Source organism: Periplaneta americana, chromosome 9, assembly GCF_040183065.1.
Source record: "Periplaneta americana isolate PAMFEO1 chromosome 9, P.americana_PAMFEO1_priV1, whole genome shotgun sequence".
NCBI classification, from domain to species: Eukaryota; Metazoa; Arthropoda; class Insecta; order Blattodea; family Blattidae; genus Periplaneta; species Periplaneta americana.
Genome location: NC_091125.1, coordinates 83774121 through 83887106, shown reverse-complemented (window position 1 = coordinate 83887106; position 112986 = coordinate 83774121). Strand labels below are relative to the sequence as shown.

The window sequence follows — 112986 nt, the reverse complement described above, 5'->3', positions numbered from 1 at the left end:
GCTACACCGACTTTAGCGCCAAGAGGAAGTTGATAAATCACATGTGCACTTCCACAGGCACTTTATAGCAATAGTAAGCCCTCTTGCTTCATAGTTCATGGTTACAGTGTTGCCAATTCAGCGGTTTTCCCGCTAGATCTAACGTTTTTCAGTGTTAGCACAGTCTAATACTTAAGTATTAGACTGTGGTGTTAGTTTAGCGGGTAAAATTTATGAAATTTATATTGCTGATATAGGGATTTGGCGATCATTTTAGCACTCACAGCGGCAAAGTAATCTAATTTCACATTGATAATATTGCAATTTAGCGGTTTCTGCACTGTTTCATAGTAGGTTTTTAAGAATCGAGTTGGCAACACTGCATGGATACGACTACAGTAATGAAAATCATTTTCATTTGTGGTTGACGATGTTTTGTATGTTCGTACATATTTTAATACTGTTATAGTGAAAAATAATATATAACTTGCATTAAATTTATTAATGACATTGTTGATAGTATTTATATAGTGTGGTTTTGACGAATGTAGGTTTGAAAATGATCAATTTATTTGCAAATTTCATAACTTGACACTTGTTCGAGTGAACAATTTATAAGCAGTACTAGATGAGCCACAATGAGGTTGTAGATGCTGTGCCACTGGATAATTTTCATTTATTGGAAGACGAAGATGAAGATGAAATACTTGCAAGAGCCCTTGAGGAGAGTCTTAGGTATGTACAGTACATTTATCAGATATTTTTATAACAAGTGTTTTTTATCAGATAAAAAAATCATTTTAGGTCAATGTAGAGTATCCACCGCCCACTGAACGAATATTGGTTAAAGGAGCGTTGAGCGACTTCCGCCGATTTTGGAATAGACACGACGCACTTAGGTTAGGTTACTTTAGGTTTTTATTATCTCGTCAAGATGTTTAAGATTAATGTAAAACTGGCCTATGTCTCCTATATTGGGCGGGACATAAGTAACATTCACCTTATATAATACTCAGTGGCAAAATTTATAATTTCGTGAGATATGTTTTGGATAACTTTCAGAACACGGATTCCTTCCTTTCCCTCTTGCTTCAGAATTCCAACCTTGTGCACACAAAATAAATTATTGGCACTGAAAAGTGCCTATTCGTAAGCATGATGATGTGCATTTGACAAACGCAGACAAATCTGCTCTTTTTAGTATTTTAAGATATAGTTGTCAGTGAGGAATCCGTATACTGAAATTTTCCCTAAGAGGGAAAGGAAGGAATCCGTGTTCTGAAAGTTATCCCAGTGCTCTCATCATTCTCCAAACTGTCTCTGGCCTGCGCAAAATGTTGGTGCCACTTAAACACAGCACCGTGGCTCAAGGCTGCTTCACTGTGCACATGCTTGGTCCTTTGAAATGTTTTGCTAGCGGATTTGCCTAATTTTTGGTAGAACTTGAAGTATGCCTGTTACTCAAACTGCAACATTCTCGAGTTCTGCTGTTTGCATTCGACTATCCTTCACAATAGAGATCGTAGTTCTGCTTACACTGTATGCACGCAACTGTCTCTTGCTGGAACGAGAGAAGAACTGACATAGCATCATTCTGTGGCACAATCTATCTGCTGCAGTAAACCACAGCAAAACTAGGCAGTCAATCCACGAAATTATTGACTGTGCTCCATAGTGTCAGCGAAACAGTCTTCAAAATAGATGATGATTTTTATGTAATGACATCGGTATTTTGGCATGAATGAAAGAACAAACGAATAAATTACTTCGGAATATATATGATAAGAACTTTCTTGTGTTAAATTTTAACGTACCTTGTTAACATGTTTCGACCTATTTTCGGCCATCTTCGGAACTGGTCGTTGTTGGTCTTGGCGCCTCTTGTTTCCTTTGTGGGTGCGTTCGTAGTGTAGAGTCAAAGAGTGTATGTGTTTTGAAATTGAGTTTTGTGTTGAGAATATCGTTGTGGTGTGTTTTCGTGTGTCTGTATATTTAATATTGTTCTAGTGTGTTGAGTTTCTGGCTTTTTGGTTGGTCGGAACATATTAACAACTGTACGTTAAAATTTAACACAAGAAAGTTCTTATCATATTCTGAAGTGGCACAGTGTTAAAAGTTGTATAATCAAAATGTACGAATAAATAAATTAATTCTATTAAGAATTCCATATGAGTAAACAACAACACAGGTCATAAAGCTGGTCCTTTTCTTTTTTTAATATAGGCTTTAATAAGAATATGAAGATGAAATTGATGTTGATAATGACACTAATTGAATTCAGGATCATTTACCTAGAAATTGCCTTGGATTTGTCATTAAGTAGATAGAGGATAATTCCGAAAAGAACCCCAACCAACCAATCAAATTGTCCCAGCAGGGATTTGAACCCAGGGCGGAATGCAAGGCACTAGTTCCACAATCATTTGACCTGACCTACTTCTTCATCCATGACTGACTTAATCTTATTCTCATTGACGTTACTCTGTGCTGTAATTATTATTTCCTTTATATTTTGATTACTGTGGTAACTGGTTCTAATGCATACCTAAACATTTCCAGAAACTTTTACAGTACAAATATTCTCTAATCATCTTCATCACTGACATAGAATCTTTACTGGCCTTCTGAAAAATGTAACACGTAGGCCTATCTGTAATATTCAAAACATATTTCACTTAAGAGATTCTTGTCTTTATTCATATTCTTTTACAAGGTGATTCTTGTTTGTTTTGTGCAGGTACTACAGGGAAGTGGAAGTACCGCTTAGACAATCTCAGTTTGAAGAGAATGGAAATCCAGGAACCAGTAGAGATGGTGCATCCTGCTCCAGGTATGTTATGCATAAGCTATTACTGTTTAATGAATTAAGAAAGCAAGCATACTAATACAGTAATATGAAGTATGTGTGTCTATATACACAGAACCATCAATTTGTTTGCTGCCACTCATGGAAGCAGAGTAGAGATGGAATTACACAGTGCACCAGCTAACACATGGCCTGCTGCGTGATTTACAAAACATGATAGATACACACACTCACACATATTCTTAGGAATCAAGAAATAACATGGAAGATAAAAATATAACATTAACAGATTGGGCTAAATGGTCAGGGCTAAATTAGTAGAATATTTTTGGAATTTAAAATTGTGAATGTGCTTCAAAATGCTTACCTTTTCAAAGAAGATGCTGAAAATGTTTCTCGTTTGCTGTAGGACATGTGTTGTAACATCTAAATACATTTTGATTCATGCATTGTAACTTTGATTCCTAAATGTTTGCTGTTTCTTCTCCTTTTTTGGTTTGCAATAAATAAAAATCGCATGACATTAGATCTGGAGATATGTCATCTCTCTGGGGGAGCTGCACAGATCCCAGAGAGACATAGGGGCTTTCACAGCAGACCAGGGAGTGTAGCTCCCTTGGATAGATGGTGCCTTGTGAGTTGCTACGATCTTCAGGTCAATATGTGATGCAGCAGGACGTAGTACGTGAATTGCGAATAGATGTAGGGAGATGGAGGGACGTTCCTGCCTACGCAGACTCTATCAGAACTGGGTGCTGTAGCTGAATCGATAAGATGGTACCAAGAAATGAATCATGTGCTCACAGGAATGCTGTTTCTAAGGACTCCAACAATCATACCACAGTAGCTATAAGGAGGTTGCACAATAAGCCTCAGGCTGAAGTACCAGCCTTCAGGCCCTCCGAGAAAGAAAAAGGTTTGGAGATCAAGCAGGTCACATTGCAATGACTGCTTAATAAGTAAACACTTCAGGAATTGCACACAGTGAAGTCTGACCTACATGAGATTTAGCCGCGTCGTGTTGGAAGACACCATGCATTTGTTCTTCTTGAACTAATTGAGGAAAAAACTGTCCAAAATTAAGGCAATGTAGGAATGTATGTGTACAGTTGTTAAGTAAAGATATTACACAATAAGCACTGATTACAGATTTAGTTGGCACAAACTAGGCCTGTATAGTATGGTGAAAATATGTTTTGAAAAATAATATTACCTATGACATTCAAATACTGTACGTTCAGTCACACTCACTAAAGCTATAGGATTATGTGGTCCGCATTCTTTTAGAGATATAAAACTGGGTCATGAACATAAGTTGATTTATTGATAATGATAAAAGTTATGTGTTAATTGTTATTGTAGAATATATAACTTCATCAGATCAGTAGGCTAAAATTTAAACATATTTTATAAGTAGGCACTTCTCTGGAGAAAATTTATATCTAAGCACATTACAAGAAAAAAGCAGACTAAAAGTCAATGAATTAACAGAACGTTATTTGAAATATCCATACTGTCATACAGTTTTTACACATTGTTGTTGCAGTTTTCTTATCATGTTTTGTTGTAATTATTACAGAGATATCGAAAATCCTTGTAGACAGTCTTACCACAATGCAGGCATTGCAGTCCAAAGAACAAGTCGAGATGGTACAGCATCATGCAGGTGAGAGAATTATGAAGAGGGATATATATCGTTAATTAAGATGTATTTGACTGAAGGTTTTTAGTGTAAACTTTCACTAATTTAATTTATATGTTGTTGTTGTTGTTTTATAATGCCAGGCGTTTGACAATAAAGTCATTTGACCTCTTGCACTCCAATATTTTTCAAAGATATTATCATGACCAGCCAATGAAGCACAGATTTTGAGGTGTTCCGAATCCATTTCTTCGTTTGAGTTGCACAATGGGCAGTTAGGGGACTGATATATTCCAATTCTATACAGGTGTTTAGCCAAACAATCATGGCCTGTTGCCAATCTAAATGCAGCTACAGACGATTTTCGTGGTAAATCGGGAATTAACTGTGGATTTTGATGCAGAGAGTTCCATTTTTTTCCCTTGGGATTGTGTTATCAAATTTTGTTTGTTGAAGTCTAAGTATGTAGATTTAATAAATCTCTTCACAGAGTAATACGTAGATTTAGTAACAGGTCTGTAAGTAGCAGTGCTGCCCTTCTTTGCTAAAGCATCCGCATTTTCGTTTCCCAGGATTCCACAATGGGATGGTATCCATTGGAATACAATTCTTTTATTGAATGATATTAATTGAGAGAGCATTTTAGTTATTTCTGCTGTTTGAGATGAAGGTGTGTGTTTAGAGACGATTGCTTTGGAGTCTGACAATATAACTGCATTCCTAAATTTATTGATGTGGCATAGAAGATTCCTGAGACATTCACTTGTTGCAATGATTTCACCATCAAAACTTGTTGTTCCATATCCAAGTGATCTATAAAGTGAGAAGAGACAGCATGTAACACCTGCACCGGCACCTTGTTCTCTGGAGATCAAGGATCCTTCAGTGTATAAATGAAGCCAGTTTTGTGGAGGGTACCTAATATTAATTGTCTCTAAAGACAATTGTTTCAGTATTTCAGTGTTTACTTCTGATTTCAGTATTACTTCTGTTAAATTTAGATTATATTCTATATTTAATAGGGTTAAAGGGTTTGGTTTAATTTGCAAGTTTTCTTTTAAATTCGGGATATTGATTTTCTGTTTTAATTCTTGAACAATGGATATGAAACTTTTTTTGAGTTTTCAATCTACAGAGAGGACTGTATGAATGCCAGTTGTTTCCTGGTAATCTGATATTTCAAACTTTATGGTAATGTCAATTCTTCATAATGTATAAAAAATCATAAATTCTGAGCATGTTTAAATATTACATTACTGGTACAATGGTGAAATGAGAATGTAAAGGGTACAGTGCAAGAGAGAAGAAAGTCAGGCTATGTGACATGACTTTGAATGAGCTGTACTCTATAATCATATCTTTTCTCCTTCTGCACAAAAGAAAATGTTTGTCGGAATTTCATTTTATGTGTAAATGAAATAACAGTATTGAATTGGAGTAGGCCGAAGTAAGGCATCGAGTTTTAATGGAGAATTTTCTTGTGATAAGATAATGCAGGTTTTTCTCGTGATATGATAATGATTACAAATAGTTCTATTCAAGTGACTCGGCAAGAATTTTATAGGCATATGAAAAATACAATGAGGAGAGAAGAAGCACAAGAAAAAGTGTATTTGGAATCATGAGACTCAAATATTGTAGGCTATATGACCAAGAATGTTTGGTTCAGAGAAAATAATGAAAACTGGCAATTAAGATTGACAGACTTGCTGTTGATTATCTTGCATAAGAAACAGTGTCAGCTGAAACTTTGTAAACCTCTAGTGCCTAGTTACCAAAAATGTGTTTATCAACCAGATGGGGCTGCATCTACATAGTGAACAATATTTTACTGGTAAAATTGTACCCTCTAATGAAAATTAATTTTATTACATGGTAAACGAAATAAAAATTTATTTAAAAATAACTATTGTAGGCATAGATATTAAATGTGGTAGCCTATTTTCAATCTTACATTTCTCCAAACTAATCTCACTAACACTGAAACTCCACGCTAAAGTAAACTCGACAACAGAAAGCTTATTACTGTAAGAAAAACTAACATACCTGTATTTCTAGGAAACATTTGCACCAAAATGATATGTACTGATGATCCAGTGTTGTCTAATAGAATGATTTACAACTTCAAATACTTACAATTATGTTGTCATTGTTAACTAATGCTGAGTTCTTGGCAATAAAGCCATTAACTCTCTTGCTCTCCAATATTTCCCATACACAATGGATTTAGAGCAAGGGTTGGACATTGCTGGAGATGATTCAGATCCAATATAATATTAGTCTGAAGACAGATTGCATTTAGGTCAGTCAGTAACATTTCAAGTTTATATGAATGTCTATAAATGTTCATTGTGACTTCTACTATTCGTGTGACATACATCCAATAGAAATTTTGGTTCTTGCCACACTTTTCTCAAGAACTCCTCAACCACCAAAGCAAGGGGTTTGTTATTCTCTCGTAGCTGTTTTATATTCTGCAGCATAAACATAATCTTTTACAAAGTCCTAATGCAGAAGTCCATTGGCATCAGGTTTGGACATCTGAGTGGCCATGTAATGTGTCCACAGCATCCAATTCATCATTGTGGAAAAGTTCCAGCCAGAAAATTCATGACTTCTCTGCGATAGTGGAGTATATCTAACCACTTTCATCTGGGGAATAGGGAAGTTTGTCAACTTGTTGAGATAGACAGTGCCAGTGATAGAAGATTCCACAGTATAAAATGGTCCATAAAACAAAACATGTACAGTAAAACTCCGTTCTTAAAGAATAATCTGTTAAGTCCCATTACTGTAAGAATAATTTAATTCCCGCTTTTAAGGAATACTTTTCAAGTGGATTTTGTGATAATGAAGCCCAAAATATCTATTTTACTTTCAATAATCAATAGTACCAGCATATTCAATGGCACTTCTCAGTCGATAGTAATGCAGTGCCACACAGCAGCATTATTCTTTACCATTCTTTATGGTCTTGCTTTGGATTGCTTTCACAGAGTGGTTGCTTTGCTTGCTTTGTTCTTGCGAGTTGTGTGGATCCTGTATCTAAGTCTTTTGTTAGTTTATGCTGTTATGCATCGTTATAATGGCAACTAAATGGAGGAAAATTAATTGTCTGACTGAAAGTGAAAATAATAAGGGATGTCGAGGTTAATTCTCAGATAACACTACCACATATGGCAAAAAAACATGGTTTGCCAATTACTTTATTATGGGGAATAATGAAGAAGAAGAAAAAATGAATTTTCACTACTTAGTTACAGTGTGATTCACGTTCAACCAAATCCAAAAACATTCGTGCATCACTATTTGAAGAGTTAGAAAATATTATAATGAAATGTATTGTAAATAATAATTGTAGGCTTAATTAAATGATTACAATGTTTGGTATATAACACACATGTTAGTACTAGTTATTTTAGCTTTTCCTTCTCATTTTATGTAAACCCCCTTTTAAGGAAAACCCTTATTTACGGAAAAGAAAAGCAGTCCTTCAGAGATTCGTTAAAAAGGGGTTATACTGTAATTTGGACTGTCTCATTGATTCAGAATTCTATGTAACTAAGTTACATGATGATTGACTTTGCCTATTTCATGAATTGTAGCTTCATTGTTAAACACAGTTTTCTTCAAGTTGGTTCAGCATATCAACACTAAAGTTGAACTGCAACTGATTATTGCTAGACTGAAATTTCTAGAACAACTAAAATTGGTGTGGTCTGAGTGACAGTCACATGTGTAACATCCTGCACACTGTGGAATGAGAAACATTGCCCATTTCTCTACTTGCGTGCCTTGATGATTTCTGTGGACTCTGTTGAACACTTCCTGAATGCAATTCACAGGTCTTCCTATGTGTTTTTTCTCACAGAAATAACCAGTTTGAACAAATGATTTGCATGAATTATAAATTTATTTCCTTACACCTGCTCTCCGTGAGTAGTACGGAAACATCACTGAACACTTGTTACAGACTTCAATTTCATAAATAGGGCTAGGTTTTTTATGACCTAAAATCTCCAAAATATGCAGTATAAAATATGTACTTATGACCTAAAAATTCCAGAAATATGCACTATAACATAGAAAATATGACCTAACAATGTTATAATTAGGTAATAATTTCAGTTTTAAAATAAATTAGTAAATCAGTTTATGACAATGAGCTATTTATTAAAGAATAAAATGCACATGAGAAGCAAACTAATGTATGGAATTTGATATTGTAGTATGCTTTTGATTTTATTAAAATTATCAGTAGTTGGCATATGCTATGATTTTTTCGCATGCTTCTTTTAGTTCAGTTTGAGTCCTCAGTTGCAGTATACAATAAATACTTTGTGCAAATTTTCAAATAAAAAAGATTTCCTATTGACAGCCAACAAAGCCTTGTACTTAGAAAAACTTCTTTCTGCTTAAGCTGACACAAGAGGAGCATATTTAAAATTGGCAATATCATTTGAATCTTATTCTGAGTCATTAAGAGAAAAATTTTCAACCGACAAAATCAATGAAATGGAACACAGTGTATGTTACCCTTTGCCCCACTTTACCACAAACATCAAAGTTATTCCTTTCACTAGTTCTATCTGCTTCACTAGTGGCACTTTTGATCGCTCGAAAGCAGTTATAGCAGCAGGAAGAAACCAAAAATTGGATTTGATATATGAAAGTTGGCCTGAAATGTCGGAATTAGACATTAATTCTGGGGCTAGTCTAATTGAAGCGACTTCCCTGCTGTCAAATGAATCAATGATGCTTTCACAATCTTGAAGTTCTGGCAGTAATAGTTGCAGGCATCAATCCAGGACCTCCATCTTGTCAAAATGGGAGAAAGCTGCAAGGAAATGTCCAGAGCTACCAACTTAAATGATGCAACACGTGAAGGGGCTTTCAAGAAGACCTTTTTGACACACCCAATTAATTTATCAACCTCACTGAATTAACTACTAATCTCTTCTGCATCTCTGTGTAAGACGTGAGCCAAACAAGTCACATGCACCATTTTACTATATAATGCTTTGAGTGAATGTGCAGCTTTCACCATATAAGGCACAGCATCTGTTACAAAGAGCAGTACATTGTCATGCTGAATGCCTTCGGGCAATATGAGATCCATAGACCTGTCTGTCGAAGAGTTTACTAATGGTGGTAAAATTGACTTTTTCTAAATGTTCAATTTATTAGAAAATTTTCGCTTGGACCATCTTCTTCCAAGTTCACACAGTAACATTTGCAATGTATCTTCCTGTAGAGTCTGTGGTTTCATCAATTGAAACCCATATTTTTTTTATTTGCAACCCGTTGTCTGATCTGTTGCATAGTTTTTTCATAGCTTCAGCTGATGTAATCCTTTCTTATTGTGGAAGAAACGGGAAGAGATTTTCCTGTGTGTTTTTCTAAGAATTCACGAAGTTTTGGATGATCCAGTTTACTTAGGGGAATGTCAGCACAAAGGAAGGCTGTACAAAGTTCTTCACAGAATGGTGAATAAGATTGGCGAAACTTCTTTAGGAGCATTTGCTGTAATGTTTTTCCATTTTCAATTCGTTGTACACCACGTTTGAGTTTTTCTGTTCTCACATGATGTTCAACTTTAAAGTTTTCTCTGCTGTTACTCTTATGATGTGCAGTTTACAATACAGTATATTCCCTTCACTCAAAAACACTTTCTCACCATATTGAGATACTCTTTTAATTTTACTTGAATACTTTGCTTTGCTTTTGGCATTTTTCCTCAACTATATACACACACTTCCGACTTCAACAAGATTCTATAACTCAATGAGACCCTTGTCTACAGTCTGTTACCCAGATTATAAAGATAAGCTCCAGTAGCTACATGCTTGTCGCGAAACAATAGGCCTACACAAATATTTGTTCACTGGTATGTAACGGTAAAGTCCATATTGTGAATTTGAATGAAATAGGGGAAGAAGGTACATTTTCCAGGAGACAAAATGCGATATGTAATTCTGAGAAATTTAACATCTCAAATGAACATGAAGGAAAGAAATTGTATGAGAAAAGTTCTTCACTTCTTGAAAGAGTGAAAATTTGTCGACTATGACCATTAAATTACTCAAATATGTTCTATCACATAGAAATGGTCAAATATGCATAAATATGACTTAACAAAGTACTTTAAATCAATTAGTTTTTTCATAACAAGCATTTATATATATTTAAGGAACATATCAGTCTTAGCAAAAAATATATGCTACATCATAAAATACCTAGCTCTATTCATGAAATTTAAACACACAGCTTGCTTTCTCCGGACCTTTGAAATTTGTCATTTTCTTTAACACTGCACCAGCACCACAGCAGCTATGCATACTAAAAATCTTAGCAAAAAAAAAAAAAGTTGTTACACAACAAAACTCGTCTTTATATTCTATGTAGCTCAGTCAAAATAAACATTTGAAGATGTTTACTCCAATATGATAAACTTGGTAAAATATCAGTCCTTGTGAATGAGAGGTCACTACTCAACCTCACTGCTAGGCTATGAAATCAAAGAGAAGTATTGATGTGGATTCATTTTCCGGGCTGAGAGGCCGTGGTCTATTAGTTGGTTTTATACCAGACGTTTCGTCTGCAACTACGGCAGACATCTTCAGTGGAGTGGTATCCGAGGTCGCAAGACTCTTCTCGGCGTACCTGAGGCAACTGATCCTGTGTCTGGTTGTGCGGGCGTATTTATAGTGCGGCTCGCGTTCCGAGGCCTGTTGTCGCTGCGGTCCGCGCCGCTTTGTTCGCTGCTCCCGTTCTGGGTTCCGTCCTTTTGTTGTAGTGGCTTCTTATCTGTTCTGTTTAGGATAACAGAACAGATAAGAAGCCACTACAACAAAAGGACGGAACCCAGAACGGGAGCAGCGAACAAAGCGGCGCGGACCGCAGCGACAACAGGCCTCGGAACGCGAGCCGCACTATAAATACGCCCGCACAACCAGACACAGGATCAGTTGCCTCAGGTACGCCGAGAAGAGTCTTGCGACCTCGGATACCACTCCACTGAAGATGTCTGCCGCAGTTGCAGACGAAACGTCTGGTATAAAACAAACTAATAGACCACGGCCTCTCAGCCTGGAAAATGAATCCACATCTATAGACTCCGGCCGTGAAAGCCTACACTGAAAGAGAAGTATTGTTAGTCATGGTAAAACTTTACTCTAAACAAAACAAAGAAGTTGTAAATTTTTGTCAACGACGTGCCATTTTCTCAACGAAATTTGTCCAATCTATATAAAACATTAATAATTTTAATTACTGCACAGCACTTAGGCCTACGTATATGTGATTAGAAGGTATGTCATTTAGATAATACCATTTATTTAACTGCAACATCTGTGCTACTTTTAAAATGTGTGTGTTGCAGCAATGCTAATATGCACCTCCCAGACTCTAATCTGGGATCTCTGGGAAATTCCGTTCTGTACAAGGGAAAAGACGCAGAAGGATTTGACCTTTCATCAGGCAACAATTGGATTTATCCAACCAATTACCCAGTGCGCCAGTACCAGTATGACATAGTGAGGAGTGCTTTGTTTAAGAACACGTTGGTCTGTTTGCCCACAGGTGAATATTTGTTCAATTAAACTTTCATTTATTAATTATTTTTTTGAGTTGGTGTTTCAATCAAGACTTAAACTGAAAGACGTGTGGTATGGTTTGTAATAGAGTATGAAATTTACATTGGAGAACAAAGAGTGGACTGGAAAATAAAATGAGAAGTTTTATTGAAGACAGATAATTTGATATTTTAAATTTGTGTAAGAATACTGTTTACTAGTCTTGAGGTATATGATTTTAAAACTAATTGGGGTGGTGTTTTTGTTTATTTATATCATAATTATCATGGACTGGACGTGTTTGAACACTTGAAAGTTCTTACATTTTTTTCTGGTGATTGAAACAAAGCTTTATTAACAAACTCGTTTTTAATAAGTCTGCCAAGTTAGCTCTGCGGTAGCCACGTCTGCCTCCAGACTAGCCAGCCGGGTTCGATTTCTGGTGGGGTCAGAAATTTTCATGTAAAATTTCTACCTCGGGACTAGGAGAAAATAGTGCACCAAGAGACCTGGGTTAAATCCCAAATATCTCCGCAGTGCATATGAAGAGAAGGCATATGTCACTGTGGATAGTGATTCGTCCATCGGATGGGGACGTTAAGCCTGGGAGCTCCTATGGTGCTATTCGACAGGAGTAGGCTACATGCCGGCACCAGATTTCCCCTTCTCCCTTCCACATCTTCATCATCATCACTATCACCCATTCCCTACACTACACTTACACGAACACTTACACATACACTCACCCTATTACATGACATAACTCTTCACAGATACACATCATGTATACATTGCCGAAGTGGTGTACAAAATTGAAAATGGGTCACAGTCCTGCCATCTATCCGCAATATGCGGAACCCGAATCACGCAAGTGAACTGGGTAGGCATTCATTGGACACACGCACGCTCACCCGCCCGTCTACGTGCGCCCATACACACACATACACGTATACACACACACACGCACGTTTTTAATAATTTTATACATTATAAAGATTAATTGGGAATTATTTTCAGGTTGATGTTACGATGTTAATCATGCCAATGACGGTTTCTGATAGTTTTAATATACAGTAAAACTTCTTTTATAATTTCAAACTCGTACATTTTTTTCGAAGTCCTGGCAGAATTGTTTAGTTTCCTTGTTAATTTATTTCAATTATACCTTTTCTACACCTATACAATCGTGTTTTAAACCCTAGAAGATACAAAACATTATTTACCCATTCTAAATGAATTTTGCTCGAAATTAGGTCTGCCATGAGTTTATAAGAATGCGAAAATACAGCACGTGTTTATTGTTAAAATGCGGTCCATTTTGAAATTCGAAGCTGCCCTTGCTTACCTCCAACAATCTTGTGTCCTTTAATGACACACTACTGGTTTAGAAACAGTGAAACATTTTGTAACACACCATGATGTAATTCAACAAATTATGGAACAGTTATCACAATATGAGGGCATGCTTTATTCTTTAGAAACAAGCAGTCCAAAATGACTGTTATTTTTTTTAATAACACGTTATTAAATGAGGATCACATGGGAAGAACAAGGTAATTCAATGTCATAAAATTTTGACGATTGGAGTTTGAAATGTAATCTATCAGCCAGCTTTTGCTCTAAGCAACTAAGATTTTCTACAAATAATCTTACATTCTTCAAGAATATGTGTTCTAAATAAATTTGAGTACTGTGTTAAAGACTGAAAGATGGCTTAACTGTGAACTTATATATTTCTCTTGTGGAAATTTTAGTAAATTGACAAATCGTTCTCTCCATATACAGTAGTCTTTAAATGCTATTTCAGTTGTTTAATTAAATGTCATTTCAGTTATACGTTTTTCTCACTTACGCATTTTTCTCTTCAAACCCCCATAAGACGTATAAATGAAGTTTTACTGTATTTTCAATGCTCTGTGTCACATAAGTAAAATACGGAATTACTATGAATTACATCAGTTTAATGATCCTTAACAGAGTTGATTTATACATAATTACTTGCAAGTTACTGAATTATTTCTAGTTCTACATAAAGTTGCAGATTCTTTAACTCATTTTAATATTACTTTACACATATTTTTTGCCTTTTGACAGGTCTTGGCAAAACCTTCATTGCAGCAGTGGTAATGTACAACTTCTATCGGTGGTTTCCTAAAGGAAAAGTGATTTTCATGGCTCCTACTAAACCACTTGTAAATCAACAGATTAGTTCCTGTTACAAAGTAATGGGAATACCCATAGAAGATACTGCTGAGATGACAGGTTTGTTTGGACAAGTTGTTGCAACATATATTCACAATTACATCTGTGTGTTTGTTGAAGTTTGATTTTTAAAATAATTTTATGGCTGTTTTTCACATCTATTAACAAGGTCGTAGTTAATCTATGTATTACATCATACACACACAAAAACTATAATATTTTCGCTATTAGAATAATCCCACAGTAAACAATAGCATGTGACTGAAATAGGCTTGATTGGCTGCAGCTTCATGCCACCGATTCTCAGTACACGATTCCACCCACTGTTATACATTCTGTTTCATGTGAAACATTTTCCGTCACTTGTCAAAGTAGGCCTAAATGTCACTACTGTATATTCGTTTGCTCAGAAAACAGTTAATTTATGATTAATTAAATTATTTTAAACTTTCGTGTAAAGTCAATCACTGTCAAACAAACGTGTTATACCTTTCTTATGTTTATCACACACTGAGGCTGCAGAAGCCATAGTACCACTTGCTTATGTGGAAAACAACCTCAAGGTCAAGCGATTCCAACTTGGTATTACTACTTGTATTCATTCACTTTCATAGTAAATAACAAAATACAAAATTACTTTTCTTTAGGTAACATGGTACATATGAGTTAAGTTATATATTTTGTGGTTATCTACCAGCAAAGATTCAAATTTGTTTTTAGAATAAATACAAGATTATGGTTCTCAAATATGGATTGTTTCAATGTAAAGGTCTATTCTCAGTAGTTAGAATAGACATTATAATATTATTTATTTGTATATTGCAGATTCTGTTTAACGTGTTAACAGAAAGCATTATTTCAGAACTTTATCAAAAACTGCTTATATAATGTGAGTGGAGGAGGATGAGAAGAATTAAAAATTGACATACTGTAGTTCTGCACATTCTATTCTAGTGCTGAGTCCCATTGTTTTAATGCCTAATGGTTGAGAGAGAGAGGGAGAAAGGGGGAGGGGGAGAGAGAGAGGGATGGAGGGAGAGCAAGATTAATTCAGTCTCTGCAATTATATCCCACCTCCTTCAAACCCATTTTATTATCCTCCCATCTACAACTTGGCCTCCCCAAAGATCTTTTTGCCTCTGGTCTCCCAACTAGTACTCTACATGCATTTCTGGATTCGTTCATATGTGCTACTTGCCCTGCCCATTTCAAACATCTGAATTTAATTTTCCTAATTATGTTAGGTGAAGAATACAATGCGTGCAGTTCTTCATTGTTAACTTCTGAGATTTGTATTGGAGTTTCGTAACAAGCTCTTGTTTTCTTTACGGTGTTGGATGCCATGATGATTGGGACCAACAATCCATGGGACATGAGTTTGTAGATATAATAAATTATATACAGTAGAGCATCGATTATGCAAATACCGATCAACCGAAACATCAGTTAACCGAAAGCGTTCCAATTGGCAAATTCAAATTTACGCTTGTGCCATGTGGAAGTTTTGCTAGCGCTGTTTGCAAGATTTGACTGCAAAAGAAAAAGAGTCTCAGCTCTGAAGCAAAAAAAAAAAAAAAAAAAAAAGGACTTCTTTTCCTAAACTGTAGGCCTACTTTAATGGCCGTTTTGAACTTGTCAAACTAGGCTAGTCAGTTCTCTGTTTTATATCTAAGACGTGTGATACAAAATATATATGTACAGTTTCATGTTTAATATCAGTGTTTCTTTGTTTCATACTACTCCTATGACACCAGTACAGTTTGTTTTTGTAAATGATCGGTTATCTGAAAAATCAGTTATCCGAACACCTCCTGTCCCCAATTGCTTCGGATAATTGATGCTCTACTGTATATTGTAAAAATGAAATCTCTCTCCCTCCCCCCCCCATTTTTTTTTCCCCCATTGGGTATGTTAATTTTGCCAAATAGTTGTATGGATATTAAGCCTAAAAATTTTTGCCGGAGGGTATAGTTAGATTAATAATAATAATAATAATAATAATAATAATAATAATAATAATAATAATAATAAATTTATGTGATACAAAGAAATTTTGGGGACTTTTATTTATATAACTTCATTTACGACTTTATCTTATGTAAAAATACATTTTGAAAGGAAATGATTTAAACTAGTTGTGAATAAAGTTGCCACTCTGCTATTTATTCAAACAGACACCACTTAAGTTTTCAGTTGTATTTCAAGTTCGTCCTTCTGGTTGAATTGACTCATATATACTGAATTTGAACATTCCTCCAATAGTTCACAAAAAAAGTGATATTCACAAACAGAGGCATATCTAAAAGAACTTTCTCAGTATGAGAGATGCTGAAAACTTTTTCATGAACTTGAAATCGAATTTTTATAACGTCACAGTATTTTCACTTTACAAATTACATAACGAGAGTAAAAAGATAATGTTAACTTTCACATCAAACACACAAATCAATCCAGGTTTACAAAGAAAGGTAAGTTCAGTAAATGGATGAATTGCAGTGGAAGAGACAAGTATGGGAGACTCAGTTTTTGTAATTTCATGGGTTAGTTTTTCTTTTTTTTCTTTTTTTTTAAATTCCTTTTTGTGTGATATGTATATTGATGGTTTCAGGTTCCATGTCACCTACGGAACGAGCTATGGCTTGGAATGAGAAGCGAGTGTTCTTCCTGACACCACACGTTTTAAGCAATGATCTGACTTGTGGGATTTGTCCTGCTTTGAGCATCAAATGTGTTGTAGTGGATGAGGCTCACAAAGCTTTGGGGAACTATTCTTATTGTCAGGTATATTGCGTTCTTAGGAACAGCATTTGTAGAAAGCTACAGCTACTACTACTGTTACCACCACCACCACCACCACCACCACCACCACCACCATCACCTCCTCATTATATACTGTATTTTCTCGAATATCCCACACTCTCGAATAAGTTGCTCACCCCACATTTGGGGGGGGGGGGAGGGAAATAAAAATAAAACTTTATACAAATGTATTCACAACAAATTAAAAACAATTAAACATAAATACCGTTCAGTTAAAATAAATAAATGTTATCCTTGAACAGGACGCATTTCAAACCCATACTACACACTTATCACACTTGAACTTGATTTTGATACATGCATTGCTAATTCAAACACCATTTAACAATATTAACAATTGAAGTACCTGCACAGGAAGATAATGGCAAGCACTACCACCTTAGGAGTTGCACAGGAGGAAAATCAGGCAGTGTTGCCAACTTTATTCGAAATAAACCACGCATCTATATTTTTTAATTGTATATTTCGGAAAAAAAAAGTGCCTGGGTATTCGAGAAAATAACAGTAATTTGTAGATAAAATGTATTATAATTAAAAAGTTGACGTAGACTTTTTTTTTACGAATTGCAAGTTTCCTACAAGTCTGGAAACTAAAAAATAGAATTTTTGATGTACTGTCTGTAGTCTTTTCCCCTAAACTACTTGATGGATTGTGTATCTGCATAAGTTTGGCCAAAATGTCTTCAACTAGTATGATGAATGTCAACAAGATGGTAGGGGGCTTGATGACGAGGTTAGACAAAGTAATGGTGATTGATTGACTACCATAATGACTTATTCTGAATATTTGTAGTCCCCATTCACTCACCTGATGGGAGGAATGAATGTAAGAGTATCTGTGAGGAGGAGGGGTAGGCATGCCTTGTATCTCTAACAGACAGGAAACTAATAGAAAGATGGGATACAGAATGAACATTAGTCTTTTCTATCGAGGCTCAGCAGGCTCTTCCGTGATAGTTGACTAAGAAAACAAGCTTCTGCTGGCAAGACTTGCCTGATTTTCTTATGATTGTCGACCAAAGGAGCAGGGAAGGATGATAATCTCTGGTTTCCAGGCTTATCTAAGCTTGGCCTGCAATTCTCGACCAGATAGGGAAAGTCATAATACAGCTGAGAGGGATGGAGGAAAAACTTGACTCTACCCAAGCCATTGTAACTGTGCACCTGTTAGCTTTGTGTGGCGAGAGATGCGACATTGCCACAATGACAACTATACAACAGCTTACAAGTCCTTCACACCAATTCTGACACCTGACTGTTTAATGCTATGCCTTTATGCTAAGGATTCTCACTCCATGAGTCTTTTTTGCGACATTTCACATCAGTGCTACAAATTATTTACAGTAACTTATTTAACACATAAATTATGCACGTGGTAGTAACATCATGTAATGCGCATGTAGCAAATTGACAACACAGCAATGCCCCATGCAGCAGCAGTAGCTGATAAAAATTATTTGTTCTGATTGGTTCAGAAGACTTTCTCATAGGAAGTATTGCCAATACAACTGTCAAGTGCATAGTTACAGTGGCATGGGTATACCATTATACAATCCATTCTCAAAAATTAAAACTTTTATTCTGATTTTATGTAAAAAGAGTCTCAGGTTGTAGATAGCAAATTAGCTTTACTTATCATATGTAAATCTTCATTGTGTCAGGGAATTGTTCAAGCTCGAATATTGAAATAAATGAAAATGTTGGGATCTTACTTCTTTGTCTGTAACAGTCATGTTGAAAATGAGAAATTGATGATTATCAACTTTTTCCATGAGTGGTAAGCATATGGGTGATTTATCAACATGTCATCCATTGTCTGAGACAAACTTCTGTGACAAAGGTGTTGGTATAGCTATCTCATTAAATGACTCAAGTTTTTATCCCACATCCCTCACTAAGATCAAAAGCAAACTGTGTTATGCTGAGGAGTGAAAGTTAGAGGAAATAACATTTGAGTTCGATATTTGGGAAAAATTTTGGAATTGGCAGAGAAAAAAAGTTTGAGAAAATTAGTGGTAATGTCTGTGAAGACTCCCAAAGGGATTTATGTTAATTTTACTGGGTCTTATAAAAATTACTATGAATAGAGACTGTTCAAGGAATAAATTGGGGAAGATCTGGTGAGTGTCTGTCTGTACTCCCAAACCAAAAGTTCAACTGGTCAGGGACATAGTCAGTAGACAGTGAGGGACAGAAAAGATTGTGTACAAGCAACTGGAGCAAGTGAACTTATTGGCATTGGAATGTAAGGCTGGATGGCAGGGAGAGTTCACAACACATTGTTGTACCATATGAGATTCAAGAGAGTTCAGTTTATTTTATTCCAGCTTTTTTGCTTCTAGTTTTGCTTGGTGGTTTTGTGATTACCATGCTGGTCACTGGATCAGAGATTCAAACCTGTCTGAGGGTGATGCATTTAGCATGAGTTCTTCTGGGAGGGAAGTAAGGCTGAGTTCCGTGCCATAGAGAATTCTGTCCCTGATAGAGGGCTCCAGGCAAAATTTATTGGCATTTTTCGACCACATTGAATTTCTATTATGAATAACCTCTGCAGTTGAATGTTTCGTTAAATAAAAATACTACTACAACATCTTTGCGTGTGTTGTCATGTTAGCCAAACATTGTATGTATTGCAGTATTAGAGGATTGTTTTTGATGTACAAATATGTGAATATTATGGTATGCATGTGTTGCTTTTTAAGGTGATGAGAGCCTTGTTGCCTTTCAACAAAACATTTCGAGTGTTGGCCCTTTCTGCAACTCCAGGAAGTGACATTAAAGCTGTAATACAGGTTAGCACAATGTTACTTTGTATTTGAAAAACACATTCTCATTTCTATTGATAGTAGAAGGAAGTATGTTATTTGAATATATATTACTTGTGAAAGAAATATTTTCTTTACTGAAAGGAGATGGGTTTACAACAGTCAGAAAATGAAATCAATTTGCTACTATCTTTTGAATTAGTATTTCAAGATATTGGCATTAAGTAGACAGCTATATTATCAATTTTTTTTAATTTAGAAAATTCCTGTGATCTGTTTTTTTGTTTTCTTTATTTGTTTTCTAGTGACATTAGATTTACGGTTTTAAACTATTTTTCTTCACCAACCTATTAAAAACGATCAGATCTTTCCAACCTGTGGCATATTTTCACATGTTGAAAGATGGTCTTTATTGATATTTGTATTAGTTTTCTTACAGGAGCTACACAATTTAGGTTGTTCCGCAGTTTTCTGTAATTGTCCAATTATAAATGAATCTTCAGAGGTTAAATATTTAGGAATCATTACTGATAAACATCTGAAACGGAGCAAACATATCAACTACCTTTGTAACAAATTACATAGAATTATATATAACGAAATTACCATATTTGCCGGCATATAAGATGCATCGGCCTATAAGACGCACCACCTTTTTTGTGCACATATTTTAGAAAAACCACTTTATCACTTAATAAATATATTGTGATTCAAACAAAAAGTAAACAGATGTATTTTCAAGAAATACAGTTATCTACTCTAACTAGGAAAGGGAACCCACGTATTAACCTTCCTCTTGAAAACCCAGAAATTCGTCTTCAGAGCTGAATAAAGAAATACTTGAAACCTCTTTTAAATCAGAGTCTGAGTTCTCATACAACAAACTGTCCTCTGTATCATCTAGTGCATTACTAATACCACACTTCTTAAACGATTTAATCACTGTTTCAGTAATAAAAAAATGAAAATCGGCGTATACAATGCACCTTGTTTTTCAGACCTATTTTCAAAGAAAAAAGTGCGTCTTATATGCCGGAAAATACAGTACTTACCAGTGGATATATTACGTACAGTTGACCTTGCCTTATTTCAGTCTATAACCCATTATGGGAATATTAGGATGAGATAGTACTTATAAAACTAACCTTAATCCACTAGATTTATTACTAAGAAGAATAATTGAAATATGTCCAAAAAAACCTATTGATTATCCTACCAAAAAATTGTTTTTAGAATTTAAAATCTTGAAAATACATCAAATTTATATCAATGTATTATTAAATTTTATACATAAAATCACACATATTTCAGATCACATACAGTATTGTATTCACAAACACTAAACCAAAGGCATGAATATAATGCATTTGTTTGAACCCCGTATTTAACGAGCACTGCTTTCAACCATAGTAGTAATATCAACCCTAGAATTTATAACAAATTAATAAAGAGATACCCACATCTATTTACCTCCAACAGTTTGAAATTTAAAAATGTTTGTCAATAGTTTGTTATGAGTAATTATTAATTTTTAGATGTTATTTTATTGTAATTTGTGCATTTAAATTTATTACATATCGAATTCTCCCCTGAGCATGAGAACGAAAGTGCTAGAATGTTGTAAATTTGCAATTTCTTTGTATTTTATTTTTCTGGCAATAAACAATGTAGGATCGTACATAACTTTTTACTTGTTTCTGAATTTTTTTTGGATATTGGTGTTGAATGTGATCTGCAAATCTTTGCATATATTTGTTAAATATGGAAGTTACACTGTGATAGAAGTAAAACATTTTGGATGATTTTTGTGTAATAATGTAAGTAATGATTGTAGGTCGTGAATAATTTGCTGATATCACACATAGAACTTCGTAATGAAGAATCTTCTGATATTATTGAGTTTTCACACAAACGGAATATGCAGACTGTTATTGTGCCTCTTGGGGATTATCTGTCAAGTGTGACAGAACATTTTTTGAGGGTATGTATTTTTTTCTCTCTCTTTTTCTTCCAGTGCACTTAATGTAAATATATGTAACTTGTACCATAAGCACGACATTTTGTTTGAAGTTACTTAATGTTCATTATCCTTTATTTCAGATAGCAGATAAACATGTGTCAATCTTATACAAAAAGAAACTTATTTTTGGTGGCATGAAAGATGTCTCGAAGTATGGTGTAAGTATTATGTAGAAACTTGATATTTTTGCAGTAGTCATCTAGATGACGACGACTATGCTATAATGTTCCTATTGTGTATTAGTGAATATAATATGTATTGTTGTGCTTCTTATTGAAGTCTGGCATTATGGGTTAGTAATAATTAGTAATAATTAAATATGAAGGAGGAATTGATGAAATGGTGGTAGAAGTACAAATACTCTGAGAAAACTTGCGTCAGTATCCTTTATCAACTGCAACTTCCATTTGGTTCTCATGGAATTTAAATTCTGATCTCTTGTGTGTAAAGCCTTTGTGTTCCAAAAAGTACTTCATTATTTTAATCGACAGAAAATAACGACCAGAAACTGGAATAGGCTGCACATCTAAATCACAATAATGTTACTGAAACTGAGTGTATCATTGTTCAGACAGACAAGGATATTGGCTTTTATTTCAGACATTTAGTTTGAAATCTGTGTGTTGTAGTGGAATTTGTTATGGGAAAGATGGTTTTCTCAGAGAATTCTCTCTATCAATCATCATTTTTGGTGCAATGGGAACCTTTCGCGTGTAGTAGCAGAATTCACTACCAGAGCGCACCAGGGGCCAACCCGGTCCTACATGGCGTGCTAATGTGCTTCTACTTCGTTGTTAGTTGTTACATGACATTGCTGGAAGTTTATTTCCGAATACAACTTCACGCTCTCTATTAATTTATGCAAAAGTGTGAAGGAAAGCGAGAATTCATGGCAAGAAAGCAGATCTTGTACAGAGGTATGTTCCTAGACCTAAAGTTTTATAGTATTACATTTACGTCATTACTAAATTGAGTAGTAATTGAAGAATATAGTACCTATTAAACATGGAATATAAAATACTCAAATTTAAAACAATATCACTACCAAACCTATATATTATATCATGCATGTGTAATAACTGCAAATAGTGAAAATACTACTATAGTCAAAATTAGCATTAGTATTGCTACTATTCAAGTCAGATGTTAAAATAATTATAAGTAATTCAGAAACTTCATTCAGTCAATAGACTTCACAATCTCGGATACAATATAAACAAAGCAGACTCCATATTGTCGGACCTGGACCGGGTTAGCCCCTGCTGCCATCTGTCGGGACACGATAACAAAAAGGTTCCCATTATAGATTCATCTCTGGATGATGAAGTTGTCTACAACTATAGTATATTAACTCTATAGGGGAAAGCATGAATACAATAATGATAATATCTAATAGTTGTTATTAAGCAGTGTTACTGAAACTTAAGTTCTTGAAATTATGTCGTTGTTTTCAACGTGTTTGTGTAATGACATTCTTTTTGCATAGTACGAAATTTGTCTCGACTATTTTACATATTGTATGGTGGTGCATAAGTTGAATTTGATAATCTTCCTTCATTGCCACAGGTATTGAAAGCCAGAGATATGTTTCGTCAGAACCCACCTTCCAATATTCTAAGAGAACAGTTTGGGATCATTGAGTCTGCCTTTGCAGTACTGATAACATTATCACACTCATTTGAGTTACTGTCAATGTATGGTCTACGTTCTTTCTACAAGTTCTTGCAAGGTTAGTGTACAAATTTAATGAGAGGTATGGGGTAATTTGCATATTTTACAATGCTTGCCAATAAGTCCTAGGCTTTTAGGTTCAGATGCATCTGAGGATGATACATATTTAAAGGGCGATAAAAATCTTTACAGTGATGTCTTTGGGAGAACAACTATGAGTTGGAATTTAGAAAGTTCCTGGAAGTAACTTTCTTATTTTTTTACTGGTTTTGTTTACATTACAGTCCCAAATTCGTCCCTTTCTACATTGTTCTTAATTTCGCAATACAGAAGCAACTATATTGTTTTTAGGATGAAGCTATATGTATTATTTATGACTATTACATATACACAAGGAGTATCCTACATAATCAGTTGTCTACTTCTCTCCCAAAAAGTAATGTATCTTTGAGTGAAATTTATTTCCATTGTATTAGAGATAGAAAAATTGAGAACAAGTGGATAATTCAGACAGTACAGCAGTGTCGACTACGCTCGCCACTAGTCACTGGGCCATACATGTCAAAAGAGAATCGAAATGTTGCTAGTAAACTGCAAGACTATACTTTTTAAGAATTCACTGAACTAGTCAAGTGCAAGATTTACGGAGTATAACAGGAAATTTGTAATGCATTAAAAGAAAATGCATGTTTTCTAAGTTATCAGAACATGTCACAGCAAAATGAAGGAGAAATATGATGTGGTTCAGAGAACATCGTTGAAATCGAATAATTTGAGGAATGAAAATATTATATCAAAGGGAAGCACTCGTCACTAATATATCTTCTTACCAACCCTATCTAACCTTGTCACTAATATATCCCCTTACCAAACTACCTAACCTTGTCACTGACAACTGGCCTACTTGTCACTAATATATCCCCTCCTCAAATCCTATCTAATGTCAACAATAACAGTGTGTGTAATTGACACTAATATATCTACTCATCAAACCTTACTGAACTTTGTCGCAAGCAGTGGCGCTATCTCTCAGTAATATTAAGAACAACGGAGGGAGAGAGAATAAAAACAAATTTCTGCTGGCAACAACTTTTTTTTTTTGTCAGAGCCAATTTATTATGCAGATCTGGCGAGATGTTAGAGATAGAAGACGTACAGTAGTGACAAAAAAAACCAGACCGACCCTTGTAGCTGATTTCAGAGTCTTGTTCACTCCAGAGCACGATAGACTGGTAACTAAAACTTTCGTGGTTAGAATCCTGCCTGAGAAGGAAACTTTTTTTTGTTCCTTATTCAAATTTATTCGCAATACTTTTCGATTGCAGCGATATTTGACTACTTAATTAACTTATTATTCCCAGAACATGAATTTTACCAGCAATCGAAAAGTATTGGGAATAAATTTGAATAAGGAACAAAAAAAAAGTTTCCTTCCCAGGCAGAATTCGAACGACGAAAGTCTTAGTTACCAGTCTATCATGCTCTGGAGTGAACAAGGCTCTGAAATCAGCTACAAGGGTCGGTCCAGTTTTTTTGCCACTACTGTACATCATTCTGCACACTGCAAAAATTGTAAAATATGACAAAAGAAATCAGAAGTGCAAAAAAAGTGAATAAACCAGAAATAATTGGGGATTATAGTAAATTGATGCAGGGTGTTGATAGGGCAGATCAAATGCTACAGTACTATCTCTGTTAGAAAATTGTGAAATGGATGATGCAGATAGATGCTCTGAATAATTTTATTTCTCTAAAAGAAAAGCTATAACAAATCAGAAATATATTTCTAAAGTGTGTGGTTTCAAAGGTGGTTTGTTGTACTGTGTGCAAGCAGTGACTGTCCACATGCAATACACAGTAGAAATGGGTGATCACAGCGGTGAAGAGTCAGTCACATCTGAATATTTCAGTTGCTTCGAGAAAGACTGCCTGTAAAGGATCCTGATTTGACTACAGAGTGGTCTCGATGTTCATGGTCATATACGTGTGCCCCTTATGCTAAATGGGAAAGTGTAAAGTTTGCTCATTCCAGGACTCAGGAAAGAATCCAGTATTACGTTTAAAAGTGTGGCATGGCTTTGTATAAACTCTCACATTCTGGTAATTATCAAACAAAGAAAGAGTACTGTAAAATTATGACAGAATGTTTAATCTATATTTATCATCTCTCTTATGGAATTTGAGCTGAAAATAATAATTTTTTTTTTCATATGTGCAGTTTGCTTTAATTTTGTTGAAAAGGTTATGGCATTTAAATATCCTGCTGCCAGAGAAAGGGCTGAATTGTAGGATTTGAAGAGTAAACTCAAATATTCCTAGATTAGGTGTGTAGGTGGTCAGGCAATTTTTCAAAAATGTCTTTTTCATGACTACTTATCAATTGCAGCTCGTTTACCAGAAGTCACTATAATCAAATGGATAACAATATCTGTTAGTATGGATGAGGGCTGTGTTTAAATTCTCATACTTCCGTACTTATTCTACACTATTATTTTTACGTTATCATGACATTAATACACTTTTTACTGCCTCTGATTGAGGTTCTGGAGTGAATTTCACGTATATTTAAATATATTTCATGCTTATACCAACCTATGACACACATGTGAAATTCAATGACAGAATATCAATATCATGATGTAAAAATTATTCAAGAGTAGAAAATGTTAAAATAAAATGGAAATAGAGAGATTAGAACTGGAGCCTTCATGCATACTGGTCTACACATTCATGAAGTTATGCTGGCTTCTAGCAATTTAACTACAACTGATTTGTAAGCATGAAAGCTGCCTACAACACTCTTTGGCAAGTAATTTCTTGGAAAAATGACTGAACATCTTTGCCTATAACTTCGGTGTGTTTAAGCACACTCATCAAACCATACATTGTGGTATCTTTTTCAATGACATATCGCATTTTGAGATTGTAGTGTCCCTTGTTAATACGGTGAAACTTCACGTATACATTTTTATGCAGTCTGAAGGAAAAACGTTCAACTGAAATTGCATTTAATTACATCTGAAATAGCATTAATAATATGTGATTATTTAAAAGAAATAAGTCAGTTACAAAAACACTTCCCCTTTCTTTCACTCATTGAAATTCAAAAACCAATCAGGAAACTTCTTGTCATATCAGATTGAGTCTACTGTCAAAATATTTTCATTTTAGAGGAATGTTAGGATAGCTGTATTAGCGTGGTCACAGCTTTGGACCTGGATTCTCATTGTTTAAAATGTTCCATTCCTTCTCTCTGCCTACTTCTCTCCCCTCTCTTAATTGATTCTCCTACAGGTGCCTAACCGATTTACTGAAGCTAACATGTGCGGAGACAAGAATGGGCAGCTTCGAATTTCCAGGAATTTCAGAGCTGTCCACATATTAACAATGAATACATATTGTACCGTATTTATGGTACGCACCTTTTTTGATAAAATGTCGTCTTGAAAACTGGAGTGCATATTATAATTGCACCGAAACACTCAAGACTCGAACAAATTAAAATTAATGCTTATTTATGTTACGAGATATGGTGGAGAAACAACTGACAGAAATGGACACTCCGAGTTCGTGTTTTCTCATCTTTTGCGCACTTTTCATTTGTAATTTCTTGTCCATTTTTGACAATATTTACTAATAAAAATAATATTTTTAACTACGAGAATAACTTAATAACATTTTTTCTTTCATTGTGAGATTTTATGAATATAATTATTCTCAACAATTGCACGTCTTTAATTAAACGAAAAGAATTTATCAATAATTACTGACAAAAGAGTAGCTTGACGTTTGTCACTGTATCAATGTTCTGACACCAACCCAGATCTGTTGACTGGAAGTTCCAGTTCTTATATTGCAAATGAGGATGATTGTGATGTACAGCTAGAGGAAAGGGAGTGCCTTTATAACTGTCTTGATAATATAACTTTAATCTTGAGTGGTTTTTAGCACAGTTGTGTATTATATTTGCCAATTTTTTGCTGGATTTAGGATGCCATAAATCGGTATTTTGGCATTCTTACATTTTCACAGCAAAACTAAGTTCGAGCAAAATTTAATTAGAATATGTAATTGAAGTTTTGTACCTCTCTGGGTTTGAAATAGGATCGTATAAGTGAGAAAAATGTAAAACGTATAATTGAAATAAATTAATGTGGAAAGTATAGGAATTTTGCCAGGACTTCAGAAAATAACGGATAAGTGTGAAAAACATATAAGTAAGAAAAGTATAAATGAAGTTTTACCGTAGTAAGTTATCATTAGGGACTGTTTGTGTTGCTTTGAGGACTTGAATAAGGTATTGTCGTGTAAAGTCTAAACTTTTTGGTACTATGGTGCATGTGGTTATTTGTTTTGGGGTCGTATGTGGCAGATGTATTGAATGAGAGCAGAAGTAATGCAACCACTCATTATCAATTGAAGAATGACATGGAATTAGTAGAGTTGCTGGATCAACTGAGGGAGAAGCTTGGTCCCGACAATGAAGAAGATCCCGAACCTGACCATTCCATGGTTGTGGTAAGTCTTGTATTCGTTTGTGAGTTACTCACTTGTACGCATGTACAGTGTTTATAGGGTCACACTATGCAGACTAGTAGAACTGAATGAAATGTGACAATTTTTTTTTTGTCCAATGGCAGAGCCCTTTCATTATAGCTAATATGGTACATTACATTGGTTAAACTTTATCATTTCCAACAATTAAAGGATTAATCAACTCAAAATATCAAGATATAATATCAAAACATCTACGAAATTTCAAATAATAACAGAGTGTCTCAATTTACGACAAAATATAATTCCCGAGTATCCAAGAAAAAGTGCAGTTGCATCCTTTCGATTACTCACTTACTGACTGTTTGTCAGAACACTTGAACAAAATTGGAATTATTTCTTCAGCACTTTGTCCTTTGTGCAGTCTTAAGGAAGAAATCTATCAGAATCGTGTTCAACAATGTCCTGCCCTTTCCTCTAAATATATTAGAAATATTAGGGAATAAGAGATTTAATGGCTTTCTTTATTGCCAATAACTCAGCATTAGTTAACAAAAACAACAACATTGGTTACATTAAATAATGTAAAATGAAAACCGCCAAAATTTTCAAAATTGAACATTTTGTGGGTGTTTGTGTGTCAGCATTTGTGTTACATGATCCCTGTAGTATCAGTTTTAGCAAAAGTCTATTATTGCTGCAGTTATAAGGCAATGAAAACTTTGATCTTTTGCAAAACTCGATATGAATTTTAAAGAAAATTTAGCTTGAATTTCTCGGGGGGGGGGGGGGGAGCAAAGCCATTGTCCCGTAGATTTACATCACGTGAAAGAACCCTGTCCCTAGTAGATGGCTCCAGGCAAAATTCATTGGCCATCTGTTGTCCATATTAAATTTCACTGATGAATAATCTCTCTGCAGTTGAAGGTGTCGATAAATAAAATAAAACTACTATTAAGTTTGGTCAATGCTTGTCACCTATAGACTGACAAATTGAACTGAAACCCTGACCGAGTTACTACGTGAGCGCTGGCTGTCTTCGGGAGGAGCTAGTGAGAAAGCACGGGGGGAAGGGAGAGAGCACTATGCACTGTACTTGCAGGTCAAACCTGCTAACAAAAGCATTAAAAGGTTGACTAGTTGCCTGTAATGCTAGCATAATGGAACCTTCCTAGCCGACAGTCGAGGCAAAAATGAAGAATCTATTATTGTGGTAATACTGGAGAGTGGTTCTTCTATTCGTCGCGATGCCCACACACACCCTCTCAGATATTTACAGGGTGATTGGTGACTGAATGACGAGGAGCGAGGGACAGAAAAGAAAGAAAGAGAGAGATTCCAGAAGTTGGCGTGTTTTACGGGGTTTCATTTGAAGTTGTCAACCTATACGTTTCCTTGCAACTATTGGAGTGAAACCACTAATTTAACATTGAGTAATATTAATAGTAATTATGTACTGTTTTAATGATTAATAAAATCACTGTAGTTTCTAGATTGTACTTCATACTTTCTTTCTTGAAACTCTTTGCCATTTCTCTGTTATGGTTGTCGACTTCGTTTTACCTTCTGGTCACGGTTATTAATTAGTCAGGCAATTGGATTTAGCTGTTTTCAAAGCCACAGTGAGTATTATAATTTCATTATCTCTTCACTTCTCTAATTTCTCAAACGTATCTCATTTCTAGAAATTATTCAGAGATAAATTTTATTTCTTAAAACAATCTTTGTGGAAGAATTAATATATAGTTAATTAATGTACAGATACCGGGACCAATCTTGTGCTTGGCATATGTTATAGCACTAGCAGGATTACCTGAACTGAAGATGTTGGTCATAAGTTAACTTTCACTCGCTACCGCACTGCCACACTTAACAAAGCCATGCAACAAACTGAACAATAGCCGGTCGGATTGTTTTGTTGAGGTTACTACCTGCTTGTCAATCTCTCATCGCTTCCCATCCTCTCGCCTTTGAATTTTAATGGACTTCAAGTGCAAAGATTCGTCTAGGTATCTGTATATCACATTTATTTTAATAAATATGCTTTAATTAAAAAGTAATATCGAACAAAATTAGTTTCTTTTAATATTATCATCTTACCACTATCATCATCATCATCATCATCATCATCATCATCATCATCATCATGAAAGATGTTCTTGATTTATTTACTGACATCTTGGTTGACCCTGCTCACTACTGCTTGTGGGGATATAGTAGAAAGCTACTTTTAGCACTCTCCCTTTCCATACATTGTAGGTGGTGTAGGTTTCTTTTAATGTGATTTACATAATGTGATTAGCACATATTTCCTTACCAGAAATTATTTGTAGCTATATTATAAAATGAATGAGAAAAGTGTAATTTTGAGTATCAATTTTCTACTACAGTTATATAAGACTTCCATTAACAGCCATTAATGTCTTTTCTCCAGCCAGCCAGTGACCAGGATTCTGGGTCATACATATATTCCCATCCAAAGGTGGAGAAGCTGCGTGAAATAGTTGTCAACCACTTCACCAGTTTTCAGAAGAAGAACATTGTTACCAGAGTAATGATATTCTGCCAGGTTGGTTTCTTTGTTCTAAATATCACAGTTGTTTGCACTCATATGATATGATATGATATATTTATTTGTCAGCCTACTTTGCAATTAATAGTTTTGGTGGACCATCACATTTCTGCTTTTCGATCCACCATCCCTTTAATACATACCCCCTTTTTCTATTAATATATTCATTTGCCAAGTATTTTCTGATTACTTCCTATTATTCTGTTTTAAATGAATTGCTATCTATTCTTCCCTATCTATCCTATCCTATTCTATTCTCTCTCTCTCTCATACCTAGACTGTCTCCCTTCCATTTTTCGCTTTTCTACTAAATATTGTATATTCCCTTCCGTAATAATTTATATTATTTATTTATTTTATGCTCTATTCTCAAATCTACCTGCTCTTAATCATTATTTTCCAGCTATTTTCTCCGAAATTATTTGTTTACATTTCCATTTTCTCTATTTTACAACACCAGTTACTGCTTGCACTCTTAGGCGTGTGTGTGCGTGTGCGGGTTTCTCTCTCTCTCTCTCTTTTTTTTTTTTTTTTGCTGGTTAACAAATATTGCTAATATTACGTGCTGGCTAGATAGGGCACCTTGCAAGTACTGATAACTTTTGAAATTGTAATAGTAGGAAACACTACTTAGCAATATCTTTGTTCATCATAGATAAAGTTGATCTAGAACCTTTGATGTGGAAAACCAGTATACGAACACTGTAGTGTGGTCATTCTTACATTGATACTACTTTTTGCTTTACGTGTCTCTGGTTATTATTACAACACTGACACAAAATCCATATAAATCATACTGGTTTTTGTGTTTTGAGCCTTTCACAGTGAATGTGATCGGAATTATGCTTTTGGGTGTTCTTCTGTACTCTGGAACTGGTTTTATTTATTTGTGTAACAATTTTAGCATGAACTGAAATATCTATGAAAACTATTTTATTCATTGTTATCATCATTATCTTCAACATTATTTTCATGGTTGTGATGGTTTAAATCGTAATTCCAATAGTGATGGTTTAAATCAAATTCCAATAATAAATTATAATAAATGGCAATATTTACATGACAGGAAAACCTGGAAAAATGATCATGGACCTCCTAAATACTACAACCGCAGAACTTGTCTACAGAAAAGAAGATCCCCCTACTTTCATTCATTATTCTGGTTCTGGTACAAATCCAGACTTATTACTAGTAACATCAGATATACATCACGAAACCAAGAAAAAAATAATTGAAGACCCTGGATCTGGCCATAGAGTCATCATTGCTTCTATTCATCTCCACCAAAACCGAAGAAAAGAACCCTACAATAACAAAACAACATGGAACTTTAAGAAAGCGAATTGGAAACTATTTACAACAGAACTCGACGAACACCTCAAGGTCAACACACCACTAATGGAAAATACAAACTCAGATAGATTGAACAAATATTTCTGTGAATCTATTCTTAAAATTGCCAAAAAGCACATTCCACGAGGCAAACCAAAAAAATACACCCCATTCTGGACAGAAAACCTGAATTTATTGTAACAAGATAGAGATAAAGCAAGAACCAAAAAGCATCAAAATCCACAGTTAATTCCCGATTTACCATGAAAATCGTCTGTAGCTGCATTTAGATTGGCAACAGGCCATGATTGTTTGGCCAAACACCTGCATAGAATTGGAATATATCAGTCCCCTAACTGTCCATTGTGCAACTCAAACCAAGAAATGGATTCGGAACACCTCAAAATCTGTGCTTCAGTGGCTGGTCATGATAATATCTTTGAAAAATATTGGAGTGCAAGAGGTCAAATGACTTTATTGTCAAACGCCTGGCATTAGAAAACAACAACATGACAGGAAAATAATATTCTTTGATAAAATTATGTAATCAGAGACCGGATTCATTATGACTTGCAGGTATTGCTAAGAAATTTTCACTCTTTCCAACTTCTAGATAGCAGAGAACAAAATTGTTGCTGAACTGTTAGTGACAATACAAAGGCTAGTGAGATTATTATTTATTATTACATTAATTACTTAAATGTTCTAAAGAAGGACCTAGATATGAAACAGAAACAAATACTATAATACGCACAAAAATTCAACAAAATTTGCAATATTAATATGTGATATAATTTATTCATTGAAGAGTATGATCCCAAAATGCGTTCAGTCCATTTTTATGAAGGAATTAGGTTAGTTTTTTTATCCACTGTTCTATAGACTGAGCGAGTTTTCAAGTGACATGCACAATAACACAAAATTTTAGACAAGGATTGGCGTCATTTTGGAAGAAAAGAAGCTTAAAATATAATGATATATATATATATATATATATATATATATATATATATATATATATGTATAAATCATCAAAATGGCCAAATGGACTGAGCGAGTTTTGGGATCACACTCTTCAATTATTATAAGCAAATCTTCAGTGTCTGCCATTAGAAACCAACCAACCATAATATATTAATATGCAATAGGATAGACATCAAGCCAACGAATATACTTATATTCTCGTGTATATAGCAAAAATCATTTTGAAATTTTCCTCCATCCATAAAATTGATAAATTTGTTACAAAAGAAAAGAGTAGATTTGCCAAATTTACATAAGCATTAAAATTATTATGACTTTTTTTGACAGTGTCTTTACCATAAAATATTGATTTCTTAATAAATGTAAGCAGAATATTTTTTACTTAAAGTAAATATTATGCATTTTTAGGTGCATTCATAATCACTGACCAAGATATAATTGTCATAGAATGTAACTTTGTAACAAGTCCCAGAATATAAAAGGCAACGTGAATTTTGTGTATAAGTCTTGACCTCAACCTTGTAAATATTTGCGATCAGCTTCGTGTGATATATAATCCTGTTTTACTGCCCTTCTAAAGGATACTATATTTTGGATTTTTCATTCAGAACATCCCTCGTCCTTGGTCTCGGACTTGAATATGTTATAGTTAAATCAAGAGGCAAGCACAAAAATCACCAATACTTAGGACGACATTTTTATATTGATCGATTTTTTTTTCAGTATCGGGAACCTGTTGTTGAAGTGTGCCACATCCTACAGAAGTATCATCCTTTGATAAAACCAATGACTTTTGTGGGGCAGTCAACTGGTGCAGGAAAATCTAAAGGCTTTACCCAAAAACAGCAGCTTTTGGTGAGTAGATAGAAAAATCAACAAGAATTAACTTTTGGACTAACATTTTCTTGTATTAATTTATTGTGATAAATGTTGACTTGTAATTGCTTTATATGACTTAAAATCCCTTTTATTCCAAAAGCAATATTTTGTATAGCTCTATTAACACTATATTCTTTAGCACACATTTAGTGTTTAAATTCAACTCTACAGTGTGGAAAGTTGTACCACTAACTTTTAGGTTAACTGTGCACTTATTATGTCATTAATGAGGTACAATTAAACTCTTAATAAGAGTGGAAAAAAATGCTTACTTTGTGAACATAAAGTATACGTAATGTGTTATTCTGTGTCTGGGCCTTAGAGCAAATATGTAATAAGATTGTGTTTGAGTTGCAGGTGATGAAGAAGTTCAAAGAAGGGGGCTATAACACACTCATCTCTACATGTGTGGGTGAAGAGGGCCTGGACATTGGTGAAGTTGACTTAATTGTGTGTTTCGATGCTCACAATTCCCCCATTCGACTTGTGCAGAGAATGGGGCGAACAGGACGTCAGCGTGAAGGACGCATCGTGATGCTGGTCACAGAAGGCAGGGAGCATGCTGTACGTGTTGTGTAGATATTGTGAGTGGTTCAATAAGGGATTGGTGTAGCTCAAAATAATTGTATTTCCTTACACTTATTTTGTTGTTATCATCATTAGCATTATCGTCATTGTTATCGTCCACACCTGTGGAGTAACGGTCAGCACATCTGGCCACAAAACCAGGTGACCCGGGTTCGAATCCCAGTTGGGGCAAGTTACCTGGTTGAGGTTTTTTCCGGAGTTTTCCCCCAACCCAATACGAGCAAATGCTGATAACTTTCGGTGCTGGACCCCGGACTCATTTCACCGGCATTCTCACCTTCATATCATTCAGATGCTAAATAACCTAAATGTTGATACAGTGTTGTAAAATAACCCAATTAAAAAAAATCATTGTTATCATTAGTGTCGAGAATTATATGCACTAAAACTCCTAAAATAACGATTGTTCCATTATAAAACACAGTTTACTATCCAAAACAAAAGGTGTGTCAGATTTATAGTATGAAGAAAATGGATGACTGCGAAAATCTATATTCTTTCACCAATTATTGATTTGGCAACTTGTTTCTACTGGTATTCCATTGCCATAAGATAATAATAATAATAATAATAATAATAATAGTAATAGTATTAGTATTAGTATTAGTATTAGTAATAGTAATAATAATAATAATAATAATAATAATAATAATAATAATAATAATAATAATAATAAACACCTACTTCAGTGCAGCACCCTAAGTAAAGACAGACAAAATGCAGAAGATATAACTAGACTATATTGGGAAACAAGAAGGAAAATGGTGTAACTACCAAAATTCGGGTCATTGGAAATCATGACCACCACCTTGTATAATATCATTATAGTTCATGAATTAATATTAGGACTGAGATGATTTTTCTTTTCTGTATTGGCAGGAGTACATATGTTTATAATTCTAATTCTAGTAACTAATAGGAGTTCAATGAACATATGTTTGATCCTATGTCACATCTGTTCGATATGGACGCACAGATCTGCTACTTATTGATCTTTTTGTTATCACACTTTACTTTATGGTAAGAAGAAATACCACCAATATCAGTTCTAGGGTCTTAGGCGTCTGTGTGCTACATATATTTTGCTGACCATGCCAGTGCAGACCTTAAGTGCAAGTGTGTGGAACTGTGGAGCTTCAATAATCGTCATCTTTAATTACCATAAAAATTCTGCTAATCATCGATTTTGCTAGTACATTTCTCCAGGATGACTAATATCTCGCAGTCTCAAGCTTCTGGTCGTGCAATAAAATGTTTCATTCGTAGGCACACACTGTCCTTTTGATGTAGCTTAATAAGACAGTATTAGCTGTTAGTAAACAAACATACTATTTACTAGCCAAAAATATTTTAAAAGTATATAGAACTTGAAACACTTTCTCTGGAAGGCATGGAACAGACATCAGAAGAGAAATATCTGCCAGGGACATTTAGTGTTTGCTACTAAAAGTTTGACAGGTTCACCAATTGACTGCTGCAGAAGGACGAAATCACGTTGAAAAAGCAATGGAGGGTATCAGTGACAGTTCAGTAAGAAGAAGATGAGACAGATTTCATCTCTAGAGGACCAACATTGGTACCTTGTTGATATATCAACATTGGGCATTGGGGGCCTGTTTCCCCTCCTCCCCCCCTCCACGCAAGGGGAATCCATATTTCCTTTCTTTTAGATCATATTGGACTGAAGTAAATTAAAATCATCAGTACCATTTGCATAAAACACAGCTCTGCAGTATATATTGACTACACCCCAACTCTGGCTGCTGGCAGCGGGCATCTATCATGAACACCGATCAAAATATCCCTCATTTCTCGTGAAAAACAAAAACTGAATAGACTACAGTGGACTTTATGTTGTCAGCAAACAGCTGGATACATTAAGAAGATTGATTGATATTGAACTGAATGTGAGTTTGTCAGTGCATTTCTCTCCTGTCCTGACGTTGATGAGCGAATTGAGGGCACACTGCCTAATATTGATTTTTCAGCAGTACATCCTTTTCTGGTCATGTAGAGATGGTCTCTCACAGACGCAGACTCTTCATATTGTTTTTGAAGTGATATTGTGCTTCTACAGCAGTTACAGCTCATGTGGAAGATCTGAAAATCTGGGCTATGTCAGTTTTTGGTCTCAGACACTGATCATCCCAGACAGGTATATCTTTTCCTTTATCTGTTCCGAGTTTTCTGTATATTTGTTATGTTTTCTATATATTTGAAATATTCTGTAGACGACAAAAGCATTGACTCCAGATACATAAAATAGACTTTGCCCTTGATTCATTAAAATTTGCTCTTACAGCTTCTTGTGAACTTAAAGCATGTTATTGTTACAGAATTTAGTTATAAATTGATTGGATAATCTAAAGAATTGCAGTTGCACCAAGCAATAACATGGGATATGACTGGAGCTAAGACTAAAGTCATTAGTAAATCATAAACTTTATTGCTGGAAGGACAGCATTTATTGTACAGAACAGAATCCTACACAAAGGTAGGAAGATCGTAAACCACCCTTCATCATGCGAAATCTCTCAAGGGGAGAAGAAACTATTGCTCTCAACAAAAGAAGTGTGACAGTTAAATGGGTCAATTTATTGGATGTTTTGATATTTCGTGGAGTGTTGTGTTTTCTTTCTCCCCCTCCCCCCTCTTACTTTATTTTTTTGTTTGTTTGTCTCTTTCTTTCTTTTTGTTGGTCATTGCATAAACACTCAATGTTGACCCACATCTGATTTTAAGCCTTTTTACGTGAGTATCATTGCATTTATTTATTTATCATTGTCTGTCGACACCAATAGCTTCTCACTCTGTAATAATTACTTAATGTGGTTTTGACCAAGTAAATGTTGGAAAATGATCACTAAACAATGTTTATTGTTGGGTGAATATTTATCTTTCCTTTTCATGTCATTGTCGTATGAGACAACAATGATAATTTGACTTTAAGAATAACAGTTACAGGAATTATGATATTAAAAATGTCTTGTTTGCTGTTTCATTGCCCACTGACCAATTGTATATTAAAAGGATTAAGTAATATATATATATATATATATATATATATATATATATATTTTTTTTTTGTTGTTTAAAAGTTCACAGTAACGTGGCTACTCTCGCCACCCTAAGGATTTATACCTTGAAACTCCAATTTGGTGGAAACATGGTCTCGAATGTTATGGTTCTGTTTTATGTTTCTTGATTTAAAATTTAGTTTAAGATATTGTCTAAACAGAATAATAATTCGGTAAACATAATAATAATAATAATAATAATAATAATAATAATAATAATAATAATAATAATAATAATAATAATAATAATAATAATAATAATAATAATTCACGTACATGCTAAAAATCTTTCAAAATAACAATTAATAATCATCTTATTCTTTATTTGGAACTGCCTTAGAGCACAGATGTGTCAATTTTTCGCTAATTTTCGGGTTCTGATATTTCTCATTCTGACTATCCAGTGCGCAGGTATGATATTTGAAAAGTGGACATACAAGCCTGTTATTATCAGTCAATATACATTCCTCATCCCAAAATAGGTTCCTTGAGTAATTTCTAAAAAATCTTCTGTGTGATTCACCCTGAATTTACCATGTACCTAGGTGTACCTTATTTGTTGTTCTGTTTTGTTATATGTTACATGTTCAGTTATCCTTGGACATGCTGATATGTACCTAAATTCATGGAATGTAATAAATAATCTAATCATTTTCAGTCACTCACTAGATATGGTCTTGAATAACGGAATTTACTGTTATGACAGTTGAATCAGTTGGATTCAGAACCTGAAATTTTACTTATGTGTGTTACAGAAATTCAGGGCAAGCATGAACCAGAACAGGTCAATAAACAAGATCTTGCTTAAAGGGGACCTGCTGGCTACCCACATGTATGCCTGCAACCCGAGAATGATTCCACAAGGCATCAATCCTCAGTGTTTTCGAATGCATATCACAGTCCCTGCTGTTGAGAAAGAGTCTAGCAAGAAGAAGCAGAGAAACCATGATATCAGGACCTTACTGAGGAACACGAACAGTACCAAGGTGGTAGGTGAGTTTTCACAAGCTTAAGCTATATTTCACACAGATTTGAGTCCATTTCCTCTTTCTTCGTCATATTGTACAGAAAAGAATAGAATTTAAATTTCAATAGAAATGCACGTTTTTACTTCTCACATTAATATCTGTGTACACATGTCTCAGAGTTTGTGTTGGAGTATTTTGGTCATGATAACTCAATAATTGACTGATAATCCTCAAACTTTGCATCTGAAACTTAAGTACTAGTGCGCATAAATTAGTACATTCTAAGTGCTTCTTTGTTCCCTCTCAGCGTTTTTTTTTTAAGTAATGGCGGGTACTTGGCTTACATTATTCACCCATATGAAGCCAGTTATGTAGACCAATTTACCGACAGAGTCATTGTCCAGGGTGCGCCATAGGAGGCTGGTCTACACTACACCTGCGATGAGATGATTATGGAGATTTGTTGGAATGCCACAGGGGAACCAGAATTGCCTGGAGAAAACCCCTGTGTTACCTAGATTACAGGCTTCCCAAACACAAGTTATAAATCGGGGGTACACTGGGAATCGAACCTGGGTCCACAGGATTATAAGTCCAGCGCTCTAGCTGTGAGACCACCGTGGCAGCTCCCTCTCAATATAGGTTCACCTATATTTTGGCTAAGTATACTGAAGCCTACTGGCTTATTGTACTTGCCTTGGTTATTTCAGCAAAGCCATTCCAGAATTGTCTCTTATACAGACCCTAGATTGAAAGGCTGATATAAATCTATTTTGGTTCTGTTATAGTGTTCAGATGCTTTGTAATCGTCTGTACACTAAACTCTTACAGATGCATATTGTGTATTGGGTTATTTCCATTTCTTTTCTGTATAAACATCAGTCTTACTTTATACAGGAGCCAAGGGGAGTGAAAACACCTCACCATATTGCACAATGGAAGAGTTAGCTGGTGTCTGGGATGGGGAAACAGTTCCAGAATTTGATAGACTTCCTGATTTGGAGGAATTACATGCAAAAGGTAGAGGTAAGTGTATCATTATGTATTCATACCGTTGTCTTTACTAGACTTTTCGACCACTTTGATAAACTCTGATGGCCATGATGAAACAGTGTTCTATCTATTCTTATGAAAATCCACAATTTAAGACAACGTTTATGATTTCACTGGAGGTTTAATTTTGTTACATTACATGAAGTTGTTTTATATTTTAGAGTGGAATTGAGTAATGATCTCGCTGTACAGATTGTAATACTGTTATTTTGCTGCATTTAACAGGTGAAATTATGAAAATCTTAAACAGTGAAGATTCGTGGAATGAACCAGATGAATCTAGGAAAGTCGACTACAGTGAATGGTTGGAATGGCAGCGAAGTCTACAGCCAGCTGAATTAGTTAAACATTCGGATGATTCTAAAATTCTGGTCGAGCTCCTGCAGTATGCTGATAGCAAGCGATGTCAGTTTCAGCCCACACAGACAACAGGTGTGATACTGAGCTTACATGAATCAAATAGAGAGGAAAACTGTTTCCAATACTTAAGGTTCCATCTTCAGGGAAAATCCAATCCTTATAGTTTCTCAAAAAAATGACAGGAATTCGATTTGTGAAAATTCTTGTGAGATTTGTGACAGTTGTTAATGGGAAAGTTACACTTATGCTTTGTTTTAGTAGTATAATTATTTAGTTCTCGTTGAGTGATCCAAAGCCTTACAACTCTTTCATCCATCTTTTTTTCTTTAATATTCTCCATCTTTCCTATTTCCTGGGGTTTTCGACAGTCCCTTTTTCATATTAGTTTGTATATGAGAAACTGAGATGTTATTAAATTATCCGTACTTTCGATATATTGTTTTCATTTTATTCTGTTATAAGACATCCTCTGGTTTATGTTAATAATATTTATTTCTCTGATTTCTTAGTTATATTCAGTTTCTCTAAAACAACAATTTTGTAAGTTTGCAGACTAACTTGTTTCATATTTGATTTTATCATATATAAGAAAAATGCAAGATGAAAGCCATTAGAAGTGGTGTCATATAATATACCATTTTGTATTATCTTTATATAATCACATGGCTGGCAGTACAGGATGCAGCCATCTGAATTAAAATATTCTTAAATTCTGCAACATATTGCTGCAAATGGTAACTTGTTACTTTTACTTTAGGCATTGTAATACACTAAGAAAAATGTAACCGTGAAAACCACCACCTCACAGCACCAGAAAACTGTAGTTGAGTGATCTGGTCTCGACCAGAGTAGGTATATTGTTTTGAGAGAACAGAATACTACTGACATAAGAGTGATAAGGACCATTGGTCGTTGAGAAACACAACATGTACTCGCAAGAGACATGTTTATGATTGGAAACGAAAACAGAGGCAGCAGATGTTTGTAAAATTATAATTGCTTACTGAATCAACATGACGGTAACTTACAAATAACAATTTTTTTTTTTTTTTTGCGTGTTACATTTCGATGATGAAAAATCTGAAATGGGGGGTTTTTGTCGAAAATTATGTAATTAATGAAAACTGAATTTTTATGGGTTTTGTGTGAATATTTTAAAATATATATTTACATAAAATAATTTCAAAATATGTATTTTTATGTGAAATAAAATTTAAAATATATACTGAGGTAACCTTGTCCTAAATTTAAAACTCAATTGCGAATTTATATTTCAGTGCAAATGAAGAATTTTAGCCTTAATAATAAGTAAATATGTTCATCATCATCATCATCATCATCATCATCATCATCATCACCAGCACCACCACCACCACCACAATCATTTTTTGCACTGGTATTTTGTCTCTTATTTCCTTCTTGGAATTTATCATAATATTTATGATATTATGCTTATCAGTAATAAGATGAAATTTGGAATTTGAGCACTACTACTTTCTGTAGGTTGCCACCAGTGAAGAGTAGAAGCATATAGATTTCTCAATTGTTAAAATTCTTGAGAAAAATGTTAACATATTTATCCATTCTTTAATAATTTCGGCAGAGGGAAATTAAAAGAATTGTCTCATCTTAAGCCTAGATTAACTTCGTGGAATCTTGCTTCTTTGTCATACATGTTTTCTCCTATATAGGTTTGCTGTCTCAGGTGAACACCAGTATGTTATGGTCCAAGAAAAAGAAGGGTAAAGGGAAACAGCGTGTGAAGAAGTCAATGCCTAGAGCAATCACTGTGAGTATGAACTGAAGGAAGTTTTATTGCAATATTGCTATTGTTTTTTTAATTGGGAATGGTCGAAAGAAAATATATAAGAATTTACAATTTTATCTGAATCTTTATCTTTGTAGACTGTTGTACTTACCCTGGAACATAATTGAACAGTGTATGTTCTTGGTTAAACACATTTTAAGTGTTATTAAAATTCATATATTTTCCCTTTTTTGGTATAGTTAATGCTTTATAGAATAATTAAAAGTGAGACATGAAATTTTCTTTATGCTTTTTAATTATTACTGCCAATTGTCTGGGTGCGAATATTCTTTGAGTATTGGCGTGATGTAAGGGTTAGAAAGTGAAACTTGTGCTCTAAGGCTGCACTTAGACATGGATTCGAATCCCACTTTGGCTGATTACATGATGGATTATTATTATTTTTTTTTTAAGTTTTCACTAGCCAAGTTGTTATGCCGTGGAGAATCCACAGACGACTCATATCATTATCAGTTTCATTGATAACAGTATGTTTGATATAGAATCCTTATGAGAAAGAAAATATTTGCAGAATATCTCCTGAAATTTAATGTATATTTTAAAAATACTTAAAATTAATTCATGATACTCGAACATTATACAAAATACTTGAATAGTATAGTGAATTGTTAGTTTAAGAATGTTAGCCTATATAATATTCTGAAATAACAAACTTCATGAGATTTCACAGTGTTATTGAACTTTCAGGGGGACTGAATAACATATATTCCTGTCATATACCCTAACTGAAATTGTCTATTAGTATTACAAAATAGATGTATTTTGTAACACTTGTCTTTTTTTTCCCCTCCTAGGAACCTACTGAAGCAGATGTACAATCATTGGATAAAAATGATAATGTGCTTGCTGATGTGACAATCCGAGATGTGTGCTTGACAGCTGAAACTGTTGGTGAAAACCACTTCAAATGTCCTGCTGCTGTTCATTTTAATCCGGTCATTCCTGAGAAGATGGAAGTTGGAGAGGAAAATTTGGATCCATTGGACGTGGAAATTATAGAATTACCTAGTGATAGTGATAATGTTATTCAAGGTGATCAGCCTTTGTTGACAGGACAAGCAAAAAATGAGGTGTTAGATATTGAAGAAGTTAATGATGATGAATGTTATTTTTGCAAAAACGACCTGTTTTACTGTCATATAACTCCTACTATGCCTCAAAGAAAGCTGAGTAAGAGAAGTTTTGAATGTTTTGAACCATTGCGTCCAGGCATCTTGGCAAATATCAGGAAGAGTAGTTTGGCTGCATTTGACTTGACACAACTCTTGAGTCCGCCATCCAGCCCTGAGAATAATGTTTCTGAACTTAAATCTGAAGACGAACTTCCTGTTGATGACAAACCTGACAACACAGCTGAGATGAAGTTGCAGAAGGCTGCAGAAGATGTGAAGCCGAACTTCAGCCTCAACTGCTCTGTTTTTGACAACTTTTTATTTGAAGAAAGTTGGACTGCTGGTAATGCACTAAAGAACGACCTACCTGTCCTTTCTGAAGCTCAAGTACTTACAACAAATACACACAGTGACCATAGTAGAAGTTGTGGAATCACTGATGAAAAAGCCCCAGAACTGTTGCAAGAAGTTGTTTTGGTTGAAGACAAACATGTTCATGAGTCATCTGACAATAATAGATGTGCACCAGATGAAGTTAGTGAACAAAATTTCGGAGAGCGGACACCGCTTAAGACCAGACAAACTGAGATATATCCAGAATCTGTGAATAATTGCAGTAAACAAACCTTAGTTAATACTTCCAATGTTTTGTTATCTCCAGTGTCTCCAATTTTTAATTCATCAGTCAAGAATTGCATACAAGAATCGCCTATTTTTAGTTCTCACAAAGCAGGGAGAATGTTACCTCGATGTTCTACACCAAAAATTCATAAGAAAAGCCTATTTTCAAGGAAAAGAATGCTCGAAGATAAAAAAGAAGTAGAATATAGTGATAATGGTAGTAGTAATGTGGGAGATCCTGCACAAATTGGAGGCGAGTTGGATGAAGAGAGAGATTCAGTGTTTAATTTACCATTGCCTGAAGTTCCATGTATGCAAAAACCAAATTTCAATTTGTTTGCTGGATCACAGTGGTATGAAGACTTCACATCTAGTGCAGGCAATACTCAAACTTCGAAGAATACCAGGGAAAAAATGAATGTCTCTGCAAATACCTTAACCAATACTAACAACTCCATGTACACTATTACTCAGTTTCTTAATGTAATTGATAGGACTGTAAGTGTAGAGAAGGAAAAGATACCTAAAGAAAATACTCTAATAAGAAATGTGTCACTTTCAGATATGCTGAAAAATGGAGATAGTAAAATCAAAGAAGAATCTGCAGGCATAGCTGCAATAGAACATACTCCACCAAAGACTAGTCAAAGTTTGGACTCAGGAAATGACAACGAAAATCCTGACAATTTGTCACATGTCTCACCAATTCTTTGTTCACAGATCAGGCATTCTGTACAACGAGTTACAACAAAAGTGTCAGATCTGATAGTTCCTCGTCCTAAGTCCTCAGGACACGACAAAAATTCTGAACAAATCTGTGTAAATCAGAATTATTTTCATGATAGTGATGATGATATTTTTGCAGGTTTAGCTATAGATCCTCATGATATTAACCCCAGTAACCATACTGAATCAGGAATATCAACATCTATTTCAAATAAATACATTCCAGTGGAAATTTCAGAAGAAAAAACTAATTTATTAGTAAAGGATAACTCTAAATGTAATGAAAATCCTCCACAAATGGCAGTTTCTAATACCAGCAGAAAAATAGTTGAATCTGACAGTCAGTTTTCTTTCATCACAGTGGCACCAAGATTCACAGAAGGCCCATCTCGTGCTTATGTTGCTGAAGATGACCAATCAAATGCTGTGAAAGTGAATTCTCGATTGAGCTTGAAACGTAAGCAGAGAGATAAAGTAGAGCATTCCATAAAAAATGGATTGGTGAAAAGCTCAGAGATTTCTCCAGAGCCCAAGAGACAAAAAACTGATACAGACATTGAATCTGATAAGGAAAGGAGATCCTTGATTAAATGGACAGATTTTGGGGAAGAGAGTGATCAGTTTGATTCTGTCAGCTTTAACAGAAATCCATTGGAGTCAAATAGAAATACAAAGAATGAGCCAAACAATTGTAAAACTTCAACTCCAGAAGATGATTCACCACTTACTAAGAATCTTGCCAAAAACAGAAGGAAAAATATCTCCTCTACGTCTAATGAAAGTGAAAATTCACCAAATCGTGATCATCAGGCAGAATCTCCAGGGAAAATAAATCCTTTGCATTTACAGGATTCTGGTTGGTTGACAGCTGATAAAAGTGAATCTTCCCCATCATCAAGGGCAAAACGTATATTTCCTATTGTTTCTGATTTCAAGAAAAATAATTCTACAGGTAATAAAAACTTTGAAAACAAAATTGAGCAACTACAAGAGACTGCTGTAACAGAAATTTCTTCTGATGATTTTGATTTCGCATCTGAATGTGGAATTGGAAAAAGGAAGAAAAACAGAAGAAAGCTGGGACAGAAAGCTGTAGGAGGTGTTAGCAAGAAGACAAAGGTAATTATTTAATGATATTGTTTTCACCTTTGATGTTATAGCACTCACACTCATAAACACTCACCCACACAGGCCTATTTGTCTTTGTGTGAGTGTACATGCATGTTTTTGGTGCAATGTAGTGGTGAAGCGTAATATTATTCGCAACTAAACAAAACATAATAAAAACAGAAAAATCTCTGCACTAGATAAACAATGATTTTTTTTTTATTTCCGAAAACCATTCATCATAGTTTTAACCACTGAAAGGAAAAGAATATAAGTCCTAATGATGGTTGGTTAGAGGGCAGAATGAGAAATGAACAAAAGGTGTGTCATTTGTTTAATGAAGAAGCAACATTCCACACTCAAGAATTTTGAATATAATGCAAAAATTCAATGAAACTGGAAGCGTGAGAATGAGTCAAAGTCTGAAATACCAAAGACAGTATGCATCTAATAAACTCAAAACTTTTTTGGCTTAAAATTGACAAAACCTGGCTAAATATTTATTTTCATTCATAAAATTGAATGCATATTCCATCTATTTATCCTTTCAGTACTCGCGTGTTTAACACAAACATAACACATGGGTAATAGCCTTCTATATTTCTCTACTTACTTACTTGTCAGTGTCTCACATCAAGAACAGCCATTCTTCTTGTGATAATAGCAAAGCAGCAGCAATAGTAATAACTGATAGACTGATAGTCACAGACAGTAACACATATTTCCATAACTCTCTGAATTTTTAAGTTGGTGCAGATGGATAGACAATGTTATCTTATTTGTCTCAGCAGTGTTGGATGTATTGTTAAAATGTAAATAGCACAACCAGTTTTGCATTCATATTATGATGATGTCAGTCAAACCACAAAACAAAACTGGAATGGATGTTATCAGTCAGCAATTCTGTAGTACTATAGCTGCTGCTCATCATGGTTCAATTCTTTTCAGAAGAATGAATATTCCTGAATCATACTTACATTAAGAAAAAATCAATAAATAATCAACCTTCTTAATGTATCCACCTGTTTGCTGACAACATAAAGTCCACTATAATAAATTCAGTTTTTGTTTTTAATGAGAAATGAGGGGTATTTTGATCGGTGGTCATTGTAGATGCCTGTTGCTAGTAGCCAGAGTTGGGGTGTAGTCAATATATACTGCAGAGCTGTGTCTTCTGCAACTGGTACTGATGATTTTAATTTACTTCTTTCGTTGTTTATGGATGGACAGTATAGAAGAATGTGTTCCAGATCTTCATCATATAGTCGATCTGGTTGGCGAGTTGGTGTGCTTAAATGCGACAGGCTCATGTCAGTAGATTTACTGGCATGTAAAAGAACTCCTGCGGGACAAAATTCTGGCACATCCGGCGACGCTTATATAACCTCTGCAGTTGCGAGCGTCATTAAATAAAACATAACATCTTCATCATAATTATTACATCACAGACAAGTAGGAGTATCAGAAAGGTGAAATCAGTGTAGGTACAATTGTGTGACAATGTGACCTGTTCTGGCTCTTGTTAAAAATGTTTGAACATGTGTGGACAAGTTTTTGTACATTACCAGGTCATTTAGTTTCTTTTGTACAGACTGTAAAATTTTTCCTTTGTCAGAAGAGAGGCAATTGTTGAGCAATAACTTACTTACTTACAAATGGCTTTTAAGGAACCCGAAGGTTCATTGCCGCCCTCACATAAGCCCGCCATCGGTCCCTATTCTGTGCAAGATTAATCCAGTCTCTATCATCATATCCCACCTCCCTCAAATCCATTTTAATATTATCCTCCTATCTACGTCTCGGCCTCCTCAAAGGTCTTTTTCCCTCCGGTCTCCCAACTAACACTCTATATGCATTTCTGGATTCGCCCATACGTGCTACATGCCCTGCCCATCTCATACGTCTGGATTTAATGTTCCTAATTATGTCAGGTGAAGAATACAATGCGTGCAGTTCTGCGTTGTGTAACTTTCTCCATTCTCCTGTAACTTCATCCCGCTTAGCCCCAAATATTTTCCTAAGCACCTTATTCTCAAACACCCTTAACCTATGTTCCTCTCTCAGAGTGAGAGTCCAAGTTTCACAACCATACAGAATAACCGGTAAAATAACTGTTTTATAAATTCTAACTTTCAAATTTTTTGACAGCAGACTAGATGATAAAAGCTTCTCAACCGAATAATAACACGCATTTCCCATGTTTATTCTACGTTTAATTTCCTCCCGAATGTCATTTATATTTGTTACTGTTGCTTCAAGATATTTGAATTTTTCCACCCCTTTGAAGGATAAATCTCCAATTTTTATATTTCCATTTCGTACAATATTCTGGTCACAAGACATAATCATATACTTTGTCTTTTTGGGATTTACTTCCAAACCGATCGCTTTACTTGCTTGAAGTAAAATTTCCGTGTTTTCCCTAATCGTTTGTAGATTTTCTTCTAACATATTCACATCATCCGCATAGACAAGAAGCTGATGTAACCCGTTTAATTCCAAACCCTGCCTGTTATCCTGGACTTTCCTAATGGCATATTCTAAAGCGAAGTTAAAAAGTAAAGGTGATAGTGCATCTCCCTGCTTTAGCCCGCAGTGAATTGGAAAAGCATCAGATAGAAACTGACCTATACGGACTGTGCTGTATGTTTCACTGAGACACATTTTAATTAATCAAACTAGTTTCTTGGGAATACCAAATTCAATAAGAATATATATATATATATATATATATATATATATATATATATATATATATATATATATAATACTTCCCTCTTAACCGAGTCATATGCCTTTTTGAAATCTATGAATAACTGATGTACTGTACCCTTATACTCCCATTTTTCTCCATTATCTGTCGAATACAAAAAATCTGATCAATAGTCGATCTATTATGCCTAAAACCGCACTGATGATCCCCAATAATTTCATCTACGTACGGAGTTAATCTTCTCAAAAGAATATTGGACAAAATTTTGTACGACGTCAACAAAAGTGATATTCCTCTAAAGTTACCACAGTTGGTTTTGTCCCCCTTCTTAAAAATAGGTACAATTATGGACTCCTTCCATTGTTCTGGTACAATTTCCTTTTCCCAATTAGCAAGTACAAGTTTATAAATTTCGCTATATAATGCACTTCCACCCTCTTGTATTAATTCTGCTGGAATTTGATCGATACCTGGAGACTTGTACTTTTTCAGATTTTCTATCGCAATTTCGACTTTTGAAAGCGTGGGTTCAGGTATAAATGGCTCAGCAGTTTGTATTTCAATTTCGTCCCGATCATTTCTATTTGGCCTATGTACATTTAGTAGATGCGCAAAATAGTTTTTCCATCTGTTTAGGATTGATGGAGAGTCTGCAAGCAAGTCACCATTCTCATCCTTGATCACGTTTATCCTTGGCTGATATCCGTTCTTAAATTCCTTTATACCCTTATATAAATCTCGAATGTTTTTATTCTTACTATTTGTTTCTACCTCATTCAGTTTTTCCTTCAAGTAATCTCTCTTTTTATTCCTAAGTGTATGACTTGCTTCCCGTTTTTCATTGAAATAATTATCTCTCTTCTCCTCAACTGGATCCTGTAAGAATTTCAATTTTGCCTGTTTCCTTCTTTCTACTACCATGTAACAATCTTCATCAAACCACGGTTTCTTTTTCTTAGTTTCATAATAACCTATGCTCTGCTCAGCTGCAATTTTGATACTATCTCTGATATTTTCCCACACGCTATTAACATCTAATTCTTTCTCAACTTCGTCGGAACTTTCTAAAGTGGCAAACCTATTCGAAATTTCGACTGGATAATGTTGCTTAGTTTCCTCGTCCTTTAATTTCAAAATATTGAATTTAGTAATATTAACTTGTTGCTCTACTCGCTTGGCTACTGATAGTCTTTCTCTTAATTCTCCAATTACCAAATAATGGTCAGAATTACAGTCTGCACCCCTGAAAGTTCGAATGTCTACTATACTAGTATGTCTCCGTTTATCTATCAAGATGTGATCTATTTGGTTGTGTGTCAATTCATCTGGAGATGTCCAAGTATATTTATGTATTTTCGATGTGGCAAAGTTGACTAATCTAACTCCATTGTCACTACTAGTTACATGTAGGCTCTCGTTTCCAATAGTTGGCCTAAAAATATCCTCCCATCCTACTTTAGCATTGAAATCCCCCAATAAAATTTTCATGTGATATCTAGGTAAGTGATCAAAAGTGTGTTCCAATTCCTCATAGAAGCTATCCTTTATATGTTTGTCTTTCTCTTCTGTAGGGGCGTGAGCATTTATAACTATGATGTCGCACCATCTACCCTTAAGTACTAAATATGATAACCTGTCACTGATAAATTCGACCTTTTTTACTGCTGATTTTATTCTTTTATGAACAAAGAATTCTGTTCCTAATTGGTGATTATGGTTTCCTTCCCCATAATACAAGTAATGTCCTATTTGTGATATGCCATTCCCATCTAACCTAACCTCTTGTACTCCCACGAAGTCTATTCTATATCTAGCTAGTTCTTTTGCTACTAATGCTACCCCTCCTGTTCTATAAAGACTAGTTACGTTCCAAGTGCCAAATCTCAAAACCTTATTCCTTTGCTGTGGTCGTGCCAGAGAATCAGTCCTATTCCGAGGCTTATTGTAGGGATTCGTAACAAACTGTTTTTTACGGTGATGGGTTGTTAGCCCTTCGCCCAACCCCCAAGCTGGAGGACCACCCCTTATCGGCTGTCCACGACTGCTTATTCAATATATCTGCAGCTACCCTCCATATCTGGAGGCCGTCTCCTCTATCCGCAACCTGAGGACGCGCCATGCCGTGGTGATAGGGACCCACAATACATGGAATTGTTGAGCAATAGGTTTATAAAGTGAAACTTTACTGAAGCGAAGGCACTGGATGGAGATATCACTTGAAGAGGTCTTGGTTGCAAATATGTTGCCTGTTTTGCAATATTATTGACTTTCTTGTTTCCAGGTATACCACAATGACTAGGTATCTGTTGAAATGTTATTTTCTTTTGGAGTTTTTTTAGTTTACTTAGTTGTTTCTGAATGGGAATAATTCTATGTGCGTATAGGCAATGGTACATATTTGATTATATTAAATATAGTCCCCTTGGAGTCGGTAAGTATGCAAATAGATTTTTCAGAAATTTAAGTAACACACTGAAGAGCAGCATCAATAGCTAGCAAATTTGTTGAAAGATTTCTTGATTAACCATTGATACTGATATTCTGTTTGGGCAGAGTGTGGTTTTATCTAAGTAAAACATTTACTTAAATACTTAGAACTGTTAACATTGAGATATGCGAAGAAATCCAAACTTAATTCACGAAGTATCATTATATGAAGTTAAAGTTGGCATGTGGGTGCTGTGCTAGAAGAATAGCGTGGTTGATCTATTTGCATGAAACTGTCTTCTTTGCATGGTACATACATGTTAATTTTATGGTATGTAAGTTTTAATTTTCACTTTTTTCAAGATCTAATCGAGGCTGAATGACCCTATAGTTACTTCCAGCAGGATGAGCCACAGTGCACACAGAACTCCATTTCATTGGTAGAACAAATTTTTGAGACAGCATTAATCGTCATGGTTTCTGCCCTCATCATCCCCTAATGTAAATCCTTGCTATCTATGGAAACACTGTTATGTCAATCAGCAGATGAACTACATGCTGTAGTTCAAAATCTGCTGAAATCATGCCAAGTTTGTATTCACAGTCATATTAAAATCAGTTCTCAAATAACATGGTAAGTCAAACTGCCTGTTGTCCAGCAGATGATTAGTCACTGTCCACCAGCAGATTTTATAAATTCTTTGATGTGCAATAAGAAGGGCGTAAGTCAGAAATGAATAGTTTTGAGCTCTGACCTCTACATATGTTATTACAAAAATGTATTTCTTCAGATGGTACGAAAGGCATGTCTCCTCTCCCATAATGATATAGAACATCAGATTTCCAGCCCATCATAATGATATTGGTCCTCATTTCAAACTTTGTTTCTGCTTTACTGAAAACTTGAAATTTATGACTTATGCCCTTTTTACCGTGCAACATAGAATTGGCAAGTAGAGCCAGAATACTAAGTGAAATGGGGTTTTTTGTGTGTCTGCATGCATGCGTGCATGCGTGCGTGTAGGGTTACTTGTAGAATTCATTTCTTTCCTTAGGCATTATTTATGACTGTTTTGAAATAGAATGTGCAGGTTTGCATGCCACAGCTTGTGTAACGATATTGTTTATTATTGCAGCCTGGGACTCACGTGTTTTTGAACACAGAGGCTGAGGAATCAGACGATTGTCCTTGTCCTTCTCCTTCTGATGACGACATGAGTGACCTTGACAAATATGATTCCAGCTTTGTAAGCGACTCTGGAAACCAGACGCACACAGACATTCAGGCAAAGTTTCTGCATTCTTTAATAAGGTAAGCATTGATCGTAAATGAAGTGAAACCATCTTAAAACATTTTTGGAAAAAAAAAAAAAAAAAAAATCAGTATATTGAGCTTATAGAGATTAAGGGTGTTTGAGAATAAGGTTCTTAGGAAAATATTTGGGGCTAAGAGGGATGAAGTTACAGGAGACTGGAGAAAGTTACACAACGCAGAGCTGCAAGCATTGTATTTTTCACCTGACATAATTAGGAACATTAAATCCAGACGTTTGAGATGGGCAGGGTATGTAGCACATATGGGCGAATCCAGAAATGCATATAGAGTGTTAGTTGGGAGGCCAGAGGGAAAAAGACCTTTGGGGAGGCCGACATGTAGATGGGATGATAATATTAAAATGGATTTGAGGGAGGTGGGATATGATGGTAGAGACTGGATTAATCTTGCTCAGGATAGGAATCAATGGCAGGCTTATGTGAGGGCGGCAATGAACCTCCGGGTTCCTTAAAAGCCAGTAAGTAAGTACAGTATATTGAGCTTATTAAGCAGGAAAACTTGTTCAAAGGGGGACCCTGAAAAATTGATTGTAGCATTATAGTATTCCATCAATTTTGTGTAAAATTTGTATCTTGGGACTTGGTGAGATGGTGGTGCACAAGTTCTAATCACTAGATTGTGCACCAATATGCCTAGGTTAAATCTCAAATCTCTCCGCAGTGCATATTTATTTATTTATTTATTTATTTTTTTATTTATTTATTTATTTATTTATGTCTATAACAGAGAAAAGTCCCAATTACAATAGACAGTACAGATATTTGTTTAAAAAAAACATAGAATTGCATATAACATGAAAAAAGAGATAAAACAGATACAAATGCAAGATACAAGTGTAATTACAAATTAAAAATGAAAAAAAAAAAAAAAATAGATACTACCTAAATAAAAGACACAGATATAGATATAAATGAAAAATACCAAATAAAAATAAATTGAAAAGAGTTAAGTATAGATATCATAGCCAAAAATGTAAAATGTAGCTATCTCTCATCTCTCCTAGATTCCCCGTAAATGAGAATCATTTCCACTTTTTCTTGTTGAGAAAGTAAATCCATTTCAACCCACAGACATACACTAACAACAGATACAAGGAAACCGTCCTACCTTGGAAAGTAAACAAAACAACGGACACAATGTCTCATTGCCTCCTCACCTACTGTGATGCTGGACTGTTTCGAATGGGTCCAACCATTCATTGCGCTCTTCGTACACAGCCATTCATAATTTTTGTTGTTATTTACGTTGGTTAAGAACAATTGCAAAGTGCTTCATACAAACGTTGTTTAGTTTTTTATGAGGAATGAGAAAACAACATAAAAAATGTAGCTTCCTATTTTAAAAAATTAAATTGACCCTAAAATAACCATCACAACATCCTCCAAATAAAACAGGACAATATCAAGCAACTTTTATTCAAGACATTTATTTCTACAATGCTTAGTTTTGGAGATATTGTACAGTATCAACTTAAATGGACCATTCTGTATATATATATATATATATATATATATATATATATATATATATATGAAGAGAAGATGGGTGGGAATGTTAAGCCTGGTGGCCCCCTTAGTGCTATTCAACAGGAGAAGGCTACATGTCAGCACTGGGTTTCACCTTCTCTCTACATCGTGTTTCACCTTCTCTCTTCCTCATCTTTATCATCATCATCATCATCATCATCATCATCAATCATCATCACCATCACTCATTCCATACACTACACTTACACAGGGGCTAATCAAGCAGAAAAAAATATTTCTGTCCCCTTATTTTGACATGGATGTACCACCAAGTAATCAACGTCAATAATTCTGTAACTGAATAATAATAATAATAATAATAATAATAATAATAATAATAATAATAATAATAATAATAATAATAATAATAATAATAATAAATATATGCATATTGAACTTACCAAAGTCAAGTCAGGCAATGAGTGGTCAACGGGATGCTTTCTGTTGCAAATTCGTCAATCACATCTTCATAGTCTAATTGCTGTGTAATGTCAGAATTCATGGAGAGGACAGCAAGACTGTTGACTTGATCTTGCGACATGGATGATCATAAATAATTCTTGAGTCTTTTGAGGAGTAAGAAAGAGCGCTCGGCCGAACAGTTGGCTACAGCAGTTGACAAGAATACCCATAATGCAATTTCTAAGTTAGAAAACAGTTCTTGAATGAGATTTTCAAGCAACACTTTATACAATGTACTTAAGAAGGATACTTTTATTTCGTTGCTCTTAATATATATGCTTTAAAATGAATAATATCATCACTCAAAAATTCTTTCAAGTCTTCTTTGTAACACTCTTGCAGTTTTTCTAGCACATTTTAATAGTTCAGTGGGGAAATACTATGTGATGGTTTTGAATATATACAACATAACATACAAATCAGACAGCCAATACCAGCTGATCACAGAGTACCAACATTATTCATACTTTGCAAAAAGGTGATATGTGTTGCACATGTCCCGTTTCTTCATCTTTCCAAGAATTCCTGACTGCTGTGTCGTTCACATGCTGTGCCACTACATGTCACCTTTTTGCACAGAATTGTGTGTCTGTGTCTGTAGAGTTTAAATCCAGTGAAAGTGAAAATGGTAAAAAATGTCACGTGTCACTTTTTTGCATCTTCTGATTCATTTAGTGATACATTATTTACCGTGATAAAAAAGAGAAGAGAACCCAAAATATACGACACATAACAAATTTATTTATATTTTTTATCCTATAGATAGTATATTAATCTAACCTAGTGAAGAATTTGTCCAGTATTGTTTGTTTGAGACTTTTTTAATATAGAGGTTAGCTATATAATCCTTTAGTTCCCACAGACTTTTTGTGATATGCTCTGGTATACTGGCAACTTCTTGAAGAAAATGGACATAAATGTCCAAAAACTCCGTGGCCTCTCGATATGTTTGCAGTGGTTTTTGGTCATCCATGTTATTATTTTTTTTCCTTTTCTTCGTTGTGATCTACCTCTACTTTACTGCAAAGCTGCTTTATATCTTGCTCCCCGTATGGTGGAAGAGCATTGTCGGCTTCAACAAATTTATTGAATGTGAGACTGATTCTAAGTTTACTCCTGAATGTTGGACCAGTCATCAGGAATCACTCCCACACTATCGTCGTCATCATCTTTATCATCATCATCATCATGACCAGACATCAGGACTCACTCTCACACTGCGTCGTTGTTATCATCATCATCTTTATCATTATCATCATCAAAATCTATTTTTACATGGGTGGCCATAAATATCAATGATAATATTAATGTATCTGTTACAGAGAGTGAAGAGATTCTTTTAGGGTAGCTGAAAAGAAACTGTGTCTTTGTTCTGATGTTTTGAGTTCAGTGTCATATAAGATGCGAGTAAAACTGCAAATTTTCATTAATAAGAGATTATTTGTAGCAAAATGACTTTATTAAGATACACTTTTATTCTCGAACTTTTGAACATATGTTAGACAAAATATTTAAATAAATATATAACTTGTGTGTATGTTAGGAGTCCAGGTGGTCGACAGGGTCAGTTCAAGATACTTCCAAGACAACCTGACATAAAACGAGAGGATGTGTTCTCTCAAGAAGAAGAAGAAGAGGTGGAGACTTCTTATTTGGAGGTAAGAAATTAGTAACAGGATTTCTAATATTGGTTCTGTTATACATAGGAGGAAAACTTAATGGACTTTATTTACTCATTTGAGTTCACTTTAATGTCTGGTCTTTTGTTGTGATAGCAGTAGCCATATTTATAGATTTTAGTAATGCTTATCTTAGAGTCAAAATAAGGATACTTGTTAAAAATCTATAATATTTCAGTATTGAATGTAGTAATATAAATAGAACAATGATTAATTGCTCTTAGATACAATAACTTATTACTATATCTAGTTTTTTAAACAAACAAAAGTTGAATTTCTTTGAATAGCAATATTAAGTATAATCTTAACATAAACAACAACTACTTAGCAGAAAAACTCAAGAAGATACCAAACTGGAATGTGCCATGCACTTATAAGAAAAAAGTCTTCTGTATTTAAGGAAATAATGTTATTTGTCATTACTACATAGCAACTTGAACAGATTATCTGTAATGCAAAGACCTGACCAAATGAAAATAATATGGAAGTAAATACTATAAAAAGAGTTGATTCGTTATTTCTTCCAAGACAATAATCAGCCATTGGTGGTCTAGGACATAGTGAACAGAACTTGTTCTCTGAGATTGCACTTGGAAATGGGTAGAAATCCTATTACCTCGATTTGTTTGTTTTTTTTTTTCGAAGTTTTCTCCAAATGCAAGGCGAATGTAATCAGATAATTCCATATGCTCCTCAGTGACTTTTAATATATTTTTTGTGCTTTTCTTCCCTTGTTTATTTCGTTCTTTCTTTCTCATGCAATGAAAATATCAAACATTCTCCAGTAAGTTTGCTGCAACAATTGGAACTTATTTTTTATGCATTTGAGATGGACAAATTAATTACACGATGTGGCAAACAAATAGTCAAGGAAATTATTTTGAAACTAGTGTCAGTGTGACACATGTACGATATTGCCAACGTCTCATAATAAGACATTGCTTTTGATATATGAATTAGGATAAGACTAACAAGTAATGGGCCACCAGTGTAGCTTAGTTGGATAAGGTGCTTGCCTGCCGATTCGAAGTTGGTGCTCTAGTGCGGGTTCGATTCCTGCTTGGGCTAATTACCTGGTTGGGTTTTTTCCGAGGTTTTCCCCAACTGTAAGGCGAATGTCAGGTAATCGACCTCATCTCGCCAAATACCATTTCGCTATCAGCAATCCCATTGATGCTAAATAGCCTGGTAGTTAATACAGCATCATTAAATAACCAACTAAAAAAACAAGTAATGTCTACTAAGAACATACGAAGGTTAATGCAGACAGATATGAGATTATTCATTCATAGTTTTCTGCCCAAGGACAGGTCTTTCACTGCAAACCCAGCATTCTCCAATCTTCCATCTTTTCTGCCTTCCTCTTCATCTCCGGATATGATCCATGTATCTTAATGTTGTCTATCATCTGAAATCTTCTTCTTCTCCAAACTTTTTTCCCGTTCACCATTCCTTCCAGTGCATCCTTCAGTAGGCAGTTTCTTCTCACCCAATGACCTCACCAATTTTTTTTTCTCTTCCTGATCAGTATGTGGTTATAATATAATGTAATACCACTTGTACGGATTGATGTGCTAGCTCAAACCTGAGCCTTTGTCCTAATGGAATGTTTACAGACATTATTATTATTATTATTATTATCATCATTATCATCATCATTATTATTATTATTATTATCATTATTATTATTATCATCATCATCATCATCATCATCATCATCATTATTATTATTATTATTATTATTATTATTATTATTATTATTATTATTATTATTATTATTTGATGAGTACTTTTTCTTCTGATCATCATTTGCTAACTTTTTTTATCCTCAACCATTCTTACTGTACTGTTGATTGTATTGTAGACTCAGAATTAGTATGAATGGCTATATTTTTTAATTGACTTGTTTTGCAGACGAGCTGAGAGATTGCTGTGTTTGGCTTCTAATATGAACACGTTTGTTCCAGGACTCGTTCTGTGTAGTTGAAGAACCTCATAGTGAGAGGTGGGAAGCCTCTGCTCTTGAGGTGGCCGAGGCCTTGTTGGAGGAAGAGTCCAGGTGGAAACGAAGGAAGAGGAAACAGAAGAGACAGAATAGTGATTCTGATGTAGATGAAGATCGTGCTATTAGGAATAAGAAACATCACCGGCGGATAGTGATGGCAGTTAGTTCAGACAGTGAAGATGATAACAAACATATTTCTAACACTGTGCAAAAACAGAGCCATAATAGAATTCCACCATCTCCAGAAAATACGCGTGATCAGAAAGAACGCATGACAAGTGAATGCAACACAGAAATTAAACGTATCTCATCACATGAACCTCAGTTGAAAAAAGAATGTGTTATCACTGTTGATGATAAGAATATAGATGATATTATTGAGGGGTTAGATGTCAGTGGCTGGGATGATTTTGACTTTCCTTCACTACATGAGGACTACGGAGTGGAAGATAGCAATAATATAGGTCAGAAAAGTAGAGATCATGCTCATCAAGAACAAAAGTGTGAAGCAACTATATCTAAACCAGCACAAGATGAACCATCTGAAGAGCCAGTGAATGGAGCACAATCACCAGTTCTCACCTATTCTGGACATTTTAAAAAGTTATGTTCCAGAGTTGTACGATCACTGAGTACAGAATTTGCAAAGGGTGCAGCATCTAATACCAGTTTAAATAAAAACGAGCAAAGAAGATCAGTAGCAGTTGGTAACATTGTTTCACCATCATCAGTTACAGAACCACATAAGACATCTGAACTGGAAATGTCTAACATTTCATTGAAATCATCAATGGATTACAAAGCTTCTCTTTGTAATGTTGCTGTAAGTACTTTTAATAAAATTATTTAAACTCACATTGAATAACTTTACTTACAAAAGAGTGATTTACTTTGTGTTTAGGAAATATTTGTACACATTTTGCACTTTATTGAGATAGTTTAATATCCATGTAATAGTAATTAATTTTCTCTTTCTTAATGATGATGATGATGATAAGTGATCACAAAAACAACTCACATTCTCTGTCAGGAGTTGTTCGAAAGAAGCTTAACTTAAATAAAAAGAAATTTCCTATTCAAAATTATATCATACCAGAAATGCAGAAATCAGTAATATTGTAAATGTGCCATAAACCAATATTCTTAAGCCTCGATTATGTAGTGCAGATTTTGTTGTGTAAAGGCTTGTTTATTTTGTCTGTTGTAACTCCCAAACTATTATAATATGCAACATAAAACATGTATAATAATAATAATAATAATAATAATAATAATAATAATAATAATAATAATAATAATAATAATAATAATAATAATGATGATGATGATGATGACTCATTCATACTTTTCTGCTCAAGGGCACGCCCTTTACTGCAAATCCAGCATTCTCCAATCTTCTCTGTTTTATCATATTGTGTTTGTCCATTTCACATGCTCCATTCTCCTCCATATCCACATTTTAAATGCTTCTAGTTGTTTCTCGCCACTTTGTCGTAATGTCTATGTTTCTGCCCCGTACAATGTCACAGTCCACACAAAGCACTTCACTAGTCTCTTCTTTAGTTCTTTCCACAGGTCCGCAGAAGATGCTCCTTTTTCTATTGAAAGCTTCCTTGGCCATTGCTATCCTCCTTTTGACTTCCTGGCAGCAGCTCATGTTAGTACTTAGAGTACACCCAAATATTTAAATCCGTTCACTGACGATGATATTAATAATAATAATAATAATAATAATAATAATAATAATAATAATAATAATAATAATAAATGTTAATATGGTGATGGTATAATAATTGTCATCATTTTATGGGCTTTCTGATCAATTCCATTGCAACTGTTTAGCATGGTTTCTCCATCTTCTTATCTCTCTTCTACATTGTGACTTACATCTAACTTCATTTTTTTTTGTATGGTTTTCAGTTTAATATTGACAGTCTTCACTTTGAATTCTTCCATGTTCCATGAAATTGATCTTCGTATTTAATGTTAGTGTGTTACTCCTTTAAAAAAAAACTGCTCTTTTGCTATCTGTAGGAAAAAAAAAGTTCTGCTCTTTTGCGACCTTCCTAGGTCTCCAAATCGCTTATAGAAACTAGAACAATGGTAATTGTTTTATGACTTTGCCTTTATTCTTGACTTATTATTTTTGTATTTATTAACTTTTTTTGTTTCATATTTATATTGATAGTAATTGATGATTGTGTTATCCATGATATTGCGTTTTGAATAAGAAATATTTTTTCCAAATTAATTAAGCTATTAATTAAGCATAGACGGGAGGATAATATTAAAATTGATTAGAGGGAGGTGGTGTATGATTATAAAGACTGGATTAATCTTGCACAGGATAGGGACCAATGGTGGGTTATGTGAGGATGGCAGTGAACCTCCGGGTTCTGTAAAAGCCATAAATAAATAAGTAAATTAAGACTATTGACTTGTCCATTTGTTTTATCTATCATTATTTTATATTTTTTAGAACGTGAACCAATAAAAGTAATTGTTCGTTTGCATTTGCACACAAATTGAAATGAGTCTTTGGAATTCTTTAATGTGCCATCGTTTTATTAATCCTTTATGTTGATAATGTTTGCATCTGCATCCATATAAATGAAATGCTCTTGTATGACAACTATTAAGATAAAAAAAATCTGCAATTGTAAAAGAATGATAAAGCGAGACATTTATTTAAAACTTTTTATTTTCTTCTTGGACATGAGAATCATGTTGGTAATTTATTGTGATGAAGTCTTTTAGTTTGTATTGAAATATAATTCTTGTAAAGTTTTTGAGCTATGTGTTAGTTCTTTCTTCAATAGTAGTTACACTTCACACTATGAAAGATCAAGTGATTATATGATACTCACAGAGATATACTAACCAGTGTAGTTACAGTGATGTTTCTTTTGTTTGTGTTATCATATGTTGTTTCAGAGTCATAGCCATTCACAATGTATATCATTTGTGTGCGTGTAGGTGTATAGCACATAATATATAAAATGTTTCAAAAGTCATGCTCGGGCCATATATTAGTTGTTTTTTTGGTTTACATTGAGGTGAAATGTAATAGTAAAAATGAAAATAAATAAGGAAAATAGTTATTAAATATGATTTCAGGAAATTACATTTTCTTCTTTCTATATAAAGGTGTAAACTGCTACTGAAGCACATAGACACAAATGGCCCATTGTGCACCTCAATCAATTCAGAGGACACGCAGTGTGCAACCAACTTTGCAATGCTACTGGGTTTTATTTTCTGAAATTTTCGGGAGACAACATGTGTTTCCCGAGATATTCATACCTCATAGCCTTAGACCAGGACAGTCCAGCAAAATGTGAGATGAAAGAAATGACATTAGTTACAATATTAGTGCAGTTTAATCTATTGATGTGTTGGCCATCATTTTTCACATACAGTTGGCACCTATGACTGCAAATGAATCTGTGAGGGAGAAATCTGAACAAGCTATATTTCTGCAACTCACACACAATGGCAACGTCATTGTTACCAACTAGAAGCGAAAATACACCTCTTTGTTTAATAATGTTTATTTAGATTGTTCTTAATAAATATGAATACATCTTTGACACAAAACGAGACTACCGATTGTGACTTTTGGGCTTTGCTGTAGAAATGGAATGTGCTGTAGAACTTTATTCATAAGTATTATTACTGTTACCATTAACACTAATATCACGACTTGTGACTGTGTCATTCCACATCAAGTGTATCAATACAAAAACCTTATTTTCTCAGACTAGAAAAGAGATATTTCAATAGAACAAAAACATTTCAGGCAGAATCTTACGATCTTTAATTTTAGATTTCGATTAATTTTGAGAGAGATAAATATTTCGTAGTCAAGGATTCAAATTTTGAAATCAGTTAAAAAAAAAAGATAAGATTTTTTAAAAGTTCTTGCTTGTTCGTTGATGTTTTAAAATTGTTCCTCTAAATTTGAAGAAGTAATCTCAATGATTTTTAATCATCTGAAGAATATTATAGTCTGACAATTAATAATAATCAGGTATAATAATTTTTTTTATTTTTATTTAGCGTACCTTACAGAAAGTAAAAGTATTTTTGGGAAGTAAATTCTTATGTCAAACCTGGCATTAAAATCTGAGATAATTGTAGGAAATAGATGGCAGGGGGATGAGGAAGATCACTTAAAGATTACACAAAGTGAGCCATTAACTTCAAGACTTGACTTAAATGATATAGACTATAGAATATGTAAATAAATATATTTAATGTATTGAGGAATCTACAATTATGTGTGCATTGTGTGAATGCAAAAGAAAGATTGAGAAAATTAAGAAAATCTCTATTGAACAATTGTCATGTATATATGTAAGTTCTGAAAGGGAAGATGCTGCAAATTGAGAATATTTTAACAGCTAAAACAGAAGTTAAAACATAATAGGAATGAAAAATTCAAATTTTTACTGCTCTTCATACAAGTTGGTATTGTAAAAGAATTAAAAATGAATTAATGTGATCCAGCAGGACCTCAGTCATGGTGCAAAGACGGTCATCATGTCCACGAGGCAGGTGGTGAGTGCACCTGAGATTGCCACACATCTCCGTGCAGTTTATAAGTTTGATGTATTGGTCCATTCTGTCCCTGATGCTGACTATGTTATCAGTTGGCAGCTAGGGGTGCTTCGGTTTACATTGACAGGTAAGAAATTCTAGAATTTGCCACATTTCACCATGAATGCACAACCTACAACCCTCCATTTGTCTCATATGACCTGCTAAATAAATTGATTTGTGGCATAGGAATAAGTTTTCAAAGTGTAGTTTTCTAATATTGTAAGTAGTGAGGGTTTCATACACTTTGTTGGAATATTTTAGATTGCATTCAAGTCTAAGATAGCTAGAGACTGTATCAGACAAGAGATTTATTATTAGGAAGAAAGAGAGGAAGGAAATAAGAAAACAAGAATAATTTATGTGATGTAACATGAGTAAGAAAGACATTTTCTTGTAGAAGAGACATTTTCAAACCAAACATGTTGAAAATTGAAATTGTAGTGAATTAAAATTGGGAAAGTTTTTGTTTCAAGCAAAGCTTGTTTATTGCCCATAATTTAAGTTTTGGGACCACAGTGATTTAAATTATTATACTTTCATTGACACAGAAAAGTATTGTTATTGGGCATAGTTTGCCAGATTATAGCACATTGCCTTTCCATGTTGGAGATTCAAGTTTAAATTCCAGTTAATCCAAGAGAAATTTTTAATGGATAAAAAGGAAAGACAGATATTCCTCGATTATTTTTTCAGCCTTTGATTAGAATGCTAATGACTAAGAGTGCAGATACAAGGTACTTAGAATGTTAAAAATAGGCAAGCAAATAGTCTATAAAAACATCCAAAATAGGCACTAAAACTGCGAAATAATATTAAAAATATATATAATGAACATATAACTTAAATATTTTCACTTATTTTGCTGTGCTGCATTTTTAAAATGTGCATCTGTGTTTTTACAGTGCTTTAAATGCCATTTTTTTTCCACATTTTACCTGTGAAAAAATAAGACCAATCTCTCTGTCCGACTAATCTAATTCTTAATAAAAATGAATTATTAAACCGAGTTGCTTAAAGAAAAACTTGTTAAATTTTACTTAAAGAAAAACAACATAACTATTAAAAATTCACTTGTTAAATTTTACTTAATTGATGGAAAGACAGGTTTACAAAGCATTCATGAATGAAACTCCTATATCACGAGGAGGGGGGGGGGGAACCTGTAAAATTTACAGCTCACGTCAGTTTTTTTTTTTACTACTAATGGTGGGCACTTGACTTGCTTCGTTCACAAGCATCCCCCTCTAATGGGTGACACGCTGAAGCTTGTAGTTCTTTTAGCCACCGCGAAGGAATTGCCCTTAGTGCACCATGAGACGTAACACTGGATGGTGGTGGTGGCCATAATGTTAATGATAATTAATGTAGCAGTAGTGGAATGCTGGTAGGGGAAACGGGAATACCCCATGAAAACCTACCACCAAGCATTGTCTTTGTCTACCACAAATTCCAGTTGGACCCAGGTTACCAGCATGGAAAGCCAATACCCTAGCTATTCAGCTAATGGTATGCTGAATAATGGTGAAAATTTAAAACATATAATGTAAAATACATAAAACATTTATTCAAAATTGTATATTATTTGTTTGTTTCCTGATTCGCGATATATATATATATATATATATATATATATATATATATATATGGAACTCTGCATCATAATCCACAGTTGATTCCTGATTTACCATGCAAATCGTCTGTAGCTGCATTTAGATTGGCAACAGGCCATGACTGTTTGGCCATGCATCTGCATAGAATTGGAATATATCAGTCTCCTAACTGTCCATTGTGCAACTCAGATCAAGAAATGGATTCAGAACATCTCAAAATCTGTGCGTCAGTGGCTAACCATGACAATATCTTTGAAAAATATTGGAGTGCAAGAGGTCAAATGACTTTATTGTCCAATGCCTGGCATTAGAAAACAACAACATATATCCACAATTTCTTAAGAATTATCTCAACAGGTTGACTAGTTGCTCCTTGCCATTTAAAGTTTCTTCAGGTGAGCACGCATTTCACTACAGTAAACCTCTGTGCCCACTTTCATTAACTCCGAAGATACTTAACTTCTATGCAGGCAGCTTGAGTTCGAATTTCCATAGTGAATTTTTTATTTTGTCCTTTCTTTTATTTTTTACAACTCGTTTTAGTGTAATATAGTGAAATCATTTTGCTTATGTTACTTCATGTTACTTATAGATAATTACAAAATTGATGAAAATTTGTGGTTATAATTCCAGGAAATAAGGATATATTTTGTCATCAGAATTATGGTTTTTCGTCTTGTTTACAATTACTACTGATGATCACGGATTTAGGTTAGTATAATAATTATATTCCCTGTAGCACAACTTGTAAATTAATTATTGCCAAATATTTAACCATCAACATATTTACTGAATGTTCCTTAGGCAATAGAATGTAAAGCAGCAGGGATTAATAAAATACTTAACACAGCATTTTAATATGAAAGCCCCCAATTGTTGTATTTAGTGTTACATACTTTCATCTAGCGTCAAAAGTTTCTATTAACACGAAAAAAATAATAAATCGAAAAGTATTCTAAGGATAAAAAAATGACGAAAACCTGTTATATTTTTCACTGATGCATTTAAAAGGCAAAAAAAAAAAAAAAAGTTTAGTAGCTCCATGAAATTCTGAACTTGCAACCTTACTTTCATTTAGCGTCAAAAGTTTAAATTAACACGAAAAAAATAATAAAGCGAAAAGTATTTTAAGGATAAAAAAGTGACGAAAACCGGTTATATTTTCAATGAGGCATTTAAAAGCCCCCCCCCCCTCAAAAAGTGTAGTAGCTCCACGAAGTTCTGAACTTGCAACCTCACGAACACTTAGCTAACACTCTACCACTACCCACTACGCTAAGAGTACTACTGCAGTAAGAACGGCATTGTAACGAGTATGACTTGAGAACCTGTTATATATAGTGTTTGTGTTACAATATTCACTGTTTAAACACTCTGAACCATCTGTCTGTTTTAAATCTCGCATATGAATTATTTTCTCGGAAGATTTGAGTGATAATAGTTGTGTTCCCCATTATAACTACTACAAGAATATACACTATCATTTGAACAAAGTCTGGCTGTCCCAAGCACTCATGGAAATACCCGATTTGAACTTAGTCTCTCAGATGCCGGCCAGTTTCATTTTGACCAAGTGTACATGCGCCTGTGCATAAAAAAGTAGCTGTTTATATGCTGCAACTGGATAGAGAACATGTGTGTTTGTTTGTCAATAGACTTTCTGCGTGCATGCCCCAGTAAGTTGGAGCTGATGAGAGTGGTGGGTTCACTGCGATCCAGCTTCTTGCAGCGTGTGTTAATTGCTGAGAATGACAAGCAGACACCAGTGGTCCCGAGTGCAGGGATGCACAGGAACATGTGGAACAAGGCGGCAGCCATGCAGTTGGCATATCTACACCAGGCCGGAATTACTGTCCTCTATTCTTGTGATAAAGGTAATTAGATGAGCTGAACATGCTTTGTCACCATAAGAGACGATTTATGGAAGCCTGATGTAACTTATTATATTGGTAAGTAAATAGTTTATAGTTAGTTAGTTGGTTGGTTGCTTGCTTGTTTTGTTGGTTAGTTGGTCAGTTGGTGGGTCATTTAGTTGGTTGGTAGGTTGCCTACACCTCTAGATATAATCATTGAAGTTTTTACTGAAGTTTGCTACTTTGGCATTGTGAAGGAGTATTGCATTTTTGTGAAGGGGACATTTATAAGGTGGAATTTATTACCTCCAATGATAGACAAAACTTAAGACTAACATATTTGAGCTTTGATATGAATGAGAATAATTCACGATTATTGTGAGAAGTGCCAGTCAGTTTTCGTTCAGCCCTCTCACTGTATGACGAGATATTTTAAATGCCATAAATCTGTGATCTGCGCAATTCAGGCCTACCTCCCTTTCATCACAAGCCATACTAAGGATTTCTGTAGTTGTTAAATATCTACCATCCATGACAAATACGAGTATGTTAACCACTTTATAATTGAGGACAATAATATATATATTATTTTGATTATGTTTGTCTTTTTTACAATCATATTATGAAATTATACTTCAATTTGTATCTGTTGCAATATAATTACGCACCATATTCGTCATGTTTGCTACTTTATCTAGTGATTTATATATTAGTCATTAGGTATAGAGTTCTTGTATGGTATGTATAATCAATAATTAATTTAAGTGAGCACATTGTCAGATGAAGATCTTACCTGAGTGTAAATTCTGATGAATTCATCACCGGTCACCGGCATGGCTCAATCGGTTAAGGTGCTTGCCTGCCAGTCTGAAGTTGCGCTTAGGCGCAGTTTCGATTCCCGCTTGGTCTGATTACCTGGTTGGGTTTTTTTCGAGGTTTTCCCTACTGTAAGGTAAATGCCAGATAATCTATGGCAAATCCTCGCCTCATCTTGCCAAATACCATCTTGCTATCACCAATCTCGAGTCTAAATAACCTCGTAGTTGATACAGCATCGTTAAATAACCAACTAAAAAAATAACATAATTCAATTTAAATCCTGCCTAAATTCAACCTCGTAAATTTCAAGCGCAATAATTAACATTAGGTCCCTAATAGAAACAACAATAACGAAATTCCTTGGTTTACAGATCGATAATGTGTTAAATTGGAAAAATCATATTAAAGAAATTAGCCCTAAGCTAAATTCAGCATGTTTTGCTATTAGATCTATGCAAGAGATAGTAAATATTAATACCTTAAAAACAATATAGGCCTACTTTGCATACTTCCACTCGGTAATGAGTTTTGGAATAATATTCTGGGGAAGTTTCACAGGTAACAACAGTATATTCCTACTACAAAAAAAGATTAATTAGAATAATAGTAGGTGCCAACTCTAGGAATTCGTGTAGGATCATTTAAAAAAAAACTACAAATAATGCCCATGGCTTGTCAATATATATTTTTTTCATTAATAATCTTCCTTGTATGTAATCGTGAAAACTTTGTAACTAATTCAACAATTCATAGCATAAATACGCGTCAAAAAAATTACTTTCATACTCCATCAACAAGTCTATCGTGCTATCAAAAAGGAGTGCATTATATGGCAGTAAAAATTTTTCTCGGTGTCTATAATATTTTTAAACAATGCCTAAACGCATGAGGGATGTTATAAAAACAAAGGGAGGTCTAACTGATAACTGAATGAAGAGGGATTGGTGATTTAAATGCATATAAACTGTAGTATACGGAGACTTTTTTATTATGTTTTTGGTTTCCAGTTTCATTTAATGTAATTTACAAGTTTGTTTGTTTTATTTTTCAAACTATTCTATATAATTCCGTTAGTTTATATCAGGATAATCTATACAAACAGAATAGCACGTTTTTGTTTTACTTATATATATATATATATTATTATGTAAAAAAGAATAAATTGGTAGGTGTGTACGGAGGCTTTTTTACTGACTGTATACATATCTTTTCTTTTTATAATTTCCCTAAAAATGTTATGTTTACAGCTGACACTGCTCGTCTTCTCTCAAGATTGGCAAATTCAGAATACTCGCAAAGCAGAGGCATCACTCCTGTGTCAAAAAATTTGAAGTTGTCTTTGGAAAATGTAAGTTTCTGATAGAAAGGTAACTTTGTTATTGAGCTTATCTCATACCTATTATAACACAAACATTTCTTTTTGTTGTTTACTTATCAAATTAGTTTTAAGACATGTATTTCCCTTCAGTCTTTTGAATTGTAAAAGTGATAAAGACATGCATTAGTAGAATTGGAAGAGTAAGAAAAATTTTTTGTGAGAATATATTCCTTGCATGAAAAGGTTAATTACATTATTAGTTATTAATCTATATTATGTGTTTAAAGTATATTTTATTCAGTTATTTTGGTAAAACAGTAGATAGTTGAAAGAAAAACTATTTATAATTTAAATATAGAGTCAAATTTAAAAATTTAGTTTTTTTCTGTTCTTCTTTCCACTGTCATTGACTTTAGGATTGTTGTTAGCTTTGTAGGCTAGATACTACCTGGCATATAAGCTAGGAATGTGATTGATTAAATCTCCAAGGCATAGAACCATCTATCTTTTTTGACATTAAAGAGAGGGTGGCATGATAGGACAATTGGAATTGAAGTGCTTACATTTAGCCTAACCTGCCTATAGTTTCAGTTTCTGTAATTTCAAAACCTTAGTCACATATTATTCTTATCCGTCATAACTATTTCAATACTGCTGCCAGATTCACAAAACAATTATATCATTAATAATCTTAGAATGGCTAAGAACAATGGATTTGCTTGAAATAAACCTGACTGATATTGATGGATTGTAACAGTGAGAAAAGATAAAATACGAAATTTTTAGGACATTAATAGAGAGAACTAGTGGATATTATTTTAGAATATGTAAAAAATCTTATATTATATAAGATGTGTAAAACCAAAAATTTTTTTTTTTTTTTTTTTTTTTTGCCACCCAGCCTCCTGTTGAAGACAGACGTTTTTACAGACACAGCACTCCCTAGATAAATTCTGAACTGTTCAAAACATTTTTGTTTGAATAAAATATAGTTTCCACCTGGAGATTTCAATGAAAGACTTCTGCAATTTTTTTACTTAGCAAGAATGCTCATTAGTCATTATACTGTTTATTTGTAAGTTTATTAGTAGAAAACATACTTCATTCTGTCGTCGGTATTTCCACTATACACATATGCAACAGAGCTGGCTGAGTGTAATCATTTTCAATAGGCAATAAGAATCCTTAGCTTGACTTTCTTTGGAAGAGCAGTAATTCTGCAGCTTTCAGCCAGCTCTTTTCCGTTCATTGAAGTACTCAACTGCTGAAACTTTCTTGCTTTACTATCCTGCATTTTGTGTTATACAAAGGAATAGTTAACATAGATAAGACATCGGAAATTGAAGCATTACACTTCTACAATATCCTACCACTCATTGAAATTAATAGTAAATATAACATTGTAACGTGAAATGAGAAAACAACCAGAACTATCATCAAACAAACTCTGTTGTTTAATAGTCGCACCTTATAATTTCATTGCAATGCCATAATTTCTGAAGAAAGTGTTATAATTATTTTCATATTAATAACCAGATGATTGCTTGGCAGTCAACTTGTATAAAAGTGGAGTTTGAAATCACCAAACTTAACTTTTTTGTAGTGATTATTTGAGCATAGATAGAGAACATTATTAAATCTGCAATTATTGAACTGTATTATGATACAAGAATGTGAAAGGAAACCCTTCTTGATATCGTGCTTTAAAATTAATTTAAAAGAATCTATAGGGATTATTTTTCAGATTTTTTTCTGTAATTTCTAGTGATAAATGAGTGATATGAATAGTGGACTGCCATTTAATTGTTTTTTTCAGCATGTGCAATTCTACCAAACCCTTCCTGGTGTGAACATAGCTCTTGCCATGCGAATTTGTCACATGTTTCCCAGTGTCGTGGATTTTTTTGACAGGTGAGCTCAGTGTTTGTTTAGTTGATAATAAATTGTGTGTATGTGTGCATGCTTACTTCTTTTTTAACCTCAGATCTGTTTGACTAGGACTATGATAACAGTTGGATAAATGTTGCACTTGCCATTAGTCTGTAGTGTGTGGGCAAATCACAGTTGACAGTACGACTTTGTGCATCAATTTCATTTTTGTGGCTTATAGTCTGATAATGAATGGGGAAAATGGCAAGAGATATGGGAATACTCGAAATTCACCTGCTTCTCAACTACTGTCTTCATCTACCATAAATTCTACTTCATCTCACTGGGTTTTGAACCTGGATTTCTAGTATGGAAAGACAATTGCAGACATTAAAACTCCCATCCAATCAAAAGTTAGCTCTTAGCTCTGCTGACTATAATTCCTTTGAACTTAAAAATACTTACATTTCAGAAGTGAGATTTGCAAGTTTTGTTTCTGTCTGTCTGTCTGTCTCTCTCTCTCTCTCTGGTATGTAGTAATTATTGAGCTGCTGCAAAAGAATCGATTTGGAGGTTTTTACTAAAATACACATTTTTCATAATTCTTCATACCAGAAGGTAGCTTTTGGAATGTCATCTGTCTGCCCATTCATTCAAATTACCGAATGGATTTTTTTTATGTAAACAGGAAATACAAAAGTTAGTTTATCTAAAAGTAAACACATGAAATATAATCACTTTGGGAGTTGGGCTGGAAGTTAGAAACATGTCAACTGTAAGTGTAGTACTCCTCATTATTGTGTATTTAGGTCTGGGATGAAGTGACTGCAGAAGGAATGGATTTGTAAATGTGAATGTGAATGAATTTATGAACTTCTATTTAATTTAATCGTTGTTTTAATTGTTGCTTGTGTATAGAGAGGAAGTAAGTGTCATTTAATGACATCCATTAAAGGGTTGAAAGTCAAACAACACCAACAACAAATGTGTGTGTGTGTGTGTGTGTGTGTGTATGTCTATTACTCACCACTTCAGCAGGCCACATTATGCATGATGTGTATCTATGATGTGTTATGTCATGTACTAGGGTGAGTGTATGTTAAGTGTTCGTGTAAGTGTAGTCTAGGGAATGGGTGAGGATGATGATGAAGGTGAGGAAGGGAGAAGGGGAAACCTGGTGCTGCCGGCACTTAGCCGCATACCACCAAGGGGGCCACCAGGCTTAATTTCGCCATCTGACAGATGAATCACTATCAACAGTGACATATGCCTTCTCTTCATATGCACTGCGGAGAGATTTGGGATTTAACCCAGACATATTGCTGCACAATTTAGGCCAACAACAAATGTAATATCGTTGTTTTTTTCCATTCCCTATGTAGTGTAAAAGAACTGTATGGCATGTTTCTATTGTTGTTAATAATAAAATTAATATCTTTATTTAAACACACTCATTGTTTTTTATTGATTTCTGAAAACCGTAATATTTGTAGTTGGTGTTATTTGACTTTAAACCTCCACATTTTTGTTTGTGATATTCCAGTTGTAGCAGTGTGAGAAAAATCCAGGAAGTGCTGGGTCTCACTGCAGAGAAGTCTAGTCAGATTTACAATGTACTGCATAGAGTTCTGAAGTCATAATGGAGAAGAGTGCTTCTGTTATGACGTGAGGTGCTTCACTTTCTCTTGTCTTCAAAATGAGGTATGTCTTGGGAAAATTTGGTGGCTCATTTGAATGCATCACCTCCAGTACATAAACTCTGTAACTGATTAACTGTGATTCAATCTGACTGGTTCAAAAAGCATACAATTAATATATTTTACATAAGTTACGAGCCTACTATACAGAGTGTTTAAAAAAGTGTCACATATTTTTACAAGAGGTAGCATAGGTCGAAACTAGAAAAAAAGTTTCTATAAACATGTATCTGGAATCAAATCTCTGTTGAGATATGGGCCATTCTATATTGTGGCCTATGATCGTCACTCGTTTAAAAACACAAAACAGTGTTTCATGTTTTGAGAGTGGATAGCATCCCTCAACAGAAGTAAACAGACAATGAGCATCCCTCAACAGAAGTAAACAAACAATGTAATAGTAAACAAAGGTCCAGGATACTATGGAGTCACTCATTTTACTTGTGTTAGTATGTACAGTCTTTCAGTTTATGCACGACAGGGCACCACCCCATTTTCTGTCATGTGACGGTACCTAACTCGGAGGTTTAATGGGCAATGGATTAGATGAGGAGGTCCAGTACCATGGCCTCCCCGATCACCTGACCTTTGGATTTCTAACTATGGGGACATTTAAAGACATTGGTGTATGCCACACCCATTGACAGCATACAGAGATTACAGGAGCGTGTATCCAATGCATGTGAGCAAATTCGACAACAGCCAGGTGTGGTCGCAAGAGTTCGTGATTCACTGATAAGGGCTGAAGCATATGTAACAATGCGTAGTAACCACATAGAGCACCTTCTGTAGTGTCTACATGACAGACAGGTGGGTATCGTAGGTCACAATATAGCATAGCTCATATCACAACAGATATTTGTTTCCGGACACATGTTTATAGGAACTTTTTTTCTAGTTTCGACCAATACTATCTCCTGTAAAAATATGCGACACTTTTTTTTAAATACTGTATATAACAAAAAATGGGGCAAAACAAGTTTAAAATGGGCCTAATCCTTGAAGAAGAAGAAAATGGAATGAAAAAGGAAGAAAAAGAAGGAAGAAGAAAGGCCAAAGACTGAGGGTAAATAGATACATAGAAAAGAGAAAAATTAGGAAGAAAAAGAGAAATACAGAAACAAAAGAAAGAGTGACTGAAATGAAAGATGAAAGTAAAAAAACGTTTGTAATATAATTTTTTAAACATAATAATGTATCTTGTTTACTTGACATTGCAAATTATCAGTATACCCCAGTTATTTCTAGCAACATTGTGGCCAGTCACTCGACTTGGAGAGCCTTCTGTCATACACAATCATTGCCTGCACAAAGCACAACATACTTTTCGAACTTACAAATATTTTGAAAATTGCATAATCTGTCCACTGTTACTACATGGGATAGACATCTTTCCCAGTGTCGAGTTTACTATTATCTCCAGTGACATCATTATTACACCCTGCAGGAAATATCGGTTGCTTTTAAACCTGATCATTCGTCAGTGTTTCATGGTGCAGACAGTATTGGATATCGAATACTGACACAGATGGTACCTACTGCTTCTTTCGTCCTGTCACTCCCTGCTGGTACTTATATGTGGATGTAAATATGGATGGCAGTACTACATTGCTCAGCGACATTCCTGTTTGTTCTGAGTAGTAGCTGCGAATATATTGAATAAGCAATCGCGGACAACCAATAAAGGGTGATCCTCCAGTTTGAGGTTGGGTGAAGAGCTAACAACCATCACTGTAAAAACAGTTTGTTACGAAACCCCAACATAAGCCTCGGAATGGGACTGATTCTATGGTACAACCACATCAAAGGAATTCTTGGAGCAACAGTAACAAATATAAATGATACTTGGGAGGAAATTAAACGCAGAATAAATAAGAGAAATGTCTGTTATTATTTGGTTGAGAAGCTTTTGTCATTCAATCTGCTCTCAAATAAAGCTGAAAGTTAGAATTTATAAAACAGTTATATTACTGGTTGTTCTGTATGGTTGTGAAACTTGGACTTTCATTTTGAGAGAGGAACACATGCTAAGGGTGTTTGAGAATAAGGTGCTTAGGAAAATATTTGGGGCTAAGAGGAATGAAGTTACAGGAGAATGGAGAAAGTTACACAACACAGAACTGCACACATTGTATTCTTCACTTGACATAATTAGGAACATTAAATCTAGACATTTGAGATGGGCAGGGCATGTAGCACATATGGGCGAATCCAGAAATGCAGATAGAGTGTCTGTTGGGATGCTGGAGGGAAAAAGACCTTTGGGGAGGCCGAGACGTAGATGGGAGAATATCAGAATGGATTTGAGGGAGGTGGAATATGATGGTAGGGAGGGGACTGAATTAATCTTGCTAAGGATAAGGACCAGTGGCAGACTTATGTGAGGGTGGCAGTGAACCTCCGGGTTCCTTAAAAGCCGTAAGTAAGTAAGTAATATACTAGTAAAGTACTATAATGTTACTTCCAGCTGTTCCAAAATGTGAAACTAAAAAATGTGTGGTATGAGTGTAATGAAGGATCAGTCTCTTCATCATTTTTTTTTTTGCACCGCCACTGTCACAACAAAGTCAGTTCGTAGGCACCTGAACGATTTCCACTTTATAGGCATACAAACAAAGTCCTTTATTTAGCACCTTATGGACTGTTGAGCATATGATGTTCAGCTCTTGTGACGCTCTACGAATTGACTTTGTCGGGCTTCTAGCGAAGACCTCCCTGATCTCGTTCCCGTTTCCTCAGACTGCATTTCTTGCCTGAGCCAGACTGTCAGTTAACACCCCCCCTTGACTAGAAAAGGCTCTATGAATTGCATCGAAGTTGGGCATAACCGAATTCACTACTTCCAGTGGCTGGATAGACAAGTTTAAAACCAGGCATAACAATGAAGTATGTGGAGAAAGCAGCAGTGTGATACCAGAGGCTGTAAACCACTGGAAGCAGGGAATCAAAGATGTTATTCAAGGTTATGAATCTAGAAACATTTTCAATGCTGAAGAAACTAGGCTTTTTTATAATATTCTTACACAGTAAAACACTATGTTTTAAAGACGAGTTGTGCCACGGGTGTAAGCTGAGCAAGCAAAAATGAACTGTTTTGCTAATGGTGAACAATGGGTCGGAAAAGTTACCTCCACCAGTGATAGGAAAATTTAAAAAGCCACAGTGTTTCAAGAACATTAAAAATCTGCCCACCACATAATGAAGCTAACAGCACAACATGAATGATCAGTAGCATCTTCGCATCTACCATGTATGCCCTGGATACTAAAATGGGGACACAGCAAAGAAAAATACTGTTGCTGCTGGACAGGTATCCTGCACATCCACAAGATTTGCAGCTCAAGAATATAAAATTGGTATTCTTCCCAGCAAATTGCACCAGTGACCTTCAGCCTTTAAATCTGGGTGTAACATGTGCTTTAAAATCCAAATACAGGAAGAAACTCATCTCTCTATGCTGTGCACTATATGGTCATGCATGGCTAAATGTTACTCCTGCAACAGTATCTAACTGCTTTCGAAAGGTAGGATTTTGTTTTGAAGAAGAACAAGTAGATGTGGAGGAGGAGCAACTGCATGATGAAGAGCCCAACAACTGGTCCATGGCAGCATTTGAAGAATATGTCAACATCAATACTAATGTGATTACATCCATGGTGTCTACTGTTTTCAATCAAGAAGAAGAAGAAGAAGAAGAACCAACGGCAGATCCGACAAGTCAAGAAGTAATGGATGCTCTCACCATCATGAGGCGGTATAGTCAAGTGCATCTGGATAGGAGAGGGCTTTGAGTGCAATAGAGAGACAGGTGGAACAAATTCAAATGCAGAAGAAGCAAATGCAAACAAAGATTTCACGTTTTTTTGAAGTAGTGTACAGTTAATTGTAATTTATTTTGAGTTACGATGATTAAATTGTGGCCACATTAGATTGATTGATAATTTTGAACTTTTAAAGTTATTTCATGCATTTCCTGTGATTTACACTTCTGTAATTTACGTTTTTTCCATCAGTCGTCTAAAAGTGTAAAAAAGGGTTCCACTGTATATATTCATCACTTCCAACACATTTAATTGGCTACATCAGTGTAAATATAATTCAGTCAGATTCTAGGGCAGCTCTTCAGGTAATTGGTATATATTCATCACTTCCAACACATTTAATTGGCTACATCAGTGTAAATATAATTCAGTCAGATTCTAGGGCAGCTCTTCAGGTAATTGGAACATGCCCCAAGATGGTAAAACTTGAAAGAATACACGTTATGATTCACCAAATTTAAAACATTGGAAAGAATCTGATATTACAAGGGATTCCAGCCCATTGTGGGATAGAACGTAATGAGAAGGCTGATACTTTGGCAAAGAAAGAAACCAAAATCACATAAAAAATCTGTACAAAAGTACTCTTAAGAATTATACCAGATAGGTTAACATTAATTATTCTAAGAAAATAGTGCTTAAGAATGAATATTTAAAATGATTATCAACAACTCTAAAATTATTCCTGAGGCATCATGCAAATTGACTGTTGCTATTTCTAGAGTTGTAACTTGCTTCATTAGTCACCTTCAAGGTTTGTTATGTTTGAAGAGGAAAATATGGTCATGGAACACTTCAGATCTTATCAAGCATTGAAGATGCATGAAGATACTGTTGTTGTTATTATTATTATTATTATTATTATTATTAATAATAATAAATAGGGATGAAGTTACAGGAGAATGGAGAAAGTTACACAATGCAGAACTGCAAGCATTGTATTCTTAATCTGACATAATTAGGAACATTAAATCCAGACGCTTGAGAGGGGCAAGGCATGTAGCACGTATGGACGAAACCAGAAATGCATATAGTGTTAGTTGGGAGGCTAGAGGGAAAAAGACCTTTGGGGAGGCCGAGACATAGATGGGAGGATAATATTAAAATGGGTTTGAGGGAGGTGGGATATGATGATAGAGACTGGATTAATCTTGCACAGGATAGGGATCGATGGCGGGCTTATGTGAGGGCAGCAATGAACCTTCGGGTTCCTTAAAAGCCATAAGTAAGTAAGTAAGTAAGTAAGTAAGTAAGTAAGTAAGTATTGGGAAGTAAAGAGGATAATGAATTTGTTAAATCCTGAGCATTAGCTGCATACATACGTACACACGCACACGCGCACGCATGTACAAGCACACACACAAGAACATGCGCACACACACACACACACAAAACCTCTGCTAGCTCTTGGTATGTAATATGAAAGTATTTTTGAATGTCTGCTCTTTTGTAGACTATTATTTCTATATGTTGTTGTCATTTTATGTGGTAGGTTCCGTTTAACATTATTTTGAAAATATGTGATCAAATACTGCACTATGCACTTAAATGTAACTTTTTAAAACTAAAAATATCACAATATAAGTAAAGGGATGAAAAATGTTTCTTGCTTGATGTTACATGTATGAATTGTATGAATGTAATGAATATATTAAATTGAACTTTTTTTAAAGTATTTTTGAAATAGATACATTAAAGATGGTAACTGAATTGAATTAATCAGCAAATGAACGAATAAATAGTCTGTTATATTTTTTCTTTTATTTTTCAGGGTAGCATCATTATCTGTGATATAGTACTGAAGTTTACGTTTTACAGTGGGAACTACTGGTGTAGCTCTGTTGTGTTGTATCTTCACCAAGAATGAGTTTATTGTGAAGTTTTTAAGATATCACGTGTAAAACTGTATAAAATTTTAGTGCAGATCATTATTTTTTTGTATTGCCCAAAAACCTGATGTGACGATACTTCATCTAGAATTGTCACATTGCTTCACTTACTGGGCTGTAATTTTTGGTCAGAAAGCAGCTATAAGAGATATAGTTTCTAAAACTAAGTTATTATTGTTATTTTTTTATATATATACAGTTGATATCTAGCTTTAATTAGGTTCAAATTTCCGAATGTTGGATGTGGAACAAAACTATGATGACATATATATTTTTATTGGTATTTGTAAAAATAAATTATTTTTATTAGAAAATGAAATACTGATCACTTCTCTAAGAAACAACGAAATCAAATTTTGAGTGAGTGATTTTGTACGAACTATTTGCTTGTGGTACTAAGCCTATTATGGTTTGAAACAAGAGCTGTGATTTCTATCTCCTGTGCGTGAGTAAAGGTTAAACATTAATCTTTATTGAATATGTCTTAAATGTCTATATAATTTGTGAAAATTAAATAGACATTGTTGAAATATTATGTAAGAAGAGACTTTTTCAATATAAAAGAATTAAAAAAAATTGGAACTTTTAATATTGAATAATTATATAAGCTTGAAAACAATATAATATCCTATTATAAAAACTTAAAGAGGCAAATCCAAAGTATAATTTCTCTCTCTCTCACACGCATGCACGCACGCTCTCTCTCCCCCTCTCCCTCTCCCTCTCCCTTGTTATCAATGGCAGTGCGTTCAATCGTTCAGAGAACCCTCAGGAAAAGCAATTTAATTGTTTAAATTAATTTATTTATAATTTACACTATCATTCTTTGTTTCTTGCTCATCTTTAATAAGTTTACTTGCAGCTCTGATTTATTTTTATTGTATGAAAACCAGTGAACTGCAAAGATCGAATACCTAGATGCTTGTAAGCTTTTGAGGTTCAATATCTTCTCTGAACCTCGCCGAGTCAACTTCTGGACTTGCATGCAGGGCGAGACGCAAGGGTATTTGCTGCAAGGCAAACGTGTGGATGCTCTGGCCCTTGAACCAGCACAGCTGTACAGTCACATATTTATGAGACAGCCAACATGCTCTGGCAGAAGACTTCATGATCCAAACCGGAAGTTAGCTTCAACAATCCTTTAAATGTCCATTTAGTTGTTCGTGGTGTTTCAATCTTAATATATTCTTCTGTGAATGTGACCAGTATTCGTTTTCAAAGAAAATGAATATGTTCAATATCTTTTACAAACAGATTTTTCAGTTTTAATCTTGGAAGATAAGTGTAAAATAAAGAAGCTTGGAAGGCCGTTACCTCAACTAGATTTAAAGCAAGCATAAACAAGCCGAGGTAAGACATTTTGCAGGGCTTTTAATGTAAAAATATTATATGAAAGAAACAGCTGGATTGCAGTTGTGAATCTACAAATAAATTATTTTGTTTCCCGTGCCTGCTATTTGCTAAGGGTAAAGATACGAGCTGAACATGCATTGGTGTGTCAGATTTAAGCCATTGTCCACACCTGTGGAGTAACGGTCAGCGCGTCTGGGCGCAAAACCAGGTGGCCTGGGTTCAAATCCCGGTCGGGGCAAGTTACTTGGTTGAGGTTTTTCCCGGGGCTTTCCCTCAACCCAATACAAGCAAATGCTGGGTAACTTTCGGTGCTGGACCCCAGACTCATTTCACCATCATTATCACCATTTCATTCAGACACTAAATAACCTAGATGTCGATACAGTGTCGTAAAATAACCCAATAATAATAATAATAATAATAGTTTAAGCCATTTGACACAAATAAAATTAAGAAGCATGAAAAATCTATTGCTCATAAAAATGTTTGCCTAGATTTATCAGTCCTTGGAAGAACAGAAATTAGGCAACAGCTTAGCTCAGCTTTCAGGCAGAGTATTGAAAGACAGAATGATGACATAAGGGGAAATCGCTATTTTCTTTCAAAGATGATGATGATGATGATGATGATGATGATGATCATCATCATCAGGTTCATTTTACGGTAATTATCTACTTTAAAGAACTAATATTTTTTTTTAATTTTTCAGAAATGAGATATTGTTTAAATTCTTGAAAAACTATGTAATATCATAAAAGTAGTGACCCTCTTGTCATTTTAGTCATGAACCACCACTGCTTGTTATGTTCATGTTAGGTTTACGTTATTGAATTCAGCTTTTACATTCACTTGCTAAATAAATATCGTACAAATTAATTATTTACATGTTGATTCATAAACTACATATTATTTACTTACTTATTCTAATGAGCAAACCCCCACTCGTTTCCGTGCACTGGAGCGAGTAGCAAGCCTGCTTGCTTACTTGTTGCCCTTGCTGACTGTCGCAGTCGTAGCGCGGCTGTTCCTGGGTGTGTGTTGTGCTGTTCACTCCTTAATTTGACAGTATACATAAAGTATATTGTGCCTCGTGAGTTTACAATGGCACAGCATATCTTTATTTATGATTCATATGTGTTAACTCTGTCAGCTCATGAAGTTCGAAGACTGTTTCAAGAAAGATTCCCGGGTGTAGACGCTTCAGATCATAAAACAGTACATAATCTTTATAATAAATTTCAGGAAACTGGAAGTGTCCAGCCTAAGAAACCAAAAAATCAGCATAGGGTTCTCACCAAAAAAAGATTACATTTGTTTAGAAAATCTCTTTGTCGTCTTGCACAGTAAGTGGGAATTTCATATGAGTCTGTGCAAACGGTTACTAAAGTATTGCACTTCAAGCCGAATAAAATAACTGTAGCACATGCTCTTCAGCCAGATGACTCCAGACGTAGGCGCACATTTTGTGAGTGGATTCTGGAAAATGTGTACAATGGACAAATAGACTCAAGTTTAATATTCTTGTTGAACGAGGCCTGGTTCCACCTCCATGGTTATGTGTGTACTCAAAACAGTCGGTACTGATAAACCTGACTTCGTACATGAAGTGCCCTTCCATGATAACAATATCAGTGTATGGTGCGCCATCATTAGTGAAAGAATCATAGGACCAATTTTTTTTGAGAATGCAGTTGATTGTTACTTATGTGAATACCATACTAACCCCTTTTTTTTTCAGAGAATTAATCGACAGGGAGCGTGATCATGCATTTTTTCAACAGGACATTGCTACTGCTCACATTGCGAATACAGTGAAACCTCTCCTTACGGACACCTCCAAGATACGGACACTCCTCATATATAGACAGATTTTTATGTCCCAACTGAAATAATATAGAAATAATGATAAATTTAACTCTCGTTTACGGACACTCTCAGACATGGACAGCTGTTTCACAGTTCTAAAGCTTGCTTCACCTCCTGACTGCAGACAGAACTTGGATTTCAAGACCTAATGTGTTACAAAAATGGAAAATTTAGTTTTGAGAACTGTACAGAAATTCCTTAACATCAAAGAAGACAATAAGGGTCTCGTAGGCTACCACTAGCCCAGCAGGCTACCCCTTGTTAGCTGGAAGCAGGTGGATAAACAAAGTCATAAAATTTGACTTGTCTGATGGGTCCAAGGTTTCTGTGATCGTGAAATTGTGTTCGACACATGATAGGGTTAGTAGGATTATTCTCTTCACTTCAATCAGTTGTTCTGTTTCGAGACACATGGCACCTGACCGTAAAAGTTAAGTTGAAAACTATAAATTACAGTACTGCGTAACTGTAGACCTAGAATAAAATTATTATAATGTACCAAAGTACATATGATATTTCCATGCAGATATTCTGCGTCGTCATATGATGAAAGAGTAATGGAACGGAGAAAAATTCTCTCCTGCGCCGGGATTTGAACCCGGGTTTTCAGCTCTACGTGGAATCGGGGTGGAATCCGGTGTGGCTTAGTGGATAAAGCGTCAGCATGTAGAGCTGAAAACCCGGGTTCAAATCCTGGCGCCGGAGAGAATTTTTCTCCGTTCCATTACTCTTTCATCGTATCCGACGCCGGGGTGGAATCCGGTGTGGCTTAGTGGATAAAGCGTCAGCACGTAGAGCTGAAAACCCGGGTTCAAATCCCGGCGCCAGAGAGAATTTTTCTCCGTTCCATTACTCTTTCATCGTAGAACTGAATATTGAATGACCGACCACCACTTTTCACTTTTTTCATAGTTATATTAATGTGAGGTGTTGTTCTACGGTATTTTAAAATATCTTGCTTATCTTCTGCACACCAATGAAAGAACAGTGTCACCAAAAGATTACACACTAAATCGTTTAACGGATTCATGTTTTCATCGCATTAATACATTTAGTAACACCTTAACACTTCGCTGCACTTATCACAACAAAGAATACATAGGCCTATAGACTAAAAGCGAAATCGTTGTTTAGAGCGGGTCAAATGTACAACGTAGTTTCAAATGTTATGCCAACTTTCTTTATTACAGGGTACTCAAATTATTTCAAAATCTATACAAAACATAATATTCAAGAGGTGCTAACATTATAAAAATACCAAAATATATATGTTATATACTAAATTTAAACAATATTTAACTTCTTTACAGAATATTTTATGTTTTCTTATTTAGTTGCAAAATATTACAGTTTGCCAGCCTGGTCCAATGTTTGGACGAGAGAGAGATTCTGTCTTTCAAGAACAGAGAAAGGACATGAATGCCTGCTCTCCAGACCTTCCTAATAGCCTCGCAAAAAGGGCCAGTAATTCATAGTAAGCAACTCGTTGCCATGGCAACCGGGTGTGTTTACTGAAGGCGAAAAGGAAAGTCTCATTCGGACCTTCAGCTGGTCTGCTAGCCATGTGGCCTGACTGGTGAGGGGTTCATGTGAAGTACTGCAGTGAACGTTAACTGAGCGGATTAAGCCGAACAAGATATTAAAAAGTAGAGCAAAATATGGTTGAGTGAAGAATTCATTTTATTTTAATTTATTGATAAAATATATTTTATTAAAGCACGAAAAAATGGGTGAAGGTGGCCTTCATGTACTTCACTTGAATAACCGCCACTGGCACAGTGACATTTTTATTCAATAGTCAAATTAATGAAAATAAACCTTTTATTAATAAAATTATTTTTTTTGCATTGCGTACTTTTATTTCTCTTATTTCATAACGTCTATGTAATATAGGAAAGATTGAGAATGCTGGGTTTGCAGTGAAAGACCTGCTCTTGGGCAGAAAACTATGAATGAATGAAACTCTATTTCTAGTGTATTAATTTATGATTTTAATAAAATTTTGAATTATGGAAAAACTAAATTCCATCTCTGATGCCATATAGAGCTACAATGCAGTGGGATCGTTTTATAAATTAATGTTTTAGTATCCAAGTTCTCGTTTTAAGGACTATATTAAACAGACACACAAATTCTTCTTCCAGTTTCGTGTTAAAAGTAAATAGATCAAAACTGCAAATATTATGTTTACTTTGAGTTAGGCTATTACAATATTTTAAATATTCTAGCGAAATAGCATTAACTTTTCTCACTATACAGTGTAGAAAAGTCCGTGCCAAGTGATTGCTGTTTAGTCAACTGTCTGAAGACAGGTATGAACCTCACAAGTGATACCAAGAAGACACAACTTACGAGGCAGCTAGGCCAGGGGATAATGGAGTAGGGTGGCCAGTTCCTTGTCCCCTATAGCCTACCTGATTGGTTTAGTAGCTGTTGCAGGATGTTTAAAACTGACTCAGGAACAGTGGCGGCTCCTGCATATTTCTTAAGAGGAGGAAAGAAGTTAACAGCACGAAATGACACCTTCTTGAATGAAACATTCTACAAATTAGCCTACATGCATACATGTAAGACCAGGTAGTGTTGGGGTTGGCCTTCTCTTCTGTATAGCAATAATCTGTTCTTGTAAACTGAGTTTCCTAAATTGTCCAAAATATATTATGTTTTCACTTCCATTCATTGTTGAATAATTACGCAAATTAACAATTACAAGGAAATTCACAACCTCGTAGCATTTTTCGAGCACACTACAGCATCACACATGTTGGAAGAGACTAGCTACTAACTCGTGACCGGAACCGTTTTACGAAAATGGAAATGGGAAATAATCTGAGGAAAGCGAGAACACTGCACCCACTCACGTGGTCTGTGTTGCCACATGCACATTTTACAAGTTCAGTATCACATGCTTTTGAAGACTGTCAGTTCTTGTAAAGTCATGCTATCATTATTGTTCAAAGCTGCCAGTGGCCGATTAATTTTTTATGTTAAAAATGATTTAGTTTGGAGTACCTACTTTCAGTTTCAAATATATTTGTACAGAACTGACAACTTGGCTGTTGCCCTGTCTAGTAAACAATGAATAGAAGTGAATTTCACGGGCCAACTATGTAGAACTACTTCCTCTTTGTTTTACATAAACCCGACTTTAACTTTCAAATATCCACGAAAGTTTCAAACCATGAATAGTAGCTATATAAAGTGCAATGAATAATATTTTTGGTTTATAATTAATAGAAAAGTTTACATGGTGTCTTTCATAGCATTGTGTTAAAACTGTTTTTGTTGTGTCTCCTCCTAGATGTGTTATAGTCCGGTTGAATGTAACATCGTTAGGTGGCAGCGGTAGTGAGCTTGCTGCACGACCAGTCGGATTCTATTTCCCGCCCATGACTGATTCAGAGGAGGATCTCCTCCCTCTCTGTTCATTTACTTGCTTTAAAACTCTGCTTCTTTCTCTGGCCGCTAGTGCGCTGTTGTCTATATGTGTTAACTGCAGTAGAGGAGGAATGGAGTGCCTTTCCTCCACACAGATAATCTCGCATCTTTCTCACAGTTTTCTATAGCACATGAGCGTGTGTCGTTTAAAACTCGATCAACCGAGTTTTTCTTATAGCTGTGAACTTAAAAATTATCGAATCTTCCTCGAATTTCAAGGCACATATTTTATTTGGTATTTACTTTCAAAAGAAGAAAATATGAGGAGGACGTTCCTCCCTTCCCTCCCCCGAGGAACCGCCACTGCTCAGGAATACTATATGGTGCAGCAGCGGTATCTGGCATATCTACTTCTTGAATAGGTCGTCCATCTGTGATGTCAGATGCATGGTTCTCTACACTGCTGAAGTTTGACTGACATGCACAAAATACCCGTTTTCAATATCTTTTGTGAACTGAAGTTCACTGCCCTTGCATCCAACATGTCATTTGATCCGGACATATGACGGAATGTACTAAAGAGCGACTCAAGAGGATCACTTGAAAATGCTCTAGTAAGAACATAATGGTACCCATTTTCTAAAATATATTTAATGCAGAGAACAGTTGATTTTGTTGTCAACGTGATAGCTTTATATGTCTCGTTAGGAAATCTTTTTGACGTGTGCTACTTGCACACTTTGTTGTATGGAGATAAGAAAGGAAATAATTTTCTAGCCAGTCTAGACGATAATCATCCAAAGAGAAGAACTGTTGCTTATCATGATTTCTACTTTCTACATGATAATGTGTATTGCTAATATCATGCATTGCAAACCACTTGTTGATATTTTCCAAAAAAATTTTGTCGCATCAGAATCTTTGAATTTGTGGGCTTCAGGGTGTGAGCTTGCATTTTCTTTCAATGTTCTGATAGCAGCAATTACACATGGAGAAAATATTTCTTTTGCCCTTCGAATGTTCGTTTTTTCAAATGCAGTAGGCTCAACGTGTTTTTTCGTGAGATATCTGACAGGTTTCACTGTATCATCTTTTTGAAGTTTGTGTAGCAATTTCACATATTTCCCTGAGACATCAGACAGTACCATCAGACATTTTACGTTCCAGGAATTGGGTTCTGATGTTTTTCAATATGTGGCACTAGTAAAAACTTAGAAATAACTTTCTGTTTCCATCACAAGGGTGTGTGGTCATGGGTTTCAATGAACCACCTGGAAGATGCTTCATCATTGTAATATTGCTTTTATGGTTGTCAGAAACAATTCTAATAACTATAAAACCACATTTCTCGACTTCACTAATCACCTGCAATGTTAGTATATGTAACTCTTGCCCTGATAATTGTTTTGTGAAGAAAAATGCACATGGTATACGGTAGCTGGTTGAGAGCCCCCTTAAAACAAAACACAAGACTCGATTAGCCACTACTTTTTTCTTGGGAATATCAAGTATTTCATCCTTGCCAAAAAAAGTATCAAGCTTGCGATCGTATATTATCTTGGGGTTGATTGCAGCCTCGTCTACAATAAGTGATGAAAAACGCTCAACTACAGTGACGTTTTTTGCCTCTAAGACCAACCTTTCTTTAATCAAAGAGTGACACCAGACGAGCAATCAGTAGGGCCAGAATATCTCGTGAGTGTTCTTTTAGAAGGCAGTTTAAAAAAACTCCTTGATGGGAATAACCTTTAGGAGATATGTATTGCAGTATTATGCATTCTCTGATTGTCTCACTATTCCACCTTGGTATTCTCTTTTGATGATTAAGCAGCTGATCTAGGATAAATTTTGCATGAATACTGCCTTCATCTGCCTCTTTCTTTACATTTTCCAGTTCCTTATGTAACAGATCTCTTTCAATTAATTGGAGTTTTTCGGTTGTTTTCGTTATCTCATCTTGCTTCTCTTGTAACACCCGATTAAGTCGTGTAATTTTCACACGCAATCTGTTAATATTTCCTTTTAGCTCGTCAATGTTGACAGCGTCTGTTTGCGTGGCTTTATGGTCATTTTCAACTGGAAAGAAGGAAATATCACTAACTGATGTTGAGCCACTCGGGACATCTTGTTCAAATAGCGAAAAACCAATATTACTAAAAGATTTGCGTTTCTTTGGTGGAGGGAGATCAGTTTTAGTAATCGTTCGTCTTGGTCTTTTGATACTTGTCACTTTATACGTAGGATAATGATGGAATATTGTTGGCACAGCATTTGGTTTTAATCGTCTAAATTTTCCATTATTAGAATAATCTTCTTCCTTGAAATGTAAACTACAAACGACTGAAGATGGGGAGTTGCTGTTTGGAACGAAGTCTTGGCGTGAAATCACTTTAAGCCATTTTTCGCATCTTTCTCTATCACTCGGAAATTCGTGGAATGATATTGTTCCTCCACTATTTTTTCTATTCGAAGTACACAATGGTACACAACAATTCGTCATTTTGAATCACATCACAATAAACTCAGTTACCAGTAGAAAGAAGCACAATATTTTAGTATAATCGCACAAGAAACCATACACACATTCCTCAGCGAACCTTGGCAGCTAATGCCATCTGGCGGAAATTTCATATTTTCTCGATTACAGCTTTAACACAGGGATCAACATGAATTGTCAAGGCCAGTAAGGAAGACGCAAAGCAAGCATCAAGTCGGCTGTGAATAGTCATATAGTAACAAACAAAAGAACATTTGACGACTCTCCCTACAGTTCTAGTATTAAATCATGTAAAATTAAGAAATAAGCATATATATATATATATATATATATACACAGTGGAAAATAGGTTTACATATTCAGATTTCTCATCTTTCAGGTACTGCTCCATTAGAAGTTAGATGGTATCCACTGGTTTTGGGTAAAATTATTATTGTTTTAGATTTTACAGGAATTTGTATTTTTGGAATAGGGTTAAATATCAGTACTTATCAGTGGTTTGGAAACCACTGCTTTATAGTAAGAAAAGTTCCATAATCACTTTATGTTGTTGTTTTCTAATGCCAGGCATTTGACAATAAGTCATTTGACCTCTTGCACTCCAATATTTTTCAAAGATACTGTCATGGTCAGCCACTGAAGCACAGATTTTGAGGTGTTCCGAATCCATTTCTTGGTTTGAGTTGCACAATGGGCAGTTAGGGGACTGATACATTCCAATATGGGTATATATGTATGTCTAGCATGGACCTTGCAGTTTATGCCAGTGGCTGTACTAGAATCCTATTATAGGCAGTTCCACCAATTTTTTACATTTGACCTTGACCTCGTAATGCTAGCCCTATTATCAGTATTAGTTTTGAGTAAATAAAGCAGCTGTCTGGCTTTAGTTTACGTTTACGAATGTGCCTGGACTTGCACAGTACAATCTGTGTTAAAAAAGCGTTCACTACAGTAGCGTGCAAATTAATCCGAACATGACATTTTTACATTTTCTGTCATTGTTGGCCTCACAGCTGCTCATACCGCTTTAATTGACATCTGTAGTACGTGTAATTCCATTGTTGAAGGTCTGTCATTATTTTTTTTATTATATGTGACATTTTGCCTGTCGTTTTGTACTTATAAGCATTTCAGTTGTGTTGTAGACTTAATACTGCAATCCTGTGTACATTCTGTCGTCTTCACAAATGGATATAACTCCACGAAAATGGTCTAAAATTATAACATTAGCAGAGCATTCTTCTATGATACAGAGGCAAAATGCTGCAGAATGTCACATCGGTTTGGCTACTGTTAATTCGATCATAAAATGATACAGGGAGACTGGATCCATCACACCCCAGAAAAAAGGAAACTGTGGCCGGAAAAGGAAGACTTCACCTGCAGATGATCGTTTAATTGTCAGGAAAAGTAAATTAAATCCTAGACTAACTGCTGTCGACTTAACCCGCGAGTTAATGGCTACCACTGGGGCGAATATTCACGTCACAACAGTGCGGCATAGGCTTTTGGAAGCTGGAAGAAGGGCTCGTAAGCCTATTAAGAAGGAACTGCTAACCCCTGTTATGTGGGCAAAATTACATCAACACTGGACAGTGAATGACTGGAAGAATGTACTTTTTTCCGATGAGTCTCATTTCGAGGTCCACGGCCACCGTGTTTCTTACTTATGGAAAGGATCCGAAAAAGTAACAGCAGCTCATCTCCAACAAGCACCCAAATACCCCCCCTAAAGTAATGTTTTGGGGTTGTTTTACACATGAAGGGCCTGTAGCATTAATACCTATCAAGGGAATGATGAATTCTGACAAATATATTCACTTATTGGAAACGAGAATCGTACCCCAGCTGCAAATATCATTTCTGGATGGCAGAGGTGTGTTCCAACAAGACCTGGCACCATGCCATACGTCTCGAAAAACTACAGAATTCTTCAACAAGAAGAATATTCAGGTACTCCCCTGGCCAGGCAACTCACCCGACATCAACCCCATTGAGAATTTGTGGTCAATTTGCAAAAGAAGAATGCAAAAAATGGATTGTTCTACAAAGGAGATGATGATTTCTGCCCTCATTGGTGTATGGTTTCGCGATGAAGAAATGAAGAATATTTGTGGGAAATTAGTGGAATCCATGCCAAATCGTCTCGGAGCTGTTATTAGGAACAAGGGAGGCCACATAGATTACTGAGGTATGTCTTAGATCCTTTTTTTATCCCGTTTGAGTGTTTTTGCATAAGTAATTACGTTGTTCGGATTAATTTGCATGCTACTGTACTTGTACTGATTAATATTTGTGAAGTTGTATGATTTCTACAATTTAAAACATTACATAGCCAGAACCAGGAAATTTTAATATTTAATGTAGTGTCGAAAATTATTTGGATCAAACCACAAACTTGCCTTGCTCCTTTATTTACATACTTAACAGTATATGTTGTTTGTTTGTTTTCTAATGCCAGGCGTTTGACAATAAAGTCAATTGACCTCTTGCACTCCAATATTTTTCAAAGATATTATCATGACCAGCCACTGAAGCACAGATTTTGAGGTGTTCCGAATCCATTTCTTGACTTAACAGTATATGGCTTCATAAAGGAAGACGCAAAATATAAAATAAACGTTTTTGCCAACATTTTACGAAGAAAGGAAGGAAAAAAGCAAGTGAATAGTGTGCTGGTTAGTTCAATTTGAAACATATTGAAAGGTTGGATGAAACATTAAGCATAACTTCCTCAAAAAAAATTATTACCAAACTTGATTTCAACAAAATATTTATTAGGTATACTTTCTGCAACTTGTATGTGCAAGGTTGTTAATAATACTGAAAGAGATATTAACTTCCAAGATACTTGCACAAATCTGAGAAGATTCATAAGAGATTTTGGATTTAAATGGAAAAAGAAAATCTAATAGAGGTGCTATTATTGAACACAACATACGCTTTTAGCAAGATACTTAGTTCACCTGTCTTCAGAGGTAAAGGAATGGAAATTGACAGTGACACTGCAGGAGATGAAGACAAGTCAGGAGTGGATGAATTGAAGGGCGAGTAACTTTTACTAATTTAAATATTTCTATTACGAAATATAAATTAAAAAAAAGCATATATTTACAGCATACCAAATTTATATGCAGATGTAACACACTGATAGTTACTGTTACTACCCATATATTTGGATGTGACTGAACTGTGCAATCAGCTCAGAACCGAAACTGGAAAATTAATATTCTAGCAGTGTAGTAATGTCACTCGATAACTTACGGGTAGATAAACACGCATCCAAGTTTTCAATAAAACAATTTCAAGTCAAAAATCGTGGTGCTAACTATATATAAGGGCTTAGCACTTGTGTGTTCATATAGGAAAACTTTGGATGAAAAGGTTCCTTTATTTTGTTTTATGTATTTTTCGCATTCACTGCTTACATTAAGTCTATAGTTATTTACATATATGTATATGAGTAAGATGTTATGTGTGGTACATCCTCAGCAAGCAACTTGTTACAACGGTCATGTACCGCTCCCAAGAACTCTTCAAGTCTCCTTCTCTGAAACATAAAGAAATCAGGAAGTATAAATAATATTCACATTATGACTTTACACTTTTATTCTAATTAGAAAGGGAAACAGAACAACTGGAGTTGAGTAGATCATCTCTGAACTCTTCGGCCTTCAATTGTGCCTACATCTTTAACACAAAAAGGAATTAAACTAACAAGGGATGCTTTCGGACCTTCCGATGATAATTGCCACGAAACTTTCTGGGCTGAACAATCATGAGGCCAAAGTAATTGGTGTGAAGTGTGGCATTTCGCAATCATTTGCTACCCCTAAAACGAAGCGTATAAATATAGGGTTCGCAACTGTAATGTTTGTAGTCATAAGTTATGAAACACGCTGTACCCGAGAGACATGATGTTATTTTGTGATAATGCGCATGCCTGGTAGGTCTCCTACCTTGTGTAAATAAGTGCGTTTTGTATAACCGTAAGTGGCTAGGTAGTACGATTCAGGGCGTGGGCCTGTTTGTGTGTTAAAGAATACTGTACGTGAAATACGTGTATACTATTGTGTGTTTATCAAAATGCGTTGTAGCCCTCATGCTGTGGTACAGATACTGGTGAATGAGGTGACACAGAATTACCCAGCGGACAACATGCCTCCAACATACAGTACATCAACAGGCGAATTGCACGGGAGTTGTTTATCATCCTGGAGAAATATGTCAGTGGCGGCATGGACATGTCAGAAGGACAGACACTGTGGTGTGATAGTGATGGAACATCGGACACTATCTGAAGATAAGGACGTGCTCAGTGGTCCAGTTCATAACACGGCAACCAGTTCCTATGAACCATCACCTCCCAAATTCAAACGGGAAAGTATCCACGAGAAGTTCTCTAAAATAACAATTGCAAAGGATTTATGACTGTGTCAAGAATGGAAAGAAAAGCGTTGGAGCAAATTCCCGAAAATTCAAGACATCACTGGCAAATAGTAAAGGCTCTTCAGAGAGGTGGTACGATAGAAAACAAACATGCTCACATTTGAGAGCATATGTACACCAAATTCAGGAATGCGCGTAATGTTGGAAACGCAATTCACTACTGCCATTTAGAGACTTGGGCGAAAGAAGCAGCTTTTTTCATAGGCATTCCCAGATTTAAAGCTAGCATTTATTTCCTCCTCCAATTCAAATCGCGCTACAAAATAACATCACGCAAGATTACAAGATTCATTACTAGGCGGGATGTTACTCTTGATACTGACGTGAGGACCAGAGCATTGGAGTTTGTGCGAGAAGTTACGGACTACGTTTCTGCTAATGCAATCGATGCCGACATGGTGTTGAATACGGATAAAAGTCGATTTGAGTATGAAATTACCTCAGATAGGACACTATCAATGACCGGGGAAAAGACAACTGAAGCAACTGTTGAAAGCGTTGCATCTACTACTCATTCATACACCATTCAGGTCCATATTTCCATGTCAGGACGCCTTGAAAAGAAATTGTACATCTGTTTTCAGGAAGCGGGAGGTAAATTTGGCAAACGTGTTTCCGAAACATTACAATGTAACCAACCTCCAAATATAGAATATGATTGCAGCACCAGTGGTAAGATGTCAACAGCTCTCGTACTGTCCTGGATGCGTAAAGTACTGCAACCGGAACTAAAGGGAGCATCGCTTCTGCTGCTGGATTCATGGTCTGGTCAAACAGACACAGGTCTATCAGCCAGAGCCTTCGGAAACAGTGATTTAAATTTACACACAAAAATCATACCACCTAAAACCACAAAGTACTGTCAGCCTCCAGACGTCTACTTCTTTCGCCAGTACAAACTATTTGTGCGACGCATTGAAGAGACCATATGTCATGATGAGGGGAATGCCGTCAAGCTGCATGATAGGATCTTCATTTTCAAGTTGCATTCCTTGATATACAATAAGTTGAGTGCACAATACCAGCCTACGCTTCGCTATGCCTGGAAGGCGTCTAGATATGTGTCACAGGACATGCCACTTCCATTCCGTAATGTGATGGACATAAATTTTGCTGGTCTTAACATATGCAGCATTCCTGACTGTGATGCAGTTCCGCCATTATTTGCTCGTGATGTGAGATTCAACTTTGTTTGCGGCACTGCCTTCTTACACCGCATTACCATGAGTTAGAATGAGGTACATATATGACAGTTTACAAATCTATCTGTTGTATGTAATCTCGTCATTTACATGTATCATATTTCACAGGTAGATGATGTTAGGCACTCTATGACTACAAACATTACAGTTGCGAACCCGACTTTTATACGCCTTGTTTTAGGAGTAGCAAATGATTGCGAAATACCATACTTCACACCAATTACTTTGGCCTCGTGCTTGTTCAGCCCAGAAAGTTTCGTGGCGATTTTCGTCGGAAGGTCTGAAAGCATCCCTTGTAAGTAGTTTGGAGCACCTTTAAGCAAACTGTTAAGACATCAACGTTTCATATAGCAGAAACTTAGATTAAAATTCTGCCAATTGTAAATATTTTTGTGGCAGCTACTCATGTTTCCATTACCATCATTACACCATTTTTCCATTTACATTAATAATCATGATTATTATGGTGCAATGTAGACCCACATTTACGTAGAGTAGTGTGAATTATTATTATATACAGGACGTAAAAAATATGTGTTACAAGGTTCAGTGGTAGGCAGATGGGTACCATGTGATCATATTTTGTTAATAAACCCATGTCCAGAAACGGTTTATTTACGTGCTAGCATCTCTGAAACTGTGGAGGAGGACCTAGGCAGTATGGATCACAAAAGCTAGGAAAGAAATAAAAAAAACAATTGATATACTGCAAGTAAAAAGCATTTTAATCAACTACTGAATGTGCTCCAATGGCTGCCACCAACTTCGATACATTTTGTGCATCACCTGGTTATGTCATGTCGAACTTTTGGAAAGATTCCCAGCATATCTCAGATGACTCCAGCTGCTACTTGAATTCGTGCCACAAGATCTAGTTGTGTCTCCAAGGGAGTCTCATACACCAGAGTTTTCATGTACCTATCCATAGAGAAAGAAATCCAATGGTTTCAGGTCAGGTGAGCACGGGGGCTAGGCTATTGGACCTCCACGTCCAATTCATCTGTTGCCAAAGGTGTTATTCAAGTGGCCACATACCTCGTGATCGAAGTGTGCTAGAGCACCATGAAGTTCGACATGACATAACCAGGCGATGCACAAAATGTGTCAAAGTTGATGGCAGCCATTTGGAGCACCTTTTGTAGTTGATTAAAATGCTGTTTACTTACAGTATTTTAATTGTCTTTTTTTACTTCTTTCCTAGCTTTTGTATCCATACTGCACTTTTTGTTAATAAGGTGTGAAGTGAGTTCACAAATCTTGTAACATCTGTGATGGAACCTTTTCTTTATTTTCTGCAATAATAATAATTCTTTTTCAACAACTTTTATTCTGTATTTTTTTTTTTTTTTTTTACGACAGTGGACTATAGTGGACTTTATGTTGTCAGCAAAAAGCTGGATACATTAAGAAGATTGATTTTATTCTGTAAAATGATACTGATCTTCTAAATTGATTCTAATAATAAAAGTTGACAAAAGTAATTTCATTTTCAATATATAGAGTTTGAAAATAGTAAAAATGTAACATCCGTGACAACTGGAATGGCTGCTTGAGGTTTCCATTACAGACAGTCGATGGCTTTTAAAAGGTTGAAGAATAATTAAACTGTAATAGAATATATTTTAGTAAATAATTTAAAATGCATGTCCTTGGTGCTCAAGTGTAATGAGATGTTTGTACCTTTACCTGAAGTTTATAATGTATAGGTCTAGTGGGGAAACATTGCTGTCTTTATTCTAATTAGACATACCTGAGAACATCCATTTCTAATGCGCACTGGCAGTATGATGCCAGGAAGTTGCGTAGGTCTGTGTGGGACCAGGATACCTGCCTCCAGGGTTCCAGGCAGCGCTCCACCAGCTCCAAAAACAGAGAACGCATTTCACGGGACCGATGCAAGTTGCAAGCAAGGCCCACCAAGGCACGTGTGTATGAACGGAAGTTTGCATCCAGCTCCTGGTATGAGCGCTCCAGAAGCTGAGGTTTCAGTTTATGACACACTAAACTGGCAAGAAGAAAGACATTGCTTACTCAGGTGCCATTACGTGAATTAAAATATTGTGTGAGGAAATTTGAAAGACAATATAGCTGTATTTATATCAATAAAGCATACAGGAACAGAAAGGTGTCTAAACAATTTCACGAAAAAAAAAAAAATTAGATACACTGTGGTGCTATGTAGATCGCCTCCAATGGTGCATTTAGGGTAATGCTATGGTGACAAAAAGATCTATAGTTACAGTGAGTCACTTGTCATGGGGGAATGCTTCAGTAAATTACACTAAGTCGTGTATCTGCTGTTGGATTAAAAAAAAAAATAAAACATATATTTACTTAACTGTATTGCATTTGCTTTCTCATACGGCTTTCATTCTATTATTTAACTTCACAGCAATGAGACTGTTTTTCTGCCATTTTATTATTTTCGAGTTGTATAATGTTGCTTAGCTATTTACAAACAACGACGACAACAACAATAATAATAATACAAATTCGTCACTGGCTTTTCTTCACCATGTGATGTTTATGATCTTCGTTTCCTCTTTTTGAACATGTATTATAATGAAACTTGACACATTAGAATTGAAAAACATAATGCAAGAATAAAACAGGATCAGAGGTGGGTTAGATGAGTTCTACTGAACTTATTGTGCCTATCTTTTCTGAATCGAAAGTGCAGACAAAATTACTAAACATTCCTGAAACTTTAAGCAGTTTCAGAAATTTACTATTATAGAAGTTGATTGTTTTTTCCTATGTTGCTTCATTTCAAAGTACGGAAATGATGTCACAATAAACTGGTGTGTGTTTCTTATTATTTGCAGGGTCTTGTATCTATTAAGATTTTGGTACGACTGGTTTCATCAGTGAAGTTAATTAAACATAGGATGCCTCATACATATAAGACATAACCAAAACTGTGGAAAGACAACTAAGTATTATTATAATTTATGATCATTTGTCTACCAAAGCCTAATAAATCTATCCCATTTATTTTCTATAAACATTTCTCCATATTAGAGAGTAGGCTTTCACAACCGGCATCAATAGGAGAAAAGTTTTCCAGGCTATGAGGCCATGGTCCGTTGGTTGTGTGACCAAACGTTTCGTTCACTGCTGCGGTGAACATTTCAATCGCAAAGAGGAAGGCCTCAAGGTTAATAAGGCCTGGTATCCGGCATTAAGAAAAACCAACATCAAACCCGCCCGCGTAGCAGAATTAAAAAACACAACCCCGGACGCGGATCGCGTAGGCAACAGCAAACCAGCCTGCGAAGCACATTCGAGTGCGGACCGAGGCAAGAACAGCAAGTCGCCCCCCCTCACACACTATATATACAACGATACAACCAGCGCCAGTGCAGTAGAACCAGCCGCACCAGCAATATACACCACTGAAGATGTTCACCGCAGCAGTGAACGAAATGTTTGGTCACACAACCAATGGACCATGGCCTCATAGCCCAGAAAACTTTTCTCCTATTTCTCCATATGTTCCTAGGAAAGATTGAAAAAGACGTACCTATCACCTGAACCTCGTTATTCTTACGTTTAATGTTCACTTACTGCTTATGCTCTTTCTCCTTGTCAAGCAGAATCCTAACTTCCCTGAGATCCAAAAGAAATTCTCTGTCCAATTCTGTGTCATCATATTCAGGACTGCTATTGTCCATATATGTCCAAGAGGCCATGATGGCCTGAGCACAGTGATAGAAGTCGGGGAATGTCAAGTATTGTAATTTCCTTTTGCTTGTCTCGAACTTCATACATGCTATGAAAACAACAGCACCATACCGTCTGCAACAAATCATAGCAATAAATTATATATTCTCCGGATTGACTCCAAAACAACTGAAATCAGGAAATATGATTAAATAAGCACAACGTTTCAATAAGAAAATTATTTTACAATCAGTATCAGCACATTACGAAGTGCAGTGACATATGATTGCAGACATGCTAATTACAAGAGAATATAAAAACCAATCCATCATAAATGAAAATACCTTATGCATCCATAAAAATCTGACAAATTTAAAATTGAGAAAAACCTTCGAATTTCTTGCATTCTCAGCAACTCTCATTTTGAAGAGGAAAGACTTATACATAATTCAAATTAGAATCATTATTAAACCAGATTAATTGTTGCAGAATTATTCTTATAGACTGCGAATTTAATGCCTTCTAATGGATGCAAGATACATCAGGCCTTGTATGGCTGTAGCAATCAATGATATATTGCAAACAAATATTGCAAACAAATGTTTGAATGCAAGGTGGAAAATGAGCCAATTGTTACAGATCAAAAAATTGGGTACAAACTATGTATTCATTGCTATAGTAATATTACAATATTGCTTAGAACTTACATATCATGAGAACTACTTTGAATTTTAGTGGAATTTTAGTTGGTTCGATCCTGCCTGGTACATATATTTTTGTTCACTGTTGGTATGATGATATATATTGTACTGACTCGACGTCTTGGGAGTTGTATAATGTATTCATCTAATGATGGGATGATGGGTCCAAAATATTAAACTGCAGACTTGAGATAAACCCCAATAGGAATATCAAATTGGACAGATAAACAATAGCTCTATTACACAAGTTTCTTGGAGTTTAAAAAATTTTAATTTTAATCCTAGCATGAGATCCAATCAGAATGACAGTGAGATGGCATTCTTTGCATATTTTAATGCTATAATGAGATATGGACTAATATTCTGGACTAATCTATCTGAAGCTAACATATTTCATTTCTCTTTTACAAAAGAAATCCCTAATTTTAGTAAGTGTGCATGAAAGAAAATTCTGTAAAAAGATTTTCCGAAACATAGAAAACTTGACCTTACTTTCTGATTACCTTCTTACCCTGATAATGTTTTATGTTGAAAATCGAGATTCATTTAATATTAATCAGAACATTCATAATTTTAATATAAAACACAAATCAGATCTCCTACCCTCTTAGTCTCAGCTGTTTTAAAAAGATCATTATTCATGTATTACAATCTTCAATGTACTGCTTAATTTTTTTATCTTAAAGCCTTTGAAGAGCCAAGAAAAAAAGGTTAGAACAGAATTCCATACTCACTGTACTCTATTGATGAACTGTTTACGCTTGTAAATTGAATTAATCTGTTTACTATGTATTATATATTTTTGTATAATTTTTTACTTGTTCCACATCTCAAAACTAAAATGTTGATGTAAGATTTGTAGAATACAAAAAATTATGGGGGGTGGGGGGGAAGTGAACAGTGCCAAAATCATACAGGTGATAGACAATTCTAAAGTGAGATATCGTGGTTTGGTCGGTGTTGCATTTTGCATTATTGAATGCTAAAGTCTGGGAAGTGTCTAAAGAAAGACATAAAGTCATTTTTTTTTACAAAAAACTAGCGCAGTTTCTTTTGTTGCTGACCGTGACAATGAGCACTTGATGTGAAAAAAATATTTGTATAATGAAAACAGAGACAACAAACTTTGTGTGTGTGAAAAATTTGTAAAATATCTTGTTAATCTGTAAAGTTTTTTTTACATAATAGTGAAATAAATTAAGCAAATACTTGTCACATTTATTACTATGAATTTCACCTCGAAATTTGAAGATTTCTGAAGCCTTCAATAAGTATCTCATATCATAAATTTTCCACCTCATAATGCTTCTCTTAGGTCTCGTATCACTTACTGTATGTTCTTTTGGCATTGTTGGCCACAGATCTATACAAAACCATGTAAATTACGAAATCTGTTATGAATTTTATTGCGCTTAAACATGAAGCTGTATCTATGGTACACTGCTGCAGTCCAGAAAAATAAATATTTCACTTTGGGTATGTCTAAAAATTACATTTCACTACATTACTGTGCAGTATGAATGTTTTACAGTGAAGTCATGCTTACCTGGCTAGTTCGTCAGGCAAAAGGAAATTGGTTTTGATGTTCTGGACTACAGAGCCTTGCATGTCTTCCACAACTTTAAAGACTCGTTTCACGTTATCAAACTGTCTCCTGGAACAGATACAGTATATTCTATTGTACACATTGTTTTCAAATCATTAATGAAAATATCTCAGAAAGACAAGAAGAAAAATATCGAAAATTTTAGTGTACTGATAAATGCACAAAATCACTGAGTGCGAAGTACATTGGCATCCTCTTGAAAATTTTTAGGATGGGAAATTCATGATCAAGTGTACTATGTCTCATCGAATGGTTTGTTCAGATGAGCTCATATCATTGTTGTTAACAGGCGCACTAAACAGGCTCTTATTTTCGACCTTACAGTCCGTTTCAAGAGAGACATAAATCAGGCAATGGAAGTTCATGTTGTAGGCCTATACTCTATCTGTCTGAAAGAAATCATTATACCTCCAAAACAGTGGTCTGTCATTGGTCTTCTATTTGGCAGCAGAGGAGCATCCTAAAATTAACATGGAAGCAACTTAGAGAGCTGAATATTACATTAAAGATTTCAATGCATATTGTTGTTAACATTTTAAAAGATTCTCTAAAATTTTTGCATCATTATCTATATTTAAATTAATTGCATTTTTGTTATTCTATATTTTAAATCACATCTTTACGTTATATTTTTTTAAACTGACTGCATCGTTGTAGCTTTATATTTTGATTCATTTTATGACAGGTTTATTTTACCCATTACTGTGTTGCATTAAGCAGGCTATATTTTCTATCTCAACTGTTATTTATTTAATTATGTGTTTAAATTACGGAGATTATTCACATCAGTAAAATGATTAAGAGGGGACAATGAAATCATCTAGAGATTTCAGTTCACCGTGCTTCAACATTGTGTTCTTAAAAAAAAAACAGACACTGTACACACCTGCAAGACTTGAGAAGCACTCCTGTCTTTTCACTCACTTCGTCCAGGTCTTTTCTGTGTCGTGATGACAGCTTCTTCCCCAAAAGTTCTCTTATCACAGCATCGTCAAATTCGTAATACCTGCAAAATATTCACAAGTTGTGTGATGGTGACATGGACTGAAATTTTATTGTTTAAATTCTATGAATGGTGTTGATCGTGGTGTATAAAGATCGCGACTCATAGGAGCTAATTTTAAATACTGCGGAATCATAACTCAGCTTGCAAGGAAACAAATTTAATTGCATATTAGGAAGAGAAATAAATGTTCATTGGAGGATATTTTCTAAGGTCTCCAAATATGATGAACTAGAGCTTCTTGAATATGGTAGAATGAGCAATCTATTCTAACACATTCGTGAAGTATTAAGACGATGATCAATAAAATTAGATGACAATGTTGAAACTAGGTCAGAGAATTTAATTTTTATAAGCTTAATTGACGAAGTCATACTTTTCTATAAGAAATCTTCTAGTCTGTGGCTCTATTTGGAAGGCGAGTTGCTCGGCCAACTTAGGTGGATTGTGCAGTAATCTCTCCAACAGACTGTATGTACGATAGTGATCCAAGACATCTGATGAAACTAATTCCAAGGTTGCTCCAGTTTGCTGTATTACTCCTCTCTGATTAAGGGCTGTCACAGCTTCAGAAGCTGTGAAACAGAATCATAGAATTCATTATTCTATATACTGTACTAACATAAAGGTAAAGATATCTACTTTAGATGCCATGGAAGGTGCATGGAGGTAGAGGTCATTTCCTATGATCTCAGTGCTAGAATGAAGTGGTGTCCAACCACTTTTTACCTCCAGGAATCTGAGGACCAATCACCTAGAAGTTTTCACGCATTTACCGTGGAATAAAATAACTGGGGAATTTGTCCTAGCATTTAGTTGGACATCAGTGAAATTCTTTAGTACAAATATTTAGGCCTATGGCGGCTGGCGAACTGCTTTGGCATTTTTCCCCATGGCCAATAATACAATGCCAAAGCAGTTCTTTGGCTGCCATAATTATTTGTAATAAATGCGAAGATTATCTTGGACATCCATCTGAAGGCAAAACCAATATGAAACTGATTCAAGCTGAAGACAATCACCTTCATAGTGACAAAACTGTTTCGTAATCGGCCACAAATGTATGTTATGGTCAAATGATTTACCTGATTTATTTAAAAAAATTATATGCACTTATTCCATATTATTTTGATGTTTAATGGGATCTACTAAGTCTTGTATTAATAATTTAGGATAGTTACTGGTACTGATTATAATTTCACTGATTAATAAGTAGAATTTATTATTCTAATAAAGTATGATTACGAACATGACTGTAATACAAGGTCAATATTACTTATGTCCCGTCCATTATAGAGACATAGGCCAATTTTACACATATTTAGTATAACTTGTTGCTTCTTTGACAGGTTAGGTTTGGTTAGTTTAGGTTTTTGTTATAGCCTACCTTGCATATACGATTATAGCGCAACATTGGCAGTGATAAAAGTGAAATATTCGTTCAGTGGGCGTTGGATACTCTACATTCACCTAATACAAAATGAGGTAGACCTAAATCTTGAATGGGAGTAAGCACCACGCGAGCCATCACAAAATCAGTGATACCTGTCAGAGACCTCAGAGCTACTTGTTACAGACCCCGAGGTTATAATTATGTCACTTGTCTAACCCTGTCACAAAACTACAAGCTCGACGTACGGCTATCACAGCTTACTCATACTTAAGTTTGGTCCAAAATTATTATGTACATACAGTATGTCACTACCGGTATGTGACATGTTGTGGAGCATGGTCTGACAGATTTCAGTGAAGGGAACTCTCTTCCTTTATTTAACCACATTTATAAAAGCGAAAAGATTTACAATTTTATTTCTTCAAAATTTTGTGGCATAGCAATATCGAATTTCAGTCAAAATTTCGTAGCTCAATCAATCATAGTCTTATTAGAAACATGAAACTGTGATACACTGGTAAGTTTTTAACATAATTAAAATAATTACAAACATCTGCGTGGTATAATATATTTTAGGTTAGGTTAATGTTTACATACTTACAAGAACATCCATCAACCCATAACTGATAAACTTCTGGATCGACCAATGTGTAATTACTTATAAAGACGTCGACTTCACCAAACATTATACTTTTATAGAGGTGGTGCGGCTTTAGAACTGAAGTAACACATATAATCAGTTTGTTAAAAGAGGAGGAATTGATTGATTTTCAATAGGACAATATTAATGTTATTTCACTTCTCTTGCAAAGCATTAATAAAATGGGCAACGATGTCTTTATTTGTTTTTATCAGCTGTTACAACTATAAACACAGACACAAACATAATGTTCATCATTAGCACAGAGAACATCACGCTGTAGTTTTGTTTGGTTTTGTTATCGATATCAATGACCTCTAATGGAGAGACTGGAAAGAAGGTCCCCACTTAAAGGCGGAAGTTTTAAAACGTCTTGGCATCATAAACTGTGAAGGATTAAGCTTGTTGCCTGTTCCTTAATTCTCAGGTTGAAGTTGGTCATTTCATCTTTCTGTCTTCTATGTCGCGTTTTCCATTTACATATTAGCTGAAAATGAAATGCTTGTTTAGGAATCCTAGTATTAGACATTCTATTTCGATGATTTACTCACTGTTTTTGTTAGTCTCTTATTTCTGACACAAGGTTTTTCACAGTGGTTTTTCCTAGCAGTTTCATTTTTATTTACTCAATCCAGGCTTCAAATCCATATTTTAAAGTTACTTTGAAAGTTATGTTATGTAGGCCTATTCTTAATTTTACTTCTGGTGTCATATTTTTTTCTAAAATGTCTCATTATTCCATGGATTTTAAAATACGTCTGCAATTTTTCTTCTAAATCTTTTTTATGATCTGATATTAAAAAGCCCAAATATGTGTATTCTGACTTGTTCAATGAGCATGTCATTTTATAATATTTTTTACTCTCTGAATGTAGTTCCACCGAGCGGGCTAGCGGAGTGGTAGAGGGCTAGCCTTGTATTCGGGAGTCCGGGGTTCGATCCCAGGGGCCTGGAATTCTAACTAAAGTTTTTCATGGTTTCCTCAGTTATTTCCAGGCAAATGCCGGGATTGTACTTCTTGAAAGTCCGGCCATGGATGCGATCCTTCCCTTAATCCTTTCATACGAATATGTGTGAGTGAATTATGTGTAATGTTTTAAATGTTTGTGTTGTATCGGAGGTAGCCTTAGCAATGAGCTGATCCCGTATCCGGGGAGGCCCTCCATGTCCTTGTGTGGTCAAAAAGGTACGTATGTGATCCAATAGACTAACAAGCAAATTCGAACGCAAATATGAGGGCCGCACCGTATAAAAATACGTTTCCCTGGCCGCTTAAAAAAAGAAGAGACAATTTCAATGGAAAAATTTATTGGAACAGATACAGCAAATGTTGAGCTATTTTTCAAGATATTCCTCACCGGAATTGAGACATTTGTCTTACCGTGGGATCAACAGAGATGTGCAGACGGCTGTCACACCCTAGTTCCGATCCCAGGCAGCGGACTTCTATGACACAGGGATACAAAAGTTGATACCAAGGCTTGAAAAATGTCTCAATTCTGGTGGGGAATATGTTGAAAAATAACTCAACAGTTGCTGTATCTGTTCCAATAAATTTTTCCTTTGAAATTGTGTTTTCTTTCTGTAAGAGACACCAGGGAAACTTACGGTCCTCGTAATTGCGTTCGTGTGGCCAAAATTTGTATAAGTACTTGTTTTGACATTATTAACATGGTGGAAGAAAAAAAATAACTTTTTTATCTGCTCCCATGAGACTGTTTGCTTGTAAGTTCTCGTAGGCTATAAATGAACCTAAAAGGGAAAGAAAGAAAAAAGAAAGAAAGAAAGCAAGTAAGAAAGAATGTAATTCCCACACATTGCCATTGATTTCATTTTGGAAGTGAAAATTTTCATATTGTACGAGTATTTAATGACAATATTTTGTAATTAGTATGTAATAATTTGGAGTTAATCTTCTGATGTAGGTCGACCTGGTTGGCGAGTTGGTATAGCGCTGGCCTTCTATGCCCAAGGTTGCGGGTTCGATCCCGGGCCAGGTCGATAGCATTTAAGTGTGCTTAAATGCGACAGGCTCATGCCAGTAGATTTACTGGGATGTAAAAGATCTCCTGCGGGACAAAATTCCGGCACATCCGGCGACGCTGATATAATCTCTGCATTTGCGAGCGTCGTTAAATAAAACGCGTCTGATGTATCGTAGCTATTAATATTTGACCATCAACATATACGAGTAGTATGTTATTGAATTGATTTTCATTACATATATTCGTTTTGAATACTTGTAGAATTTTATTGATATAGATATTAAAGAGTATAGGTATAAATCCACATCCCTGCTTTACACCTTTATTAATGGGAATTGGTTCAGATACTGAATTATCTTCAGACTTAACTGAAATTTTTATACTTGAGCAAAGACTTTAGGTTTTCCCCAATGGTTCACCGTATTATTATAAAATTTACTCAACAAATAACAGAAGTATACGCTGAAGAAATGATCATATCGTAGTTCATAGCATTGAAGTATTGGACTTTTAATACGCTCTCCTGTAGGCCTATAATTTTTTGTTGCTTAGAATTATTATTTCATTCTTACCCCTTCAATTATTTGTTGTATTGTGAAAATGGCATCAGTACAACTACGTCCTTTTCGGAATTCACCAACACGGCACCACTTACGAGGCAACTAGGCCAAGAGATGATAGGGTAGGGTGGCCAGTTTCTTTCCCCCTCAATTGCATACATCGCCGATGAGCTACATATCTTCATTATATGGGGCGTTCAGAGCACAAGGGAATCAAGTCACAAAAATAAACGTTTCAGAAAATTAGACTTAAAGGGTGCTATGCATAGACATTTCGCTAGCCCGCGCTACGAGTGTGCTAAACTAGCCCCAGTTATCGACTGGTTACTTGTACAGGATTCATATCATATCATATCGCTAACACTGGTTTATGAATACGAAAAGCGTTTGTTCGCTGATCATCCACCGGAAGCCCGCACTAAGAATGTCTATGAATATGGCCCAAAGTCTTTATGTATAGTTACTAACCCATACTAACCTTCAGTTTCATTTAATTAGAAATGAGATATCAACATTAAAATTTAATTTATTAGAAATTATGCTTTGAATCGTCACAAAAGTGTTTGATTATGTAATTTTTGTTGTTAGATAGGGTTTTATTTTATTTTAAATCTCAGCTATAAAACTTGATTTAATGTTGAAATTAACTTCATTATAATTTTGAATTTATAGTCTGTTTGATTTACTTACATTTTTGAAGTATTAAGTGTTCAGTTGAGTTGCCATTGCATTATGGAATCGACACGCAGTATTTGTATTTGGCTTCCTTCTTGTTGGTAGTTTTCAGGCCTACGACGCATTCTGAGAACCGGTACTTGGTTACTGAGGTGCTCTTGCCTACAGAAATCCTTCATATACAATTACTTAGCTTTTAGATCTTTATGAGTGAAAGTATTAAATAGCCTCGAGATCTACATACTGAATTTCGCTGTTCTATGTTATTTATTATTAGCGTGATAGTTTCTTAAATAGTGTTCGTAAGATTGAGGATCACTGACAGGTTAGTTTTGGTTTGTTCAGGCTTTTGATATGCCTTGCATATATCCTTTTTGATTGATACATACATCTTAGGCATGTAGGTTTGCTCTGGACTATTCGGTATGTAGGTATCTAATTAAGTCTCGTCAAATTTTCTCTCTCAGGACGAGAATCGAACCCGGGATCTCATGTTTTGTAGTCAAGAATGCTGACTGCTAGACCACGAAGTCGCAAGCTATAGAATCTGCTTATGTCGTCATTTTTAATAGCATTGATAGATATCATCGATTGTTGTTATGCAAATAGCAGAGCATTGGCGTATGTAAGGTTGCACAGCAGAGCGTATGTAAGGTTGCATTGTTTTCTACGAATGCTACTAGGAAAACTACCGTATTACACGCCGTTATTTGTATTCTACGTATCTACTACAGCTTTACAACTCAATATCAACTGATTGCCACCGCTGTTCGAAAAAAGTGCCCTACTTCGCCAGCCAGAAATATGAAATCCATTGGTATATAAAACTATTACTTGAGCATTTATTTAAGCTGAAAAAAATATCGAAAGAAAGAAATAAAGTAAAAAATTAAAGAAAGCATATAGTCACAATATATTTTATGTTCAAAACTCTAGTACAAAAATTGAGCTGTGTTCATTCTATTGACTTGGCGATGATGTTCATCTTGACTTCACGAAGATGATTGGTCTGTAACAAAGAACGAATTTAAATGAGTTACGAAAGTTTTATATTTAAGTTACTTGTTTCTAGTCCTCCGCAGTGGCTGAGGTAGCGAACGCGCTGCCCATCCAAGCGGTCCGCGGTTCGATTCTCGGCGTTGGCAATGGAAGACATTGATATTTCTGCGGTGGCCCTGCGTCGTGCTAATGCCACATCCAGGGAGACCTGCAATGTGTGGATATGTGTAGTGACGATCCACAGAAAATATCCTCCATTCTTTACACCGCATGGGCTATTCTTCTAAGTTGGTGAAATGGAGGAGATAAAAGGGCTAAAGAAGAAGTAATAATTTGTTACGTACGGTATACGAAGGAAATATTCAGTAATAATTTCATTGACTAGAACCATGCCTAGGAACGCTTGGTTTTCCTCAGAAGATTTCTATGTTTGTGTCCGATTATTTTAAAGAGACTACACACAGTCCATAGACATATCTGTGAAAGGGATGGTAGAAACTTGTTTTTTAAACTGAATAGTTGTAATAGTGACAAGGTGACATACCAAACAAAGAATTATCCTTGTTGTCGTTCATTGTTTCTGAAAAATTTGTCAAGTGACAGAAATTTGTTATTAGAGGAATGGTTGAGTGGGAGTTGCCAAACCCTGTAATAATCAATAATTTTCCTATGTATTTACTCGACAATATAAAATATTCCGGATAAATTGTACTGTAGAATTTGTAATGAATCTATTTTCTCAATTTTTAATCATAGTAGGAAACCATACTCAATACCTCCTCAAGATTGCAGACCTAGGGCCATTTGTTTAAATAAATTATACTAAAAGGCAAGAATTAAAATTCTTGGAGATCGTGAAAACATGTAACACAATAACAGTATGTTTGAAATAATGTGACTCTGTTGATAACTGAGTATCTTAGATGATTGTTTTTAGAACCATCAGGAACCAAAATGATGACTATAAAAGAAATATTTGACATCGTGCGGTAACGCAAAGATATCAATATCAAAGAATAATTGGAATTCGCTGAAAATTTTATATTGAGCCGTGGAGATTATTCAGAGACATAGAAAAAAGACATTAAATATAGCCTATATTTTATTTAAAATCTGAGATTAAGTGTAGATGGGCGGTAGCACTAAATGAAGAAATAAAAATGTTACTCTAAAAAGTTATGATTGGCTTCAGAGTACATTGAACTAAACAACAATGTGATCGGGACACCCATCGAAGACGTTTGATCAGGATTCAAAGCAAAAGTCGCAAAACAGACAAGCTACGTATTACTACAGACTCGGCATTCGATGACGTCTACCATGTACTGCACAAAACCCTAGTGCACGGATCTGTGACCGTGAAAAAATTCTACTGCCAATAGGACAGTTGTCTAAAGACGCTGAGAAGCACAAAACAAGCACTTCCGAGTACACCGGCAAAGTTTTGCAAAGACATTTTCGAGATAATCTTGTAACTTGAATGTACTTAATAGGTTGCTGCTCACTTTAGATGCTCTCATAACCTTATTCCTGAAGGAAATATTAAACATACATTTAAGACCTATGAAAATGATGTATGGTAAATGCTTCTTCGAACAAGAAGACATGTCATCGACGAAAGCCGTGGATGCCATCCTTCTCCGAATAAGTTTTGTATAACGTTCATACTAGTTCATATTATCTTCCATCACACCATAGACAGCCCGTAGTATAATAATTAAACGCAGAATAAATATGAGAAATGCCTGTTATTATTCGGTTGAGAAGCTCTCAAAAAATTTGAAAGCTAGAATTGATAAAACAGTTATATTACCGGTTGTTCTGTATGGTTGTTAAACTTAGACTCTCATTTTAAGAGAGGAACAGAGGTTAAGGGTGTTTGAGAATAAGGTAAGTTACAGAGAATGGAGAAAGTTACAGAACGCAGAACTGCACGCATTTTATTCTTTACCTGACATAATTAGGAACATTAAATCCAGACGTTTGAGATGGGCAGGGCATGTGGCACGTATGGGCGAATCCAGAAATGCATATAGAGTGTTAGTTGGGAGGTTGGAGGGAAAAAGAACTTTGGAGAGGTCGAGGCGTAAATGGGAGGATAATATAAAAATTGATTTGAGGGAGGAAGGTTATGATGTTAGAGACCGGATTAATGTTGCACAGGACAGGGACCAATGACGGGCTTATGTGAGTACGACAATGAACCTTCGGGTTCCTTAAAAGTAAGTAAGTAAGTAAGTAAGTAAGTAAGTAAGTAAGTAAGTAAGTAAGTAAGTAAGTAAGTAAGTAAGTAAGTAAGTAAGTAAGTAACGTATTGGATAAAACATATGTAATTTAAATGCAACTTATCGAATACAGTATTATATTTGAAAGAGTCGGCTCATAGCGTCAATTAATATGGTGTCTATGTGAACATTTGATTTAACGTTTACAATAATAACAAAGAAACTGTCTTAGTCCCAAGCCTGTAATAAGGAATTAAAATTATTATAGGCCTAAGTTAATAAGAGGTAAGAGTGAATTAACATTGTTGTACCGACAGCCTATTATTCGACTTATAAAAACAATAAAATTGTATTAATTTTGAATAAGGAAATATATTTCAATTGTAGAATACCTTAAATCAGCAAATAAGCACTTTCTGGATCAATCAAATAACATACATAATTTTGGTCAGCTATATCAGGCAAATACTCCACTGTGCGTCGTGTACTGTGCTGAATGACTTCTCTTCCTGAAGCAATGTTAACCGGTGTACGTACCGTTCTTACGAATGCTGAAGGCTTCTTCACTACTGTTTCGTCAAAAATTTTAGCCCATATTTTAACTGCATGGGCTGATGACATTGGATTTTATCGGTGAATTCCAAACTCACGTCGAAACAGGCTTGGCACAACTATCACCATTATGTTAACACTCTTTGATAGCGAAAGCACGTTGTTTTCCTGACCACTTCTCCATTACGACTAAATTATATTGGATTGTGAATTAAGAGCCGATGGTCTGACTTCCCCACTAGGTCAAAACATCGCGAAGTTTAAAATCGTCCATTTCTCTGGCGAATCTTATATTAAATCTGACATTATATAATGGTTTCGGGAAGTTACCGTCTATCACGTGTCATTAATATGCTTATAAGCTGAATGGTTCTTGATATGCAATATATAATAGGCTACATTATTTTGGTTTACGAGATTTTTAAAACTAATTTCTTTAGCCTTGCTGAAAGAAATAACACATTGACAAATAGGAGTTTAGAAGGTTTCATGCATGCACACATATACACATACTTACATGTACAGCTGTCAAAAGAAAAAGTGGCCGCTCTCCTGGAACAAAGTTCCCTTCGGGTATCTTCGCTATAATTCGGAGACAGGCGATGTTACATGTTGTTGGACCACGTTGCCTGATATCTACAGTTATAATTGAAGCATTCATTCTGTGATTCGATAGGGTAATGGTAGCGTTCAGGCCTCTTATTTATGAGGTCCTGCGTTCGACTACAACCTCGTGCTTTTTATGTCCTTTTTTGTTCTGTTTTTGAGAGAGACAAACTATACATAATGGCTCCTTTCTCTTTTACGATTATTTTAGTAATTAACATCAGGTTCATTAATATATTATGCCATGACTTTATCATTATGATATTGCAGCTGCAAATGGAAAGAAAAAAGATTTTATTCTCAATAAAAATATCTTTCGTGGCATAAACAAAACAAATTTACTGGCGTCGGCCTTAAAACATTCAAACAATTAAGCGTTCAAAAAACAAAACAAAAAGCCACAATTCAATATTTAGTCTATCTTCCTCTTATCTCGATCATCTTGCAGTCGAGTGGGCATGGAATCGACTAGTCTTTGCAAATAGCGACTGTTCTTAGACACGATATTCCAGGCATTCTGAACATACCCACATACATAAGTGTTCTGTCCATGGGCAGGTCTTTCATTGCAAACCCAGCAATCTCCAATCTTTCCTATTTTCTGCCTTCCTCTTAGTCTCCGCATATGATCCACATATCCTAATGTCTTCTATTATTCTTTTCAACCAGAGACCCAACCAATTCCTTTTTCTCTTTCTAATCAGTTTCAGCATTATTCTTTCTTCACTCACTTTTTCAAACACAATTTTATTTCTTATTCTGTCTGTCCACTTCACACGCACCGTTCTTCACCACATCCACATTTCAAATGCTTCAATTCGTTTCTCTTCATTTCGTCGTAATGTCCATGTTCCTTCCCCATACAATGCCACACTCCACACAAAGCACTTCACTAGTCTCTTCCTTAGTTATTTTTCCAGAGGTCCGCAGAATATCCTTCTTCTTCTATTAAAAGCTTCCTTTGTTTATGTTTGCAGTTTTTCTTGGGAAGGATAGGCCTAAATGCGGTAACATCCCGTTGCTTTCCGCACACCACTATCTCTTTCGCATCTTATTAAATTCCAGGGGACCCAAGCATGGAGATGAGGAGAGTGGATTTGACTAATTGGGCCCTCCGGACTTCACCGAAAGTCACGGCAAGGGTTAAATATTAATTCTATCAGGATGTTTGACCCGATCAGAGACCGGGAAATCTCAATTAGCCTTTTCCCCCCCTCATCCTGGACTAGCTTCTACGAATCATCAGAAAATCTTAGAGTGTGATTGGGACAATTTTTCCGAAAATGTTTCCACACTTTTGCCCTCGTAGCTCAGCGGACGAACGTCGAAATTTAGATGTCAACGTCTCAGGTTCAATTCCTCGTTACTCCTTTTCATTTTATTGTGGTTCAAGATAGTATAATGTAATAATACAAAAAGAAAAACTAATACCAGTATTATGCAACTGGATTTTTCGAAACCTAATATTAAATTTATGTTATTTATATCGCTAAAGAACGATTACAATATAAATAACTAGAATATTATTTATACAGTATCACTAAAGAACGATAACAGAATATAAATGATAAATATCGGTTTGTTTAATTAATATAAGATATTATATAATACTTATTTAATTATCTAAATAAAATAACCTATTTTACAAAGAAGGATGGTTATTTGTGTTATAATAATTACTTACATAAAATACAGATTATTTATATTGCGAAAGAACAATAACAATATAAATAACTTGAATATTATTTTATAATGCTAATGAAGGAAAACAGAATATAAATGATAACTTGAATATTATCTATATCGCTAAAGAACGATAACAATATAAAAAACGTGAATATTATTCATATCGGAATTTCACAGATTTATTACAGATATATTTAAGAAATTGTAGAAGAATCGTAATTAGTAACAGTGTCCTATTTATTCTTCTTGGAGCCAAATTTGTAACTTTTAAAAGTGTGGTTACTATGTTGAAGTGTATGTGTTGTAACGGATGCTTGATTTGTTATGTATGTGAGTCAGTTATGTGATGCTTGATGTCGTCGCAATGTCGTAATTATAGTTTGATTGTGTTTGTATGACTATTATGTATTAATTTATGATGTATGGTACGGAAGGCTGCGTATTTGTGTTATAGAAGTGTTACGTATGTGTGTTGTTAATGTTTTTGTATGTTTCAAATTGATACCTGATATTTATTTTGCAATCGCAAAGCCTAATTTACGGTTTGTTTATGTTTTGTTTACATCGCGTAAGCTAATTTAATTTTCTTTTCTAATTTTCTTTATGCTTATCTTTTTTGTGTATGAAACTATAGCCCTAACATACATATGTAAAATAGGGCTAACCACCATTGGAGATACAATAATAAAAATTGTTATTCATATCGTTATAAAACGATAACAGAATACAAATGATGACTTGAATTTTATTCATATCTCTAAAGAACGATAACAAAATATAAATAACGTGATATCCATAAAGAACGATAACTGAATATAAATGATAATTTGAATAGCATTTACATCGCTAAAGAACGATTAAAAAATAAAATAAAAACTTGAAGAAGGCCCGAACCCACAACCTTTGAATCACTAAACAAGCACTCTACCGCTGGCCTACGAGGCGCAGACATGGAACACTTTCATAGTTCGGGAACTACTTGTACAAGCACATGCATCGTGTAACATCGCCGCGACCCGAAGTGGACTTTGAAAATATTCGCTGTTCACGAGTGCGGCCACTTTTTTTTTTGACAGCTGTACATACATACATACATACATACATACATACATACATACATAATACATACATACATACATACATACATACATACATACATACATACACACACATATACAGTACATACATAAGCCTACATAACCAAACTAGAGAATATTTTGTAACATACAAAATTATTTAGAAAAGTTTTTGGTTTAAGCCGGAGCTTTTGGGTGATTAATTTAGATTTACACTCCATAACAAATTTGAATGTTACATAAACCAATTGACGCTGATTAGCCTCTGGAGTTGAAAGCATACTTAAATGAAGTACTACTACCAGGTAAAGCGCATCTTACCGGAATAGGCCGGTGTGTGTCGTCTTGTTGGCCTGGGTCCGGGGTGCAATAAGAGCTCGTAGTAAAAGCTGGCCACTATCACGTACATATAAAAGTACAGCGCTGGAAAACACAACAATCACATGATCACTTAGCATACTGTCATAAGCAAGGGCTTTTGCTCCTTTTTGCGAGAATCGTTACCAGGACTGGTAAAACTGGAAGTCCGAAGTTGAATGTGGAGCTGGCGTTCATAACGCAAAATGTCCACCATAGTACATTTCTTTTAGATAACAATTGGAACAGGCAGTTCTTTTCACTCTCTAATCGATCTTTACATATCGCTTCAAGTTCCCTACTTCTATTCGTAAGATGTCCACCCACAGTCATGATTCAAACAATATGCAACATGTCCTCGTCAACCAATGAGAAGGCTCCATAGCAGCTCTCTGCGTTCTTTCCAATCAAAATGGACTATGATAAGGATTCTGTTGTTGTTGTTGGAGACAAAAATCATGGATTCCGAAAGAAGAAAGCAGAGTCCTAAACATTCTAAGGCACTGTTAGATTTTTTAATAGAAAAAAATTCACACTAAGAGAGCGACGTGTTTCTATGATGTTCTGAAAAAAAAAAAACATTTACGAGTACAAACACACCCAGTCTTTGCTTTGACATGCAGCAGGTCCGATCTCTGTCCAAGACATCTATTCAGGAAGCATATTATGGTAGGCAAATTGAATTTTACAATATTTGTATCTTAGATATGAAAAAACGAATTCGTAATTTGCCTTATTTTTATGTTTAGACAGAAGGAGAATGTGTAAGATTGCACTAAAAATATTTTCCCTATTATAATTTTGTAATTTTTAATGTGTCTAATATGTATCAGTAAATACAGAAATGTGGTGGCGAATCATAGTCAGTAAACATGATGTAGAAATAAATACATGAATATGAATATCAGTAAATAACATGTTGTAGAATGCTTGTGTACGGAACCAAAATGTGTAAGATTGCACTACAAATATTTGCCCGTAGTATATTTCTATAATCACACACACACACACACACACACACACACACACACACACACACACACACACACACACACACACACACACACACACACACACACACACACACACACACACACACACACACACACACACACACACACACACACACACACACACACACACACACACACACACACACACACACACACACACACACACACACACACACACACACACACACACACACACACACACACACACACACACACACACACACACACACACACACACACACACACACACACACACACACACACACACACACACACACACACACACACACACACACACACACACACACACACACACACACACACACACACACACACACACACACACACACACACACACACACACACACACACACACACACACACACACACACACACACACACACACACACACACACACACACACACACACACACACACACACACACACACACACACACACACACACACACACACACACACACACACACACACACACACACACACACACACACACACACACACACACACACACACACACACACACACACACACACACACACACACACACACACACACACACACACACACACACACACACACACACACACACACACACACACACACACACACACACACACACACACACACACACACACACACACACACACACACACACACACACACACACACAC

At 35.2% G+C, this 112986-nt stretch overlaps 2 protein-coding genes across 4 annotated transcripts; one reads left to right on the top strand and one right to left on the bottom strand.

The window, feature by feature from the left end:
- The first annotated feature begins 370 nt into the window (after nucleotides 1-370).
- Fancm (FA complementation group M) lies at nucleotides 371-80581 on the top strand. 3 transcript variants are annotated; one of them, XM_069835133.1, is made up of 28 exons: nucleotides 371-714; nucleotides 2717-2809; nucleotides 4365-4451; nucleotides 11809-12008; nucleotides 14096-14263; nucleotides 16812-16984; nucleotides 19726-19815; nucleotides 21623-21769; nucleotides 21889-21966; nucleotides 23375-23537; nucleotides 27852-27997; nucleotides 30408-30542; nucleotides 33585-33716; nucleotides 34098-34304; nucleotides 38161-38398; nucleotides 39271-39399; nucleotides 39652-39858; nucleotides 41478-41575; nucleotides 42409-45192; nucleotides 51457-51632; nucleotides 55188-55302; nucleotides 57291-58151; nucleotides 61838-62015; nucleotides 65196-65414; nucleotides 67460-67560; nucleotides 69347-69441; nucleotides 70943-71100; nucleotides 79898-80581. In XM_069835133.1, exons 1-27 carry the CDS (start codon nucleotides 608-610, stop codon nucleotides 71037-71039), a joined length of 7224 nt encoding a protein of 2407 aa, XP_069691234.1. In that variant the 5' UTR covers nucleotides 371-607; the 3' UTR covers nucleotides 71040-71100; nucleotides 79898-80581. The 3 variants fall into 3 exon arrangements, with proteins under 3 accessions (XP_069691234.1, XP_069691235.1, XP_069691233.1); XM_069835134.1 differs by lacking the exon at nucleotides 79898-80581 and adding an exon at nucleotides 76689-77395 and having other exon boundaries at nucleotides 61841-62015; XM_069835132.1 differs by lacking the exon at nucleotides 79898-80581 and adding an exon at nucleotides 76689-77395.
- An 8413-nt stretch (nucleotides 80582-88994) lies between these two features.
- Fibp (acidic fibroblast growth factor intracellular-binding protein) lies at nucleotides 88995-100872 on the bottom strand. Its single transcript, XM_069835136.1, has 7 exons — nucleotides 100522-100872; nucleotides 98904-99102; nucleotides 98411-98530; nucleotides 97465-97572; nucleotides 95122-95352; nucleotides 93305-93559; nucleotides 88995-89453 (listed from the first exon to the last, which is right to left on the bottom strand). Exons 1-7 carry the CDS (start codon nucleotides 100604-100606, stop codon nucleotides 89375-89377), a joined length of 1077 nt encoding a protein of 358 aa, XP_069691237.1. The 5' UTR covers nucleotides 100607-100872; the 3' UTR covers nucleotides 88995-89374.
- Between the last annotated feature and the right edge of the window lie 12114 nt (nucleotides 100873-112986).

Coding starts and splice junctions, on each gene's coding strand:
- Fancm (XM_069835133.1), top strand. CDS start 608: ATGAGCCACAATGAGGTTGTAGATGCTGTGCCACTGGATAATTTTCAT. Junction 14,264..16,811: donor AGATACTGCTGAGATGACAG/GTTTGTTTGGAC, acceptor TGATGGTTTCAG/GTTCCATGTCACCTACGGAA. Junction 67,561..69,346: donor TGAAGTTGTCTTTGGAAAAT/GTAAGTTTCTGA, acceptor TGTTTTTTTCAG/CATGTGCAATTCTACCAAAC.
- Fibp (XM_069835136.1), bottom strand. CDS start 100,606: ATGTTTGGTGAAGTCGACGTCTTTATAAGTAATTACACATTGGTCGAT. Junction 98,531..98,903: donor AGAAGATTTCTTATAGAAAA/GTATGACTTCGT, acceptor AATATTTTGCAG/GTATTACGAATTTGACGATG. Junction 89,454..93,304: donor TTAGAAATGGATGTTCTCAG/GTATGTCTAATT, acceptor TTTATGTTTCAG/AGAAGGAGACTTGAAGAGTT.